The sequence below is a fragment of the Dromiciops gliroides genome, chromosome 4 (assembly GCF_019393635.1).
Source record: "Dromiciops gliroides isolate mDroGli1 chromosome 4, mDroGli1.pri, whole genome shotgun sequence".
NCBI lineage: Eukaryota > Metazoa > Chordata > Mammalia > Microbiotheria > Microbiotheriidae > Dromiciops > Dromiciops gliroides.
Window position 1 is genome coordinate 246,957,880 of NC_057864.1, and position 119,375 is coordinate 247,077,254.

The 119,375-nt window shown below is 39.6% G+C and overlaps 1 protein-coding gene across 1 annotated transcript; it reads left to right on the top strand.

Annotated features, from left to right (window-relative positions):
- The first annotated feature begins 36,790 nt into the window (after positions 1 to 36,790).
- On the top strand, positions 36,791 to 107,944 carry KCTD20 (potassium channel tetramerization domain containing 20). The gene is given in 9 exon segments (XM_043962493.1): positions 36,791 to 36,916; positions 70,687 to 70,895; positions 85,224 to 85,497; positions 94,562 to 94,664; positions 95,026 to 95,146; positions 99,481 to 99,678; positions 101,759 to 101,869; positions 103,770 to 103,813; positions 103,815 to 107,944. Coding segments are annotated over 8 exon segments (1,161 nt in total). The 5' UTR covers positions 36,791 to 36,916; positions 70,687 to 70,735; the 3' UTR covers positions 103,965 to 107,944.
- The last annotated feature ends 11,431 nt before the right edge of the window (positions 107,945 to 119,375 follow it).

Sequence of the window (119,375 nt, forward strand, 5' to 3'; positions counted from 1 at the left end):
AGAGGTGAGCACAAGACATTTAATTCTTGTATTCAAAGATCTGCACAAGGATTGAAATGAACAAAAACTTTAATATTAATATAGGATGGATAAATTTGTCATTCATAATTTCTTATGCTTAACTTTGAACAAAGAAGTCTATTTTAATAGAACAACAACTAAAAGGAAAGAATGCTATATTTTCTTTGACTCAACCATACTTATGGTAAATCTACTCTATCTTTTATGGACCTATTGATCTAATTTTGATATCATCCCCTTTAGGATATAAATTCTTGAGAAGAGGGACTGCTTTTGCCTTTCTTTGTATTCCCTGTACTCAGCAAAATGCCTGACACCTAATAAATACTAAAATGCTTGTTGATTAATTGATTTTTGAAAGTCAGCTACTAACACTATAAGGCACAAGATCAGGTGTCACCACCTACCTGGAAACAGTTTACCTGAATTGTGGGCATAGTATTCATTACGAAATAATAGTCCTTAGAAAGTTAGATTTGCTCACTCAAACCATAAAAGGAAGTGTAAGGGGCTAAAATTCTAGCTAGTCTGTCTAAAATATCTAATGAGTGGTCACCAATAAATTATAAACTTTAGCAAGAGTTAGGCTTTTAAGCATTTATTAAGGAGAATAAGAATTTAGTGCAAAGAGAAAAAGATTGAGAACAGATTTCTTATAGCATGGAAATCCTAGCCTTCCTAACTGCCCATGTGAAGTCCTGCTACCATGCTATCTTGAACCAAAGAGAGGAAGAAGCCCTCCACTTTCTACTTCGTGTTCTCCTCCCAGAAATGGGAGGCTCCTCAAGTTGATTGGCTGGTAGCTTTGATAGACAGTACCCACGAGCAAACGTCATTTCCTGATGTCAAGGAACTTGACCACATGGCTTGCCCTCAGACGCCTTCTCCTCATGGTGGAGCTTTCCTACAGTAACTCTCCAGCAGGTGGCATCACTCCAATTGTTACAGAAGCAAATATCATATAGTGTTCTGCATCGTATAGGACAAGGAAATCCCCATTGGTAGCTATTATTAGGACAGTGACCAAGATTTCCTTTCCAAAATATGGCCTTTGATGTCCCTGTCAGATAGATTACTGAGTTTGACGAAACTTAAGTCTGACTCAGTGTAACAATTTATATGTTTGAAGGTTGTAGCTGTGTAAAATGGCTTTCCCTCCAGGAGACCTTCATTTTGGCCAGCCATCAGTAGTTTTTTCCTAGGTAGTTCCTGGAAATTACACCAATTTTTTGTGAAGTTTTTTCTTTATCCCATTTCCCTATCTCCTTGGTAGCATTATTAAGGATGATATGATATCTCACCTCTTGAATCACTCTATTATTGATTCCATCTCCAGTGAATCTCAGCTGCAAGGCCAATCTCTGTAACATTTCCTCTTCATCATAGGTACAGCTACTGTTGTTCTCTCTCAGCCAAGAAAGAGCATTATCACCTGTGTGGGTAAATTGTAACCTGTATGTTAAGTTTTAAACTTATACCAACTGAAATTTGGGACATGCTTTTAATATCTAGAAAATTAACCAAGCATGAGTTATTTATAGTGACAAAGAAACTGTCTTGGAGAAGAGGAAAGATGAACCCTCATCACTGTTCTAATAATCACTGAAAAGCATTTACAGTAAAACCTTGATTAATTGGAATGCTGAGGGAATTGAATTTTTAGGTAATTGAATTTTTTGGTACTTTATTTAACTTCTTGGTTAACTAAGCATTAATCAGTGAAGTAGGCCTTGAGGTTTCTACTCCTGGAATGAATTAATAATACTCTGTCACTTTAGTAAGGTATAGTATAGAGACTGAAGCAATGACTTCACTAGAATAGGGAACTTCCAGGTGAGAAAAGTAAGCAAAGCAAATAAGTATCTTCTTTACAACTTACAGTCTTAGAAAGTTGCCTGGTCTACTAAGTGACATCTACAGTCACACTGCCAGTAAATGTCAAAGAGAAGACTTGAACCTAGGTCTTCCTGGCTTTGAGGCTAGCTCTGTATCCAATATGCCATGCTGCAGGATACTACGGATAATTTAAACTTCTTTGGTGATTCAATGCCTCAAAAGTCACCCTCATGACCTCAGATCATAATTACACAAAACTGAGATATAGATTGTACATTTATAATAATTGGGCTACATATGTACATACCTTGAAATTATTTTCAAAATTATATTTTTGGTCATTTACCTATTTCTTATAACAGCCAAATTCAGAAGAAAAAAATTCTGTTCAAGGGTTCCAGTTAACCAAGATGTTTCAGTATTAATTATATAATTGAATGTGGTGCTTCACTAGGTTAGGCATGGCATAATGGAAACTAGCAGTCCCTTTCCTCTAGGGAATTATGATCAGAGACAGATATATTGTCAGATTATAGGTCACACATAGCATAAAAACCTTAAAACAAAAGTCTAATGTGGTCATTAAATCATTATAATCAAGTCGTGTGAAAGACAAGTGATGTCTTGTTACAAGCAAATCAATAGAAGAAAATAAGTGAATTTTACTGAGGTCCCCCTTAGTAGAACAGCTAATGCAAGTTGCATCACACACATTTGACATTTAAGACATGCTGTCTTGTTTTGCCATTTAAAATAATGTTCTTAGACGGTTTTCCCAGTTGGAATGTAAACCCTTGATGTCAGAGACCATGTCTTATACTTCATAATAATCCCAACAATTGGTGTGCACAGTAGACAATCAATAAATATCTGCTGCAAATGATGTCAAGGGGGAAGAAGAAAGAGATCCATGGGCTAGGGTACTAAAGAAAACCTCTTTCATAGTTTTGTATAGGGATAGCACAATACATTTATTTATTTTTAATGTTTTATTTTAATTTAGTCTTATATTGTGTTTTTTGGTTATTTATTTTAAATTTTTAATTGTGTATTATTTAAATTTTTAATTGTCAACAAACATTTTAATAACAATAAATAACAGGTTTGTATAAGGTGAGCTTTTGTTATGTACAGTTTGTTTTTAAGTGTATAAATGTATATATAATGTATAGGTAATATCTACTTCTGAAATCAGTTCTTTATTCATAACCATCACAAAAACATTTCCCCTAAACCAGGGATCTACAAAGTTTTAAAGGAGAGGAACCATTTCATCAATATTCCCTAGAATATGACATAAGGACCTACATTTATTATTATTTATAAAGACCTATATTTATATGGTCAATATGTCTTAATATGACTATATATTTCTATTAAGTTCTAAACATTTCAAGTGATGGCAAAGAGGTTTTACGGCAAGCTTATCTGTACTGTTTTATACATTTTATTACTTTATACAAGTTAATTCAATAAAACTGAAATTATTATCTCCAGAAGGCCTGAACAAAATGTACATCAAAGAGAGCCTCCAAAATCTTCTTTTTTTTTTTTTTTTTTTTTTTTGCTGGGCAATTGGGATTAAGTGACTTGTCCAGCGTTATCAGATTTGAACTCAGGTCCTCCTGAATCCAGGGCTGTTGCTCTATCCACTGCAACACCTAGCTGCCCCTCCAAAAGCTTAAGTTTTTCCCCATTAGTGTATTAGCACAATGCATAATTAGGTTATCTAATTGTCTTTTAGAAAGGCAGCTAGAACCTGACCCTAAGGGGATGACATGTGGGACCAGGAGCTGAAGTTACAAAGATAGAAGCATCGAATCAAATGAAATAACATGTTAAATGCTTTGCAAACCTTAAAAGCGCTATATAAATGCTATCTAGCTAACATGACAGCAGCAAACATTGGTCATGGGAATTTCCAAACAGGACCAAGAACTAAAAAAAAGCCCAAGTGGAAAACTCTTGCGAGGATTTTGCATAGTTGAGGGGGTGGGGAGAGAAGGAAATTCATTCCAGTGATTCATTCCTCTTAGTAAGTAATGTTCATTAATAAGATGAATCAATTCAAAAGTACAGATTCCTTCTTCTGTTTAAAACAGAAATGCTTTTAAAGAACCTACATGCTGCTGAGGAGCCAGTTGCCAAGACCAGGTTTTAATCGAGTTTTATTTTTCATTATTGTTTTAAAAGCAACCTTTGACCTCAAAGGGTTGAAAGAGGAAAAGGAACCATGTGTACAAAAATATTTTATAATAGCTCTTTTGGTAGTGGAGTGCCCATCAATTGGAGAATAGCTAAACAAATTATGGCTTTATCAAAATCATGTAATATTATTGTGGCACAATAAATTATGAAAAGGATGGTTTCAGAGAATCCTGGGAAGACTTATCAACTGATAGAATGAAATGAGAAGAACCAGGAGAATAATTTATACAGTAACAGCATAGTAGAGAAAAACAAGGAAAAGCAACTCTGATCGATGGAACGACCCCCTACCATTTGAAGACTGATGATGAAATATGTGATCCACCTGCTAAGAGAGGAGGGGTTCAAAATGGAGAAATGACACACATTTTTTGGACATGGCCAGTGTGGGAATTTGTTTTGCTTAACTATGCACATTTGTTATAAGGGTTTTCTTTTTTCTCTTTTTCTGTTTTCTCTTTTTTCCAATAGGGAGGTGGGAAGGAGGGGGGGAATAGAAATTATTAATTGAAAAATTAATTTTAAAAAGCTGACTTTTAAAGTTTACCTTTTTAAGGAAGGCTAATTTAAATAAAGCAGATCCACTACGCCCCCTCACGTTTTAGAGCTGGTATTGCCTTTTTGTTCATCTCTGGGCGGGGGGGGGGGGGGGGGAGACGCCCTTGGAGGCAGAGGCTCTTTTTTTCTTTGTATTTTTAGCCCAGCACTTGGCACACAGAAAGCATGTAATAAAGCCTTGTTCGCAAATTTTAATTATCCTCATTTATTGCTCCCCACCCAAGAACTGCAAGAGTCCGCGATTTCCCCTCCCTGGTAGAGTCATTTTGCCCTAAATTTATGTAGTTTTGGATCATCTGGGTGAACATCTGGATTCCCATAGGACCATCTATGAAGAGAAATGCTCCTGACTTCCCACAGCTTATTTTCCCGCTTCTTTTCAGTGAAGAAATGGATGGGAAGTACTTTGTTACCTAGAGACGGGATAAAGACAACCTTTGCTGAGGAGCAGGACATGACCGCCACAGACCAAGGCTGCAGCACAGGAAGGACCTGCTGAGGTCCTTAAGAAATCAAGCGGTTTTCCCCAAGAGCTTTACTCTGAGCAAATGAGAGGAGGAGGAGGAGGAGGAGGAGGAGGAGGAGGAGGAGGAAGGGGATCATTTTTTGCTTTTCCCTTTGTCAGGTTCCGTTTTCAATTTTGACGGGGACCTTTCGAACGCCCGCGCCCGCCCCGCCCCAGCCCAATCGTAGTGAGGCCCTGCGAGGGCAGAGACCGCGCGAGCGCCAGAGGCAGCGGTTTGAGCAGTTGTGAGTCACGTAGCCCCGAGAGCAGCCAATGGGAAGAGTGCGAGGCACGCGCTCCCATGGGGGCTCCGAAGAGGAATGGGGTATAGAGGGAGACGCAGAGCAGCAGCGCACTAGAGCGGTTGTGGGAGGCGGGGATTGTAGGGGGGAGGGGAAAAGGAAGATAGGGTCGTAGGGTGGGGCGACGATCTGGACTCACGCATGCGTAGCGCGAGCCGAAGCTCGCGCCTTCCCGCTCCCCTCCCTCCCCTCCCCTCCCCCCTGCCACTGTGGTGGCGGTTGGAGGGAACTGGAGGGCGGGGAAAGGCTACAAAAAAGGCGGGGAGGAAAGGCGGGAAAAGGAGCGAATTGGCGGGAAAAAGCTGGAGTGAAAGGTGGCGCCAGAGTACGGGATTCAGCTCTTATGCCCCGTGGCCGTGAAGGGATGTACCTTTTCCCTCCCACACGTTTAATGGCCCAGAGCAGAAAGTAGTCCCTAAGCCTGAAGTGTTTTCCGCAGACCCCACTCCTGCCCCTCGCTAAATGCCTTGAACTCAGCACCCGCAGCCCCCCACCTTCTATTTTATACTAGGTAGAACTCAGCATCCACAGCCCCCCACCTTCTATGTCTCATCCTAGGTAGAAACGGAGAGCAAAAGGGTATGACCTAAATGTAAATGCATCAGAGGCCATCATCTGTTTACAAAAACAAACAAACAAAAATAAACGGAGGGAAAGGAGAGGTGTGGAAGGAAAGAAAGAAATCTATCACTGTCCAGCTATCTGCAGGTTTGACCTTCATATAATTAATACTAGCGGCTTACTTGTGTGAATGATCAATCATGGACAGCATTATCCATATTTAGTAAATGGGAAGAGACTTTTTGGGGATGTGAAAACAAAACTTTTGAGCTGTTTTTAGGGAATGAGAATAATAGCATCTGCATCAAACTCTGATTATCTATCTGATCTGTATCTATCTACATACACAAACACAAGTTACTAATTCTTTCCTGAATTCTCTGCCTTTAAAAAGGAAAAGGGCATTGAGAAAATACTTCGTTTATATTTTCCAGGATGGGAAGTACCTTATTAGACACCTAAGAGAAATTATCAGGGATGTTGTAAAGAAAAAAATTAATTGGATCATTGAAAAGAAAATCTTACAGAGATTATTCCTCTTCTCAAGTATTCTGATCTTATCATGGAGTAGAGGTGGAACTGTTCTTAAAGGTCAGGACATCTTGTAGGACCTACCAAAATGGAAAAGCCCAGGAGACTATACTATATGAACTATACAGTTTGGGGCCTTTTTTTTTTCCCCCGGGTTAAGGTCCAGTCTAAGTTTAGAGAGCTTCACCACCGGGTCAGCTGTAGAGTAATAAAATTTTGGGGCACAATTTCAGAAAACAATCTATTCATTTGTTTGTTTTTTAGTGAGGCAATTGGGATTAAGTGACTTGCCCAGGGTCACACAGCTAGTAAGTGTTAAGTGTCTGAGGCCGGATTTGAACTCAGGTACTCCTGATTCCAGGGCTGGTGCTCTATCCACTGTACAACCTAGCTGCCCCACAATCTTTTCATTTGTAAAGGGATTATGATCAGTGTCATTGGAGACAATACCTATACTGATGAAATTAAAGAATGTTAAAGTACTGAATTATACAGCTCATTATTATTTTTAGATAAAATGTGAAATTTTTGCTTTTGGTCAATCAAGAAACACTTGCTAAGAGCTTACTATATGTACCAAGAAGATTGGGCCTACCCATTTCTAATAACTGGATAAAATGTGAAAATCTTAGCTATTTATTTTATCTTAGTTAATTATCAAGTACTTTTAAAGGTAAAGTGGTAATATTTATTATTATGGATAGATTATGGATAGAAAAAATCTGGACTTTAAATGACTAAGCTTTTCAATTTTTTTATGACTGCTGTTGAATTGACAATTTAATTGGACCAATAACCCAATTACAATTATGTGTTATAGATAGAATTCTGTTATTGAAGGATTAAAGGTTTGGGCCTAATCCTGCAGTTATTAAAATCCTTAAGCAAAGGAATTTTTGTTCTGATGCCTAAAACTATATATAACAACTGACAAGCCTCTCATGGAATCTTCTTATTCTTATCAAAACAACAGGATTTTGGTGAGTTCAGAAATAAAACAAAACATACAATTTATCTGTTCTTTTATGAAATTCATATCAAAACAGGTAAGACCATTTGTCTTATTTAGACAGAGATGTATACATTCAAACCAAATACAAAACCTAACCCCAGTAAAGAAAATATTGATATGTTTAAGCCTTAGTTTGGTGTTTTTCTTGTTTGTTTGTTTTTGTAACCTTACTCAAACTTGATGTTAATACAATTCTCTGTTGATTATATCCAAATTAGAAATAGAGTGTTATCATTGCTATGAAACAGCTTTTAGGATTTCTACAACCTTTACCTGATATTTTAGAACATCGAAAATGTCATGCCTTCTCAATAAAATTGGTTTTTGTTCATTTACTTTTTTTGACCATGTTTAGTTTCCCACAAACTAAGAGAGAAAACTGTTTTTTAAAAAGTAATTATTTTAGTTAATATAAATAACTCCTTACCTGGGTGTCTTGACATGTCTGACAACTGGCTGTGCTCTGACAAGTTGGGTCATGTATGGCTTTTTAAAAATAGAATTCACCAACAATGTTACACTTTATAATTTGTAACAATTTATTATTTGGTATGGGTGATACAGGGCTGCTTTTGCTCTACACACAGTGCCACCATGTTTCTTTTTTCTATTTGTTTACCTTCTGTTGTAAAATGAATTAGCATATGGTTTTGTTGACATGTGCGAACCTTTATCCCTGAAGAAAAGACTCTTGCTTTCGTCGGAAGGGTGGACTAGATGATTTCTTAAATTCTACTATTTAATAATTGATTTTTTCCCTGTTGAGTCTATCCTATAAGTTTCTCCTAGTTGTTTATTTTCATCTTTTCAGTTCAGTTCAATTCAATATGCTTTTAAAATTTTTAGTTTATTTGGGAAGGCTTTTTCGCTTTTTAAAAATTTTTTAATTGTCAATAATATTGAAGGCATCATGCTCATCAATGGGGATACAAAAATTAAAATGGCACAGTCTTTACACTTAAGTAGCTTACATTACACTGGGGGAAGGAACTTGGAGAGACACACAGATAAATCTAATAATACAAGGTAAAGTGTGATAAAGGCAAAGAAGAGATCCAGACAAAACACCTTGAGAGAATCTAATGAGGAATAAAACAATTTTAACTAGGGAGATGAGGAAAGACTTTATAGTGGAGCTGACATCTGAACTGGGTTTTGAAAGGAGTAAAGGATTCTGAAAGGCAGGGATGAAAAGAAAATGCATTTGTAATGGGGGTCTGGCACATCACATGGAGGACACCAATGAACTACTTCTTGGGAAAAACATGATGAAAAGTGAGAGAAGTGCATGTGTAGACATTCTGTAGCTAGTTCCCATTGGCATACCACATGTATGGGAGGAACATGTTTTCCCATTCCTGTTATTGTCTTCAAAAGGACCTGGTTCAGCTGTGGCTACCTCTCTTTTTGGCATTAAAATCTGGGGAAGCTAAGTAACTCCTTTACTTATAGCATAAGATGAGTTTTTCTGATGCAGAGTTCAGAGTCTTAATCTTTGGTCTACAGTTCAGGAATCTAGGCCAGGTGTTGCAGCCAGCCAACACTGATGACCTAAGAAGCATGGAGTAATCATTAGGAATGACCTCCAGGACTGATGTCCAACAGAAGCTAGCAGGGATGGCTCTTTGGTATATGGACTTGGTGGAAGCAGTGCTGCCTGGGAACTGAAATAAATTATAGCCCAGTTCCTCCCCAAACCATGGAAGAATTAGGGAGGAATGAAGGAAAATGTTTATTCTTATTTATCAATTAAATACTTCTTAGTAAAAGCTGACTAATGTTAGGTGTTCAAATAGAACCGGGGCGCTCATCACTGGGCTCCTAAAATGGGTGGAACACAGCTGATCAGGGTTTGAGCAGATGGCAGTGGAGAAAAGAGACACCCACTAGCCTCTCCAGGTACCTAAGAACCCTGAGAAGGAAGATGCAACTGGCCCATGGGGCCAAAGCATACACATACGTTACAGAGGGACTTCAATTGGAAGTCACTCTGTCCTTGGGAAATTCTCTACCAGAACTGTCAAATTTAGACAATCTTCCTGGATCCTGAGAAACTGCCACACACACAAAACTTAGATTGTAATTGCACAGTTGATTTTTTTCCCCAGTGTATATCTCCTTACATATCAGTTCCAAGGAGGTAATTAAAAACAACAACTTTCCATCTGTTCATTCCATGAGTTTTTAAATACTGATACTTGCTGAATTACTGAATTCTTATTTGTTTGGTTTGTTGTTGTTGTTGGGTTTGGTTTTTTTTGGTGAGGCAATTGGGGTTAAGTGACTTGCCCAGGGTCACACAGCTAGTAAGTGTCAAGTGTCTGAGGCTGGATTTGAATTCAAGTCTTCCTGAAACCAGGGCCGGTGCTATATCCACTGCACCACCTAGCTGCCCCATGAATTCTTACTGATATTGAGTAAGATGAGAAATATAGACTTTGCATGACTAGAATGCTGGTGCCTAGTAAAGAAATGTTTTTTTTTCTTTTTTTTCATTTAAATAAATTTAGATTACTTGCCTTAAAATGATAGCCAAATATACTGTAAATTCTCAGGGTAAGTTTTACCTGTGTGCCTAGAAAATCCTAGGTATTTGACCTTATTTTCTTATTTTTCTAACCGAGCCTAGACATAATGGAGTGCCTTTGCAAATTCATAGTGGAGGAAATGAAAAATCAGGTTCAGGAAACAGCTAATAGTTCAGTTTGGGTGGAACTTGAAATGACTGGAAAAGTAGTGGTGAAACCAGATTGTAGAGTCTCTAAAATGCCAGGCTAATTAGTTTTTATTTCATTCTCTAACTCTAGGCAATAGGGAATTAACTAAGTTTCTTCTGTTTGTTTGTTTTTGCAGAGTAGTAGGGTGGTTAAAGTACATTAGATTATTTTGACAGCTACATGAAGGTTGGACTGGAGTGAGCACCCAGTTAGAAAATTATTCTTTTTATTCTTCACCCCACTAAGTAAACAGTATTGGCTAGCCTCTGAGGAGCAGGCTGCCAATTTTGCCTCCATCCTCATACATTCTGGGGGATATAGAAGAAAGTTAAAAATAGATCATAGAGCAGTCTGTGACTTTCAGTTAAAAGGAAATTCTTCAAGAAATTATGGGATTGGGGCAGCTAGGTGGTACAGTGGATAGAGCACTGGCCCTGGAGTCAGGAGGACCTGAGTTCAAATCTGGACTCAGACACTTGACACTTACTAGCTGTGTGACCTTGAGCAAGTCACTTAACCCCAATTGCCTCACCCAAAAAAAGAAAGAAAGAAATTATGGGATTGCTGATTTGGGTAGGAGCTGGACTAGGGAATAGGTTGCTTTTAACCCTTAAATTTCTTGTGATTTTAGTATGCTACCTTAGACTTGAAAAACAACTTGGTGCACCAAAATCCTTGATTCTCCTTTAGTGTTTTGTTTATAGTCTGTGTAGAGAACTGTATGTCAACAATGTATATAACTGATAATGTAGCATGCCTTTGCCACACCCATCGGTGAAGCCATGGAAACCTAGCAAGAGGGAAAGGTTGGTTTGAGGCAGGACAGACTATACCTAGAATTCCACCACCACACCCAACCCCCAAGTTTCAATGGTTTTGATTTTGAACTTGGAATTCTATAAAAAGGAGAGACTGGGCAGGTGGAAGATGGATCCAACAGGGTGGCCACAGGGCCACATCATTCAGAGCTGGTAGAATGTGGGAGCATGGAGCAAAGTAATGACCATGAACAGAGAGCCAGAGGATCTCAGAAGTAGGTGAGACAAACACCTGGTCCCTAAGACCTTTGCTTCCCCATCTTCATCATTGGTCAGATATGCTATCTTCCATTTAGTAGTCCAAACTAATTCCTATAGCTTCCCTTCCACATCCCACCCTTGACAGTGGTGGGGTAGAGGGGAGGGGAGAAGCCTATTTTGTTCCATAACACTTGCAGCCGAGATTTCACATGAACTGTTTCCTGGGTGTTCAGCTTTTAAAATGTTATTTAATTAAATGGTTATTATAAAAAAAATTGATAGCCATCAACCAAATTGTTTATGATAGCTATTAATTGTGTAGAGAGACTAGATCCTCTTCTTTTTGTTTGTTTGTTTTTTGTTTTTTCGGGGCAATGGGGGTTAAGTGACTTGCCCAGGGTCACACAGTGGATCCACTTCTTAATGGGGGAGGATACCGGTTTTCCCTCAGCACAATCTGGAAGGGTGACAGAAGAGAGGTGGAGGAACTAAAGAGCATCTGATATTTCTATAACATTGTAAGAGTGTATGAGTCTCCTAAAAAAATAAAAAATTAAAAAAAAAAAAACAAAGGGGCAGCTAGGTGGCACAGTGGATAGAGCACCGGCCTTGGAGTCAGGAGTACCTGAGTTCAAATCCGGCCTCAGACACTTAACACTTACTAGCTGTGTGACCCTGGGCAAGTCACCTAACCCCAATTGCCTCACTAAAAAAATAAAAAATTAAAAAAAAAAAAGAGTGTATGAGTCTCAATGTAAACTCTAGACTTAGTTCCTTATTCCTCCTTTTAATTTATGAATCTGATCATGAGTGGGGGTGAGCCATAAAAAAAAAATACACACTGTGAGCAAAATAGACAGCTATTACTTCTGTAGATCAAGTTTGCTGATAACTGAGGGTCCCCTGCAATATTCCCAGGGTACTGTTTGAAAGAATGTTCTAACCCAAGGAGGAGAGATAATTTCTGTGTTGTTCAGAGCTAAAGTACTTCAAGTACTGGCACATTCGTGTCAGCTTTAGCAAGGGTGTCAGTGGCTGGAGCTAGCATAGTTTGGAGCTAGGGATCTCCTATCCTTGTGTACCCCCCATTTGTGATTAGCCATATTCTAGATTATGGGTCATTTTAAGGGTTAATCAGTTAAGTAAGAATAATAATGACATTTAAAATCAGGTATTAATGGCAAAACTAAACAAATATCAATAACAAAATTTGTTTAGGCCAATACCTTGTGCCTTTTATCCTATAATAAATCCAGAATGGAAATGTGAACTGAATATTAAAGATACTACTATAAAAATTAAAAGAGAAACAGATCATGTACTTTTCACAGTTATAGGGGAAAATAATATATTCTTAGCCAAAGAAAGCATAGAGATAATTACAAAAGTTAAGATATATAATTTTGATTACATGAAATTGCAAAGCTTCTGCACAAAATGAATGCAAAGATCTGTTACCCAAGAAATATAGACAACTAAAAGCAAATTAGCAAAGATGACAGATAATGGGAATAGTCATTGTTGGAAGAATTATGGGAAGATAGGCACGTGGGTGCATTGTTGAATGTACTGCATATAAATATAACCATTTTGGAAATAATTTGGAATTATGCAAATCCAGTGACTAAAATGTCTATATCATTGACTTAGAAATTCTACTACTACTAGGCATATACCCAGAGGTCATTAATAAGAATAAAGTCACTATATTCACCAAAATATAGGAGCACTTTTTTTGTAGTAGCAAGGAACTGAGAATAAAGTAGATACTCATTGATTGGGAATGTATGAAGTGATTGTGGCACATGAATAAAAAGAACATTTAACTGTGCTATAAGAAATGATGATGGGGGCAGCTAGGTGGCACAGTGGATAAAGCATCGGCCCTGGATTCAGGAGGACCTGAGTTCAAATCTAGCCTCAGACACTTAACGCGTACTAGCTGTGTGACCCTGGGCAAGTCACTTAACCCTCATTGCCCTGCCCCACCCCCAAAAAAATGATGAATAGGATGAATACAGAGAATCATGGAAAGACATGAACTGATGCTGAGCAAAGTAAGCAGAGCCAAGAAAACAAAGTACATAATAACTGAAACAAAGTAAATGCAAAGAACAACAAGCACCAAACAGTTCAAGGTGAATATTGCATGATTCCAAAGAAAAGATATGGGAAGATGCCTCCTCCACTCTTTTGCCGAAGCGGGAGGTCCAGGAGTGTGGTATATTGGAAATATTTTCAGACTTTATCAATGTATTAAATGTTTTTTATTTTTTTTGTTTTCCTCTTCTTTTTCAAAGGATATTTTTTGTTATATGATATGGATCTTTGGGAGAGGAGAGAGGGATACTGAGAGAAATTTAGGTGATGTAAAAACAAAAGATATCAATAAAATTATTTTTAAATTAGTAAGTGCAGCCTTTTTATTATCGTTGCCATTATACCAACTATTTATCTAAATTTTGCAAGTATGAAAAAGTTGCCATTTCTCCCCCCCCCACTTTTTTTTACTAATATACCCTTTTTTTTTTTCTTTTAGTGAGGCAATTGGGGTTAAGTGACTTGCCCAGAGTCACACAGCTACTAAGCGTTAAGTGTCTGAGGCCGGATTTGAACTCAGGTACTCCTGACTCCAGGGCCGCTGCTCTATCCACTGCGCCACCTAGCTGCCCCTTAATATACCCTTTCCCATGGAATTTTACAGGTCATAAGTGTAATGATTGGAATGACGCCACCTACTGGAGACTTACTATAGGAAAGCTCCACCATGAGGAGAATGCCTCAGAGGGCAAGGCCATGCGGCTTTTCCTTGGTGTCAGGAGGTAACGTTTGTGCATGGGTACTGTCCACCATGGCTACCAGCCAATCAACTTGAGGAGCCTCCCATTTTCTGGGAGAGGACAGGAAGGAGGAAGGAGGGTCTGCGAGGAGAGGGCTCTCTCTTTTTGGTTCCTGACTTTATGGTGGGGGGGGGGGCGGCAGAGAACTTCACAGGAAAAATTGAGGAAAGATAGGATTGCCAGGCTGTTGGAATTCTGTTCTCAATCTTTCTCTTTCTATTTTTCAATAAACCCTTAAAAACCTAAACTCGTTTTATCAGTGATTTTAGTCAGTTTTTCCCAAAACTGGGGGAACAGATTAGAACCCACATTTAGAATCTTAAATGACATAAGATTATTATAATTGGAAGCCTTTTCTTTTCACTCATCCCCAGGATATACGGCGAACTGATTCAAAAAGTTGTTAGAATGATAATTCACTATCCTTTTTATCTTTGATTAAATGTTTGAGAAATACATTCAGTTCTTGATTATCCAAATCTTACTTTCAAGGGTTTTTTTCTTCCTTTACCCCTGGACTAAAAATTACCACTATTTTAAAGAGAAGTTATGACTGTTAACAGACATTAGCAGTTACATTATAGAAAGGGTTTAACATTCTCTCCTATAACACCCTTAGAGATAAGAGTTCTTGGCTGGCTCAACCAATCAAGTGACTAGTGACTAATGTCCCACTGGATATATCCTTACATTCCTGTATTAATGCTGAGCTGACTTCCTTTTTAAGATATATTAAATCTGCTCAGAAATTCTGTTCCTAATAATATTTCAGTCATGAAAGGAACTACATTGCAGGTAAGCATGATCAGACACAACTCTGAACAACCCAAATCTCCTAAATTGACCATAATTCCTTCTCAAAAGCACCCCTATTATCCCATATATTGGTAGGAACATTGGACTAGGAATGTGGAGAATGGAATTCTTATCTTGGCTCTGCCACTGACTGACTGATTAGAAAATTATTTAACCTTTCTGGGCCTTAACTTTGACATTTACAAAAATAAAATGTTAGAGTAATCTCTTCAGTTTTCTTCCAGCTCAAAATCATCCTTTGCTGCCCACAGAGGGCACTTAATGTTTGTTGATTTTAAATAAGTACATTATTCAAGTGAGGATTTGGCTATAGATAATTTCCCCCCAATATTCCCACTAAAGAATACAATTTCTTTTTTTTTTCTTTTTGGTAGGGTAATGAGGGTGACTTCCCCAGGTAGTAGGTGTCAAGTGTCTGAATCTAGATTTGAACTCAGGTCCTCCTGAATCTAAGACCAGTGCTTTTATCCACTGCACTACCTAGCTGCCCCCTATAGAATACAATTTGACCCCAAACACAAGTGCTAATTAGGAGTAGGGTGGCAGGGAAGACTCATTAACTCATCTAAACTAGTATAAAACTCTGTAGAGTTTGTGTGTAGATGTATATCTACACACGCATGCATATATACATGCATAGTCATATGTGTATATATTCATATTTGTGTGTATATATGTATGTGTGTATATGTATATGTATACCCACATACAACTTGTCCTGAAGTCTGTTGATATGGGACTCTCTGCTCATTTGTGGAAATCAATGCCCTGCCTCTAGGAGGGGCAAGGTGAAGTTGGCAAGAGTAGGAAAGTACCAGTCTCTCTTTTTTTTCCTTCAAGTTCTAGAGTCTCTTCAGGTCTCTTCAGTCTCCTTGGGCTCTGCAGTTGCTTCAGGCCAGCTTCAAGGGAGAAGATGGATGATTGCCAACCCCACTTCAGGTTGCTGACTGCAAAGAAGCCAACGTGAAAGGAGCTGGCAGTCTCCATCATATCCCTATCTCCAGGTTGCTACACTAAAGATTTCAAGGAACCTCCCTTTGGATGAGACTTGGGACTCTCTTAGTTGAGTTCACTTACCTCACTCCCAGTGGGAGAGCTCCTTCACTCTGTATTGCCTAGTATATATTTTCATATGCATACTTTCTCTGGTTTCTTTTTTCTATTGACTTAGATAAATGGATTTCTTTGTTAATTGTTATGTGTGTTAATTGTGGAACTGGTATTTGGTGGGAAGGGGATGAAGCATTAGATATAAAGTTTGGATTCCTGTTTTTCCCATTAATGAAAGTGATCAGAAGTTAGTTTGAACCTGAAAATAACATCCTCTAGACTAACAATATTTAAGGGAACAGAGAGATATATTCCTAGCCTATAGCCTAGTTCTCCCTCTCTTTGGGAGTGCAGAACAGAGAGACTAACATTCTGGACCCATCCTCCTGCTTCCACTCCTGGAAAGAATTAAAGTCTCCAAGGGAGATGGCTGGGGTGAGAAGAGGCTGGAGATGTTTCTTCTATCTCCCTTTGAGCCACATGACATAGTCCTCGTGTGTGTGTGTGTGTGTGTGTGTGTGTGTATGTATGTATATATACACACATACACAGAATTTGCATATATATGTGGATTGTGAACATACATGTATGTATAGTGGGACAGAGATAGAATGTTTTCCTTGTGAAGGCAAAGAATAATTGGTTTATTTTTGGTGAGGCAATTGGGGTTAAGTGACTTGCCCAGGGTCACACAGCTAGTAAGTGTCAAGTGTCTGAAGCTGGATTTGAACTCAGGTCCTCCTGAATCCAGGGTCAGTGCTCTATCTACTGCCCCAGCATACTCACTTCTGATGTTGAATCATGTGATATTACCAAAGCCTTTGGTCAGGAGAACATTCTTTTCTGGGTTTAGAGTAATTGTGGCTGTGAAGGAGGCAAAGACTACGACACCCACAGAGACAGTTGTCTGATTAGTCTCCAAAGGGATTGGTCTCCTGGACTAAGATGACAGGTGCTGGGCTGGAAATAGCACCAGTGGCCTGGGGTGGGGGTGCTGGGAGTTTGGGGTGCAGGGACCTAGGCTGCCTTTATTAGGTCTGAAGTTGAAGTGATGACAGACAGTTATTTGACCTACTTGGAATATGCCACCTCCTGTCTCTTCCTCAAGGTACCTTAGCAGGGATGGCAGGGGTCAGATATCCCCATAAAGGGTTGGTTCCCGGGGCTTGGTAAATGTCTTGTTAATTGTGATGGCTCCATACTATCATTGGCCAGTATCTCAGGGCAGCACACCTCCAGGCTGCTGGCTCTGCTTCCAGCCTGTGGCCTGTAGATCATAATCCAGTGGTGCTACCCTCTTTGGAGGCAGAACAATACCTCTGAGGGTATTACAGTCCCCAGCTTCTCAGTAGCCATAGCTGTTTAATACACAGAAAAGAAAAGTGTTGTCACCAAAGTTTTTGCCACTGTCAAATGGTTCATCATAAGAGGCCGGCATGGTTTTTATCAGTGGAAATGAAGACTTAAGAAGATGCATTACCATTTGCTCTGCAGTTGGCATTTCCTGTATGTGTTGTCTCCCTCTATTAGAATGTGAGCTCTAGGAGAGCAGAGATTATACTGCTTTTCTATTTGCATCTCTAGTGCTTAGCACATAGTAAGCATTTAATAAATCAATGCTTTTTTGTTCATTCATTTACATGTAGTATGTAACATCATGACCATCTGCCATATATAACTGGTGAGGGCATTAGTGTTCATTTGTATACTAATAAAGATCAGTTTCTCTTCATATTAAACATAGAGAAATATAAGATGTAATATTTTCTTCCTGCAACCTAATGGATTGTCTTACACACTCCTCAGAGCAAGCACTCCTCACTTTTAAGACCGTTACTCTAGAGGCAAGGTAATTTTTCCATTTAAACACAGTTGAATTCTTTGGAAAACTGATGGTGCTTCCAAGTAGATTTTGTAATGTGGCTCTAAGAGCTCACATTTATTTAATGTTTTAGTTTACAAAGTGTTTAGAAAACACTGTGAGATAGGTATTGTGAATGTTATTACTCTCACTCAACATATTAGGATTTTTAAATTTTATTATTTATTATTTAGCATTCATTTTTTAAAATTTTGAATTCCAAATTTCTCCTTTCCTCTAGCCTCTCCCTCATCCATTGAGAAAGCAAGCAACATGTTATCAGTTATGTGTATGAAACCATGTGAAATATATTTCCATATTAACAATACTACCCCCAAAAAGATCAAGAAAAACCAAGTAGAAAAGGTATGCTTCAGTCTGTACTCAGGGTTTATCAATTCTTTCTCTGTATATGGATAGTATTTTTCATCATGAGTCCTTTGGAATTGCCTTGGATCATTATATTCATCAGAGTTACCAAGTATTTCATAGTTGATCATCATTACAACATTTCACAATTATCTCCCAGTTCTTTTCATTGCACTTTGTAGCTGCTCATATAAATCTTCCCAGGTTTTCTGAAACCATCCTGTTCATCATTTCTTATAGCACAATAATATTCCTCCACAATCATACACCACAATTTGTTCAACCATTCCCCCAATGGATGGGCATCCCCTCATTTCCCAGTTTTTTGCCATCACAAAAAGAGCTGCTATAATTTTTTTTATATATGGGCCCTTTTCCTTTTTCTTTGATCTCTTTGTGATACCGACATAGCAGTGGTATTGCTAGGTCAAAGAGTATGCCAAATTTTATAGAGCTTTGGGCATAATTCCAAATTGTTTCCCAGAAAGATTGGACCAGTTCACAACTCTGCCAACAGTATATTAGTGTCACTGTTTTTCCACATCCTCTTCAGCACTTGTACTTTTCTTTTTCTGTATTGTTAGCCAGTCTCATAGATGTGAAGTGGCACCTCAAAGTTGCTTTATTTTGTATTTCACTAATGAATAAAGATTTAGAACATTTTTATGTGACTATTGGTAGCTTCAATTCTTCTTCTGAAAACTGTTCATATCCTTTGACAATTTACCAATTGAGGAATGTCTCTTATTTTTATAAATTTGGCTCAATTCCCTATATATTTGAGAAATGCTGCCTTTATCAGAGAAATCTGCCGCAAAATTTCCCCCTAATTGCTTGTTTTCCTTCTAATTTTAGCTGTGTTGGTTTTATTTGTACAAAATTCTTTAAATTTCATGTAATAAAAATTGTCCATTTTACTTCCTGTTATCCTTTATATCTCGTATTTGGTCATAAACTCTTCCCTTATCCATACCTCTAACAGGTAATTTTTTCCATGCTCTCCTAAATTATTTATATTATCACCATTTATGTCTAAATCTCATACCCATTTTTGATCTTATCTTGGTATACCATGTGAGACATTGTTCTGTTCTTAGTTTCCACCAAACTACTTTCCTATTTTCCCAGCAATTTTTGTCAAATAGTGAGTTCTTGCCCCCAAATGCTTGGATCTTTGGGTTTATCAAACATTAGATTACCATGGTCATTTACTACACTCTATTGTGTAGTAGTCCAGGTTGGCTGGAACATAGAGTGAATGAAGAAAGTAAAGCAAAATGAAATGAAAAACAAAGGGCTAAAGTCAGATTGTAGATGACTTTAAATACCAGGCTAATGAGTGTTTATTTTATATGTAATAAGATGCCACTGAAGGCCCCTGTGTCAGAGAATGACATGGTTAGACCTGTGTCTTAGGTAGCTAAATGAAAAATTGATAAGAGAAGGGCAAGTCTGGAGGCAATGAGGCCAATTTGAAGGCTATTAAGATTTCTCTGGGCAGCTAGGTGGTGCAGTGAATAGTGTTCTGGGCCTAGAGTCAGGAAGACTCATCTTTGTGAATTCAAGTCTGGCCTTACTAGCTTACTAGCTGTGTGACTCTGGGCAAGTCACTTAACCCTGTTTGCCTCAGTTTCCTTATCTGTCAAATGAGCTGGAGAAGGAAATGGCAAACCACTAGAGTATTTTTTCCCAAGAGAACCCCCAACTGGGGTCACAAAAAACTGGACATGGCTGAAACAAGTGAACAGTAACGAAAGAATTATCTGAGAAAGTGATGATGAGGGGAGGCAGCAGCACAAGAAGAGAGAATGGTTCAAATGCAGGAGTTGTTATGGCAGTAGAATTCATAGGATTTAGCAGCTTATTAGATAGAGAGAGTGAGGGAAAGGGGAGCCAAAGAGCCAACAAAAGGAATGAGGGATTTGGGAAGAGCAACAAGTTTAAAGGGAAGAGGATGACTTCATTCATTTAGCTTTTTTTTTTTAATCCCTAAAAAGATCACAATTACACATACATACATTTCTCAACTATCCATGATGGTGGATGAGAGTAGATGCATGAATAATCAACTATTAAATGAAGAAATTGTACTAGACAGTCTCCAAGGTCCCTTCCAGCTCTAAACTTATGATCCTAAAATGAAATTTTATCATAGAAATCTGATGATTTTGGGGGCGGCTAGGTGGCGCAGTGGATAGAGCACTGGCCCTGGAGTCAGGAGTACCTGAGTTCAAATCCGGCCTCAGACACTTAACACTAGCTGTGTGACCCTGGGCAAGTCACTTAACCCCAATTGCCTCACTAAAAACACACACACACACACACACACACACACACACACACACACACAAAAGCACAAAAAAACCAAAAACAGAAATCTGATGATTTCTAAAGGCTGTTTCTAGCTCTAGCAGAAGGGGAAAATAACTTTTATTCAGCCTAATGAATATGAATGTTTTTGGATTTGCAAATGAAGAACCTCTCCCACTATGACTAATAACCCCTGCATTAATTTAAAACTGAATATTTTCAAAATACAGTTTGTTATCCGTCAGAGTGTGGAATGTTTCCCAGGGCTGCCCACACTTAACCATTTCATTTTAGCTCTTACCTTCCTAATACTATTCATTTAAGTTAATCTTCAAATGAATTAATGTTTCCTAAGTAGAAAATAGCTAGCTGATAGGAGATAAGTAGGCTCCAAAAAAGGGAAATTGACCTAGAATGAAAAACTAATATCTAGCAATTCATAAAACTGGTAGTCTCTGTAAAAAAAGAATCTCAGAGTTCTAGGCTAGGTGCTGGAATGAGAGGTTGGAAAGGGCCCAGCTCCTCAATCTTCCTCCCCTACACAAATAGATTTTTTTAAGAAGAAAAGCAGTAGGGGAGAAAAGAAAGGGAGCAATTGAAGACTCTAGAAGAAAAATAAACTCTCAGGTAAAGAAAAGGAAGTGGACAAACAAGAGAAGGTCAAAAAACCTTCCAGTCCGATGAACAATCATAATGGATGAAAAGTTCCTGAAGAAAAAGTCACCAGAAGGAAAAACTCATAAATTAACTAACCACAGACATAATACAAGGCTAATCAAATTGGACAATAAATACTTCAAAAGAAATGAAGGCAATCTGGTGTCATTAAAGAAAGACATGGTCAAAGGACAAGAACAAAAACCAGAGAGGATATTAAAGGAGAAAATTCACTGCTTGAAAACTGGGACAGAATTTTTGTAACAAGTATCACTGATAAAGGCCTCATTTCTCAAATATATAGAGAACTGGGTCAAAATTATAAAAATACGAATCATTTCCCAGTTGATAAACGGTCAAAGGATGTGAACAGGCAGTTTTCAGACATAGAAATCAAAATTATAATCATGTGAAAAAATTCTCTAGATCACTATTGATCAGAGAAATACAAACTAAAATAACCTCATACCTTCCAGCATAGCTAATGACAAAAAAGGAAAATGCTGGCTGTTGGAGAGGATGTGGGGAAACTGGGACACTAATCCACTGCTGGTGAGTTATGAACTAATCCAACCATTCTGGAGAGCAATTTGGAACTATTCCTAAAGGGCTATAAAACTGTGCATCCTCCTTGATCCAGCAACACCAGTGCTAGGTTTATATCCCCAAGACATCCAAAAAAGAGAAAGAACCTATTTGTACAAAAAATATTTTTGGCAGCTCTTTTTGTGGTGTCTAAGAATTGGAGATCAAAGGGATGCCCATCAATTGGGGAATGGATAAACAAGCAGTGGTATATGATTGTGATGGAATAAGAAATGACAAGCAGGACCATTTCAGAAAAACCTGGAAAGACTTGTATGAACTGATGTATACTGAAGTGAAAAGAACCAGGAACCTTGTACACAGTAACAGCAATATTGTTTGATGAATAATTGTGATAGGCTTAGCTCTTCTCAGTAGTACAATGATCCAAGACAATCCCAAAGGCCTAATGATGAATCAATCATGCTATCCATCTCCAGAGAAAGAACTGATCTTGATTGAACACAGACTGAAGCATGCTATTTTTAATTTTCTTTCTTTCTTTTTTTCTTCCATTCTAGTCTTCTACAAAATTACTAATATGGAAATATTCTACATAATTGTACATGCATAACCTATATTTGATTGCTTACCTCCTCGGGAAGGGGGAGGAGGGAAAAAAAGGAGGAAGAAATAGAATTTGGAACCCAAAACTTTAAATAAAAATATTTATTAAAAAAAGAAAATTCCCTGCTCAAAGTGCTTGTAATCTATTTGGAGACATAAGATTTGCACACAAACCCAGGAGAAAGAATCTTATATTTAGAACTTGAAAAGAGCATCAGAGGTCATGTGGTGCAACTTTTCATTTTACAAATGAGGTAACTAAAAATCCAGGTGATTTTGACTTACCATACCAAGTTGCATAGTAGGATTTGATAAGGTTCAAACCCAGTTTCTATGATTCCAATTTAAAGGTTAATTCCATCGCACTGAATTGTTTTTCAAAGTGTAAATTATGACCTTCCTCTCCTCACTATGTACATTTTTGTAAAGGTGAAATTAGCTAAATTGGACATCAAGGACAGCCTTGAAAAGCTTTGAAAAGAAATTAAAAACATGAACGAACTGGGTGCAGGAGGGGGAGAATAATGGCTTCAGATTTTTGAAGGGTTATCAAAGTAGAGAGATTAGACACTGCAATTTCAGAAGACAATGGATAAATACATAAAAATCAAAGAGAAGAAGATTTCAGTTCAATATATGGAAGAACTTCCAAATGATTAGTTATTTGAAAATGGAATGAACCACTTTCTGAAGTTATTGCCTCCAAACTTCCTTCCCTATGCAGGGTATGCACCCTAGGGATGATTCTGCATGTGAAATAAATAGAACATTTCGAGGTAAGAGTACAATGTGTACAATCAATAGCTAAGTTGTGTTGCACAAATTATAAATGATAGACGAGTTCAGGGAAGCTTTCTGGAATGCCTTTAATTTCTCTCATATTGATGTCATGTGGTTTGCTAAAAATCAATAACTCTTAGAGGCACTGAAAAAGAAACAAAAAGAGGAATGAGTTAGCAGTTCCATGGAACTCCTTTCAAGGCTAGAGATGGAATTTTAAATTGATTGCAACCTCTTTAGAATAAGAGTCTTTATGAGTAGCTACTACAGCAATAAAGAGGGGAAATAGCATGCTAGAAAACTAAATATTGCAGCAAAAGAAAACTGCACAGGTGTCAGCCATAGATAAAAGGAGAAGCTATTAAGAATCTTTGGGGAGTATAGATGGTTCTGATACTGGTTTCAGCTGCATATTATATATTAAAGAATGTAGTAAGGAGGACAACCATTCCCTTATAATACAGCTCCCCAGTGATATTTTTCTGAGACTATTAGATTGTATAGATCATGAGTATGGATATTTTTATATAATAAACATTATTGGTATATAAAATGTCTCAGTTTCTTTATGGCGTAAGAAAATTTTAAAGATGTAGGTACAGAAATATAATCCAACCCATGCTTTCTCCTATTTCATTATAGACTTCAATCATTTTCCATTTGTAGTGCTTGTCTGAGATATATATATATATATTGATGAACCAACTGAGTGAGTTGCCCAACCAACTACTTGTCACAGGATAGATAGTATTCTTCTAAAGATGCTACATGGCCATGAAGCATATAGCAACATAGTCTCCAAAGAATCAAAATTTTAGCAACCAAAGGGCAATTTGGTGGGCATACGTAGACAGCAACATATTACCAACCATAACTCAACAATAGTAGTGGCATAAAAGATATTATCTAGGAAATGCATGAGGTAGGCCACTAAGGTAGTAAGAATGCTTACAATGGAATCCACAGATTGTTAAAAAGAAGTGTAGGGAGTTCTTAATCTTTTTTGTCATGAATCCCTTTGACAGTCTGGTGAAGCCTACAGACCTCTCCTCAGAATAATGTTTGTAAAAGCATAAATAAAACACACAGGACTATAAAGGAAACCAATTATATTGAAATTAAGTTATCAAGATATTCTTTAAAAAACAAACTCATGGACCCTCTGAAATCTATGGGATCCTCAGACCCTAAGTTAAGAACTTCTGACCTAGAGGTTCAGGTCGTTTGAGGAGATCCTCTATGAAGGATTTATGAGAAGACACAGTCAAGAATATGGAAGATATGGATGTATGACTGTCAGTATGGATGAGATCATGAATTAATCATAGTCTTACTCTAAATGATAAGTGGGAGAAGAAGGTATGCTTCTCCTCCTCCCAACCTCACCACCCCCAGCCAGATGTTCACGGTTCTAGCTCAACTCAGGGTCCTGTACTCTTCATACCCTAAACTCTTACTTGTTTGTAAGATGGAAACAATAATAATAATAATAACAATAATATTTATATAAAGCTTTAAGTTTTGCTAAATACTTTAAATATATTCTTTCATTTCATCCCCACAACCTTCCTATGACGTAGGTACTATTATTATTATTCCCATTTTCAAGATGAAAAAACCAAGACTGAGAGCAGTTAATTTACTTGCCCAAGGTCACACAGCTAATAAGTGTCTGAGGCAGGATTCAAACTCAAGTCTCTTTGACTTGCTACCTAAGACTCATGTCACCTCCCTTGGAAGGTGGTTGGGAGGAAAATACTTTGCAATCTGTAGAACATGGAACTATAACTAACAAAATTTTCATTTAGGACAAGGTTGGGGTCGGGGATCTGGGCTGCAGCCTAGTGGGGAGAAGGTATATTATGGACTTTAGGTTCCTCATTTGCAAAATTAAGAAGTTGTATTAGATGGATCTTTTGCAGCTCTGAGTCTATGATCCTTTTATCTTATGACCTCAAGGTTTCTACTTTGTTGGTTCATTTGTTATTCAAACCTGTTTAATAGGGATTGTCTTGGACAGACAGAAATTGCTTTGATTAGGAAAGTTATAGCAAGAGACAACCTGTCCAGAATCTATAGGTTTAGCTGGATTTGACAGTTTGTACCTCTTCTAGCAATCTTTGTTTTAAGATGACTCTTTATACAAATTGACCTCTTTTGAACCACATACCTTTTTTTCTTTCTTTCTTTTTCTTTTCTTTTTTTGTTTTTGGTAGGGCAATTGGGGTTAAGTGACTTGCCCAGGGTCACACGGCCAGTAAGTGTTAAGTATTTGAGGCTGGATTTGAACTCAGGTCCTCCTGACTCCAGGGCCGGTGCTCTATCCACTGCGCCACCTAGCTGCCCCCACATACCTTTTTAAAGAACTGCTGCCTTGCCATAGAAGGACATATGAGATATATTTCTGTTTACATTTTTAAATTATTTTCTTCTTCAATGTAATAGAAATGCTCACAAATTAATTGGTAGAATTCCTATCTTGACAGGTGCTTTACTGATCTCTCAACTGGCATCCTGGTAGTTTTCCAAACCCACAAAGGTTTCATAGGATTTGCTATCAAAGAGAGAGGCTGGCAGGGGGGCAGCTAGATGGCGCAGTGGTAAAGCACCGGCCCTGGATTCAGGAGAACCTGAGTTCAAATCCAGCCTCAGACACTTGACACTTACTAGCTGTGTGACCCTGGGCAAGTCACTTAACCCTCATTGCCCTGCAAAAAAAAAAAAGAGAGAGGCTGGGATCCTTAGGGCTTCTAGACAGACTTCATAATAATAATGCTGTGGATCTCTGTGCCTCTCTTTGGTTTCATGATTCTAGAACCCATGAATGGTGGGTTCTATACTCTCAACTGGAAACTTAGTGTTATCTGTTGGTCCATGATAAATATGAAGTCACTGGAGCCTGCGTGGTTTAGACTGGCAACCTATATACAGTTAATAGCTGGCTAACAACCAGTAATCATATCTATTATCTTTGCCCTGAGAATCAAATTAGATGAGAACCATTTACAACTGAGGTGTCAAATACAGGCTCCTGCAGCCCAAGATACTTCTGAGCATGACCTGAACCAGATTAACATTGGGAAATAGTTGACAAAATAATAAAACAGATAATATTATATTTTAAACTTAAGCGTTTGAAGGGATCCTTATATAAGGTTTAGGTCCATCATTTCTATTTGAGTTTGATACCACTGGCCTACAATTTGGGGGGCAGAGCCAGAGTATTGTGAGAGTTCATACAGAGAGTGTGTTGTAGGTTCAATTCCCTCTGGAGCTTGTGGGATTTTTGTTTTTCAGTTACCAGAAACCCAGATGAGAACAAAGTCATGATATTCAACCCTGTGCAGCACAATCTTGCAGAGGCCTGTGCAGAGCCAAGTATTGTGAGATCGTGGTGTGTGGGCAGTTTCCCCCTAGTTCTTGGTTCTCACAACTTGCTTAGTCTTCTAAATTCGGGGTCTTTTAGCGCAGGTAGAGGGCAGGTACTTCTGAGTAACCTGCCTTGAGGTTCTGTGCTTTTTCTGTAGTCCCTGCAATCAGCTAACTTGGTTCTTATCCTCACAGGGAAGAAGAGAACTGAACAGCAGAGAGAGAGGGTCCTAGTGAGTGAGACTGGCAAATTTTGATCAGAAGAGAAAATGCAAGTGGGAGCATATGACCATGTTGGGGAGCAGAGCTGAGCAGAGGAGGGAGGGAAGGAAAGTCATCCTGTAGACAAGACCAAGAAAACTCTGGCAATGACCTCAGTAGTAGCAGCAAGGAACTCGTCAGCAAGGCTCTGTGTGAGCACCTTCTAAATGAATTGCCCTGAGTAAAGCCATGTCTCTGACATCCTACTTACTGTAAAGTTCTATGTAAATGCAAGCCATCCTTTCAGCTGTTCTAGGGAGCAAGGGCCCATTGCTGATAAAGGGGACATCACAGATAAGAAAATAGATACAATATGCCATTTACTAGAAATGGGCTGCCCAGTTTCATAACCAATCAATCACTAAGCATCTTCTATAGCCCAGGCACTGTGCATGACAATGCTCTTCTAAGTTTTCAAAGAATCTTAGAGATCTTCGATCCAGACTGATGATCTGACCGGCTTAATATTACACAGCTAGTTATTGGCTCTGCCACTTTAATGATACTAGCCCTGAACTAACTAAGGTGTTTGTGAGGTCCCTTGTCTTTTGGTTATCTTATGACCTGTCATAGTAGACCCCCTAATAAATATTTACTTGGTGAGCAAAAGTAGATAAATGACTAAACGGTGTATGATCAGGCAGTTATTTCTGACCATATTTGGGGAAAGAAAAGAGGGCCAAAATAAAGAATTTCATGCTACTTTTGCCAGGAGAAAAAATGGACATGAACAGAAAAGTGACTAGTCTTTTTGCCTGGTGTAGCAGACCACAGAATGGAACAGATGACTCTACTGCATCTTTTGTGCATATCATCAGAAAACTTTCTCATTAAGAAAGAGGTTCTTTCTCCTTCAGGTTCAATCTGGACCAATCTTCTTTGGTCTAACTCTGTGTTTCCTTCTTTTTCATTATTTTAACATGCTTAAAAATTATGTTCATCACTTAGGCCTTGGTGACATAGTAACGGAAAATTACACCAATTTCAGTGAATGATAGAAAGAGATGATAGACTTCTTAGAAGGACTATTCACATAAGAAAATGGAGGAAATGGAGTTTAATCGATGAAGGTACTCCCTTTACCTCTGATTTCTAGCTCTCTACAGATTTCTAGATAGCCTCTGTGAGCTATTGTGGCCAATTCATTCATACATTCATCATCCAGTGACAAACCTGGGAGAAAGACACACACACACACACACACACACACAGAAACAGAGAGAGACACAGACACAGAAAGACAGACAGAGACAGAGAGAGAGGATGTGGTGGGGCCTCACAGTGCCTGGGAGGAGATGGTGAAGCTCTACAATAACCAGTCTTCTAGGCTAGTAATAACTTCATTCCCTGAGTCTTTTACTGAACTCCTGTTGAGCTCAAACAATGTCCCTATAGGCCTATACTGGTAAATGTACAAACTTTTAAATTTAATCTTTTCTGATTTGGGGCTAAATATATCCCAGGTATGTATATGGAAGAAGAAAAGGGTTGAAATTCTAATCGGGGGTTGGAGGATAAACCAAGAGTAGTACTATATATAAGACATGCAGATCCACATGTAATATATATATATATGTCCACATAATTTGTCTAAATATATAGACTCAGTTCACAGATGGAATGAATTGGTATCTCTGGAATTTGACCCACCCCTATCCAAGGGAGATTGTGATTTCCACCTTGAGGGGAGCAGGCAAAGAGTGTTGTCTGAGTGCTTGTTCCTTCCCTCACTTATTTTCTCTTTTTTCTAGAATTATATCTATCTGCCTCTTCAGATGTTCCTAGTCTAGGGTTATAATATTTAGAGGTTCAAAATGAAAGCAGTTTTCCATCTCTTGGCTCCAGGCATTTTCTCTAGTTGTCCACCATATCTCTCCCTTCTTCACTCTTCCATTCTGACTACTGATCTCTATGTTTTTTGTTTGTTTGGGTTTTTTTTTTTGTCTCAACTAAACTTTTGCCTTTTAGAGGAAGCCTTTCCTAATCCCTCTTAATTCCAATGCTTTCCTTCTATTAATTATTTCCTATTTATCCTGTATGTAGTTTGCTTTATACGTATTTGTTTGCATGTTGTCTCTTCTATTAGATTGTAAGGTCCTTGAGGGCAAACACTATCTTTTGCTTGGTATATAGAAGATACTTAATAAATCTTTATTGAATGAATGAAAGAGGTTGCTTAAATTTCTGAAAACGCCAAGAACTTTTCTTTTGAAGAGACCTGAACTGCAGAGTAGTTACAGAGGACTATACAAAGCTCCTGGGAAATAAAGGTTTATTTGAAGAGGGAAGAAGTGTTTTGACTCTTTATGGACTCTGAGTCAGGTCCTCTGTATTTTCTACCAGGGGAAATAAAACCTATCCTTTGTATGATATTTTTTTGGCTTGAGTGCTAACATGAAAGCTAAGGACTTTTTTCCTTCTGTTGTAGAGATACAAGCCAAATTCTGATGTTTTCAAAGAAAACTCTGGTTTGGAAATATCAGTCAAAGAGAATGTGATTATTGAGAACACCACCCTTTTCAAGATCGAACCAAGTCCATATATTCCATAGCTTTGGTAATGACTCATAGAATAACACACAAAAAGACAACATGCTACCCAATCCTTTTTTTGGTGAAATCATTGTGATTTTTGATCCTGAAACCTGACATAGATAAGGCAAAGAAAGGGAAATTTCAGGCCAATATCATTCATGAAAGACTGGTCCTCTAATGGATAGAGGACCAGGAGGACTTTCTTGACATAAGGAAGACAAAGCAGCAATGTGACCCAGGTCAAGTTATATGACCTCTTAGTGCCCCAGGCAGCCTTCAATGACTAAGTTCCAGAGGAGTTGCCAATTTTTATCCCACGGAGAGAGTTTCCACACTAGGGATTTCTTACATTGATGAAGTCATGGGTCTGAACTTTTAAAAATATTGTCAATGAATACTTTCCTCAAATTAAAAAGTATTAACAATTAGATATGGCAATGTTTTTGAAGCTATTCATTTCAACCATATAGGATTTATACTTGAATGCCTCCACAAAAGTAACACTCTGATGCTTCATCATGCTACGGATATGACCCTGTGGTGTTTTTTTTAAATCATAAAAGTATTTTATTATTTTCTAGTTACATGTAGAGATAGTTTTCAACATTTGTTTTTATAAGATTTCTAGTTTCAATTTTTTTCTCCCTAGGGGGCAGCTAGGTGGGGCAGTGGATAAAGCACCGGCCCTGGATTCAGGAGGACCTGAGTTCAAATCCGATCTCAGAGACTTGACACTTACTAGCTGAGTGACCCTGGGCAAGTCACTTAACCCTCATTGCCCTGCAAAAAACAAACAATTTTTTCTCCCTCCCCCCTCCCCAAGACAGCAAACAATCCAATATAGGTTATACATGTACAATCACATTAAACATATTTCTGCATTAGTCATGCTATGCAAGAAGAATCAGAGCAAAAAGGAAAAACACAAAAAAAATAGAAATAGTATGGTTCAATCTGCATCTAGATTCCATAGTTCTTTTTTTCTGGATTTGGAGAGCACTTTCCATCATGAGTCCTTTGGAATTATCTTGGACCATTGTATTGCTGAGAAGAGTCAAGTTTATCCCAGTTGATCAACACACAGTGTTGTTGATATTGTGTACAATGTTCTCCTGGTTCTCCTCATCTCACTCAGCATCAGTTCATGTAAGTCCTTCCAGGTTTCTCTGAAGTCCACCTACTCATTGTTTCTTACAGCACAATAGTATTCCATTACATTCATATACCACAACTTGTTCAGCCATTCCCCAATTGATGGGCATTCCCTTGATTTCCAGTTCTTTTCTACTACAAAGAGAGCTACTATAAATATTTTTGTACATGTGAGTCCTTTCCCCTTTTGTTATGATCTCTTTGGGATAAAGACCTAGTAGTAGTATTACTAGGTCAAAGGGTATGCACAGCTTTGTAGCCCATTGGGTATAGTTCCAAATTGCTCTCCAGAATGGTTGGATCAGTTCATAGCTCCACCAACAATGCGTTAGTGTTCCATTTTTTCCACAGCTTCTCCAACATTTATTATTTTCCTTTTTTGTCACATTAGCCAATCTGATAGGTGTGAGGTGGTACCTCAGAGATGTTTTAATTTGTATTTCTCTAATCAATAGTGATTTAGAGCACTTTTTTCATATGGAAATAGATAGCTTTGATTTCTTCATCTGAAAACTGCCTGTTCATATCCTTTGACCATTTCTCAATTTATGACCCTGTGTTCTTGAAGACTATGCCTGCAAAGCACAACCTCTGCTCTATTCTACCAGGTTAGAAAGACATTATGTATGATCCTGGTACTAGACTGTGTTTGCTTTCTGGGACAGAAGACTAACAAAAATGTAGAGAAGCTTGCCACCAATAGACTGGCCTCTCAGTGACTAATTCTTTGAAAAAGACAAATCCATGAAACAAAGAAAAGTTAAAGATTGCCTTCGATTTTGTGTAGCCTCCATTGGCTTCGGTGGTGCTGGTGACAGAGTGCTAGAAAAGGAGTAGAGGATGCTCCATTCACTCCATTTATAGAGGATCTATAAACATTAACCATCGGTACCCTAAATGTAAGAGCCTTGTTTAATGACCAATGAGCTGACCAAATTACTTTGAAAAAATGAAAACAAAAACTGAAACAAAGCAGAAAAGACAGAAAAAGAATGAATGAAATTGTATATTTATGAACAAACATATTCAATGTAACACTTGGAAGATAATTTTGTTGCTTACATACATAATTTCTAAGAGTCTTGCCAAACCCTCATGTAGTTTAAAGTTAGAGAAATCAGGTGAAACCTATCCCAATTTTTTTTTAAAGTAGCACTTATAGAGTATTTATTTCTCCACACAAGATGCCTATAAGATCAATAGCATGCTATCTATGCATTTAGAAAATTTTAAGTACCTTTATGTATGGGCATTAAGAGAGGGAAAATAAGTTTGCTACTGAGGAAGATAAGGGTGTCAGGAGAGATTAAGAGAAAGTAGGGGGAGGAGATGGACTCTTTTTTAGAGCAGAGGACTAGGGAAGTGGGGTGTCAAGGTTTGTTATCATAAAAGTATTTTATTATTTTCTAGTTGCATGTAGAGATAGTTTTCAACATTTGTTTTTATAAGATTTCTAGTTCCAAATTTTTCTCCCCCTCCCTCCCCTCCCTCCAAGACAGCAAGCAATCTGATATAGGTTATATATGTACAGTCATATTAAATATATTTCTGCATTAGTCATGCTGTGAAAGAAGAATCAGAACAAAAGGGAAAAAAACTCAAAAAAGAAGAACAGAAAAAGTAGAAATAGTATGGTTGAATCTGCATCTAGATTCCACAGTTCTTTTTTCTGGATTTGGAGAGCATTTTCTATCATGAGTCCTTTGGAACTATCTTGGACCATTGTATTTCTGAGAAGAGTCAAGTTTATCACAGTTGATCAACACACAATGTTGTTAATACTGTGTACAATGTTCTCCTGGTTTTGTTCATCTCACTCAGCATCAGTTCATGTAAGTCTTTCCAGGTTTCTCTGAAGACCACATGCTCATTGTTTCTTACAGCACAATAGTATTCTGTTACATTCATATACCACAACTTGTTCAGCCATTCCCCAATTGATGGGCATACCCTCAATTTCCAATTCCTTGCCACCACAAAAAGTGCAGCTTTTGTGGGTTCTTTTACCTTTTTTTTTTTTTTTTTTAGTGAGGCAATTGGGGTTAAGTGACTTTCCCAGGGTCACACAGCTAGTAAGTGTTAAGTGTCTGAGGCTTGATTTGAACTCAGGTCCTCCTGACTCCAGGGCCCATGCTCTATCCACTGCGCCACCTAGCTGTCCCTCTTTTCCCTTTTTATGATTTCTTTGGGAAAAATACTTAATAGTGGTATTGCTGGGTCAAAGGGTATGGGGTGTCAAGATTTTGGCCTCCAGAAGAAGGGTTAGGAAGTAGAACCTGAGGGATTCAATCATATCAATATTGACATTCTTTCCCCTAAATGAACTTGGAAGATATAAAGAAATTGTCGTTAAATGAAAAAAAAAATGGTTTATAAATTCTTCTTGTAGAGAAAAGTAAGGAAGCCTCTTCTTGTTTTTGTTGTTGTGTGTCCCAAAGCAACAGGAAATACCATTTCATGGGTTACTTGGGTTTTTTACACTGTTCTGTAGCAAAAAGATTATTAGGAAGATAATTATAGCTTATTTACTAACATTACAGAAGAAGCGAAAACAAAGTTCCATAAAGTACTCAATAAGATCCCTAGAACTAAATCAACATATATTTTAATAGTAGTGACTTCAATGCAAAGGTAAGCATACAGGAGGACAACAAAATATGGAGGATAAACAACTCTACCAAAAGCTTAATATAAGATTCTATCAAGTTAGGTCATTCCAATAGTATAAAGCAGGAACAGAGGATAACAAAGAGAAGAAAAATGTAAAAGATCTGTGAATATTTCTAATTTCAATTGTTTTCTCCACCAGTGAAAGTAGAGCTACCATAATTGGACTCTAACATCATGAACAGGTGATTGAGAGATCAAAAACTGCTAGACTATATGGCCAATTTCTCATCTTTAAAGACTCTTTTTTGAAAATTGTATATATACATATATATACAAGCATATGTATATGTGACATCTTCAATTAAAGTACAAGAAGGTAATAAACTATTGAAAAGGATATTCTAATGCAGATCCCATCTTTACAATTATATAAATGTATGTTTATTGTTTGCTAACCATATAAAAAGCATTGATTAAAGATTCTCTTTCAGTAAAGTATCTCTTGTACATGTCATCATCATAAAAGATTTATTGAAATATAAAACAACAGGAATAACTAACGTTGATAATAAAAGGGAGGTGTATCAGAGCTGAGGATTTTTTTCCCTGAGACAAAAATCTAAATGAAATCAATCCAATTCAGCTGGTATTTATTAAGTGCTTCCTATGTGCAAAGCATAGTGCTAGATTCTGAAGCTACCAAGACAAACCAAAAAAGTCCCTGCCATTAAGAAGCATAGATTCTATTCAGAGGATATAACACACAGATAAGTAAATATATAATAATGAGGAGAGAGAGTGCATACTAAAACTAGTGTGTATGCACTCGTGGGGAAACTTAATGTATCCCTTTTAGACTTAGATTTAAACAAAAAATAAACAAGAACTATGTTAAAGGCCTGAAGACAAGTTAGAGATGATAGAAATCTAGCAATTATTGAATGGGAATAGAAAGGTATTTACATACTGCATGTGGTACCTTTGCCAAATTTGACCTTGTCCTAAGGCATAAAGACCTCATCAAAAATGTAGAAAAGCAGAAACATTAAGCAAGTCGTGTACTGATCACAATGCAATAAAAATTATACTGAATAAATGACTTTTGAAGAGAGAGTTAAAATGATTTGAGACTAAATAACATAATTCTGAAGAAGTGGTAGGTCAAAGAACAAATTATGGAAACAATAGACAATTTTATTAAAATATCAATAATAAGACAACATATCTATACTCATAAGTATGTTCGGAGGGGAAAATTTATATTTCTAAATATTTTCATTTATGAAAGACAGAACAAATCAATGAATTGGGCATAGAATTTCAAAAACTTGAACAACAACAAATCCAAAATCCACAACTAAGTAACAAGATAGGTGTTTGGAAAATTAATGAAGAGATGAATAAAGCTAAAAGCAAAAAGACCATTGAATTGATCATTGAAACTGAACTTAGAGTGCAAATTATATAAAAATGAAAAAGAACTAACAATTGAAGAATAAAAGAAATTATCAGAAACTATTTTGTACAATTTTAAGTTTTGGATAACAGTTTCAATTATTTCAATTTTTAAAAGTTACCTTTTTTTTTCATTAGAATGGAACCTGCTCCAGGGAACTTCTGAATAAGAAAACTTATCTTTTACAGGTACAGATTTGAACCTTTTCTTTTTTTCTTTTAAAAACTTTTTCCTTTTTATTATTTTTTTTAACCTTTTCTAAAACTTAGAGTCTTCAAACATTGCCTGGGGCATTGAAAGGTTAGGTGACTTTCAAAGGGTCACAAAGCCAGTATGTTTTAGAAATCGAATTTGAATCCAGGTCTTCCTGTCTCCAATGCTGACTCTCTGTTTACAGTGTGATATGGTCTCTCTTATAATTATCATATATCTAAGAATTAAAGAAACTAAAATGCATAAACCCTCTTGTTTCAGGGATTCAAGCATACTGAATGGGGGATAAGAAAAGGCAGTTTGTAAATTTATAATGTAAGTAGTGAGAGATAAACATGTTATTTACACAGGAACCCTTAACTGGATTGACAAGCTTTATATTGCAAACTTTCCACTGATCACTCCTACTAATAAGAAAGGTCACATATATAAAGATAAGTGTTTTATTTTAAAAACTGATATTGAGAACGCTGTATGATTTCTCTTTAATCCAAACAAATTAAATTTTATTTTAATTTGGGGGGAGGGTTCTGAGGTGAAGAGATTCATCTAGAGCTCTATGGAGGCAAGTTACCTTTCCCAAGGTCCCATAGTATGTGTCAGAGGTCGGATATGAATTCATAACTCACCTTCTGTCTTCAGAGGCAGCTTGGTGACTATAGTGATAGAGCTGGACCTTGAATCAGGAAGACCTAAATTTAAATTCAGCCTCAGACACTTACTAGCTCTGTGACCCAAAGCAAATCACTTAAACTTTCTCAGCCTCAATTTCTTCATCTGTAAAATGGAAATAAAGTAACATCTACCTCCCAGGACTTATTAGAGGATCAAATGAGAAAATACTGTAAAGCATTTTGGAAGCCCTAAAGGGATGTACAAATACTAGCTATTATTATTATTCGCTATGACTTGTAATAGCTATTATTTTTTGTAAACCTTTGTACTGAAATATATAATGAATCTTAAATGATTATCCCACTATTAGAGTAAGAAATGTAGTGTCCATGTTGGCTATTAAATTGATCTGAAAGCCCTTACCTTGGTTTTTAGGTGATTTAAAACATTTATCAGATCAATTGCATTGCATTTTGAACCGACCCAGTGAAAGAGCTGAAAACTCCTGTTCAGCTGTTGTATAAGCTTCCATCTTGTATGATCTTAAGTTCTGAATGAAATAGGACTCCTTTTTTGTTGTTGTTGCATAATCTCTATGGATGGTAGGTTTTTGGAGATTTAATTTATAAACCTGTTTGTTTGTATTTTTCAAAGTTTTATTTTTATTTTGTTTAAAGGATGTAGGCTGCAAATGGAGGACATTCTCCAGCAGCAATATGGCTCAACTTTCGAATTTTACTTATATTCATTCATGAGATCAGAAGAAAGTTTAAAATGAAAATTATTATGCAATTAACGGAAAACTCAATCAACTAATTCGCCGGACAAAAAAGCATTTAGATTGAAATTTAATTTAAATGTAGATTTCTAATTCGCTGAAAAAAATAAAATCCTATTTTAAAAAGGCACTTAACAAAAAAGGGTAAAAATAATCCCAGTCCTCAAAAGACTCAGTCTGATAGGGGAGAGCAAAAACTAGGTACATAAGAGCTATATACATTGTAGATGGGAGGTCGTCTCAACGGGAAGTCACTAGCAGCTGTGGGGTGAGGAGTGGGGAAGGCCTACAGAAGATGAGAATTGAACTGAGTCTTGAAGGAAGCCAGAGAAACCAGGAGATAAAGGGGAGGAAGGAGAGCATTCCAGGCATGGGGGAAAGCCGAGGCAGAGGCACGAAGACGGGAGATGGGAGTGCTCTGTGAGAGCCAATAGACCAGTGCAGTATGTGGAGGGAAGCCGAGGGTACTTGGGAAGGCTCTCTCATAAAACAACGCATTTGAAAGCGTCGATTTCAGAGCTCTTCAATTTAGTTGACCCATGAAATGGAGCTATAGACTACATAGATGTGTATATGTTCCCTCTGTGAGATTTCAAGTTGTAAACAAAAGCCCTTCCCAGCATTCTCAGCTTGTGGGGACTTTTAATTTGACACATGTAAGTGACTCAGCCGTCTGGCTTTAAGCTAGGGGCGGGGAGTGTGGCTACTGCAGCATAAACAGTGGGGATTCGGGCTCTGCGCCGGGGCGCAACCTTTGCCTCTTTTAAAGGGTGGATTCCCAGTGTCCAGAATGACAGAGCGGCCAGGAACACAGCAGTGAAAAGTAAGTCACTGTGTGGGTTGCGCTGGAGGGCTGTGGATGGCTGCAGGGGAGCTGGGGGGCCGGGAAGGAGTCTAAGTTTCCTATCGTGCGCTCGCTCTCTCGCTCGCTTCCTCGCTCACTGGAGTCTTTTTGTGCGATTCCGCCGAAAGAAAAAAAAAATGGGACGGGGCAGAAGCGGAAACCCGAGCTGCCATGCGAGGCTGGGGCTACACCGGGACACTTCGTCTGTATTTCTCTAGCAGAGAAGATGCCGGTAAATACATGGACATAAGTGTGGCCACGGGAACGCTAGCCCCCGACCCGTGCGCGTAGGGACGCACGGAGATCCTCTAAATCCGAAAGCTAGGAAGAATCGAGTTTCTTTTATACGGTTGAAGTTCAGCGGAAGCCTCTAGCTCGCCCTTAGAGAAATGATGAGAGCACAGTCTCTGTGGTTTTCGGGGGGCATTTTGTAAAATGCCCCTTGTCGTTTCCTTGGGGTCATAAGAAACGTCGTATACAGGGACGGGTCATAGGCTGCTCGTGAAATAAGCAAACTCTGTATGGGGGCACGTCCGATCACTTCTCCCCCAGACTCTCCTCCGGTATCCTCCCTTAACCCCCTCCCCCAGCTCCCAAACCTTACCGGCTTGTATCACTTAGCCCCCAGGCTCGGAATACAAACGATAACTAACGCTTCTAGTTGTAGTTTTCTTTTAAACAAAGCCAACCCTCTTTCATTGAAAACTTGATTATTTTCAAGTTCTTTTCAGGTTAGCAGGCCTAACCTTGCTTTATTGCCAAATAAAATTACTAGAAGAGCTCAAGTAGTTTAGAATTTGCTGTTCTGGGATTGCCCGGGCTTGATCATACCTCTGCTGTGTAGAATAGAAAGGGATTTGCAGAGCAAATTAGCAGCATAAATAAGACTGTAGGAGGAATGCTTAACCTGCTTATGAGAACAAACTTTTAAGTGCTTTATGCACCGATTTATGTAAAAACTACTATAGAAGGGGCAGTGGATAGAGCACCGGCCCTGGAGTCTGGAGTACCTGAGTTCAAATGTGGCTTTAGATACTTGACAAGTACTAGCTGTGTGACCCTGGGCAAGTCATTTAACCCTAATTGCCTCACCAAAAACCAAACAAACAAACAAAAAACAAAACCAAACCAAAAAACCCCCAAACCTAGTATAGATACTTTCTTCACACACAAAATGAATTGTAAAGAGGAATGGGGGGGGGGGCGGAGTGGATAAAGCACCGGCCCTGAATTCAGGAGTACCTGAGTTCAAATCCGGCCTCAGACACTTGACACTTACTAGCTGTGTGACCCTGGGCAAGTCACTTAACCCCCATTGCCCTGCAAAAAAAAAAAGAGGAATAGGAGGGACTGGACCCGTGATTTCCGTCTACCCATGGGGATAACTTGACAACTTCATCACAATTAATAGTCTTAGAGAGTTGCCTAGAGCATATAAAAGTTAAGTGACTTGACCAGGGTGACACAGTTAGTACTGTCCAAGGCAGGATATGAAACCAGGCCTTCTTGGTTTTGAGTCTGTTTTTCTATTCATCATGCCACACTGACTAATTGTAAATAATATAAGAAAAATGGGGTGCCAGATAAAGGTGCTCTAAAAGGCTAAGTATTGCTGGGAAGCTGTCCCAGTTTTAATGCCTTTGGGGGCAAAGTTTTATCCTCTTCACTTCTTGGAATTTTAAGAGTGCCAAAATGCACCCCAGAATGCCTTAGAAGAATAAAAAGTTCCTGATTTGTCTCCAACCTACATTTCCCTCTTTTCTCTGGATCTTGATTAGAAGCCTTGACCATCAAGTAGGAAAGGAATATAGTGAAGAAGTGGGATGAGCAGAGGGAAGGGGGATACTTATGGTATCCCCTGCATCTAGGGGCTGTTTATCAGCTAATCTGACATCTTAAAGCTCCTGCCAGGACTGTCTCTGCTTTATACAATGTCTGCTGTCACACTGGGCACTCCCATATCTGCCAATCATTCTCAATTCTAAGATCAAGGCATAACCTCTAGGAGTAACTGGGGACATCTCCTATCCCCTTTAGGACCTATCTCTGTTTTACTGATCTCTCCAGTCTCAGTTTGGCCATTATCTTTCATCCCTGGAGTTAGAGGACCTGGGTTCAGATCCTATCTGTGGCACTTGCATTGGGCACCCATCCAACTCTGGATCTATGATCCTTTGGTCATTCTTTGCCTCTATAATTCTGCCCCTATCTTTCTCCTGCATTCTTTCTGTAGCCCTGGGCTTTTTCATTCCCAGCCTGGACTTTGTTCTAGGATAACTGGACTTAGAGAAGTTTAGAAAAGTTCTTTGTCGGCATTATTAAAATATCATACGCATTTTCTGGTTCTAGACCCCAAGAGAGACATATCAGAGAAGGGCAGCTAGTCTGATTAAAGGCATTTTCATTTGAGGATATATTTAAAAATAGGATCCTAGAGGCTAGAAAGATCAAGTCTGAGGAGGGATGTGGTCACATTTTTTAAATTCATGAAGCACAGATGTTTTTCACCAGATCCTGGGATACTCACTAGGGGGCCAGCCCCTTGGAAGCTTGGAATAAACAGATTTAGGACAAAAGGGGGAAGTATTGATTTACACAGTAGTAGGGCTGGGCTCTGAGGTGGTAAGAGCTAAAAATATGAATAGGACAGCTAGATGGTCTGAAGTCAGGAAGAGCCCTCTTCCTGAGTTCAAATGTGGTCTCAGTCACTTATTAGCTGTGTGACTCTGGGCAAGTCACTTCACCCTGCTTGCTTCAGTTCCTCTTTCTGCTTAAAAAAATGAACTGGAGGAGGAAATGGCAAACTACTTTAGTATCTTTGCCAAGAAAACCCCAAATGGGGTCAGGAAGAGTTGGACACAACTGAAATGACTAAACAACAACAATAACAATAACAACACAATTTGAATAGATTTAAGGTAGAGACTGGACCTGTGATTTCATTAGTTATGGAATTTCTTGATCGGAGAACTCCCTCTACCAATACAAGGTGGCGCCATCTTTGTAGTTTATAGTCTCAGGGAGTTGTGTAAAACATTGAGAGGTTATGGTTAGGTCATTTGCTCTGGGTCACACAGTGAATCTATATATCAGAGGTGAGCCATTAATGCAGGTCCTTGGGGCTCTGAGGCCAACCATCTATCCACTACACTACCCTTCCTCTTTAAGAAGGGTTTAGATAGGGGCAGCTAGGTGGCGCAATGGATAAAGCACTGGCCTTGGATTCAGGAGTACCCGAGTTCAAATCCTGCCTCAGACACTTGACACTTAACTAGCTGTGTGATCCTGGGTAAGTCACTTAGCCCTCATTGCCCTGCAAAAATTTAAAAAAAAAAAAAGAAGGATTTAGATAAATTCATGGATTTTAGATTGTAGAATTTTTGTGTCTTTCTTAACTTTTTGTGTTTGACATCACACACATGTAAAATTCATGCCCTATCTAAAAATGTCACTTTGTACCTCTAGCAGAAAAAGAACATTGAACTAAATTGACTATCAGTAAAGGGGTATAGCTCCCTACAAAAAAAAAAAAAAAAGACTGGATCTCCTAAACTCTCTCAGGCTCATGGGTGGTCCCACCCTGATTGGCACAGGAGCTTTGACTTGCTCTTTTTCCAACTTGGACTGGTTCATCTTTCCTTAGTGACCTGGCAGGTTCCACACTGCTGGGGGCACACCATATTAATACCAACATTAATGTGTACATCTGATCATCTTAGCCCACTGCAACTCAGAACTCCCAAACTCAAGAGATCCACCCGCCTCAGCCTTATTGCAGAGATTACAGGTGTGTAGCCCTACACCCAGTTAGTTTGGAATTTTTATAAAGATGGTGGAATAGGGGGCAACTAGGTGGTGCAGTGGATAAAGCACCAGCCCTGGATTCTGGAGGACCTGAGTTCAAATTCAGTCTCAGACACTTGATACTTACTAGCTGTGTGACCCTGGGCAAGTCACTTAACTCTCATTGCCCTGCCAAAAAAAAGAAAGAAAAAAAGAAAGATAGACAGATGGATAGATAGAAAAAAGAAAAGATGGTGGAATGGTGGAGAGAAGAAGCCTTACTAAAGGGAGCCACTCTATGATTTTCTTTTCTCGGGGACCCAGAATTCATAGCTAGCCATTATGTAGGAACATATCATTCCTAGAGTCTTAGAGATGAAAGAGACCTCAGGAGTTATTTCACAGCCCTGTATGTGAACAATTCCCTACACAACACACCTGACAAATGGGCATCCAGTCTTGACTGATAATGACATGGACCCCACTACCTCCCAAAGTAGCCCATTCTACTTTTGGATATCTTTCATTGTTGAGAAGTCTTATCTTATATCCAGCCTAACTTCCACCCATTGTTCCTCGTTCGGTCCTGTGGGACCAAGCAGAGCAAGTCTAATACTTCTCTCATAAATGGCATTTGAATTATTTAAGATGATCAAACAAGGTAATATGTCTAGCACTTTGCAAATCTTAGTAGCATCTAAATGCTGCTAGCTATTACTGAAGACAGCTGTCTTTCTCCTCCCTTGCCCTCCCGTCTTTTCTTCAAGCTAAACCTCCTCCTAAGTTCCTTCAGCTGCTCTTCATTGGACATGATCTTGGGGCCCTTCACCATCCTCACTGATATCCTCTGGTATTTTTTTTTTCTTTTTTTTTGTGGGGCAATGGGGGTTAAGTGACTTGCCCAGGGTCACACAGCTAGTAAGTGTCAAGTGTCTGAGGCCGGATTTGAACTCAGGTACTCCTGAATCCAGGGCCAGTGCTCTATCCACTGCGCCACCTAGCTGCCCCTCACTGATATCCTCTGGACGCTGGCTCAGGCCCCTAGTAAGAGGCAGCTAGATGGAACAGTGGATAGAGCTCAGAACTTGGAGTCGGGAAGACTTGAATTTAAACTCAGCATCAGACCCTTACTAGCCACTTAACCTCTGTCTCGGCTTCCTCTTCTTTAAAATAAGAATAATAATAGCACCTATTTCACAGGGTGCTTGTGATGATCAAAAGATATAATATTTGTAAAGTGTTTTATAAACCCAGGGGGCAGCTAGCTGGCACAGTAGATAGAGAACTGGGCTTGGAATCAAGAAGACTCATCTTTCTGAATTGAAATCTGGTTTCAGACACTAGCTATGTGACCCTGGGCAAGACTTAATCCTGTTTACCTCAGTTTCTTCAGCTGTAAAATGAGCTGGATGGGGGCAGCTAGGTGGTGCAGTGGAGAGAGCACTGACCCTGGATTCAGGAGGACCTGAATTCAAATCTGGCCTCAGGCACTTGACACTTACTAGTTGTGTGACCATGGGCAAGTCACTTAACCCTCATTGCTCCCCCCCCCCCAATGAGCTGGAGAAGGAAATGGCAAACCATTCCAGTATCTCTGCTAAGAAGCCCCCCTCCCCAGAAGTCCACTGAAATGACTAAACAACAGCAAACAAAACTGCAAACCTTAAATTCATGTATAAATGCTAGCTGTTATTAAGTTGTTAAGACTAATTTGGATCTACTCCTGCCAGGAAACAAGTGGAAGAACTATGTGCAACAGAATAAAATGTAATAAGGATACATAAATTTTTTTAAAAAACCAACTGCACAGTATAGAAGTTAGTACTATTCTCCTAGTGTTGTGAGGATCAAATGAGCTAGCATATGGAAAATACTCTGCAAACCTTAAACTCATAGAAAAGCTCAGTATTCTTATTATGGGTGCCCTGGATTGACCTTTTGAGAAACTAAGACACAGGATTGAATCAAATACTCCAGTTGCAATTTAACCAGGGTAGACAACAACAGTGGGCTTATCGCTAGTTCAGTACAGTACCTGGCACATAGTGGGTGCTAAATCAATGTTTGTCAGTTGATTGATTGGCATTCTGTTTCTTAGTCTAAGATTGCATCATTGGGTTCTGGCTGTCATAGCACTCTGTTGACTTTCTGAGTTTGTCCCCCCTGGGTCTTTTGCAGATGAATTTCCTGCATTTTCTACCTTTTCTTTGTGTAATTGATTTCTTAACCCCAAGCATAAGATTTTACATTGATCTCTATCAAAATTCATCTAGTTAGTTGCCCCCCGATGTTCTGACCTATTAAGAATTTTTCTAAAATCTTAGCTGATATCTAGCATTTAACTATCTTTCCAAGCTGTGTCACTTACAAGTTTGACGCAGCTTGGCCATCTGTACCTTTCACTGACAAAAGTGTTAAATAGCATAAACTCCAGGAGCAGCAGACTAAAAACTAATGCAGGCATCTTCTCTGTTTCCTTTCTAATGATATCATTCTTATCTGTTCATAAAAGTCAGTTTGAAGGACTTCTACTTGATAGCATGTTCTAACAATGCTTCTTTGCTTAGTTTGTTAGTTTTTACTTGAAATAGGGGTGGGGACTGGGCTTGTGATATCATTGACATAGGGAGCTGCTATAGTGAAGGACTTCCTTTATCAAGGCAGGTTGGTGCCTTTTCTTCTCTTTTCCTCTCTTCTCACCTCTCCTCTCCTTTTTTCTCCTCCTTCTCTCAATTCTTCTCCCCTCCCCTTTCCTCTTCTCTCCTCTCTTTTCCCCTTCTTTACCATCCCCTTCCCTCCCCTGTCCTCTGTTACCTAGAACACTGAGGGTTTAAGTGACTTGCCCAGGGTCACAAAGTCAAGAGCTATTGGAGGCAAGACTTCAGCCCAGGTCTTATTGGCTTCAAGGTCACTGTACCATTCAGTCTTTCTCCTCAAATGTTCTGTACTTCTCACTTTTAATTAATTGGTACTGTCCTTTGCCACCGATTTAGTGTCTATTAGGGAATTAATGATATTTTCTAGATCATAGATCTAGAGCTGGATGGGACCTCAGAGCTCATACAGTCTACCCTCCTCCCATTTTAGAGATAAGGAAACAGAGGCAGATGAGATGTAGAAGGCATGCAATTTTTCTGAAAAAGATCTGGGGGTTTTAGAGGACTACCAAATCAACAAGTCCATGGTGTGATGTGACCAAAAAAAGTAAAATGCCAGAAGTCATGCAAATAGCAGGTATCAGGAACAGGATTTGAACCCAGGTCCTTTGACTGCTCTTTATACTGTATATTGCTGCCTCTCTGTATTTCTTTTCAAATAATCTCTACTACAAATTCTTAGTTAATCTGGACTGGCTTTCTTATAGATTAATTTAAATTAGTGAGGTTTAATGATATTTTCATATGTATAATTGTTTTTGTATTGTTAATTGTAATGTTAGACCTGGCATATCTGTGAAATCATATGTGTTTTATCCTTCCACAATGTTAGCCTCTATCTGCTATCAGGTTATTTGACGTTAGAGAATTGGTGGAGGGGATGATCAATCAGTCAATCAACAAACATCTATTAAGCACCTATTAAATGCCAGTGACTGCTAGGCACTTGGAATAATAATAATAAAAAACATTTAAAAAGACAGTCCTTGCCCTCAAAGAGTTTTCAATTTAAAGAAGAAGATAGGGGGAAGCTAGGTGGTACAGTAGATAAAGCACTGGCCCTGGATTTAGGAGGGACTGAGTTCAAATCCAGCCTCAGAGACTGGACACTTACTAGCTGTGTGACCCTGGGCAAGTCACTTAACCCTCACTGCCCCACAAAAAAAAAAAAAAGAAGACAACATGCAAACAAATATTTACAAAGCAAGTTATTTAGCAGGTAAATAGGAAATTAACAGAGGGAAGGTACTGGAATTCAGAGAGCAGTTAGGTAGTACAGTGAATGGAGCACCACTAGGCCTGGAGTCAGGAAGACTCATCTTCCTGAGTTCAAATCTGGCCTTCAACACTTAGTAGCTGTGTGATCCTGGACAAGTCACCCTGTTCACCTCAGTTTCCTCATCTGTAAAAGGAGCCAGAGAAGGGAATGGCAAACCACCAGTATGTTTGCCAAGAAAACCTCAAATGGGGTCACGAATAGTCAGACACTACTGGAATGACTCAACAACAACAACAACAGGGAAAGCTTCCAGTAAAAGATGAGATTTTAGTTGGGACTTAAAGAAGCCAGGGAGATCAGAGTGGTGGAGAGAGAGCCTTCCACACATGGGGGGACAGCCAGAGAAAATACCTGGAGCCAAGGACTGGATGATTTAGGAAATTATTATGTATTTTTGGTTGCAAGAAAAAAAATATTACAGGAAGTTTGAAATAGCATCTTACTTAAATTCATCCTATAGCTATACATTAAAATCACGCCTACTTAATAAAAACTTTGAAAATCACCACTTCCCCTCGTGTCCCAAATAGCCTTTTAAAACATGGAACTGCACGCCTAGTACCCCTAGAAAACACACACACAAATACCTTGGCGCCTTTACAGAGGAAATGTTTCCTGGAAGCATAGATCACTCCCTCCTCCTAGCACTGAACCCACCCGCAGCTCCAGCCTCAGTGGCCTGGCTGGCTGACAGCACTCCTGTCCGCATTCCAGCCTGCATTCCCACCCTGACCTTTGCCAGCGGGTTGGAGCCATCTCCTCCCCAGCTGAAACAAGCAACCACTCTCTCCCCACCGGGTCTTCTTCCAACCAAACAAGAAGAGAGAAACTGCATTCCTTTGAGCTGCTTTCCAAATGAACGACAGGTTTCTTTAAAAGAATAAATAAGATAAAGCAGGTATGGTGAAGAAAGACCATACCTGCCTGCACACAGGCCACTGCCTATTAAGCCAGGGTGAGTCATTTCAGTTAGAGGCAAGTCAGGTAAACTGTTTGCAAAAGATCGAAAAATCTAAGAGCTTCTCACAGCTATTTCAGGAAACAGACAGCAAGGCTTGGCACACCAGCATCAAACACAAGCGTCTTCAGGGTATTTCAGGCCACCGGGGATGATCAGGTGGCTTCCTGTGGACATGGTCCAAGGGTTATAGGTTCATCCCTCAGGTCACAGAAACAGAATTTACAGGGTCTGTGAAGGAACTTGAGAAGCAAAACATGTTTTCGTTTCAAACATTGTTTTTAAAGCCTTGAAGAGGAGATAATTTTCCCATATTGGGAAATTCGTTTCTCTAGAAATTCTTCATGTTGCTTTATTTCCAATATTGTCTTTAAGCCTACAAAGAAAAAATGACAATCATAATCTTTTGCTTGAAGATGCTTCTTAAATCTCCTTTCGGCTTTGTCTAAGGTGAAGCAGCTCAGTGCTTCTCATCTCTTGTTATTGCTTCTCTTTAACCCTTTAAACACCCTTTGGTTTTCTTTGCATCATCTAATAATAATAGCTAGCATTTATAGGGCATTTCCATGTTTTCAAAGTGCTTTACAAATATCATATCATTTGATCCCCACAACAACCCTGGGAGGAGGATACCATAGGAGAGGCAGAGAGTAAATGACTTGCCCATGGTCACTCAGCTAATAAGTATCTGAGGTAGGATTTGCACTCATCTTCCTGATTCCAGGTCCAGTAATCTATGCACTATGCCATTTAGCTGCCTTTCAAATTCTCGTGATCATTTTTGTTGTGGTGCTTAGTATAGTGATTGGCAGTGGAGTTGGTGCTTAATAAATACTGGTTGACTGGTGCCTGTCACTTATCCTAGTGCTTTTAATCTGATTAGGGTGGAGATTTTTAGTGGCTTGCTATAGACCATGCCCCTTTTAATGCTTACCAAATAATGTTTGCTTCATTTAATTATAGTGGCTACCCTTGTTAATTTTTTTTTCTTTAATACCAAATAAGATAGTATTTTTAAAATGCTTAGGATGGGCCTGACACATAATAGGTGCTATCTAAATGCTTATTCCTTTCCCCTGCCTCTTCATATGCAGACAATACAGTTGCTCTGCATTTTGTATTTGTTGTTGGTTTCGGTCATTTCAGGTCCTTTTTCTGATCCCATTTGGGGTTTTCTTGGCAAAGATACTGGAGTGGTTTGCCATTTCCTTCTACAACTTGTTTTACAGATGAGGAAACTAAGGCAAACAGAGTAAAGTGACTTGCCCAAGGTCACACAGCTAGTAAGTGTCTGAGGTAAAATTTGAAAGTAGGTCCTCCTGATTCCAGGGCTGGCACTCTATCCACTGTGCCACCCAGCCAACCCCATCTGGTCCTAGTGTTGTTTAAAGAAGGAAGTAGGAAGTAAGAATGGTAGTATCAACCTTCCACTGTCCTTGTCTGCTGCTTTTAACTTTATTCTTATTGTCAGAGCCATTGTTTTCATCAGAGGTGGAAATAAGTAGCAAGAAATACAATAGGTGACCTGGAAGTAAAGACAGCCATACTAGGTCTCTAAGATGCCCAGTCTATATAGTGCTAATGCTGGTATTAAGTACTTAGAGTTTTAGTGACTCAGAGTCAGGAAGTTCTTGATTATCTAGCCTAACAATCCATGCCCTCCCCCATTTAAAAAATAGAATTGGGGTCAGCTAGGTGGTGTAGTGGATAGAGCACTGGCCCTGGATTCAGGAGTACCTGAGTTCAAATCCGGCCTCAGACACTTAACACTTACTAGCTGTGTGACCCTGGGCAAGTCACTTAACCCCAATTGCCTCACCAAAAAAAAAAAAAAAAAGAATTTGTATTGATAGCGTTGGTTTTTTTAAATATCTCTTATATTTACCTGTGTTTTCCCACACCCTTCCAGGGAGCAATCCTGTATAACAAAGAATTAAGGGTAGTTTAAAAATAGAAGAAGAAATAAAGGAAAAAATAAGCAAAACTAAGCACTTCCTTGAAAAAGTCTGAAGTTATATGCAATGTTCCACATCCAGGAAGCCTCCCCTCACCCCTAAATTCTGCAAATTAAGGGGACCAAGGGGTGGTACATATCTCCTTATATCTCTTCTCTGGGACTCCACTTGTGTATAAGGATTTCTGAGTAGTCATCTTCCAACCCTACAGTTGTTCTTTCCATTTACATTGATGTAGTCATCGTGTATTCTGTTTCTTGGCTTTGCTTATTTCACTTTGTATCAGTTCATGTAAGTCTTTCCATGTTTCTCTGTTTTCATCATGTCCATCATTTCTTTTTTTGTTTTGTTTTGTTTTGGCGGGGCAATGGGGGGTTAAGTGACTTGTGCAGGGTCAAAACAGCTAGTAAGTGTCAAGTGTCTGAGGTCAGATTTGAACTCAGGTCCTCCTGAATCCAGGGCCGGTGCTTTATCCACTATGTCCATCATTTCTTACAGCACACTACTATTGCATTACATTCTTGTATCACAATTTTTTTTTTTTTAGCATTCCTCAGTCAATGGGAATCTACTTTGTTTTCAGTCCTTTGCTACTACAAAAACATGATGCTATAAATATTTTGATGCACTCGGAACCTTTTTTTGGGTCAATGACCTGCTTAGTGTATATGCCTCATAGTGGAATCTCTGCATTCATTCTAGGGAATGTACATTTTTGGCTGAACTTTCATGACCTGTTTCATCTAGAAAATAAACTTAAATTTTCGATTTCAAATTCAATTAAATTTCAATTTAAGCAAATTTTCAAAAAACCATATTCCCCAAGCACAAGAAAAAGGAAGATAAGAGACGAGAGTTCATGTGAAAAAAGAGTGTAGGTTGTAATGGAAAACAAATTCGAACATGACTTAATGTGATATATGACTACACGGGCCCCACTGTACTCTGACTTGGTCTTGTGTTATCAGAAGTTTTGTGCTCATTTTTGGTTACTTCGTTTTAGGGAGATATGTTAATAAAGTCACCTCAAACAAAACACTTGGTTATAGTACCTAATTCTGTACCTGTCACCGTAGCTTGGAGATGTGTGGGAGTAACAAAAAAAGCGAAAGTTTTTGACCATATGTATTTCCCACAAGAAAGGAAGCTAGGTAACTCAGTTGCATAGTGTGCTAGACCTTGAGTCAAGAAGACCTGAGTTCAAATCCAGCCTCAGACACTTACTAGCTGTGTGACCCTGGGCAAGTCACCTAACCCGTTTGCTTTAATCCACTAGAGAAAGAAATGGCAATCCATTTTAGTATCTTTGCCAAGAAAACTCTCTGGACCAGTATTGATATGCTGTGGTCCATGAAGAGTCAGACATGACCTGAACAAACCAATTTCCCTACAGGTGTGTCCACTACCATAGTACACTGTGATTCTGCTCTTTCAACATTCCTAGCACAGTATCTGACACATTGTAGGCATTTAATAAATTCAATTTTTTGTTTGTTCATTCATTCGTTCATTTCTTTCTTCCTTTCTCCCTTCTTTCCTTCTTCTTCCCTTAGAGTCTTTGTGTATTTGTGGGTGATCTCAGGTTTTATGGGAGGAATATTCACTGTCACTATTATTAATATGTCTAGGAATCTACTGTATTTCTTACAAAGGGTCTGCTTAAGGAGGGTAAGAGTGGGTTCCCACTCTTTTGAGTTTGGATCTCCATGTTTATGGAGTTTTTGGGTCAGGCATGTGTTGGACTTTTGGTCAAGAATGAAGAAGCAGTGTGCTGTCCTGAATAGAGAGCTGGCCCCTTAATCAGGAAGCCCTCAGTTCAAGTTCTGCCTTCAACTGGTGCTGGCTTTATGGCTCTAGAAAAGTTACTTAGCATCTCAGTGCTCCAAGCAGGTGACTCTCTAAGACTTTAAGTCGATCAGTCAGTAAGCATTTATCAAGCACCTACTGTGTGCTGGGCACTGTGCTAAGCACTGGGGATACAAAGAAAGGCAAAGACAATCCCTTCCCTCAAAGAGCTCAAAGTCTAATGAGGGAGGCAATATGGAAACAACTATATATAAACAAACCTTACATAGGATAAATTGGAAATAATCAACAGAAGGAAGGCACTGGAATTAAGGAGAATCAAGAAAGACTTCTTGTAGAAGGTTGGGTTTAGCTGGGACTTGAAAGAAGCCAGGAGGAAGAGATGAAGAGGGAGAAACTTCTAGGCATGGAGGGCAGCCGGTGAAAATGTCTGGAGCTGGGAGGTGGAGTGTCCTGTTTGAGAAACAGCCAGGAGGCCCAGCTGTCAGTGACTTACAGAATACCTGAAGTTGGGGTACAAGGAGTGAGAAGCCTGGAGAAGGTGGGGTGGGCTTGGGGCTCCAAACAGGATTTTATATCTGATCCTAGAGGAGATAGGGAGCCCCTGGAGTTCATGAATAGGAGGTGATATGGTCAGATCTGTACTTCAGGAAGTTGAATTTGACAGTTAAGTGAAAGAGGGACTGGAGGCAAGGAAACCACACAGTAGGCTGTTGTAGCAGGATAGGCATGAGGTGCTGAGGGTCTGCACCAGACCAGTGGCAGTGGCAGTGTCAGAAGAGGGCAGCTACAGCCCTGAATTGGCAAGAAGGAATTTCTTCACTGGGAGTACCTTTTATCAAAGAAAGCACAGGGGCAGCTAGGTGGCACAGTGGATAGAGCACCAGCCCTGGAGTCAGGAGGACCTGAGTTCAAACCTGGTCTCAGACACTTGACCCTTACTAGCTGTGTGACCCTGGGCAAGTCACTTAACCCCAATTGACTCACAAAAAAAAAAAAAGAAAAGAAAGCACAGGTCCAGGATCTATGCCCCCCCCCCCCAAATTAGACTATACTATGGCCTATGAGTTCCCTTATAATTCTCTCCTTTTATGCAATTTACACTCCAATGGATCTGTGATCTTAACAATTTAAACATACCCTCTAATACCACAAATTCCCAGTGCATCTCTGTCTTCTCATTCTCAGCAATTCTTTTTCCGGCCCATTCATAGCTCCTCCACAAAAGGATCCTCCCACTTCACAGGCCTTTTAATATTCGATGGGCACCTGTGAAGCACTTAGGCTGTCCATCTAGAGGGAGATTTGTGGCACAGTGGATAGAGTCCTAGACCTAGAGTGGGAAGACCTTGGCCCACATCCTGTCTCTGATAGTTACTAATTTTGTGACCTTGGACAAGTCACTTAATCTCTGCCTGCCACAGTTTCCTCATCTGTAAAATGAGGTAGTAAAATCTCCTAGCTCCCAGGTCTATTGTGAAGATTCAAATGAATTGGTAAAGTTCTTTAAACCTAAAGTGTTGTGTAAATGCTAGCTATTTTTATTATTTGTCCTTCCTCCCAATCATTTATATATATATGTGTGTGTGTGTGTATATGTGTGTATATATATATACACACCACAATATATAATGTTTACAAAACCTTTTCTTCACAGCTATCCTATTCTTTAGGAAGTAAGCCTATTATTATCCCCATCTAACAGATGGGATAATTGAGAACTTAAGTGGCTTGTCAGTGGTTATACAGCTAGTAAGTTTCTGAGGCAGAATTCAAGCACATTCTTTCCCATTAGACTCTGCTACTCTACATTGCCTCTTAAGGAGAAGCAAAATCTGTACTTTTGAAAATTATGCCCTTGCATTGTGGAAGAAAAGACATGCTATTCTAGAAACCTATTGTGTGACTAAAACGGCAACCTCATTCTTTTATCTTGGAGGGACTCTCTGGCCAACCATCTGCAAGAACCACAAGCAGGCTGCAAGAACTAACAGCTTTGTTAACGCAATTGATGAATGCCACAAACTGTTGAGCCTCTCATTATGGGAACCTGAGGCAAGCCTTAATGATGACCTTTTCTTGGACTTGCAGAACAGTAATACCTCCACTGATCCAGTTAAAATGCTTACATGGACCTAAACATTACCCTGCTATACATTACATAGCCAAGTACCATTTCCTGAGAAAGCCAGAACTGCTTCTAGCAAACATGTGTCCTAGCACACTAATAAATCTTTCCTCTTTTGTCTGGCTCTCCTCTCTTTCCTCTCCTCCTCTCTCCTTTCTTCCATATCTGAGGATAGAGACTCCAATTTAGCCTGAAGGTTAGATGAAAACATGGGCAGCCAACAAAGTATTCACCCCATACCCAGATGATTAAGATCTTTTCCCAACCTTTCTGCTGGCCTTGTATCCAAAACACTTCATTGGCCTCGGTCATGTTTGCAGGGGTATAACTAAGAATCGGAGGTCAGCAATGGCCAAGTGAATATTCCTTTGATTAATACAAATTAATTCCCTTAGAGGTTGCCTAAAAGATTCCCATCCTAAACAGAAGCACTATTTGTTCCCTTCGGGTGGACCAAATGAGATGAAAGACACAGAAAAAATATTGCCTCTAGCCTTAAAGATGTCCCTTGAAAAAGTTTAAGATCAAATTAAAGATCAAAATGGAGGCAGGAGAAGAAGCAGATCCAGATCAAGCCTAAACCCTAATCTGAGACTCAGATTACAAAAATTCATTGCTGAATGAGTAGGATAAACCCTTCTGCACCTCTTCTACCTCCTTCTTACTCATTCTCTATTGCCTGGACATCCCACAGAAACTTTCTTGTTTGTGATCTCCTCTTCTCCTTCAATCTCAACCTTGTCTTGCCCAGGATCACACAACTAATCTAATCTCAGGTCAGATTTGAACTCAGGTCTTCCTGACTCTAGGCCCAGTGCTCTATCTACTGTGTCATTTAGCTGTCCCAAACATATCAAAATACAAGTAAAAATGCACTATAAGACCAACAAAACTTTTCCTTTCTATTTCCTAGTATTTAATCTCAAAGCCTGGCAGAGCAGGCACCTGCACCTGTAACTGAGTCACTATTTTTGGAGTCTTGTCATTTTGTGGGGCAGATATGGAAGAACAAGGGATCTTTTGTTCTCCTTGAGCCTCACCTCCTGGGAGCTTCTGTTTCCCATAGGTTTCTGATAGTTGCGCTTCTTGACAGCCTCCACCTCCCCCCCCCCCCCCAAATTTGTGTTATCTACTACCTTGTACATACTAAACTTCTGGTCCTCTTTCTCTTGGCAACACCTGTGCTAATACTCTGGCTCAAGGTGCTGCACAATTAGGTGAGCTCTCCTCACCTCATTATTACCTTCCCTAGCAATCTTCTCACTTCCTCTTCCATTTAATAAACTTATTTCCTCTCTAAATGCAGCAACCCCCTCTGTAGAATCAAGATGGACATCCTTAGGCTGCTACACTGATTTTCAGGGCTTGAGATTGGGCCGAACAGAAATGATTGCCCCCAAATCCCTGATTGTTTGACTTATACTCGTGGCCCATCAGATGGGCCACATGTGCAAAGCAGGAATAGCATCACGACCAGTGAAAGAACAATTTGCCCAGAGATCTGTCAAATAGCTGCCTTCATCATCCAAAGTTGCATGGCTTGCAAAAAAATATCATGTGGTAAAAGGAAAAAAAAAGCTTACAGTAGCACTCACCCTAAGGAGATCTAATCTCCCATTCCATGCATTCAAAAATAGATTTCATAGCACCCTCACCCTCTCTGGGATTTAAATATATTGCCTGGTGATGGACTTTAGGTTTAGTGGATGAGTAGATAGTTACTCTACTTGGAGAGCAGACTCTACAACAGAAGCCATCCCCCTTCCGAAAAAGGCAGAAAAATATTCCCAGGTGTTGGTTTGAGTCAGATCAGGGGAGCTACTTCATTTCTTTAGATCAACCATCTAGCTAGAAAAAAATACTTGGAATCTTCCAAAATTCCATAACTCCAGAAAATCCCTAATCCTCATGGCAAGTAGAAAGAATCTATAGGGTGCAGCTAGGTGGTGCAGTGGATTAAAGCACTGGCCCTGGATTCAGGAGGACCTGAGTTTCAAATCTGGCCTTAAACACTTGACACTTACTAGCTGTGTGACCCCTGGGCAAGTCACTTAACCCCCATTGCCCACACACAAAAAAAAAGGAATCTGTACATAAAATGAGACATAGGGAAGTTATATCCCTGCCCCAGGAATGATAAAAACTTATAAAAATGTCACTAATAGGAAACTCAATCTCTCCTGTTATGAGAAAAAACTGGGCATCCCATGACAAGGGGAACTCAGGCACCAGCAACAGGGGTATTTCCACAGTAGGGGGATTCTGTTATATAGTAGGTCACTTCAATACCATATGAAAGTACAGCATTTGCTAAGCCTGCAAGAACACCAAGATGCATGAGCTGATTCATATGACCTTTCCTGTCCCATTATCCAGCCAAGGGACATAGTTATATACTAATATTTTTTGTACCACTGACAAAAGTATGTGACATCTCCCAGGTGGAAAGATCCTACTCATAACTCAAACATCCATAAACAATGAGGAGACTATGTTGGATCCATACTAGTCATATCCGCAAAGCTATATCTGGCACCCTTGACCTAGCAGACAAATAAGACTCATTCTCTGAGTTCTACACTATGAAGGATTCCAAGGAACTAAGTTCACCTTCCATTAAAACAAATCCTTCTGCTTCCTTGAATTCAAGGGGAAATCCATGTGCCCAGCCACTCTCTCATGTTTTGTCCTCATTCTTCTAAACACTATATATTGCATCTCTTAATTTACTCTTAGCCCTTTCCAAACTCCGTACCTTTTTGGTTTCAAAGCCATCTTCACTGTACTAAAACAATATGACTTTGGTACTCTCTCCTGCCCATCTGGGGACCAGAGATCAGCTACTTCTGGTTCAGACAGTAACAGCGAGTACCTTCACTCCACTCAGTGAATAAGGCTGAACCATTCCTAGGCCTAGGATCAAAAGCAGTGGAAAAGCAGGGGCAAAACATTCCAGGAAGAAGAAGAAGAACAAAACCTCTTTCTTTTTAAATTTTTTTAAACAAAACCTCTTTTTAATGCCCCCCAGGCTATTAGTAATTAATTGGTAGGTAACCAATGTCCCCCCAAATATACCAGGGCTCCCCACAACTATGGGGTATTCCTCTTCCAAATATTGCCTTCAAAGACTAGAATAGGGATTCTAAGACTTCCTATTCTCCTTGTCTAAACCAGTACCAGCTAACATTTCTCTAGTCTAATTACAATAGCTTTTCAACTATTAACTACAATAGCTGAGGCACCAGACATCACAGATTGGAACTTCCAATCTGTATCAAACTACTTAACCAGACACTCAACTATCTCAAAGGTTTGTCCACTCTCAAGGAGGCTACTTGAGTCTGGGGATCAAGGTCCAGCCTCAAGAAAGTCACAGATGCTCTTTACCAAAAACGCAACAGCCTGGCAGAGATCTACTGCTTCTTCACCATGTTTAATGTCATATTGGTTTCCCAGGTTTGTCTTCGTCAGGGGGACAGGTCAGAATTCAGGGAAGTTTCTTTCAGTTGCACAATTGCCCAGATCTCATATAATTATGCAACCATCCTGCTTGCCCGTGCCTGTCCCTTAAAATCAACTGTATTCTTGAGATGTTGGTATGTCTCTTCTCCATCCTCAAAGGAAAGCTACCTTTTTATGAATCATATTACCAGGTATCTGATGTCAGAAGCAAGTGGACTGTGGGACCTCTTGGGGGAGGGGGACATATGTAACACAGGATTTCACTGATCTCTCCAAGAGTTTCTACAATGGATAGTTGTTCTTGGACCATCTGTGCTCTCTCCCTGACACTTATAAAAATAGCAAATAATGTGGCCTGTGGCATTGAAGACCAAGGACAGAGTTTGGACTCATAGGCTAGTATGGTTCTGGATCACTGTACTGAACAAGATTATATCCTAGCTAACCAAGGCGGTATCTGTGCAATTACTAACACTTTCTGTTGCTTCTGTTGGTCAACACTTGGGATAAGTGGGGCAATTGATTTTCAGAATCTGAGAATAAAGAACCTGGCTCCCCAAAGTCAAACAGCATAACCTAAGGGATTTATTCTCAAGGCTGGACCTTTCATGGGGAGGATCTTCATTCCCTGGAGCATTTTCCCAAGTACTTTTAATGATTCTAGTAGCAAGAATTATTTTTTTTTTCTATTTTCACATGTGATCTATAAATGTCAAGATGCTGGGGTAAACATTCTCCCCATCCACCTTATGTGGTACTCCACTCTGCCCCCATCTCCAAATGAGGATGCCTGTGAATTGTGTGGTTTTCACACAATCTCTTTAAATTAAAGACCAGATCTCAACAACCCACTATAGCAGACGTTTCTCTTCACAACTCCCACCATATAATCACTTAGGGAAGTATGGAGGAAAAGACATACCATTTTAGAAATACATTTTGGCTAAAATGGCAACCTTGTTCTTTCCCCCTGGAGGGGCTTTCCAGCTAACCAAGCCTTAGGAACCAATATTCTGATTGAGCAAGCTGGAGATGCAAGAAAGCGTTGAACTTCCCATTATAGGAATCCAAGTCAAATATAGTAATTAACTTTCTTATATGGCAGAACAGTACCCCTCCAGTCTAGTTAAATGCTACAGAATGCTGCTTATGGGCTGTGGAACATAAACCTTACCCCGCTGCATAACTACATAATCAAATACCATTTCCTGAGGAAACTAGAGATGCTTCCAGGAGCCTCCTCAGCATGCTAATACATATTTTCTCTTTAGTCTGGCTCTTTAAATTATTTTATCTTCAGTTTGTGGACCCCATGGAGAATGAGATTCTCCCGAGGGACCTCCCTAGTCAAGAATTTCCCTAATCACTGCACCTAGTGGTAAGAACTCAAAAGTTGAGCCTGAAAATGGCTAATGGGCTCACCTCTCCATTACTGGCAAGTTGCTAGATACTGTAATAAACTGTAGGATTTTTGAGCAAGCAAAACTTGATTGGGGAAAGGTAACATGGTTTCTATAAGGGGGAGATCCCCATGGGGAGAAAGGCAACAAGGTTTCTGTTTTTGTCCCATTATTCTCAAAGGGAGCCAGTGGGCAATATTTAGACTTCAAAAAAGCCTTTGATAAAGTCATACAGGGAAAGCTATTTTAAAAAATGTATTATTAGAAGCTTGGGGAAAATGTTTCATCAGGGATAAAATTGGATTTAAATGCGAAAAAGAATGGTTAGAGGAAAAAAGAGAAACTTTTCTGGGGATGTCAGGGCTGGATTTACTTAAGATTTTCCCAGAATGATTTGAAGGATGGCATAGAGAAACTTGTAGGTCTGCAAATGTTGTTCAGTCTTTTCATTCATGTCTCTTTCTTTATGACTCCATTTGGATTTGGTTTTTTTTTTTTTTGACAAAGAAACTGGAGTGGTTTGCCAATTCCATCTCCATATGAGGAAACTGAGCCAAATAATGGTTAAGTGACTGGCCCAGGTTCACATAGCTAGTGAGTTCCTGAAGTCACATTCAAACTGACATCTGAACTCAGATCTTCCTGACTCCAGGCCTGGCACTCTATGCATTGCACACACCCAGCAGTCCCAGACTGCTAAAGCAAATTCTCATAAAGCTGTCGAGTAGTCAGAAAAGTTAGCAGGGGAGGTTCTGTATGAACAGATATAAAGAAAATTAACCCATGTCATGTTTCTTTAAAGATTTTCTAGAAGTTATTTTTATTAACCTATCCCTCCTGTTATCCATTTTCCCATTAAAGGATTTTTGATATCCTCAATACAAATCTATACATTCCGGTAAAAAACAAATTCCCACATTGGCCATCTCCAAAAATGTATTAGTCTCTTTCTGTAGTTGAAGTTCATCTCCTCTCTGGCAGGAGGTGAGTGGCATGTTCGACTTTCATTCTTTTGGACTCATGATTCATCATGGCATACAACAGATCAGAATCTTTCAAAGCTGTTTTTCTGTATAATGTTGTTTTCATCATATAAATTGTTCTCCTGGGGGCAGCTAGGTGGTGTAGTGGATAGAATACCGGCCCTGGATTCAGGAGGACCTGAGTTCAAGTCTGGCCTCAGACACTTGACACTTACTAGCTGTGTGACCCTGGGCAAATCACTTAACCCCAATTGCCTCAAAAAAAAAAATTGTTCTCCTAATTCTGCTCACATCACTGCATCAGTTCATAAAGATCTTCTAGTTTCCTTTGAAACTTCCAATTTTGTCATTTCTTATGGCACAATAATATTCCATTCCATTTATATCCCACAGTTTGTTTAGCTGTTCCCCAATAGGAGGACAACCCCTTAGTTTCCAGTTTTTGGCTACCATGTAAAGAAAATATTTTTGTACATATAAAAGATCCTTTCCCTTTTTTATTTCTTTGGGACCTAGTAGTGGTAGAGCTAGATCAAATGCTATGCACAAACTGGTTCATGCCCTTTCTGGGCATAGTTCCAAATTGCTTACCAAAATGTCTACAGTAATTCACAGCTTCACCAACAGTATACTAGTGTGCACAGCCCTGCCAACGTATGTCATTTTCATCCTTTGCCAGCTTTGCCAAACTGATAGGTGTGAGGTAGGACCTCAGAGTTGCATTAATTTACATCATTATTATTAGTAGTAACAGAATATTTTTTTTACTTGTTGATAGTTTTTAATATAATGGACTCAGCCATCAAGTTATGGCCCAGGTCTGGAATCCCAGGATCATTCTAGACTTGTCCTTGAAAACTGTGTGTTCCAAAAGGCTGACACAATTCAACTTGCCATCAGGAATCATCTGAAACAAAACAGTGTTATTCAACCTGATTACAAAATCCTACTCCTTGTATACCTAGAATACTGCATATAATTCTAGTTGCCATATGTTAAAACAACAACAACAAAAAAAACCCAACACTTCTAGGAAGAACTAAAAACAAAAATGTGTTTTCCATATGTAGGCAGATTGGAAGACTGAGGACTTCAATCATAAATGATGAAAGCTGAGAAAAAGAGATATGATTAAAGTGTATAAAATTCAAATTTGCATGAATGGAGGGTAAACAACTTTCTCGCGAAATTCCAGAAAACTTTTGGGGAGGTTGTTCAGGGACAAATTTCACAGAGAGCTGCAAACTTCTAAAACTGTTAAAGTAACAACAAGGTTTTACAGTTCACCTAGATGGCACAGTAGATAGAGTGCCAGGCCTGGAGTCAGGAGGACTCATCTTCCTGAGTTCAAATCCAGCCTTGGGCACTTATGTAACAGTGTGATCCTGGGCAAGTCACTTACCTCTGCTTGCCTCAGCTTCCTTATATGTCAAATAAACTGGAGAAGGAAATGGCAAACCACTCCAGTATCTTTGCCAAGAGAACCCCAAATGGGGCAGCTAGATGGCGCAGTGGATAGAGCACTGGCCCTGGATTCAGGAGGACCTGAGTTCAAATCTAGCCGCAGACCCTTGACACTTACTAGCTGTGTGACCCTGGGAAAGTCACTTAACCCCAATTGCCTCCCCCTCCCCCCAAGAAATGGGGGTCACAAAGAGTCAAGACATGACTGATACAACAAAAACCAAGGTTTTATGGGTTGATAATCTTAAAAATTAAAATTTAGGTAAATTTCTAAATCAACAAATATGTATTACATTCCTATGGAGGAATTGTGTGGCATGTTCAATAGAAAACCATTCTCAAAGCCACCAAGACATATTATAGTCCACCCTATAATACATCCTAATGTAATCCTAATACATCCTAGCTCTGGATGCCTTAGGCAATTCACTGTCAATTGCAGAAAAGGTGCTGCCTTGTGTAGGAGAAGGAGCTTCCTCACTGGGGAGTTCCTTATACCAATAAAATTACAGATCCAATCTCTTTCCTTACTTACTGTTATGCTTAGGGCTGTGGGGGTTACAAACAGTGTAAACCCCCTCTAGGAGTTTGGCTGTCTAACTGGGGAAACCCCGAACTAAACTGGTGAAAGGATTTACATAACAGTTTAGGATAAAATGGACTTTATATACATAAGGTGCTTTAATGCCAAATAGCTGCATAAAATAAGTGATAAGAAGCCTTCAAAGGAGGGAGGGATCACTTTGACCTGAGAAAATCTTATGGAAAAGACTGGATCCAAGCTGAGTCTGGGCACCAGACTTAATTTCCTTTAGGGCATCCCTAACTTGTTGAAGCAGCTCTAATGGAAGGTAAATAACTGTATGGTTCTATCCTTGATGATACAATCACAGCCTGAATACTAGACTGGCTTGACTACTTGACCATGGATCTCTTCCAATGTTCCTTTTGGGAGCTCACTAATTTACTTCTTCATTTCTTCTTCCTTTTCCTTTTTATGGCCAAGAAACACCCCCCACACACACACACTTGTGCGCCCGTGCTCTCTCTCTCGCTCTCTCTCTCCACATATATATGTGTTCTAGACATACACACATACATGTACATACACACATATGTGTGTATATATATAGATAGATAGACAGACAGATAGACAGACAGATAGATAGATAGATAGATAGATAGATAGATAGATAGATAGATAGATAGATAGATAGATAGATAGATGGATGGATGGATGGATGGATGGATGGATGGATGGATGGATGGATGGATGGATGGATGGGTAGTTTCCCCACCTGCCTTCCCTGTCCAGGAGCATTTATCAAATACTTTGCTATGCACCAGGCATTGTCCTCAGGCTGGGGAAATGAAAAAAAAAAAAAGGCCCCTGCCCTCAGTGAGCTTAGACTGTAATGGGGGAAGCAACACACAGACAACTATGTATGTATAAGATGTGTATAGAGCATCAGACTGAGAAACATGAAGGCCCAAGTTCAAATTTGGCATTAGATAAACTGGGAATAATAGCATCTACCTCACTAGGTTGTTTTGTAGGGTTGGCGAGATAACATGTGTAGCAGCACTTTGCAAATCTTAAAGTGTTATGTAAATGGTGGCTGTTATTCTTTAAATGGAGTAGGGGGAAGGGTATCTTGGAGGGGATGGCACTAGCAGCTAGATAGGCTGAGAAAGGTCCTACACAAGGTGAGATTTCAACTGACAGGGAAGCCAGAATGTGAAGGTGAGAAAGGAGACCATAAAACCTCAAGAGTTGGAAGGCACCTCTAATTCAACTCATGTGTGAAAGCTACAAAGCTTTCAGTCTCTTTGCTAACTAAAATTATTCTTTGGTTTTTAGAAATTATTATTTTTATTTTTCTCATTTATATGTAAAAACAATTTTTAACATCCATTAAAAAATTTTTTGAGTTCCAAATGCTCTTCCTTTCTTCCTCCCCTTCCACTCCTTGAGAAAGCAAGAAATTTGCTAGAGATTATACATATACAGTCATGCAAAACATGTTTCTATATTAGTCATGTCACAAAAGAAAACAGACAACAAAAAAGAAAAAGAAAGTATACTTTGATTCGCATTTAGACTCCGTCAATTCTTTCTCTGGAGGTGGATGGCATTTTTCATCATAAGTTCTTTGGAACTGTCTTAGATCACTGTATTACTGAGAATGGCTGTCATTCACAATTGATCGTCATACAATATTACATACAGTTACTACATATAGTTTCTTCCTGATTCTGCTCATTTCACTTGTATCAGTTCATATAAGTCTTCCCAGGTTTTTTTGAAAGCATCCTATTCATATTTTCTTATAGCACAATAGTATCCCCTATGATTGTTCTTTACAACATTAACACTATATAGAAAGTTTAGTGAGTTTGCTGAGTGAGTAATATAAATGCTGCTCCCTTGGTCAGATGCACTTATGATTCTTTTCTACCTATCCATCTAGAATATTTGGATGCGTCAGAAAAAAAGGATATTCAATTAAATTTGTTTCTAGTTTGGCCAGCTTAAAAATGGCCTGTTTTCTTCAATCATGGCCATTTCAGGGAAATAAAATGCGAGAAGGAAAAAACATGGATTTTGATTTCTACAGGTTATTTATGTTTCATACTAGAGATAATTGTACTCTCAGAAGGAATTATTTAGTATTTTTTAGACATGCAGTAAATATATGCACACATACAGGTATAAAGGTAAGTGTACATATATGTATATATGTGTACATGCATGTGTTTATATGTATATATGTTTGAATGTGAGTATATATTATATATACATGTATACATGTGTGTGTATATAAAATGTATGAGTATGAACAATAAGAATTAAAGATTTACAGCATATAGCTTCCCTTCATGCATTCTACAATCCAGTCAGACTGGACTATTTACTGTTATTGTATCTCTCCTGTCCTCTTTCACCTCTATGCTTTTACACACACACACACACACACACACACACCCTCTATGTTTGATTCTCTCTTATTTCCTCTTTCTTCTACACCCCCATGTGTTCGTTTTCTATGTTTAAATAAATTTATATTGATATCTTTTACCCCTTTATATTCCTCTTCTTTCTCCTTCTAGCAAATTATCTCATAAACAAATAAAAGAAAAAGAGGAAGAAAAAAATAAGCAAAATCAATGTCCCCCTTCCCCCAAATCTGAAAACATGCAGTGTTCCACACCCATGGACCTCCCATATCTATAAGGGAGTGAGCAGAAGTGTCTTCTTATGTATTTTCTTCAGGGCCATACTTGTCTTTGTAATTCACTTTTCATTGTTTTGTGGTTATTTCCATTTCCATTGTTGTACTCCTGTCTGTTGCTTTCTTGGCTCTGCTTCACTGTATAAATTCATTTAAATTTTTTCCCAGCTTTTTTGTATTTATCATGTTTGTCATTTCTTTTTTTTTTTTTTTTTAGTGAGGCAATTGGGGTTAAGTGACTTGCCCAGGGTCACACAGCTAGTAAGTCTTAAGTGTCTGAGGCTGGATTTGAACTCAGGTACTCCTGACTCCAGGGCCGGTGCTCTATCCACTGCGCCATCTAGCTGCCCCATGTTTGTCATTTCTTACAGCACAGTAAAGTTCCATTACATTCATGTACCATAATTTGGTTATCCATTCCCCAATAATGGGCATCTACTTTGTTTCTAGTTCTTTGCTACCACAAAAAGTGTAGCTATGCATATTTTGATCAATCAATTACCTCCTTGGGATATGGGTCTAATAGTGGAATCTCTAGGTAAAAAGAATTAGATATTCACATAATTCCAAATTGTTTTCCAAAATGATTGTATTGTTTCACAGCTGTATCAATGTGTGCCTGTTTTCCCATTATCCTTCCAACATCAACTATTTCCATCTTTTGGCATCTTTGCCAATTTGCTGGATATGAGGTGAAATCTTGGGGCTACTTGCATTTATCATTTATTAGTGATTTGGATTATTCTTTTATTTGATTGTTATAGTCTGCAATTCTTTTGAGAACTGTTCATATCCTTTGACAACTTATCTAGTGGGGAGTGGCTTTTAGTTGTGTGTGTGTGTGTGTGTGTGTGTGTGTGTGTGTGTATTAGTTGCCTATATGATTGGATACTTATCTGAGAAATTTGGTAAAAGATTTTCCCATTCAACTGAGAAATTCTATTCTACTAGATGCATGAATTTTGTTTCTACCAAAGCTTTTCAATTTTGTATAATAAAAATGATCTATTTAATAATGTTGCAATTTCCTCTGTCCTTTATTTACTTAAGAATATGTTTCTGCTGTGAAAGGTATATAATCTCCTTGTCTTTTAATTTTTTTTCTGGCTTAATCTTTAATATTCAGGTAACATATGCACTTTATCTCTACCTTTCCTTTGAGTCACATCTTAGGTACACTGTACCCTATGAAATCTTATCTGATCTTTTTCTTTCTCTTCTTCTTTTCTTTTCCCAACCCACCCTGCCCAAGTTAGAAGTGATTTCTCTCTCCTTGAATCTCATACTGCTCTCATAGCTCTCTGCTCTTTGGGAATCCTACCTCATAGTATAGTTATTTGTTTACAGGCCTTATACTTCCCCATTAGATTGTAAACTCTGTAGAGATAAAGATTGAGTCTTTTTTGCATATTTGCATATTTTTATCTCCAATACTTAACCTAGTGCATTGCACAGAGTAGGTGCATCTGTTTATAAATGTTTATTGGAACATTCATAAATATTTATTGAATTGAATTTCAGAGGCCTGTAGCCTCCTGTGGCTACACAAAAGTAGATTTTATTGTTGCCTTTAAGGAATGGAAAATCTAGTTCAGACATAGAAATACCTCACATGAATCACAAGAGGACAGCTGAGACAGCTATAATATGGTAGTAACAATGGAAAGCTTAGAACAGCAAAGAGATGGGTTGGGGAGAGAGTAGGAGTCTATGGTTTGTATTGAACAAGTGGAGGATGGGGATGGGGGAAATAACGTCTTTGATGATGCAAAGACCGTTGCCATGGAGAACAATGAAGACAGCTGGAGCTGGGAGCTGAAGGAACTGGAAGGTGGGGCTGACTGCAAGTGGTTGGGCATAAAAATCTCTACAAATTGAGACAACACTTGGTCTAGCTCAGCATTTTGTAACTTGCCTGGTGAGGACACTAAACCTTAGATCTTGCTTTGTTGTTGTTTAGTCATGTCTGACTCTTCATGACCCCATTTAGGGTTTTTCTTGGCAGAGATATTGGAGTGGTCTGCCATTTCCTTCTCTAGCTTATTTTACAGATGAGGAAACTGAGGCAAACAAGGTTAAGTGACTTGCCCAGGGTCACACAAATAGTAAGTGTCTGAGGCCAGATTTGAACTCAGGAAGATGAGTCTTCCTGACTCCAGGCCTGGAGTCACTGTGCCACCTAGCTGCCCTCAGATTGCATCTAGTTACCAAATGCCCACCCTGTGGACCTTGTGCTTTAGAAACCCCCTTTCAGCTCTGCCCCTTTTAGCTACATGACCCATCAACTAACTTAATCTTGGTTTTCTTCACAATTCTGACCCCTACCTACTTATAGCTCAAACACAGTGCCTCACCCTCCTGCTTGCTGCCAAAATTGCAGAGGGTTGGACCTGGGATGGGAGTACAGAATTGAGGGGGATGGGAGACAAAGTAAGGAATTATGTAAAAAGATGTCTGAGGGAGACTTAAATTGAGAGGGCATTTGAATGAAGATCCCTTTAGTTCCTGTCTGTTTTACAATCTTTTCTGTAGAGTCAAGACTAGTGATTGAAGTTACTCTAGGTTCAATTACTTTTTTGTTTTGTTTTGTTTTGTGTTTTTTTGGTTTTTGTTTTTGTTTTTTTAGTGAGGCAATTGGGGTTAAGTGACTTGCCCAGGGTCACACAGCTAGTAAGTGTTAAGTGTCTGAGGCTGGATTTGAACTCAGGTCCTCCTGATTCCAGGGCCGGTGTTTTACCCTCTGCGCCACCTAGCTGCCCCAGTTCAATTGCTTTTTAGTAATTTTTTAAATCTCCATTTATTTTTCTCTTGGTTCCATTTTATTTGTTTTGCATCACTTCATACAAGTCTTCCCATGTTTCTCTGGATTCCACGTTTATCATTTTTTCTCATGGTGTGATAATTTTCCATTACATTCATATGCAATGGTTTATTCTGCCATTGCCTGATCAATGAGCATACACATCATTTTAGCTTCCTTCCTCCCTCCTTCTCTTGCTTCCTCTCTTGCTCCCTCCCTTCCATCCTTCCTTCCTTCCTTCCTTCCTTCCTTCCTTCCTTCCTTCCTTCCTTCCTTCCTTCCTTCCTTCCTTCCTTCCTTCCTTCCTTCCTTTTTTCTACCCTCCCTCCATCCCTCCCTTCCTTTCTTTCCTTCTGTCTGCCACAGAAGATTAAAGCTGAAAGGGAGTTCAGAGGTCATCTAGTCCAATACCTTCATGTTACAGTTTAGGAAACTGGGCTCTAGGTTAAGTGACTTGTTCAAGGTCATACGGGTACAAAGCATCAGAGGTAGGGTTTGAATCTAGGTTTTTCTTACCTCAGAGCCCGTGTTCTTTTCACTGTACCACATTTCTGCTACTAATGTTTCAGTATATATGGGACTTTGCTGTTATTGACTGCCTTGCCCAGCATAAAGGTCACTGGGTAAACAATATAGTGACTTGTATAATTCCAAATTGTTTTCTAGGATGATGGGACAAATTCATGGTCCTGCTAATTGTGTATTAATGTGCCTGCTTTCCCATAGGTCTCCCAATATTGACTGTTTCTGCCGTTTACCATTTTTGCCAATTTGATGGATGTTAGATGAAGCTTCAGGGTTGTTTTAATTTCCTCCCGGAGAAGCCTCTCTCCTTCCTCAGCTGTTTTGCCATTTCTAATCAGGACATAATTCATACAGGTTTCAACAGTACCTTACTAGCTGTGTGACTGTAGGCAGGTTGCATAAGCTCTGTCTGCCTGTTTTCTTATTTAGCCAGTCCTACCTCTCAGGGTTGTTGCAATGTTAAAATGAAATGTTTCTAAAGAGCTTTGTAAACCTTGAAATACTATATAAATACTAGTTATTAATAATATTATTATTAGCAATAATAATAGTAATCACTCTCCTTGGTTTGTCAGCTCTCTGGTCAAGGCTGACATGAGACATAATGTAGTTGTGTGATGGATATAGATAATTTAACCCACTGTTACACTAAAAAAACCCCAAACCCTTTTCTTGTTCATGTGTTAGAGGTAAAGTAAAATGTACTTTCAGTCACATCTCATCATTTAAATTCCAGAATGTGCTTTCAGGATTCCTGCTTTGGTGTAGTCTAATAGATGGTCATCGGTAACTGACCAAGAACTTGGTCATTTTTCCTTTGTATTAAGGACCTTCTTCCTAAGTCATATATCTACCATGTGCAAAGTTTCTAATAATTATTTAATAATCATATATCAAGCATTGATCATATAGCACTTCATTATTTTGGACTCCACTAATTTGGAATTTATAATAATGCAGAGATGTTAGGGGTGGGCCTGATTATGATGATTGGAAAGGTCTTCAGAGGAAGTTGGAGAGGCCCTGACTCCAGGTGGGTGGGATGTTTTATGCCTTTAGGTGATCAAGAAGTCACTTCCGTACAGCCAGAGGCTACAAGAAATCTGCCTCAAGGGAAGCAGGGGCCAATCAGGTCCCAAGAGATGGCTCTTTTGCCTTTTTTTTTTTTTAATAAACATTTTTATTTATAGTTTTGGGTTCCAATTTTTATCCCTCTTTCCCTCCCTCCCCTCCTTCCTCCCTGAGGCAGCAAACATCAGATATGTGTTATACATGTATGATTATGTAAAACATTACCATATTTGTCATTTTGTACAAGAAAACTTGAATAAAAGAATGAAAGAAAGTTAAAAATAGCATGTTTCAGTCTGTGTTCCAGCAATATCAGTTCCTTCTTTGGAGGTGGATAGTATGTGTCATCAGTAGTCCTTTGGGATTGTTTTGGATCTTTGTATTGTTGAGAATAGTCAAGTCATTCACAGTTCTTCATCAAACAATATTGCTTTCTCTGGGGCTCTTTTGCCTTTTAAGGAAAACTAATCCTTGGAAGGAGAAAGGAGGCCACAGGCAGCATGTGGCATGGGTAGTGTGGGCCAAGACTAGCCTTGTACTCTGTCCTGATCATAAATGGTAAGATAGACAAAGTCCTTCCTGGTAAGGAGGTCCCTGGGAGTTGTTACGGGGGAGGAGCTGAAAAGAACCTGAGAAAAGTCCAGGGGGTGGAGGGAGTTTCTGAGGTAGCACTCTCACTCTTTAGCCGCGGTAGGAGTCAGAATTGAAAGATTTCAGGGTGTGAGAAAGTTCAGATTCCTGCATGAAGGGGCAACTCAGCCACATAACTGGGAACAATTCTTGTTTCCCAGAACTAGACAAAAGCATTTATGACTTCTTTTGGAATTGAAGGCTTTGAATAGCTCACTTGAGTGGGGCATTTGCTCTTTTACTGCATCACCCGACCCCTTACATAACTGCAATTATATTGCTCTATCTCCCAGTCTATCAATCTCCGATTCTATCAATCGACAAACATTTATTAAGCATTGTTATGTGTTAAGTTCAGGCAGCTAGGTGGCAACATGGATAGAATGTGGATCTTGGAGTCAGGAAGATTCAAATCTGGCCTCACATACTTACTGGCTGTGTGACCCTGAGCAAGTCACTTATCCCTGTTTGCCTCAGTTTCCTCATCTGGAAAATGAGCTGGAGAAGGAAATGGCAAACAACTCCAGTATCTTTCCCAAGAAAATCCCACACAATTGAAACAGCTGAACAACAAAATGTATCAGTCCCTGTGGGGAAGGGAAGGGAATAAAACATTTATTAAGTATTTGCCATTGCTAGGTACTATGCTAAGTGCTTTACAAATATCTCAGTTCATCTTCTCTGCATTATAAAAAAAAAGGACTTGCTAACAGAGTTAGTAATATGAGCACATCTTTTTTTCAGGAGAATATTTAAAATTACTCTTGGCAAGTGTTTTCAAGTACCCTTAAAAATACTTCTTGTTCCATTTTTAGCCCGAGGAATTTTTAACTTTTAAACTTTAGTAATTCGAGTCATAAATGGTTTAGGGAAAACATCTTTATTTTTTCATTTATTTCTTGTAGCCCTAACCTTCTATTTTCAGACCAGAATTAAGCCTGTTTTGAGAGAATAGCAAAAGCCTAATAAATGATACTAGTGAGGTTTAGCTATTAAATTTTTAAAAACAAATTTATTTAAAGATAATTGTGAGGCATGCAAGCTTTGAGGAATTGGGAAATTTGAACTTGAAGTACTGATCATGGAGTAATGTAATCTGAATTCAAATATCTACTATGCCACTTTCTACCAATATGATATTAGGCGTCCCTTAATCTCTCTGATTCTCAGCTCCCCAACCTTTAAGGTGATATTGGCTCAGCATATGAGTAATCGATAGTTTTTACCATCTGACTTTGTGTGAAAAGTGTTTTGTAATTGTGTTCATGTATAGCCTGGGTTTATCTTGGTGGGTAGATTCCCAAGTATTTTCTTACTTTTAAGATGAAGGATATTAGATGAAATCACTTTTAGGCCCCTTCTAGCTTTAGATATATGATCCTGTGTCCTTTTCTCTTTCTCTTTCTCTTTTCACCCTTTCCAGACAACACTTCCCTATTGACTAATGATGTCTGGAATTGAAAACTAGGACAAGACATTTGTGTATTTTGGAAAAGTTCTTATATTTGAAAATTTTACTATCTATTGGGGGAAGCAGGAAGGGGAGAAAGGGTGGAAACAAGCCCTCACTGTAACACATTCAACCTAATAACATAAATTCCTAACTTCCATGGAGAGGAGAATTTTCCAGCATTAAAGATGTTCATTTATAAAATTTAATGTTAAGGGGCAGCTAGGTGGTGCAGTGGATAAAGCACCAGCCCTGGATTCAGGAGGACCTGAGTTCAAATCCAGTCTCAGACACTTGACACTTACTAGCTGTGTGACCCTGGGCAAGTCACTTAACCCCCATTGCCCTGCCCCCCACCAAAAAAGTTCCCTTCACTGTGTCCTATATTTTTTTGTGTCTTAAATGGCTTCCTTCCTTGCCTGCCTTTAGCCTTAGTTTTGCTAAAGTATCACAAGAACCCTTGTATACCTTGATCTCACATTAGGAGCAGAGACATTAATCTCCACTTGTGCAATGCTTTGTATTTGTATGTACTCAACAAAGGAAGGGAGTACTTTGGGGAGCATGGCACATTAAGCCCTGTGAAAGTATGACACACAAATTTGCAAAGCTTTCCTTAATTTTACTCAATATTTCCAAAATAGGGCTCATCATTCCCCCCCCCTCCAAGCTCCATCTCTTTTTTTTCTTTGTCTTTCTATCTCCTGTGCTTAGTACAATACCTGTCATATAATAGGTACAGATAGATGTTTGTTAAATTTGTATCCTAGTGTGAATGAGTTTTCCAGATTATTCTCTTAGTGCAAGTTTTGTTAGGGAGGAGATAGAAAAAGAGAGCTGAATTTCTTGGAAACCTGATTAGGATGGAGTGAAGACATTCAGAAAAAGAACTATGGAGTCTGAATGCAGATTGAAACATTATTTTCACTTTTGTTGTTACTTTTTTGTTATTGTTCTTGTTTATCCTTTCCTGTGTTTTTTCTTTTTTTTGTTGTTTCTTCTCTTACAACATGATTAATGTGGAAATGTGTTTAACATGATTGTAATGTATAACCTACATCAAATTGCTAGCTGTCCTTAAGGAGGGGAGGGAAAAAAGTTTGGAACTCAAAAAAAGTATCTTTTCATGTAATTGGAAAAATAATTAAAAATTTTTAAAAGGATGGAGTAAAGGGAAGTTGCAGAGGAAGGGAAAAGAGCAGAAAGGGAAATTGAGACCTCCCCCGCCCCCCATGATAAACTATTCCACAATTTTGCTAAGGGCTTCACCATTAACATTTTTAAAAAAAATTTCCTACCTGCATTATATTTGCAACTTTTCAAATTTTCCAGTGCTTATAGGTGACAAATGCTCTTCAAGTTTGTCAGGTTTTTTTTCACAGAATAATTGAATGCTGATATATATCACACATGTATGTATATATCCACACATCAGAATATACATGCATGTCACACACATACAGACATATATTATGTATATACATACATACACATATAGTTTTACAATGACCTGAAATATCTGGATGAAAAAAAAATACTGTATTGAAAAAAAAATTGCCCTAGTGCTTTCAACTAGTTTAAATACCATATTGTGTCAGTATGCAGCCATTTGGATTACTTGTGTAAAAACTGTTTATAAAGGTGATAAACATAGTAATAACAATAGCACTTTAAGGTTTACAATTACAAATGCTATCTCATTTCATCCACAACTCTGGGAGTATTGGTGCTATTGTGGGTGTCTTTATTAGCCCCATTTTACAGATATGGAAACTGAGGCTAAGAGACTTGGCCAAGGCCACACAGCAAGTATCTGAGACAGGATTTGAACTAAGGTCTTCCTGACTCCAGAGTCCAGTTCTCGGTCCACTGAGCCACCTATGTACTAGGAAGAGAGTGGATTTACTGGTCATATTGGTACAGACACAGCTCTTTCCTCATGTGTAAATTAGTACACATCCCTAATCACTTCCTACTGGGTGGTATGAAGCCAATGGACACCAACCGCATTGCTCTAATAATAAATGGTCACTGAAATATCAAGTCAATGGGAGATATTGTTACTGTGTAAACATGAATATTTAGGTACCTGAGGCCAAACTTCATGTACCATGAGAAATGATGAAACATATGAGTTCTAAATCATTCAATCTCCTGTCTTCTAGGATTTTTTTTTCCTGGTCAAGTGGAAAACTCAAGTTACAGAGTCCAAGGATGAATATTCATCGGGCCAGTGAAGGCGACAGGTCAATACGCCAGGAATCTAGCTACTTAGTGGAAAATATCCCAGGTTCATCCCAAGAAAAAGAAGAAAATTGCCTGACATCATCATGCTTGCAAAACCCTAACCTTCCCCCATGTTCCAGGAATGATGGTATGGTAACAAAGTCAATTATCTTGGTTTGGGGGATTCTCTGAAAACTGGACAGGCAGTGGATGTGGTGTCAAGAAGGTTATCTTAAGCTGTAGTCTTGCTTGCTTGCAAGAGTACAGAATTAGGGCAATTCTCCAAAAAGTTTTGTCCAAACAAATACCTTTTCCCTGAAAGGTACAATTAGCTGAGGCACAAGCGACTTTCTCCCCCTACTTGTTTTAGGCATTCCTTTGTTCCAATTCTATGCTTCATCATATTTATGTAAACTTGGGCCCAGACAACAGAAAGAATTCTGTAACCTATTTTCTAAAGTTAGTGTACCTCTAAGAAAGATTAGGTGTGGGGATTATATTAGGGCTCATCAGAAGGAAAGGCTTGGCCTGTGGGCTTATCCAGGCCTGTTTACCTGTTTACCTAATCAGTATTACCTATCCTACCAGGTCTGAAGGCCAGAAGAGATCAAAGTAATTATTATAGTAGTCTTTAGCTCTTAAGCATGGAACCAGTTTATATTGATTTTAATACTGGGGGTCAAGGGTATAGTCTCAAATTTTATAAAGTTTGAGTTTAGTAATCTGTACCTCTATTTTACGTGTGAAAATAGATCTTTTGAAATGATTAGTTAGTAAATTTTTTTTTTTACAACATTTGGCTGAGTTTGTACAATTCACCCAGTTATTTTTGGGTACAAATGAGTGGTCTCAACCTAAAGAAATTAGAATTCATAGGAAAGGAATTCCTAATGTGAGAATTAAAAATAAGAGAGATATAGTATCTGGGTAATTTAATCATTTTATTAATAAGGCTAGTGGGTTATTAATAAAATGAAGTCTATAGCTGTCTCTCTCAGACCAAAGACCCCTAATAGTGGTGGGGTCACAGTACCCTTCAAAGAAGAGGTGTTCTTGAGTGATATCAAATCATTTCTGATTGGTCGATTTAATTTAGAGGTAGGCTGTATTAAAATGAAGGGCTGGGAGCAGCTATGTGGAGCAGAGGATGAAGCACAGGCCCTGGATTCAGGAGGACCTGAGTTCAAATCTGGCCTCAAGACACTTGACACTTACTAGCTGTGTGACCCTGGGTAAGTCACTTAACCCTCATTGCCCTGAAAAAAAAGAAAAAAAGAAAAATTTTTTTTTTTTAAAATGAAGGGCTGATAGCAGACCACTCCTCAACGTAGGGTTAAATATTAATCTTCACCCCAGATCAAATTTTTATTGCCCTAACAAGAATTTAGAAGGGTCCTTCTTTTCTTATGAAGATTCCTAAAAGTTTATATCTGTGACCAGGGACCAAGGAGAATATCTTATCTTATAGATTTATATAGCCCTGACCAGGACCAAGGAGAGTTTACTTTATTTTATCAAGAAGGACTTTGGAATGGAGGGAAGTCAGGATTATATCTCCAAGACATTTATTACAAAAATCATTTCTCACACTAGGTATGTTTTTTGTCTAGACACAACTTCCTTTTATTCTAAGATATATGGGGAAAGACTCATTCATTTACTTATTTAACATTCAATGAACATTTATTGAGTGTCCTTCATGTGTAAGGTGTTTCGCTAGACACTCAGCATACAAAAACAAAATGAAGCAGCCCCTACCCTCAAGGATCTTACATTCTACTGGAGGATATAACATCGGATCACTGTATCAAGTATTTATTAAGGATCTGTTACTGTGTTAGGTACTGAAGATACAAAGACAAAATGAAAAACAGTTCATCATCTCAAGGAACTCATAGTAATGTGCAAATTACCTGGGACTAGCAATAATTTTGATATAGTTTCATTTTGTGACAGTGGTAGTCAAGCATGTCAGTGTTTCTATTGACAGTAAGGCTCAAACATCGTACCTTGACCAGATGAAACGAGATTGTTTTCCCCAATTTTAGTTGCTTCTGTCAGTTGAGTTTCTTGATCCCATGCCATAGACACAATTTATGACTCTTTTGTTCTGTGGTTTTCAAGAATGGACATTACTCTAAGGACACATGAAAAAGTTGTAGTTCTTGAAAAGTACACTTCAGTGACTGTTAGAGATATTGTATCAGCTTTCGGTGTGGAGAAGTTAAGTGTTTTAAGGATTATTCAAGACCACAATATAACACTCAAGTACAAAAGAGGAGTTTAAAATGAAAAACAATGCTACAAGAACTGACAAACTATTGCTGTGAAACAACCCAGAAAACAATCAAAGACCTTTAGAGAGACCTGGCTGCTGAAGGGGTTGTTATTAAGTCTTGAGTGCTGTAAGCTTCTTGAAGTTTGAAGAATTATGAGAAGCTCAGTTGTTGTTTTTTTTTGTTTGTTTGTTTGTGGGGCAATGAGGGTTAAGTGACTTGCCCAGAGTCACACAGCTAATGCCAAGTGTCTGAAGCCAGATTTGAACTCAGGTCCTCCTGAATCTAGGGCTGGTGCTTTATCCACTGCGCCACCTAGCTGCCCCAAAAAAGGTCTTTAAAAAAAAAGGTTGCTAATCATTGTATTAAAAAAAGTTTTCCATGGGCAAGATAATACAAAGACTAGAGCACTGAAGATTGGGAAAAGGTATTTTATTTTGTGTGTGTGTGTGTGTGAGGCAATTGGGGTTAAGTGACTTGCCCAGGGTCACACAGCCAGTAAGTGTTAAGTGTTTGAGGCCGGATTTGAACTCAGGTCCTCCTGACTCCAGGGCCGGTGTTTTATCCACTGCACCACCTTGCTGCCCCTGAAAAGGTAATTTTTACCAGTGAAACTCACTTTTTAATTTAAGGCAGTACCAAGACTGTTATCAGAACAAGTTCAGTTGAGTCTCTTCATCCCACAAATGTTTTAGGATTTGTTTTTTTACCTCCAGAGGACCTGGAAGCCTAGTCTCCACTGAGAGAATAACGACTTCTGATAAATATAATGATATCCTGAGAAGTGCAATTATTTCAGAATTATAGAAATTCCTAGATGGAGATGGAATACTGCAACATGAACTTGTACCATTATACATATCACAATAGGTTAGGAAAATTTTCCAGCCAATGAAGAAAAACATGCTTCAAGTTGCCTAGGAATTCATCCAGTTTAAACTCCTTGGAAAACTATGGACCATACTCTAGGCTAGACTTGGAAAAATGAACTGTTTGCCAATACTATGCTCAGTAGCCAATAGGATGTGTGATTTCGTAGTGAAGAATTAAAGAATTTGTGTCAAAATCTTGTGAATTCAATGCTAAATCACACAAAGCAACTGGTTGCAGCAAAAAGAAGACCTATTACACATTTTTTCCAATAATAAACATTTTTATTTATAGTTTTGAGTTTCAAATTTTATCCTTTCCCTCCCTTTCCTTCCCCCTCCCTAAGGCAGTAAGCAATCAGATATGGGTTATACATGTGCAATTATGTAAAACATTACCACATTAGTCATTTTGTACAAGAAAACTTGAATAAAAGAAAAAAAATGAAAGAAAGTGGAATATAGCATGCTTCAGTCTGTATTCCATCAATATCAGTTCTTTCTTTGGAGATGGATAGTATGTTTCATCATTAGTCCTTTGGGATTGTCTTGGATCATTGTATTGCTGAGAATAGTTGTCATTCACAGTTCTTCATCAAACAATATTGCTGTCTCTGTGCACAGTGTTCTCTTGGTTCTGCTCACTTAACTATATATCAGTTCATACAAGTCTTTCCGGGCCTTTCTGAAATCATCTTGTTTGTCATTCCTTACAGCACAATAATATTCAATCACCATCATATACCACAGCCTGTTTAGCCATTCCCCAATTGATGGACATTTGATTTCCAGTTCTTAGCCACCACAAAAAGACCTTGTATAAAAATTTTTGTACAAACGGTTCTTTTTTCTCTTTTGGGGGGACATATTACATATTAAAAGTTTTTTAAAGATATAAAACATTGTAAAGTTTATTGTATAAACTTAAATTGTGTGAAATCAGTTATTTTACTTTATCCCAGGTAGTTTGCAAATGAATGTAAGTCCTTCAGGGCAATACAATATATAAACATAAGTATATATGTGATAATTTGAGGACAGAGAAAGCACTGATAGCTGAGGAAGGGGATCATCAAGAAAGGTTTTCTACTGGAGGTGACCCATGAGCTGAATGTCTAGGAATTTTAAAAGGCAGAGATGAAGAGGGAATATAGTCCAGACTCTTTCTCTGCAGAGGTATGGAGGTGGAAAATGCAGTGTTTATTTTAAGGGATAGCAGTTAGGCTCTTTGGCTAGGATGTTATGAGCCCGAGGGAAGTAATATGAGATAGTACTTGAAAAATATTTCTGAGAAAGATTATGAATGGCTTTCAGTGCCAACCTGAAGAATTTATATTTTATCCTAGAGTAAACTCAAAAGGTTCTTGAGCAAAAGAATGACATGGTCAGACTTATGCTTTTGGAAGAGTATTTTGGCAGCTATGTAGAAGATGAGTGAGAGGAAAGAGAGGCTGGAAGCCAAGAACCCAATTAGAAGGCTATTGAATATCAAAAACCATGTGAAAAAAGCACTAATTATTAGAGAAATGCTCATTAAAGCAACTTGAAATTCCACCTCCCGCCCATTAGTTTGGCAAAGATATCAAAAGACAAAAATAACAAATATTGAGAGTGGCTAATAATTTTTGGTGGAGTTGTAATTTGGTCCAGACATTGTGGAAAGCAATTTGGAACTGTGTCCAGAAAGTTACCAAACTATACATACCCTTTGAGCCAGCTATACTACTGCTAGGTGTTTTCCTCAAAGAAATAAAATTTTAAAAAAGATAACAATTATGGACCTAAAATACAAAAAATATTTATTGCAGCTCTTTTCATGAGAGATGAAAATTTGAAACTGAAAAGCTGTTCCGTTGAAGGATAGCTAAATAAATTGTGGTATATAAAATGAAAATGGAATTAATTGTACCATAAAAAATGACAAAATGGCTAGTTTCAAAGCAGACTAAGAAGACCTCTATGAAATAATTCAGAGAGAAATAAGCAGAATCAAGAGAAAATTTTATCTAACAAGTACATTATTGAGAAAAGCAACTTTGAAAGACTTTAGAACTTTGATCCATACAATGATCAAACTATGAGTCTAAAAGAATATACCAGGGGGCAGCTAGGTGACAAAGTGGATAAAGCACTGGCCCTGGATTCAGGAGGGCCTGAGTTCAAATGTGACCTCAGACATTTGACACTTACTAGCTATGTGACCCTAGGCAAGTCACTTAGCCCTCATTGCCCCGCAAAAAAACCAAAACAAAATAAAACAAAACAAAACCCAAAACAAACAAACAAAAAGAATATACCATACCATTCCCCTCTTGCCAGAGAAGTGATGAACTTAAAATATAAAACAACACATTCATTTTCCGACATGGCCAGTATGGGATTTGTTTTGTTTGCTTAATGAAACATATTCTATAAGTGTTTTTTGTGATTCAGTGATGGGGGCAGGGGATGATAGTGGAAGAGGCAGATTAACTTTTAAAAAAATAAGTGAAGGCACCAAAAAAGGGAAATTTGATTGAGAGTTTAATTTGTTTTGTTTTGTTTTATTTTTGTGAGGCAATGAAGGTTAAGTGACTTGCCCAGGGTCACATAGCCAGTTAAGTGTCAAGTGTCTGAAGCTGAATTTGAACTCAGGTCCTCCTGAATCCTGGGCCAGTGCTTTATCCACTGTGCCACCTAACTTCCCCAAGAGTTTGATTTTTACTGAGTAAAGACCAGTTGCAGTGGGAACAAGAATGACTTCAAAAGGCTAAGAATGAAAAATACCTTTCATTTCTCAACAGAGAGGTAATGGACTAGAGATAATAAAATAAGATGTGCATTCTCAATGGCCAACGCATTAATTTAATTTGGTGGAGTTATGCTAATATTTGTTCCCAGGGAGGGGCTGTTCTTAGGGAGAAGGATGGGAGTGGTAGGTTAATAGGTAGAGATACACCAAAAAAGGAAGCAATACAACTTTTTTTTTTTTTTTTTTAGTGAGGCAATTGGGGTTAAGTGACTTGCCCAGAGTCACACAGCTAGTAAATGTGTGTTAAGTGTTTGAGGCCGGATTTGAACTCAGGTACTCCTGACTCCAGGGCCAGTGCTCTATCCACTGCGCCACCTAGCTGCCCCCAGTACAACTTTTTTTAATGGAAGGGAGGGAAGAAAGAAGGATGGAAAGAAGGGAAGGAAGGAAAAAGGGAGGGAAGGAGGAGGGAGAGAAGGAAGGAAAGGAGGGAAGAATGAAGGAAAGAAGGGAGGAAGGAAAGGAGGGAGAAGAGAAAGAAGAAAAGGATGGAGGGAAGAAGGAAGGAAAGAACAAGAAAAGGAGGGAGAAGGAAAAAAGAAAGGGAGAAGGAAAATGAATAAAATCAAAAGGAAAGGTAAATAAGAAGAAAAAATTAATATCCTATGATGGAGTCATTAGACACATGTCATAAGTGGCTTGACAACCTTTTTCCTTCACTTTGATGCACTAAGAAGTCAATCATGCATCATTTTCTTCCAAAGAATTTTTAAAATCATAGTAAAAATGTTCATATATGTAAAATATATGTATGTATATTTATATATGTGAAATCATTTCCTCAAGTCTCTCCCTACTCCAGTTCCTCCTCCACATAAGTGCCAAATAATTTTCCCAAGTGCAGTTCAAACTATGTCACCCTCGTTATTTCATAAATTCCACTGGCTGCCTGTTCCCCCTGGGATCAAATATCACTTCTGTGATATTCACAACCTGATCCCTTTCTGTTTTTCTAGGTTTCTTACAGATCTCTCTGCTCCACAAATTCTATAGTCCTTTTATCTGGTCACATTTACCATTCATCCCTCCCTCTCCTTCTCTATGTTTTCATTCTGGCTGGTCCGCTTGCCTAGGAAGCTCTCTCTCCTCACCTCTTACAGGACATGGATGATGATTCGATAAAAGAGGCTGAGTAGGAGTGGAGAGACAGGTAGAATATTTATTTGGATAAGTAAATACAAGATAATTTGGAGAGAGAAAGGACATAAATTACAGAAGGGATTGGGAATGGGTTCATAGACATAACTCCTGACCTTAAAGGGAATGGAAAGTTCTATAGGGGCTAGAGTGGTGTCTATGTGAGTGGAGAGGAGATAAATGCAAGAGATGAGAAGAGAATTATGTGCATTCCAAATAAAGGGAATAGTTTGTGTGAATGCAAGGAAATGGGAAATGGAATACTGAGTTGGGAGGTCAGTTTGGCTGGAGGGTTGAGGACATGAAAAGTAATGTGAGATATATCTGGAAAGTGAGGCTGGAATTAGATTGTGAGGGGCTCCAAATACCAGGCTAATGAGTTTAGATTTTGTCATAGAAACAACAGGGAGAAACTGCAGGCTTTTGAGCAAGTGAGAGCTGTGGTCAGTCCTATACCTTAGGAAGATCCTTTTGCTAGCTATATGGAGGAAGGATTTGAAAGGGGAGAAACTAGAAGCAAGGAGATCAATTAGGAAGCTATTAACAGTAGTTCAGCTGATGGTAATTAGGGTCTGTGAACAAAAGTGGAGGAGGTGTGGAGGGAGAAGGGAATGACTGAATGTAGAGGGAATGAAGCAGAGGAAAGAGTCAGGTATGACTCTTACACACCTGGGTTGGTGGGAGGATGACAGTGTCCTCAATATGGAAATGTATGAAGGAAGGATGGACAGGTTTAGGGAGAAAGATGAGTTCCATTTTGGACATGTTGAGTTTGACCTACTGATAAGATATTCTAAGATACTCCCAGGCACTTGGCAATATAAAACTAAATTTCAGGGGAGATATTAGGCTTGCATATGTAGATTTGGGCATCATCTGGGTGGAGATGGTAATTGAACCCAAGGAAGTAAATTATGTCATCCAGGGAGAGTGTGTAAAGTGAGAAGTGGGTCCAGGACACAGCCTTAAGGGACAAGAAGTGACGAGTCAATAAAATAGACTGAAAGGAAGCCTTCAGCTAGGAGGAGATCCAAGAGAAGTTAGTATCATGTCTGCCAAGGGGGGAAAGTATATCTAGAAGGAGTGGATGGTTAATGGTACCAAAAGCCGCTCAGAAGTTGAGGGGGATGAGGTGTGAAAAGAAGACCACCAAGGATCACAGTCATGGTAGCCGCTGTGAAAAATGAACATTATTTTTTTCCTTTGTAGGTCTCAGGCTATAAGGAAAATCAAAATGGTGGTCTCCCTACTTCTCCCTGCTTTTGGAAATCTGATATATATTATAATATAATAGATAATATATTAGGGCTTGTTCAGAGAATGAATGGGCTACCTCCTGAGTTAGTGAGGTTCTTACCATCACTTGAAACCTTCAAGCAGAAGCTAGAAGACTCTTCGTCTGTAGAGATAGCCTAGAGCCATTAGAATCACAGATATAGTGCTAGAAGGGTTTTTCAGGCCACTTGCTCTGATTCTCTCATTGTGTTAATGAGGAACCCGAGGCCCCTGGGAAGTTTAGGGACTTGTCCAAGGTCAAACAGGTAGGGAACTATAGAGGGGATTCCAGCTCAGATCTGACTTAAACTAGATTATTCCTGAGATTTCTTCCAACCCTTAGATTCTGTGATCTTATAACTTGGGAGTTAAGAGAGTAGAGAGCAAAAGACAAAATTCAAACAGTTCTTGCTTTCAAGAAGCTTACTATCTAATTCTATCTATCCTCATTTTAGCACCTACATCAACTCTAGAGACACTGCTACTCTTTGTGGAAAAGAAGAGCAGCATTGTCTGCACTCACTGTAACTACCAGCTCCTTTAGCTGTTCAAGATCCATGACACTGAGGCAGCTAGGTGGCTCAGTGGATAGCACACCAGGCCTAGAGTCAAGAAAACCCAAGCTATTAGGCTGACATCATTGAGGAAAAGGCTTTACCATGCTCTTTGCTGTAACGCTCTAAGAATTTTGACATTTCACCCTCTTGCCATAGAAACCTTCCATGTGAGCTCCTTGAGAAGAGGGACTGCATTGCTTTTCTATTTCTATCCCTAGCATTTAGCACATAATATGACCTTAATTAATGCTTCATTCATTCATTCGTTCAGCTTGTCATACAAAATCTAAGTTCAGTAGTGCCAAGGCAGTGATCTATTTGCCTCATTTTTAGACACATGTTAAAAACTTTGCAGCTGCCCCACCATAGCCAAAGATAGTAGTATCAGGATGACCTAATTCCAATCCCTTGTTGGTACTTTGGGAAGATCCAGTTCCTTTAGTAGAGGGGGATCCATAGCTGACAGGGTATGTGTAATCCCCTAGAGTGGTGGTAAGTACTGAAACAATCCCAATGGGCATGTGACAAAGATTCTCAGGTATGTGACAAAAAAGACCCCTCTTCCTCTTTCTTTTTTTTTTTTTCCTTCATTTTTCTTTTTAAAAATCTTAATACTATTTTTTTTCAGTTACATGTAAAGATAGGGGCAGCTAGGTGGCGCAGTGGCTAAAGCACAGGTCCTGGATTCAGGAGGACCCCAGTCCAAAGCTGGCCTCAGACACTTGACACTTACTAGCTGTGTGACCCTGGGCAGGTCACTTAACCCTCATTGCCCAGCAAAAAAGAAGTGCATGTAAAGATAGTTTTCATCATTTGTCTTTATAAGATTTTGAGTTCCAAATTTTCCCCCCTTTCTCCCTTCCATCTCCCCTTCCCAACACAGAAAGTAATCTGATATAGGCTATATATGTATAATCACATTAAGCATATTTCCATATTAGTCATGTTGTGAAAGAAGAATAAGAACAAAAGAGAAAAACCTCAAAAAAACCCTGAAAAAGTAGAAACAGTATGGTTCAATCTGCATCCAGATTCCACAGTTCTCTTTTCTGGTTGTGGAGAGCATTTCCCATCATTAGTCCTTCGGAATTGTCTTGGATCATTGTACTTCTCCCTGTTGTCTCCTGGAGTTTATGGTGGCCCCAGATCCAGCGTGACATACATTCTTCTATATCAGTTTCCTACAGTAGAAAGGTGAATGACTCCACCAGGAAGTCTAGAGAGATGTGACAGCCTTTCCCTCTCCGGCTACCACTCTGGTCTCTTATAGATCATCTTGGACTTTATTACCAACTTGGACTTTCTCCCAGAGTCAAAATGCCATCATTTCGATGGTAGACTAAATTTGACTGAAATGACCCTTGTCTTCCCCTGTGCAAGTCAATCCAGCACAACTGTTCCTCTGGGAAATATTCTGGCTTCAGTCTACTCACCCCTCTTACACCAGACTGAGAAATTCTTTTCATCCGTTCTCGTTAGCCTTCCTCTCTGCACTGAATGCTGAGGTCTCTGTCTGCCACATTCTACACCCAGATGGCCAGACAGAACCACCCAGATGTTAGAGAAGTACCTTTGTAACTTCAGGAATTACCATTAATCAGTCAATTTGCATTTATCAAGCACCTACTCTGTGCCAGGTATTGTGCTAAGCATTGGGGATACAAAGAAAAACAAAAACAGTTCCTGTTCTCAAAGTACTCACAGTCTAGTGGAGGAATCAGGTCAACTGGCCCACCTTACTCAGTTCTCCTGAATTTTATTTTAGGAATTCCATACATATTCAAAATAAAATTATAAAAATATAAATAAAATTTATAAAATAAATAAATTTTATAAATAAAATTTATAAAATAAAATTATACCCACCCCAAACCACAGATTCTGCTCTCTTTTCTTATCCTTCACAAGTTAAGCCACTTTCCTGGCAATCTACCACTACCTGGAAGTGTTGGAAGTGGTTCCAAACAGACTTGCTTCACACTCTAGAGTCTTCCTTCCAAGGCCATGTATATTTATTTGTACCACTGACCGAAACCAGACCCCAGTAATCCTTGCATGTTGAAGGTCTGGTTTGGTTCTCCATCAAAACCAGCAAACCCTCCCAGAGACCGGAGAAGCAGCCTGTCTGGTCCTTCCAGTAATGTAAATAGTGAGTCTCAACCTTTTGCTAAAGCACCCCATCACTATATAGATTTCTCCCAAGGATCATTGCTTGGGAAAGCCAGGAAGAACCCTCTTTTTCACACACAAACCCTCCAACCCCATTACTTCCCTCACCGGTGATTGATGGCCAAGAGGAATTTGTGCCCAAGGAAGTACTTGGCTCCCAGTGTTGGTGGGTGTACTACTAATATTTTGTGGCTTGAGAAAGCTATGGGCCAGAGGAGCCAACTGGGGAACTTTCTGAGAACCTTTGCATTCCTGACCCCGTGTCTCATGGAGGCCCCTTAGAGAGAGGGCATCTGAGTGCTGGCAGGTGAGACAGTGCTTACTCATCTAAACAGCCAGCATGCCTGGGCGTGCAGATACACCACTGGCACCCTTGATTTGTAGTGGCTTGATTCCCAGGGTGACTGATTCCTGATTGTGTAATTCCTTGGCTCTAGTGGCCTCGTCTTGATCTCTGAACTTCTCTTAGCAGCAACCATGTCCTCAGCTTCCTGCTCCCCCACCGATGAATCCCCTCGGTGCGATGCAGTCTGTGTTTCACTCTCTCCGGTGGCACTACCACAGCTCCTCCCTTGATGCTCTGTGATAACCCCTCATTCTTCTCCCTGTGTTTGTAAATCAGCTTTTTGCAGGCTTAGGCTAGTCATTAGTAAGGCTGTCTTCCACTTGTATAACAATGATAGTTTTTCATTTAAGCATGTTTGATCCATACAACAAGCCCATGAGACAGGTAAGTACAATAGGCATCATCTTCCTTCACAGATGAGGAAATGGAGGTACAGAGAAGTTATGTAATAGAGCTTTTTAGTGATGGACCTGGGACTAGAATCAAGACCTTCTTATTCCCTGTCCTGTGTTCTTTCCACCAGACCATGCTCCCTAAAATGGGGTCCAAACACTAGTAACAGCGTGTTCCAAGAAAAGAACACTGGATTTGGAGTCAGAGGACCTAGGTTCAAATCAATCTTACATCTGTCCCTTACCACCTGCGTGACCCTGGGCAAGTCCCGTAACTTTTCTGGGCCTCAGTTTTATCATTTGTTTTTTTGTTGTTGTTGTTTGTTTGTTTTTTTAGTGAGGCAATTGGGGTTAAGTGACTTGCCCAGAGTCACACAGCTAGTAAGTGTTAAGTGTCTGAGGCCGGATTTGAACTCAGGTATTCCTGACTCCAGGGCTGGTGCTCTATCCACTGCGCCACCTAGCTGCCCCAGTTTTATCATTTGTAAAATGAGAGGTTAGACTAAATGACTCCAACTCTAAATCTGTGAGCTTGAGGTGTTATTTAGGATCCTAATTGTTTCTTGCTTGTAATATATCATATATCATACTATATCATATATCTGTTGTGTTGTGATATATCATATCAAGTTGTATTGTATCATGTTATATTAATTATATTTTATAATATATTGTCATATCCAGTTATATTATATCATGCTGTTTACCCATATCCATATTATATAATACAATATTTTCATATCACATCATATTATTTCTTGCCTACTTAGCTTATTATATTAATAGAAAAGTATATTACAGTTCTATTTTATCCTATCTTACATATCTATATTATATTAACTCAAAGCATATCACATCATCATATCATATATTCTGTACCTAGATTATTTTATCAACTCAAATATATACCTCTTTTCTCACAACAAGTGAAGAAAAGTAAGTAGTGTAAGTATAAACTCCATTTTACAGATATAAAAACTCAGGATTGGTAGAAAAGTTAAGCTCAGACTTGGGGGAAAATTACTGATATGTGACTGGTGATGACATAGACCATTTTTATTTCCAGCATTTTTTCCAAAGCATTTCACTTTTTAAATGGAAGGAAAATATATCAAATCACTTATTGTCTCAGGGAGGGGGGAGGTGAGGAAGGGAGAGAGAAAATTTGGAAATCAAAAAATTTTTTTAATGAATGTTAACAATTGTATATGTAACTAGGGAAAAAATATTGTGTTTTTTTTTAAATGGCAGGGAAAGTGATTTGAGGGTAATTAGTGTCATTACCCTGCATAGTGGAAAGTGGATATAGCTTCTTACCATCCAAACCTGCACTGCCTCACATCCTCCCCAAATCTGAAAAGCATTCCAATCTATAGGTCTCTTCTGTGGGTCTAAAAACCCAACAGATTGCATTTTCTCCTATTCTTTAATTTGCTGTGTACCAACAACATTTCTTTTGTAGAGCACCCTGAAAACTTTCCTGTTTTTTTTTGTTATTGTCTTTGTGTGTATGTAATATATAATTAAATTGTATATATATATATCAAACATAGATATAATATACACATACGTATATGTGACATATAATGTATATTTTCTACATTATTACATTTATCTATACCTAGATATATTCTAGTACATATAACTTAGCATTTTAAATCCTTCCTCTTCCTTTTTTTTTTGTTTTTTGTTTTTTGTTGTTAATAAACAGGAAGTTTTCTTTTTTTATACAGGTAAATAACTGTTCTATAAATAATGTATACATATTAATATATAAATTATATATATGGCAAATTTTAAAATATATAATTACTATATAAATAAGACCTAAATAACTCATATGTGCACAACAGAGTTGTTTTAATATGCATTTCTCTGATCAATAATGATCTAGAGGAGGCAGCTAGGTGGCGCAGTGGATAAAGCACCAGCCCTGAATTCAGGAGGACCTGAGTTTGAATCCAGACTCAAACACAGTACTAGCCGTGTGATCCTGGGCAACTCACTTAACTCTCATTGCCCTGCAAAACAACAACAGCAACAACAAAACAAAACAAAAACACACACATAATAATGATCTAGAGCATTTTTTCATATGATTATTGATAACTTTGATTTCTTTGTCTGAAACTGCCTGTTCAAATCCTTTGACCATTTATCAATTAGGGAATAACTTGTATTTTTAAAAATTTGACACAGTTCTTTAGGTTATCACCATTACCAATAATGCTTGCTGGTGGTCTTAGATAAATAGTACTTATCATTTTAAGGTAAGCTCTTTTTTTTTTTTTTTTTTTTTTGAGACTGGGTCTCCCTATCTCACCCAGATTGGAAGAACACCAGCCACTCATAAGCCCTACTCTCTCACTGCTATATGTGGGAGGTTTGACCTATTTGTTTCCAACATAGACCACCAGTTCTACCCTCTTCAGGCAACCTGGTGTCCCCCCTGTTCCCCGCCTAATCTCTATATTAGTGCCAGACTCAGTGTGGATGAATGATGGGTTTTAGAACTACTGGGCTCAAGCGATCCACCATTCTTAGTCCCCTTGGAGCTGGGATTCCAGACATGCACCAGCCAAACTTTTTTGTCTAATGATTCCTAGAACAAAATTCTTCTCCTAAAACTTTTGCTCTTAGAGTTTATTTTTGCTTTGTTTGTAGATCTGTTACTTGATTATGCCTCTCAGCCAGCCAATCATCAGTTCTCCAGCATGCCACCCCTTCCTGAAGACATCAAAGGCACTTGCTTCCAGACCGGAAATAAGAGGAGCCATGAGCCCTTTACTGCCTCAGAACGATTTGGAAATAGCAGTTTGGGCTTCAGCTGTAACTCACACCCCCATGCTCCAGAGAAGGTGACTCTCCTCGTAGATGGCACCCGTTTTGTGGTCAACCCACAGATATTCACTGCTCATCCGGACACCATGTTGGGAAGGTAACAGGTTCCCCACAAGTTCACACTGTTCTTTAGAGTGGGAAGAATGGTTATGCCCAGGATTCCGCCAAAGCCAGCTCAAACCAGAACCAAATGTTAAATTCACTGAGCATTTACACCTCATAAATCCACAAACAATACAAATCGGAGCTTGATTTATTGTTTTATTGTCTAGACTTTAAAAAATGATGAAAAAAATGTTAATAATACAGATTAAACTCAAAGGTGCATTGTGCACCTGGTTGTTAAATATTTACTAGCATACCCCTGGTCATACCTATTATTTAATCTGCCAGTAGAAATAGCTACACATTTACCTGCCTCAAAAGACTAGAGAAAATGACAGCAGTCTTTTTGAAAAATTATTTATCCTTCCATAAGGGACTGGTAAGATCTATATGAGTACAGACACAGGGTGTGGGTTTTTTTATGCCCACTCATACAAAAACCCTGTATCATTGAATAAATTCCCTAAAAGGAAAATAAAATACAGTTATAGTGGTAGAAAATAGTCCAGGAACACTAAAGCTTATTCTCTCTTCCCCTCCAGTCTCTTCTTCAACAGGAGACCTGATCATCATGGGATCATACATTTAGAGCTTGAAAGGGGCCTTATCAGTCATCTAGTCTAACCCCTTTGCTTTATAGATGAGGAAACTGGAGCCTAGAGAGGTTAAGTAATTTAAGGTTAACTTAAGTGATTTATCTAAAGTCACACAGGTAGGTAGTTAGGAGCAAGGCCAAAATTCAAACCCAGCTCCTACAACTTCTCCCACTGTCTGCCTCCCATGTTTGGTTGCTTCTGGCCTCAAGGAGCCCATAATCTAAGGTGGGGAGCTATGTGCAGACAACGTCTATGCAGGATAAACTGGAGATACTTTCAGGAGGAAGTCACTAGCTATAAGAAAACTGGGAAAGGCTTCTTACACAAGGTGGGATTTTGGGTAAGACTTGAAGGAATCCAGGGAAGGTACAAGACTGAGATGAGGAGGGACAACCTTCCAGATATGGGTAAAGGACAGTGAAAATGGCCTGTGGCGAGTTGGAGAGATGGTGCAAAGCTACATCCCACTGCCTCCCATGATATGTTGCTTCTGGCCTTAGTTTGAACTACCTGTCAGTTGGAGGTAGCAAACTTGTCTAGTCCAGCAAGGAGGATGTACACAAGAAAGAGATCCCTGAACTTTGTGTGGGAAAGGTGCTGAAGCAACCAAGGTGACATAGCGCTTTGTACTGTCTTGGTTCGACGAGAGACAGAGGCAGAGAGACACAGAGAGAGAGGAAGAAAGAGAGAGAGGGAGATGGGGTGGGGGGAGACAGAGGCAGAGGCGGAGGCAGAGAGACACACAGAGATACAGAGACAGAGAGACAGAGGCAGACAGAGAAAGAGAGAGAGAGAGATGCAGGGGAGAGAGAGACAGAGAGAAGGGAGAGGAAAACATCCTTTGCAATTCCTAGAATGTCATTTGACACGAATCGACCCAGATCAAATGACAAAGATGAGATTTCACTTTCTGAGAGAACCCTGTGATTTCCAAGTAAATGATCACTTTTTTTTTTTTTTTGGTTGGGCAATGAGGGTTAAGTGACTTGCCCAATGTCACACAGCTAGTAAGTGTCAAGTGTGTGAGGCTGGATTTGAACTCAGGTACTCCTGAATCCAGGGCCAGTGCTCTATCCACTGTGCCACCTAGCTGCCCCCAAATGATCACATTTTAATCTAGAGAAAAGATCAGCTTTTTAGTGAGGTGGTTTGCCCAGCTGGGCCACTACTTCTCAGTGCTATTTTATGCATTAAAAAGCCAATATGCTCAGAAGGGGTTCATAGACTTTCCCAACTACCAAAGGAGTCTCCCCTGTCATTTTCTAAACTCATCTTTATAGCTGAGTTATGTGAAATTGAGTTTCTACCACCTGCTGTTTGTTGGCTTCCTTTAGAGTTCCCTTATTATTCACCTTTGTCAATAATCTATGTGCATGGCGGCAGCTAGGTGGTGCAGTGGATAAAGCACCAGCCTTGGATTCAGGAGGACCTGAGTTCAAATGTGGCCTCAGACCCTTGACACTTACTAGCTGCATGACCCTGGGCAAGTCACTTAACCCTCATTGCCCCGCAAAAAAAATTAAAAAAAAAATAATCTATGTGCTATTTTTCCCCTTAAAGAACATTTCCCATAGACTTGTCTCCTTCCCTTGTATTAAATGTTTTTTATCTTATTTTTTTTTACATTTTTTACATTTTTGTACCACATTCCTTAACAAATATACCCTCCAATTTTACCTCTTGAAGAAATATTTTTTTTCTCTTTTCATTGACAGCTTCCTCTTTGCTACATTCTTTGGCTAACTGGGGGAAAAAAGTTTGTTTTTTTAAATTTTTTCTCCTCCTGCTTTATCTATCTCTCCCTTAGCTCTGTTTTCTATTATGGTCATAATTTGAGGTCTGGTTAGCTCTCATGGTTAGAGCACCATGCCTCAGTCTAGGACAGGAGTCTTGATCTAGGGTCTGTGAACTTTTAAAATATTTTGATAACACGGGGACAGCTAGGTGGCGCAGTAGATAAAGCACCAGCCCCGGAGTGAGGAGGACCTGAGTTCAAATCCAGCCTCAGACACTTGATACTTACTAGCTGTGTGACCCTGGGCAAGTCACTTAACCCCAATTGCCTCACCAAAAACAAAACAAAACAAAATTGAAAATAAGTAAAAAATTATTTTGTAACTATATTTAATGTAATTAGATTTTATACATTTAAAAACAGTATAAGAAGGATTTCATAGGCTTTTCCAACTGCAAAAGGGGTCTAAGACTCAAAAAAGCTAAGAACTACAACAAAGCATTAGAAGATTTCATGCTAGAAAGAACTTTAGAGGTTGTCCAATTCTGTGCTTTAATTTTACAAATGAATAAACAAATCCGGAGAGAAGTAATTTGCCAAAAGCCACACAGTTAATCCCTATTAGAGCCAGGATTAGAATTAGGTCTTCACATTCTGTGTACTTTTCATTATAACATGTTGCAACCACAGGTGATAATCCCAGTCCTGGCCAGTGGTCTTGTAAATAAACGTGTGCCTTTGGTCACAAGAGTTGAATGATGACGTGGCTAGCACAGCTTTAATTCATTTCTGTGACTAGAAAAACAACAACAAGTGTGTCTCTCCAATGGTGGAGAAGAGATTTTATCTTCATGTTCAATAATAGCATGTTTATATTATATGAATGTTATTATACACTGTGTCCCCAAAGTTTATATTAAATTTATTATATAGGGTGTCCCATTAATGTTATTCTAAAGGATGTCTCACAAATCTTAATGCAGTTATGCTATTGAAGCTTAAATTTAGCAGCTAATCTGTGTCTCTACTACATCTCATCTAAAACTTGTTTCCTCTATCAGTTGATATAATAGATGATTGATGATTTTTTTTGTAAACTAAACCCAGATATTTAATGTTTTGGTTTTAACAAATGAACCAGTTTGAACACAGAGCAAACTTAAATGTTGCCTCAAACTTTTGAACCAGAACATAGCTAGAATATAAAAATATTTCTTTAGGTTCAAGTTCCTGCTCTCCCCTTAATCTCAGCCAAAATGTATTCTTCATTGGTGTAGTGCATACCACAATGCATTCCAATTGTTTTAAGCATATGAGCCAATGAAAATACTACCAAGGCAGAAAAGCTAGGCAAATTGTTGATGGTAAGGTCCTAGTGTGAATGTGGCATCTTCTATTAGCACTGTGAGTCGAGGACTGGGTTAGAATTAGATGGAGAGAATAAAGTCTGTTGGTAAAATGGCTGGTTAGCTTGATGGGTTAGAACCCTTTTGTTGGGGAGGTGATGGTTCTAGGTCTTCTCTCCCATTATATTGTGAACTCTGACATCAGAGACTAACTTTTGCCTCTTTTTGTATGCCCAGGGCTGAGCACAGTGCCTGACATGTAATAGGCACTTAATAAATGTTTATTAATGGATTCTTCTGTGGGCTAGTTAGTTTCTTTTCCGATCTGTGGCCACAGATTTTACCCATAACTCTGGCCAACTGACTTGCCAGTCAGTGCCATTTTGTCAAAAGAAGGACTAGGCAGGATTATATAGTAGAAAGAACAGGGGGGCAGCTAGGTGGCGTAGTGGATAAAGCACTGGCTCTGGATTCAGGAGGACCCGAGTTCAAAGCCAGCCTCAGACACTTGACACTTACTAGCTGTGTGACCCTGGGCAAGTCACTTAACCCTCATTGCCCTGCAAAAAAAAAAAAAAAGAAAGAACATTAGCTTGGACTTAGAGAGACCTGGTTTCTTACTCTGGCTCTGCCACTTACTAGCAGTGCAACGTTGGGAAAAATCCCATCTCCCGTCTTAACCCAAGTTTTCTCATCTGTGAATGAAGGAGTTCGACCCTATGAACCCTTCCAGTTTGAGAATTCTACAGTTCTGTGATTTTAAGAGTAGGAATGGGTTCATGAAGAAGCTTATTATTAAAAAAAAAAAAACAACCATGACTCAGAGCTCCTGTCCTACATGATCAAGAGAGTGATCTTCCTATCTAGATGGCTGACATCTGTCTAGAACATGGCATTTATAACCTAATCATTCTGTGTGCAAGGCACTGTGCTGTGCTCAGGATGATAGAAAGATTAGATCAGATGTTATTGTAGCTTCTGGGAGCTTATAGTCTAATAGAGTGTTGTGAGAGGTCTAAGGAAGAAGGTCTTTACCCACCAGACAATCGGGAAGAGCATTTTAATTGGGCTTTAAAAGATGGGGATGAATTCAATAGGCAAGAAAGGATTCATGAAAAAAAAAATTGATCATGTGCTTACTATGTGTCAAGCCTCATGCTGAATGCTGGGATGGAGGCAGGACATTATATAAACATGAGATGGCCCCTGCCTTCATGAAGCTTACATTCTAATGGGACATTAGCTCTGGAGCCACTCTCCCTGACCTCCACTCCCGCTAGCAGGCTGGCTTCTGAGAGTTAAGGCGGCCTCTTCTCCCTTCAGGATTCTATGGGACCTTTAGGTTTGGGAGGTGACTCTCTTATCCTATAACTCACCAGTCCCCATCAGTATGCCTCTTCATCTATTGATGTGAATTGGTCAGCCAGACTTAATTCATTTTTAGAAAGGGCCATTGACTACGGTAGTTTAGTAGAAACATTTGGCTTCCACAAATACATAGAGACATCTGGGAAACATTTGGACCACATTTGGCAAAGGGTATAACGAACAACATCTAGTGCCTTTGCGGGACTTCTCAAGCAACTTCCCCCTCCCCAAACCCTCCTCTCCCCCCCCCCCCCGGCCAGGGGAATGAGGGTTAAGTGACTTGTCCAGGGTCACACAGCTAGGAAGTGTCAAGTGTCTGAGGCCAAATTTGAACTCAGGTCCTCCTGAATTCAGGGTCAGTGCTTTATCCACTGCACCACCTAGCTGCCTTAAGCTACTCCCTTAGATGGAGTGTGATCGTCTGCTGGGCTCCTTGTAAGGTTCTGAAGTGGCCTTTCTTGACCATCTAGTTTGTCCCCAGTCCCCAATGCAATAGAGGCACTGCCATCAGTCACTGCCATTCCTGGGATGCTGCTTAGGACATTGATGAGTCTAAATTCTTTGACCTTTTGCAAGCTGCAAGGTCATCCTCTAGTAGGGGCAGGGAGAAGAGGGAAGACTTAGAACTTAATCATTCCCCCCTCAAGGAAGTTCCTCCCAGTGGCTTGGCTAGAGCTGTCCTCTTCTATAAGCTACTAAAAACTGGAGTGTTCAGGCTCCAGACATTGTCTTGTTTTATAGAAGAACTTAGGGCATGACCGAGTCCTTTTGGAGAGCATTACTCAGGGACTTCTTGAAGAGTATAGACATCTCAGCTTGTCTGTCCCCTTGATTGATTGAATAGAGGTGGCTTCACCTGGTTAAGGAAGCCACTTTAGGTGGGGGTGGGCAGGATGATCGAGTAAGTGATTCAAACATCACCCTTACACTAATAAAGGGAGATAACACAAATGGTGTTCTGCTTTGGGAATGTCGAGTAGAACCAGAGAGGAGTTGATTGACACTATATTTCCAGCAGCAATGGCAGTATTGATTTGAGGAACAGGTGGAAAGGATACTAAAGCTGATGGCAGGCAAATATCAGGGGTGGAATGAGAAGTGTGTCTGGGACCGTCAGGATATAGTCAACCATGTGGGCTTGCACTCACACACTTATCAATTAGGAGAGCATGGGTTTGGGGCATGTATTCCTGAACTCTCTGAGAGATAGAGGGAAGTTATTCCAGATATAGAAAACAACCTATGTAAGGCCATAAGCACACAGTGCATACTTGGGTGGGTGGGTGGGAGTTATCCAATGGAGTGTAGATTGCATGGGAAGAGTAATATAAGATACGGCTGCAAAGGTAGGAAGATGTCAGATAGTAGTAGGACTTGAATTCTAGACAGAAAAGTCTGAACTTTACTTGGTAAGTTATATGGAGCCACCGAAAAATTTTTGAGCAGAGGAGTGACATTTGGGGCAGCTAGGTGATGCAGTGGATAGATAGAGTGATGAGTCAGGAAGACTCATCTTCCTGAATTCAAATCCAGCCAGTGACCCTGAGCAAGTCACTTCACCCTATATACCTTGATTTCCCCATATGTAAAATGAGCTGGAGAAGGAAATGGCAAACCACTCTTATCTTTGTCAAGGAAACCATGGATGGGGTCATGAAGAATCAGACACTACTGAATGAACAGCAGATTTCATTGGCAGCTAGGCGGCACAATGGATACCATGCTAGACCAGGAATTGAGAAGATCAGAGTTCAAATTCAGCCTTGGAGACACACACATACACATACATCTATCTGTATCCATATTTATATCCATATACAAAAATATACAAATACATGTATATATGTGTGTTTTAGATACATGTGTATGTGTGTGCATGTATGCTGACATGCACTACATGTATACATGTGTGTGTATCCCCTAATTCTAAGACATGTTGATATAGAACCATTCTTACGTAGGACTCAGTTGAGGTCAGAAGAATTGTATGGCTGCTTTGCCAGCAGGCTGTGAGTAGGAATCTTGGAGCCCTCAAGGATTCTGGCCATGGATGAGCAGAGAAAGCAGACCACAAAGCAGCTACCAAATTCCTTGAAAAAATCCTAAAGAACCATGGGGACAATGTCCTAGTCCCATTGACCGATCTAACGAGTATCTCAGCTGGAGCCCATGCAGAGCTTTCCAGGAGAGCACTCCCAGCATTCTTAGAAAACATCCAAGGGGTCTGAAGTCCTGGTGCACAGGGTGGCGATTTGGAAAGCATGTGATTCAGGGATCGTGTTTCTTCTGACCTTTGAATTGCAGACTACCCAGGCATGACTGCTAACAACTTGTAACAAACCACCCCCTAGTACATTAGGGTGGGACATGGCAGTGATTCATGAATCAAGGGAATAAACAAATGGGGCCAGGCCATCATCTCTATACTTTGAGTTTGGGTCCCCAGCTCCTCCAGTCCATGCCTAGAAGGACCATGGAAATAATAGAAATGAAGGACCCAGGTGTGCCCTCAGTGCCTAGGAGGAAGACGGGCAGGAGGGAGGATGTGAGTGAGTGTCCAGGCTTCCCTGCGGAGCTTGGATCTCTCTGAGATCATACTGGTAACGAGGCTGTGCAGCTTCTGTAATTGCTGGCCCCTGCCCGCCTGCAAAGTGTCTTCTAGTGATCTGAAATTCTCACACGGTCACTCTTTGGGGTTCCCAAACCCCAAATTAGTAGCAGGGTTTCCAGAAGATCATCACCAAAGTGTTCATAACAGGGGAGAAGGGGTCCTGGCCCTCTTCCTTTAATACAACAACAATGTAATGAAAAGAGCAAAATGACTTTGAGTTAGTGGTGGTGGTTGTTTAGCCATTTAAGTCATGTCTGACTCTTTGTGACCCTATTTGGGATTTTCTTAGCAAAGGTACTGGAGTGGATTGCCATTTCCTTCTTCAGCTCATTTTACAGAAGAGGAAACTAAGGCACACAAGGTTAAGTGACTTGCCCAGGGTCACCAATCTAGTAAATGTCCGAGGCCAGATTTGAACTCAAGAAGATGAGTCTTCCTGACTCCAAGCCCAGTGTTTTATGCACTATGGTGCCACCTACTGTACCTGGATTCAAATCATCTACTACTTAACTATCAATCTACTACTTACTATCTCTATGATCATGAACAAATCATGTCACCTCTCTGTGCCTCAGTTTCCTTCTCCATAAAATGAAAGGGTTGGACTTGAAGTTGGGCAGACCCAAGTTCATATCCTGCCTCAGACACTTGCTAACTGTATGACCCTGGACAAGTCATTTAACCCCTGTCTGCCTCAGTTTCCTCATCTGTAAAATGGGGATTAGAACAGAACCTGCTTCCCAGGGTTACTGTGCAGGTCAAATGAGCTATGGAAGGCCTTGTGCAAACTTTAAAGCACTATAAATTCTGGCTCTTGTTGGCCTTACGTGATCTCCAGTTTACTCTCTCTAGCTCTAAACTCTAAACCCTTTGAACACATTTGCCTCATTAGAAAAGCAGAAAGCAGGACCCCCTAGAAAAAGACATGAGACAGGTTCATTTCAGTGGAAATGGAAGGAAAGATTAGGACCCCAGAGCAGTGCATAGGCAGGGTTTGCTACAGAGCAGAACCTAAGTTGCTACACAGGGGTGCTAGGTTTTTGTAGATTTAGGGACAGAGAAGGTAAACTTCACCTCCTGAGGAATTTCTCCAAGATCCAACCCTGCCTGTATATGCCACTACCTGGACCTATCCCCAAAACAAACCCATGGCAAGTCATCATTCCCTTCTTCCTCATAAGTCAGGCTCCTGAAGCAATTAACCATTGGCCCTGGTCTGTCACTTCCGCCAGGGGCAAGTGCCTTCCTGAGCCTGGTCAGCTTCTTTTTCCTTATTCTCTGAAAGACTGGCCCAGAGCCCTCTGAAGTCAGGCCTGGGGATGATGGGATAGAGGAATGGAGCAGGGAAGGGAGGGGTCGACGTTGTAGTAATGAGGGAGTTAATAACTGTTGTCTTTCAGGATGTTTGGTCCAGGAAGGGAGTATAATTTTACCCGGCCCAATGAGAAAGGAGAGTTTGAGATCGCTGAAGGGATCAGCGCCACTGTGTTTCGAACAGTGCTGGTAAGGAGCCTACCTTGTTGCTTCCTTCTCAGAAACTGCTGAGTCGGCCACTATGAAATTCCACTTACGTGCATATGAGAACCCTGTAGGACTTCGGTTCAGGATTCACCTGCTTTGGCTTTTTTTGTCCTCACTTTCTGTCCCCTTGGCCCATGCCAAGGCCCCTCTCCCCGCACCAGTCTCAAGTTCTGGGACCTGACTAAATAGGCAGGCCAGCAGGGAGCACTTTTGCAATTTGGCCACCTTACAATCCATCTGGGCATTACTTAAGCCAGACGGTATTTTGACCTAGCCAAGAGTGAATTGGGAAAAGAGGTAACTTCTGATTTTCTATGACCACATTTTTCCCATCTGTTTACAGGATTATTACAAAACTGGAATCATTAACTGTCCAGATGGAATTTCCATCCCTGACCTTAGAGACACCTGTGATTATCTCTGTATTAACTTTGACTTCAACACCATCAAGTGTCAAGATTTGAGTAAGTACTTAAGAAATGAGTAGCTAACTAGGATTATATAGGGCAGCTAGGTGGTGCAGTGGTTAGAGCATTGGGCCTGGAGTCAGGAGGACTTAGGTTCAAATCTGGCCTCAGATACTTATTAGCTGTGTGATCCTGGGCAACTCATTTCACCCTATTTGCCTCAGTTTCCTCATCTGTAAAATGAGCTGGAGAAGGAAATGGAGAACTACTCTAGTATATTTGCCAAGAAAACCACAAGTGGAGTCACAGAAAATCAGACACGACTGAACAACAACAACAAGGATTTATACAGAGCTTCAAGGCTTACCAAAGCATCTTACATAGGTTATTTCACAGGATTATATCATGCCATACCATACGTCATAATAATAACTAGTATTTATGTGGTGCTTTAGGTTCACAAAGCACTACATATGGTATCTCACTTGGTCCTCACCATGAGCCTGCTATTATCCCCATTTTGCAGATGAGAAAACTGAGGCAGGCAGAGGCTAAGAGATTTTCCCAAGCTTATACAAGTAGTGTGTATCAGAGGCAGTATTTGAACTCAGGTCTTTCCAGTCCCAGTGTTCTGTATAGACTACTCCATCAAGCTATTCAGCCCTTTCATTTTATCTAGAAGGAAATAGAGGCTCAAAGATTCAATCAGTTGGTTAATAAGCATTTATTAAATACCTGCTACGGGTAGCTGAGCCTGAAGTCAAAAAGATTCATCATTCTTAGTTCAAATCCAGCCTCAGAAACTTAATATCTGTGTGACCCTAGGCAAGTCACTTCATCCTGTTTACCTCAGTTTCCTCATCTGTAAAATGAGCTGGAGAAAGAAAAGGTGAACCACTCCAGTATTTTTGCCAAATGGGGTTACAAAGAATTGGACATGATTGAAACGACCAAACAGTAACAACGATGGGCTGGGCACCCTACTTAGCACTTTACCAATATTATCTAATTTGATCCTCACAACAGCGCTGGGAGGAGGTAGGTGCTGTTGTTATCACCATTTTATATTAGAGGAAACTAAGGCAGAGAGCAGTTAAGTGACTTGTCCAGGATCATACAGCTAATAAGTGTCTGAATCTGGATTTGAGTGGTTGGATAAGTGGTTCCCAGATGTTGCAATGTAAGGGTGTACCAGGTGGCCCTTAGGCCAACCTAAGGATGAATTAATGTCTTTATAATTCCAAGCCCAGCTCTCTAGCCATTGCACCATCTAGGGCCATATTGTTCATAAGTAGTAAGGCTATGATTTGAATCCACGTCTTCCAGATCCAAGTCCAATAGTCTATCCACTTCACCATCTGCCTACCTACCAATTTCCAATTGGAGTTATCTTGTATTTGCTTGGGATGTACTGAGTCTTCCATATCAAACTCTGAGCCAGAGCCTGGGTTGAAAACCATTTGTGATGGCCCATTCTGACAATTGTTTATTTCTTCACTTTATTCAAGGAATTGTGGGATATTAGAATAAACAGAAGGAGAGCCAAGAAGTTTTATTTATTTATTTGTTTGTTTGTTTATTTATTCATTTATTTTGGCAATGAGGGTTAAGTGACTTGCCCAGGGTCACATAGCTAGTAAGTGTCAAGTGTCTGAGGCCGGATTTGAACTCAGGTCTTCCTGAATCTAGGGCCAGTGCTTTATCCACTGCACCACCTAGCTGCCCCCTAGAGCCAAGAAGTTTGAAACAAATGAATCAGCATGTGACCTTCCCTCTCTGGACTATCTAGCTATAAAAGGAGAATTAATGCCTTCCATAAGGTAGTGTCAGGATTTGTTAATAAATTGTTAATTAATTACATTAGAAATGAAAAATCCAGTAGGTTGGTGGGAGAGAAGGAACTTACAAGTTGCAATAGTTCAGGTAGTGGGAGGTCAAGTATATCATATAAGAACCTAAGTATATTATTAACATGGTAGCAGAAGCATACGCTTAAAATATAGCGGGAAAGGCCCCTGGAATTCTCTTTTGTCCTGGCTCTGGCACTAACTGAGAGAAGTCCCTTTATTTCTCCAGACTTCATTTGACTCTTCTTCCAGATACCAGAACTCCCTGAAACCAGACTTGGTAGCATCCTCTGAAGGGGACCACTAACAGAGTGTTTCCCAGGGGAGTGGGGTATGTAAGGGTGTACCAGGTGATCCTTAGGCTGGGCTTGTATATTATATTGTATGGCTTACTCCCACCATCTTTTTCTCTTTTTTTGCGGGGCGATGAGGGTTAAGTGACTTTCACAGGGTCTCACAGCTAGTAAGTGTCAAGTGTCTGAGGCTGGATTTGAACTGAGGTCCACCTGAATCCAGGGCCCGTGCTTTATCCATTGTGCTACCTAGCTGCCCCACCCACTATCTGTTTCTAACAATCATAACTCATGTCCTGCTGAAAGATGCTGGAGGCAGTCATGCAACTGTAATGGTGGGATCTACTTTAATACATTAGCTCATCTCAGTTGGCCCCTTGATGCATCAAGGCAGCCCTCTTACTCTTCCCTAATTGCTCCTGCCTCTTTCCCCATAGCTATTCCAAATCTTCTCCTCTGCCCTAGCTGGCATTGTGGGAAGCTTGCTGCATTTGGGATATGGAAGACCCCTGTTCCAATCCAGCTTCAGACACCTCCTAGCTGTGTGATCCCAACCAAGTCACATAACTTCTGTCTGCCTCAGTTTCCTTCATGGCAAAATGGGGAGAATAATAGCACTTACCATCCAAGGTTGTTGTGAGAATCAAAAGAAATAAACTAAAAAAACCCTGTATAAATGCTACCTGTTATTATTACCTATTATTTCTTATTCAGACTGTCCCAGCTCCTAATCCCATACAAAATCCATCACCTAAGGATGGCAGTTAGGTTGCATGGTGGATCAAGTACTGGACCTGGAATCAGAAAGACCTGAGTTCAAATGCTGCCTCAGTAGCCTAGTAATCCTGGGCATGTCACTGAACTTCTCCCAGCCAGTTTCTTCGTCTGGAAAATGGGGACAATAATAGCACTGGGGCTAAAATGAGATGCTAGTTTTAAAGCACTTGACATATTTTAAAGTATTATAGAAATAGGGGGGCAGCTAGGTGGCACAGTGGATAAAGCACCAGCCTTGCATTCAGGAGTATCTGAGTTCAAATCTGGCCTCAGACACTTGACATTTACTAGCTGTGTGACCGTGGGCAAGTCACTTAACCCGCATAGCCCTGCAAAAAAAAAATGTATTATAGAAATGTTATTTTGGGGGGCAGCTAGGTGGTGCAGTGGATAAAGCACTGTTCCTGGATTCAGGAGGACCTGAGTTCAAATCTGACCTCAGACACTTGGCACTTACTAGTGACCCTGAGCAAGTCACTTAACCCTCATTGCCCTGCAAAACAAAAGAAAAAAAAATTAGAAATGTGATTTTTATGAGCAGAAGCCCTGCCTCATACTTTGCTGAGAAAATAAAGGCTTTTGGCTATGCATTCCCTCCTCTTGTCCCTTAACAACACTCTCCATTCTCTCTTCCTCAACTCCAGTCTCTGCCAAAGAGGTGGCTCTCATTCTTGCTGAGGGCAGCCCCTTAAATCCCTTCTTCTTCAGTCTCCTCTGGCAAATTGCCAACACACTTACCTCTCTTCTCTCTCTAATCTTCAATCTCTTCCCTATTTGCTGACTTATTCCCTACTGCCTGCAAACACGCTCAGTCTCCCTCATCAGAGCCAAACTCCTAGAAAAAGTTGTCTGTCCTCCTTGCCTCTTCTTCTCTCACTCACTTCTTAACCCCTTCCAATATGGAAAAAGGAAGAAGAGGAGAATTATCAGCATTTATGTAGTCCTTTTAAAAGATTTGCCAAAGGGGGCAGCTAGGTGGTGCAGTGGATAAAGCACTGGCCTTGGATTCAGGAGGACCTGAGTTCAAATCCAGCCTCAGACACTTGACACTTAACTAGCTGTGTGACCCTGGGCAAGTCACTTAACCCTCATTGCCCTGCCAAAAAAAAAAAAGATTTGCCAAATGACTTCATATGGGTGATGGATTCCATATTCTCATTGCTTGCCTTCTCAATGGGTAGGGGAGGGGCTGGAGGGAGGGAGAGAACATTTTAAAAAATAGACAAATAAAAGGTTCGCAAAGTGTATTATATACATTAATTATCTTATTTGTGAGATAACAGCCTTACTCTGTGAGGCAGGTGCTGCTATCACTCCAAAAAATGAAGATCATTCCTGTTCCATGGCCTGTTTCCCTCTAGAAATGTGAGCCGTCAGTCAATAAACATGTAGAGTGCCTGTCACATGCCAGGTACTGTGCTCAGTGCTGGATGGCAAGAGAGGATTTGAAGGTGCATTTCCTCCCCTCCCTCAGGTGCTTTGCTTCATGAGCTCTCCAATGACGGTGCTCACAAGCAGTTTGATCACTACCTCGAGGAGCTGATCTTGCCCATCATGGTGGGCAGTGCCAAGAAAGGGGAACGGGAGTGTCACATCGTTGTGCTGACTGACGAGGACTCCGTAGACTGGGATGAGGACCATCCTCCACCCATGGGGGAGGAATACTCTCAAAGTAGGAGCTATGCATATATTTTTTAACATTAATTGGGTTTTTAACATTAATTGGGTTTTTTTGGTAAGTTTTGGCACTGGCCCTGGATTCAGGAGTACCTGAGTTCAAATCCGGCCTCAGACACTTGACACTAGCTGTGTGACCCTGGGCAAGTCACTTAACCCCCATTGCCCCGCCAAAAAAAAAAATACACAGGAATACATGAAAAGGACACTCTAAGGGGCAGCTAGATGTCTCAGTAAATAAAGCACTGACCCTGGATTTGGGAGGACCTGAGTTCAAATCCAGCCTCAGACACTTGATACTAGCTGTGTGATCCTGGGCAAGTCACTTAACCCTCATTGCCCTGCTCCCTCCCCCCCCAAAAAAAGAAAAGAAAATGATACTCTAAAATATAAGGAAAGTGTTATGTAAAGGCCAGAGTGGGGTAAAGGCTGATTTTTAAGGGGGTTGAGAGTATTCGGGGAGGGCTTCCTAAGAAAGGGGGCATTTGAGTTGTAATGATCTGAAATCTGCCTTTCTCTAACCTCCACCCATTGGTCCTAGTTCTGCTCTTTTGATCAGATCCACAGGGAATCAATCTAATCTTTCCCTCTATGAAGATAACTGTGACGTCTTCCCTAAAACCTTCCTAAAGATTCCCACTACTTTCAGCCATTCCTTGTATGGCATGGTTTTGAGATCTTAAAATCTCTCTTGGTCACCTTCTCCTGGATGTCCTCTACTCTGTCAGTGTTTCTGTGGTACATAATACTCCAGGTGGAGTCTCATTAGGATAGAAGGGACTCTTCCTTTAATCTGAATTTTATACTTGTATTTGTCTATTATATATCTATAGTATGTATATATTATATGTGCAATACATATGTATGTATTATAGATATTAGTTATATAGTGTATATGGTAGGTTTTATATCACTGTAGTATATATCATGCATGCATTTATCTCAGATTTATTTATGAGGTTGAATTTCTTTCTTTTTTTTTTTTTTAGTGAGGCAATTGGGGTTAAGTGACTTGCCCAGGGTCACACAGCTAGTAAGTGTTAAGTGTCTGAGGCCGGATTTGAACTCAGGTACTCCTGAATCCAGGGCCGGTGCTCTATCCACTGCGCCATCTAGCTGCCCGAATTTCTTTTTAATAGGATTCTACTTTTAGAGCTCATAAGCACTTCTTTTAGTCCCACTCTCTTATTGTACAGATGAGGAAATTAAGGTTAGAGGTTGTGTTTTGCCCAGTCACACCAGGTAGTAAAGATAAGGGTCAAGATTCGAACCCACATTCTCTGACTCCAAATCCCGTGACCTCTTGGGTCCACCCCCCTACCTCTCCTCACCAGTGCACATGGTTGGCTTAGCCTTGTTGTTAACTAAAAGTCCTGGGCTCTGAACCAAGTTTCTCCCATCCTAAGTGCAGAATTTTGCATTTCTCCATTAGAGCCAGAACAAGGCGGGGGGTCGGGGCGGGTAGGCCTAAGCAAGTTTTTCAACTCACTGAATTTCCTTTTTTTTTCATCCTTGAAAATGGGATAATAATAATACCTACCACACAATACCATTTAGAAGAAAAAATTTAAAAATATTATTTGCTAAATAGGTGGCTCTGTGGGATAGAGGAGAAAGGGGAAGGATATTGGAAGAAATTCTTTTCAGAAAACAAAAATATCAGTAAAAATCAAGAAGCTGATTCTGTGGAAAGTACTGAGAATGTCTCCATTATCCCTTGCTATCTGTGACAAACTCAACCTCCTTTTCTTTTTCTCTTCTGTTTTCCATATCACTGTTGTCCAGTCATCTCTAGTTAATTGTGTGTGAGTCATACTGGTAATCTAATGCAGCCTTACTGATCCCTCCTGTCTGTCTTTTTCATTGACTTTTGGGTCACATACCATTTTTCTAATTTGGGGATATGGTATTTCCTGATTGACAGCCATATAAAATAGAGAGATCAGAGAGGCTACAAAGAAAAACCTGACAGACCTAGATCTCTGGAAGCTTACCATCTAGCAGGAGCAAGGGAGGAGGGATGTCCCTGGAAGCCTCACTTTTCCCATAATTAACCCCTGGCTTTCTCTTTCTAGTTCTTTATAGCTCCAAGCTCTACAGATTCTTCAAATATATCGAGAATCGGGATGTTGCAAAAACTGTTTTGAAGGAACGGGGACTAAAAAATATCCGAATTGGTATCGAGGGTAAGAACAATGAAAAGCTCTCTTGTGATGACTCTGATTTCATACTTCAGCTTCAGAAACACTATCCCGGACCTCAGAGAGGTCACATATAAAGGCATTTTCACAAATGGCATTTTAGTAGTTGCATTGTTTTCTCTTGCCAAAATTTCCATTTTCCTTTTCCCCCAATTATTTTTTGTGTGCTTTAAAACACCTTTGAAAATCGATAACTTTACCACGACCACCCCAGAGTAATAATAGCTAATAGTTAACATTAATATAGCACCTGAAGGTTTGCAAAGCACTTTATGCATGTTATCAAGAAAGAAACAAGTGGATTTCCTCCATCTAGAAGGTGATGACACATTTTACTGCCTTTGATCACAGGATATATGTGTGTATACACATGTATATACATATACATACATATATGTGTGTGTGTGCATATACACACATATATGCGTGTGTACATGTATGTATATGTATATACCATAGTATCGCTATGTATCTATGTATAGATATATATATCTGTATCTATATCTATATCTCTATATAATATAGACCTTCTCCCCCTGCCTGACCTCCCCAACATACTGTATCTGATTTGAATTAGATCCCTTGTGTCTTGGGATAGGAGATAAAGTTGACATTCCCTCTGGAGTGCTTTGCCAGCTTCCTTACAGATGTTGCAAGTCTGAGATATGCTGGGAACTTCTCTACCTTGAAGGGTTTCTTTTCTTTTTTTCCTTCCCTCCCTCCTCTCTCCCTCCCTTCCTTCCTTCCTTCCTGTCTGCCTGCCTGCCTCCCTGCCTTCCTTCTTTTCTCTTTCTTTCACTTTGTTTTGATTTTTTACTCTGTTAAGGAGCCACTAGGTGCTGCAGTACACAGAGTACTGGACCTAGAGTCAGGAAGCTCTGAGCTCAAATCCTGACTCAGACACTTGCTGGCTGTGTGATTTAACCTGTCTTCCTCTCTGTAAAATGTGGAATGATAAAAGTACCTCCCTCTTAGAGTTGTTGTTAGGATCAAATGAGATAATATTTTTAAGCACTTTGTAAACCTTTAAGTGTCATATTAACGCTGGCTATTATTGTTCTTATTAATTATCATCACATCAGACTCTGGAGTTGACAATGGTAAGAATAACTAAATTAGCTAATGAGACTTATATTCTCTTCCAATTCCACTGGAAGGGGCAGGATAGCTTTTCCTGAATTATGCCTTTTCTTGGTGCATTGTCATGAAAAGAACACTGCATTTGAAAGTCAGGATAATCGGATTTGAATCTTGGCTCTGCCAGGCACTTAACCTTTCCAGCCTCAGTTTCCTTATCTGTAAAACTGGCATGATAACAATTGCACTACTTACCCCAAAGCTGAAAAGAACCTTGGAAATCAGTGTATTAGTGTCTAGTCGGACCTCTTCATTTTACAAATGAGGAAATTGAGGCCCAGAGAGATAAAGTGGTTCACCCAGGCTCAGACAAGCAGTAAGTAGAAAAGCCAAGATTCAAACTCAGGTCCTTTGATTCAAGAGCAAACATTCTTTCCAACCCACTATTCTACTATTCCCCCCAGAATTGCTTTGTACACTTTGAAAGCACTCTGTTTAGAATGTGAACCAGGAACAAGGTCTTTAGGGCATCTAGACGTTTTCACTGATAGAACATTCATTTGAGCAAGTAGGTCCAGCCTTCATTTCAAACCAAATTACCTGAATCAGGAAGGGTGAGGAAAAGTATATCGCAGTGGGAAAGGGAATCAGAGAGATCAATTCATGGCCCCAGCCCATACAAGAACACGCTTCCCTTTGTGTCTGATGGGACTCCAGGCAGTCTGAGGCAGGCAGAAGGAGGTACGTAGAGATGCCAGGAGAGCGCAGTGGCCCAAGCTCATGAGGAATCCTGCCTCTCCTTTTTCAGGCTATCCCACTTGTAAGGAAAAACTTAAGAGGAGACCAGGTGGCTCGGTCAGAAGTCATATACAACTATGTGCAAGCCCCAATTATCCAGATTTCTTGGGAAAAGGAGGAAGGAAAGAGCCGCATGTTGATTATTCAGTGTGTCCGAAGCAAACCCCTCACAAACCTAGTGGCAGCTGAGGAAGATGTCATCTGAAGACCAGTGAGAACCTAATGCCACACCCCCAAAGTGGATGAACTTGATCGGCTAAATGCTCCACTCTCACAGATGGCGCCTAATGACTTCCCAGATTAGGGCCAGCCGTTCATCCAACCACATCTCTAAGGTCCTTTTCTTCCTGGGATGCACTCAAGCTTTGTCTCACCCTGAACATGAGACATACTTTCTCCCTAATCCTTTCCCACGTCACCAATAATATTATGGTGTATTCTTTGAAGCAAGCTGATACCCCTGAGAGGAAATGAATAACGAGTACTGGCCATTGAATCACCAGACATTCTTTAGTGACCCTGTGCACATGGGAAGCTCCTCAGGATTGGTGCTGTCCTGGAATAACTTGAGAAAGCCAAAAAGGAAGTTTAAAAAAAAAATCCCATTTCTTCATATAGCAAAATACTTCCTGCCATTCTTCCCATTCTTTTTATCCCTTTTTCCTTGCCAGGTACACACCCCATTGGGGTTTTTTGTGTTTTGTTTTGTTTTGTTTTGTTTGCCAGCTTCCTTAGTTGCAAGGGGACCAGACCACCATCCCATTCTGCTACATAGGTTTCCATGGAAGACTGTTAGAAGATTGCTAAAGAATGTACCCAGAATTCTAAGCTCATCCAGGAGGAATGAGGCCTTGTTTACAACACAGTCGAGTTTTTCAGAAGAGAATCCTTCAGGAGCTTAAATTGCCTTTTTTTAAAAAAAATTAAACAATATATAGCTCTAGTTTATCATTTGGTAGAGAGGGTAAATGGTGTAACAATAGGATTTATGCTCTTTTAACTTTGAAATATGAGGGCCTGAATTGATTGTGCATTTGGAATGAAACCATCTTGATAGTTCACTCATTCCTCAGCCTGGCTGGAAATTCAGGAATCTCAAGTAAAGCCATTGTCTTTGCCCCCCAGTTCTGGGCTATGGTGGAGATGTGGCTGGAATGAATAGGGCCTTGGCTAGAGGCTCTCAGAACATGGTCAGGAATCTCTTCTAAGGCTTTGGTTATTCAAATGAAAGAATTTTAAGATGCCTTTGAAGTTCAGTGCCAGGGATAGAGAAGGTGAGGATCTCAGGAATCAGCTATAGCCCTGTCCTGGTGCTAGGCAAGGAAAAACAGTCAGGAACTTGGCCTCTGGCTTGAATTCTGCAACTCCATTCATGAGTTTCAGATGGCTCTCACTCCTGTCCATTCCAGCCCTCCCTCCTTAGAGATGTGACTGAAATGGTCTTTTTATTATCCATATTCTATGCCATGGAACTTGGTGTGGGTGGGGGAGAAATAGCGCATTCAACCTTAGAAATAGCCTCTCACCTGTTCACTCAGGGCAATAGAAGATGCCAGGTGAGAAAAAAAGTATTAATGTTTCTTATGGGTTGTTTTTATTTTTCCCATACAAATGTTACCCTCATTGCCTCAGAATGGAGAAAATTAGGTTGATTTTTTTTTGTATGTCAACTATATTAACCTCATGCTAACCCCAGAGCCTACACTGTTCCCCTAACTGCCATGCTTCTAGATCAGATTCCTCATGTGCAACTTGGCCTGTGGTTGTGACCCAGGTGGTAGCCAAAGTAGGACACAATGCTGAGTACAGCTAGGTCCAGATTCATGCAAATAATGAATCTCCTGAAGGGATTGCATCATTCAAATTCACATTCCACATTTCCATTGGGCTGGAACCAGTGACCCTATTTTATCTAATTATAATTTCTAGTGGTGTGTATTTGAATAGATGTAGCCATTGCAGGGGAGTCTTTATTCACATTAATCGAGACCCAATGGTATACGTCTCTTTGAATGACTTTGAAACCGGGAACCAAACTGGATTCCAGAGCGAAATGTAAATGGTTAGGAGCTATCTTCTGTTGTGTGTTATCTGTCCTGCTCTTCTGGCGTTTACTACCTAGATTGCATTGGTGTGATATAGTCACAAGTTGACTATAGTTTTAGCCCTCCACAGTTGCTTTCTAAACTACATGTTACTTTGACATTCATATTCCTTTAGGACACTACAGGATAAGGTACTCTCCTAATTTGCAATGGTGGCTCAATTACTTTGTAATCCAAGTCAAGAAAATAGCAGAAGACACACTTTGTAACAGCTGTTGTCTCAGAGAGAGTAACTCTTCCGGACCCAGTGAGTTCTTAAGTTAAAAATATGCTTACTACTTTTTGTGACACATTGTTGGTGGTGTCAAAATGCAAAACACAATGAATTACTTTTCCAATGGGGGTGATTAATTCTGAGCCATCCATGCCCCCTTCTCCATCTTTTTGTTTTAAACCAATGGCATACCTTAATGAGTCAGCTGGCCATCATTAGGGGTACAGCCCATGTGAGGAACTATGTTTCCTCTGTATGGAACTAATTGGCACATGCTGGAATTAAAATATACAACCTTGACCTCATTAGCACTAAATTCACATCAAGACATCTTCTAAAATGGTGCTTCCTTTGTGTTTCTGGATGGGCAAACCCTTCATTGCAAAGTCCATTCGGATTCTAGAATCTTTATTTGTATGTTTTAAGACATTAATGAAGATTAATTTTCTTGTTGAAGTCCATGTTTATTCCCCCTCTCTCAGTATTTAGCTTATATGTTATTACTTAGTATTAAGTGCAAACACTCCAAAAAGGAACTGCTACTTTGGTGTTTAGAAAAATGGCTACAACTGTATTGCACACTCATGGAAGATGTCAATACTATTAGAAGTATAGCCTTCCTTGGGTCATCTTCATCATTTCCCCAACTGGTATTAGGGTGCCCAGCTCAGCTATCTAGCCCATGTGAGCTAGAACAAGGTATACAAGCGATAAGGGAAAATGGTATTGCAATGGAGCATCTCCCAGGGCTAGTATTTCTTGTTATTGTTTGTTATTTTATCAGTGGCATGGTGGAGGGCACAGTGTGGTTGATAGCTGGGTGAGGAAGGTGGTATTCTTTTGCCACGAGATTGAATGCTAATAGCTGTCTCTAAGGTGACTCCACAACCACCAATCCCTGGCTCATCAAGTTAATTATGAGGTCTTCTGGTAACCAGAGTACCAATGGCTGAGCAGAAAGTAATGTCTCTTTAACCCTTTCCAAGCCATATAAAGGGACATGTCAGAGCTGGCAGATGAGTAGGTGCTGGTTCCAGGGCATCTCTTTAAGCCCCAGTATGGCCAAACTCTGGGATTGGAGTAGACATATTTTGTTTTACCTAGTATAAGTGGGGAGAATCAGATTTAATTTCTTTTTCCAAGTGCCTAAATAAGTTAGTCAGGTTCTATTATACCCCTAAAGACAGGTTGTTTCCAAAGAAGATGTTTTTATTTGCACTAAGACTATCTTCTTCCTTGGTGGTCAAGGTGAGAAGTTTTAAGAAAGTTTGGGGCAGCTAGGTGGCAAAATGGATAGAGCACTGACCCCAGGAGTCAGGAGCACCTGAGTTTACATCCAGCCTCAGACACTTGACACTTACTAGCTGTGTGACCCTGCGCAAGTCACTTAACCCCAATTGCCTCACAAAAAAAAAAAAGAAAGAAAGAAAAATGATACAGATCCAGGACTGAAAGGAACCTCTGAGGCCAATTATTTATCCAGGCTCTATGCTAGTGCCCTTGAATGTTTAAAAAGTACTCATCCTGCTAGGCTATGTTTTGACAAGGAGGGTGGTTTCCTTATATGTGATTGGATTTCTGGTTTTTTTCAGAGGGAGAAGAAAAGAGATGGGGAGGAAAGAAAGTGACACCAAGAGGAGAAATTTTTTTAAAGCCCTACAAGAATAGCTGGGAATAATTGAATTCTACATTTTAATGTGCGCAGGAAGAAATTATTTTAAGCCCTCACCAAGATGTAGACTGATGTGGATGTATACAAATCACAATGGAAAGTAAACTAAATGCTATGTGACCCTGGGCAAGTCACTTAACCCCTCATTGCCCCCACCAAAAAAAAAAAAAGAAAAGAAATGAATGGGCACAGTTTACAAATAGTGTTTCCCAGAATATTGATCTGAGGGTCTTCTATTAGGAATTAAGCAAAACAATCTGAATCAAAGTTTGTCTTGAAAACCAAACATGCCTCGAACAGTGGGATGTGGAGCCCTTTATTTTTTAAACAAACTGATACTACAGAAATTTAAGAATTGTTAGGGGGGAGGACTACTCGTGTCACATGCCTACCTCCCTGCTTCTGGGGGGGAAGCAGCGGCTGGTGGATCTTTATGAGCACAGCGTCCTGAGCTGCAGTGATAATCAGGCCATCAGGTGTGTACACTGCCAGATGCCTAAAAAGAGAGGGACAGATTTGTCCCAGGTCTGAAATTTAGAGTGAGGCCCAAAGGTCTGGGCAAGTCCAGAAAGGAACTGGCGGAAATGTGGTAGACACCCCTCCCCCACCCCTCTGGTTATCAAGGGTCAACCCCTTTTTCATGATGCATGATTCACTTTGCTGATAGAGATTTCCTGATTAGGATGGGCCCCAAGAAGTATTATCTTTTAAATGCTCCTTCTGCTCACAGATGGGATGCTGGTTGATTGCCCCTGTTTTATTTTGTATTTAGTTTTTATATTGTTGCACTTGTTCACCCCCTACAGTGTTTATGAAATCCTATAACCAGGATGCTTTTTTTTTTCTATAATAAACTTATTTCTGTGTGTGCGAATGGTGTCTTTTTTTTTTTTGAGAGAGAAAATTGAGGGGACAGCTAGGTGGCGCAGTGGATAAAGCACCGGCCCTGGATTCAGGAGGACCTGAGTTCAAATCCAGCCTCAGACACTTGACACTTACTAGCTGTGTGACCCTGGGCAAGTCACTTAACCCTCATTGCCCCACCAAAAAAAATATACTGCAAATAGTCAACTCTGTGACCTGAGCACCCAGTGGTCATTTATTTGGTCCACCTTGAAATGTCTAGCTACACATCATAACTTCCTTTCTCCGTGGGATAACATGAGAAAATATTTGTAAATCATTTAAAAATTTTTAGCTTAGCATTAACCACTATGTGCCTTGAGTCTTGGTCTACTCTATCATAGCAAGTTTTCTCAGACCTAGCAGGTCCAGGGAGCCCTCAATGACCTCTGCTCTCCTCTCCACCTTTATTCTCAAGACACCCCCCACCAGATAATTTAAGCTCCCTGTTCCATAACATCCTTTGCTAGAGACAATGGGAACTCAGATTCACATGGAAGTTGAACAGGGTAAATGAGGCATGACCATCTAAGGTTTTCTTCCATTTTAAAGTAAAGAGCAGGGATTTTTAAAAATAAAAATAAAAAAAGGAAAGAAGAAAATAACCAGAAGTCTTAAGACCTCTAAGAAGTGGAAACAGAATAGGTCAGCAGTACCCTGGTGGCCCCCTTCCCTCTCCCTTATTATTCTGCTTCTTATCTAATTCTAGTAAGGATTTGTAGGTAGCTAGATGGCACAGTGGATAGAGTGCCCAGCCTGGAGTCAGGAGGACCTGAGTTCAAATCCAGCCTCAGACGCTTACTAGCTGTGTGACCCTGGGCAAATCACTTAACCCAGTTTCCCTCAGTTCCACATCTGTAAAATGAGCTAGAGAAGGAAATAACAAACCACTCCAGTATCTTTGCCAAGAAAACCCCAAATCGCAAAGAGACTGGCACAACTGAAATGACCGAACAATAACGATAGTGGAAAGTGATTTGTAGACAAGCCAAACTGGACTAAATTCCAGCCCTCCTGTGTGAGTGACAGAGGCAGTGAGGTGTAGTGGATTATATAGTGGGCCCCAAGCTTGGCTTGGGATCAGGACACCTGGGTCCATATCTAACCTCAGACATTTATTCTCTACATGACTCAAGGCAAGTCACTTTCCCTTTGGGCCTCAGTCTCTGCACCTTTAGAATGGAGATGATGATAACCTCTACTGCAAAGGGTTGTGAGGATCCAGTGAGATTATATTACAGATGTATGATGTTTTGCAAACCTTACAGCATGATTTTATTGTGAAATTATCGTTACCATTAGACAGGTCACTTTTGTCTTTGAGCCTCGATTTTCTTTGTAAAATGAGAGTGCTGGATTAAATACACCCTCGGGTCCCTTACCCCGCTAAATTCTATGGATACTGAAACACCACCCCAGGCTCTCCACCAGCCCATCCATGCTGGTGCTGGAAGGTTGGGTCCCCAGAAGCATGACTGCTCCTACTTTCAGCATTCTAGGGGTAATAATGTGTATGGCTGTACTGTTATACTTGATCCTTACCCCCCACTAATGTGTTCCCCATAACAACCAGGCAGTAGATTAAATTCTTTAGCAAAGATCTTTACTCAAATGTCATAGCAAGAACAATAGTTACAAACTACTTCTCCCCAAATCCGGGGCCTACTTTCACCAATATACACATTCGGGGGGGGGGGGACAGGACAGGAAGAGTGAGCACATATTTAAAGTGCTATGGTAGCATAGCACACATGCTCCTTACACATCATGAGACACACGTAGGGACAAGGTAACACACAACTACAGAAATACAAGGCATCAAAGCACTTTTTTTCTATATAGCCCTCTCAAAGTTTTCTGTGGGGGATGGTATTGGTGGTGGATGGGTCACTTCACTGATGTGCTGAGCTGATCTAGTTTCTTTTTTGTTTTGTTTTTTGTTTTTTGAGGGGCAATTGGGGTTAAGTGACTTGCCCAGGGTCACACAGCTAGTAAATGTTAAAGTGTCTGAGGCCAGATTTGAACTCAGGTCCTCCTGAATCCAGGGTCGGTGCTTTATCCACTGTGCCACCTAGCTGCCCCAGAGCTAGTTTCTTGAAGAGTACAACACATCTATGCTGGCTTGGCAATTCAACTAGGTTTGCTCCTTAGGTACAGTGTCTCAATTGAACAAGTTAATTTGCTGCTGGGCTGGGTCAAGCAGTTAATTTAGCTACTGAGATAGATGTCTCATCGCTGGGCTTGGCTATAGCTGAGATTAACTGGGCAGGTTGTTCAACCACTGGCCGTGGCAACTGCTGCTAGACAGGTCACTAGACTGCTTCCGGATTGGGACAGACAGGTCCTTTGACCCCTGGGCACCTGCCAGACTAGCCTGGGCACATCACTTGGCCACTGGGCTCTTTTCAGGGTGTGGCATCTCTGCTAGAAGGTTGATTTTTCTGGGATCATTCTTCAATGGGTGACTGCGGTTTTTCACCACCTTCAGCCAACAGCTTGACTGAGTGGTACTGTACTTTCTTCACCTAGAATGTTTAGAATTTTTTCAATAGTAATAATCTCTGAGCTAGAGCAATGACCCTTAGCCTAGGACTGGCAGAAGCATCTCCTCTTTGACTGACTCGGACCCTCAGTTCTGAAGATATGTCACCTTCAGACAGAGGTCTAGCCTCATACATGATTCTCCATTTCCAATCTCCATGTCTTTGCATTAACTGACCTCCATACCTTAAATGCTCTCCCTTCTCACCTCTACCTTTGTTTCCCTGACTTTCTTCAAGACTCAGCTCAAATCCCACTTACTCCAGGGGTCTTTTTCTAGTGCCAACAACTACTAATGCCTTCTTCTCTGAGACTACCTTCCATCAACTCCATAAATCAATCTAGCTATATATCTATCTACCTATAGACGATCTTCCATCTACTTCATGTATCTATCAAGAGATAGAGATAGAGATAGAGATATGGAGTAGATAGAAGATAGTCTCAGGAAAGATATGAAAGTCTCAGAGATGGAAGATTTTAATAAATCATCAGCATTTCTATACACGGCCAACAAAGCTCAGCAGCAAGAGATAGAAAGAGAAATTCCATTTAAAGTAATGGTAGCCAATATAAAATGCTTGGGAGTCTACCTGCCAAGACAAACCCAGGAACTCTATGAACACAATTACAAAACACTTTTCACACAAATAAAATCAAATCTATGTAATTGGAAAAATAGAAATTGCTCATGGATAGGCCAGGCTAATATAATAAAAATGACAATTTTACCTAAATTAATTTACCTATTCAGTGCCATACCAATCAGACTACCAAAAAATCATTTTATAAAGCTAGAAAAAATAATAATAAAATTCATTTGGAAAAACAAAAAGTCAAGAATATCAAGGGAATTAATGAAAAAAAATGCACAGGAAGGTGGGCTAGCCATGCCAAATTTGAGGCTATACTATAAATTGGCAGTCATCAAAACTATGTGATACTGGCTAAGAAATAGAGTGGTGGATCAATGGAATAGGTTAGGCACAGGAGACACAGTTGTAAATAACTATAGAAATCTACTGTTTGATAAACCCAAAGACTCCAGCTTCTGGGATAGGAACTCAGTATTTGACAAAAACTGCTGGGAAAACTGGAAGATAGTATGGCAGAAACTAGGCATAGACCAACATCTTACACCTTATACAAAAATAAGGTCAAAATGGTTCAAGATTTAGACATAAAGGGTGATACCATAGATAAATTAGGAGAGGAAGGAATAGTTTACCTCTCAGATCTATGGAGAGGAAAACAATTTATGTCCAAACAAGAGATAGAGAATATTGTGAAAAGCAAGATGGAAGACTTTTATTACATTAAATTAAAAAGGTTTTGTACAAACAGAAGCAATATAGCCAAAATTAGAAGGGAGGCAGAAAACTGGGAATCAATTTTTACAGCCAGCATTTCTGATGAAGACCTCATTTCTAAAATATATTGGGAATTGTCATGGGGTGCAGAGCACCCCAGAAGTTCTCTGGGGCACATCAAGGAATCTTCTCCTTGAGAAACTAAACCAGAGGACAGATATGCCTAGAGAGATAAGCAGAACCAAATTGGACTGAGCTAGCTTTGGAATCTCCACCCTTCATTCTGGTCTCCCTTACCCCTGGGGAGATAAATTTGGGTGTGGCTGCGGCCTTTGTATCCTGAAGAGAGATCCATAGCCACCCCTCACCAAATTCCTCTAGTCACTACCAGTGGGGGATGGTCCTCCCTCACTAAAGGAACTTTCCACAGTCAAATGGTCATCCCTCCCTCCATCAGTCCTCTATAAAAGTACCTGCCAGTCTCTTGCTGGAAGAGATTGGTACCTGTGAGCCATGTGCTTTGTGCCTATCTCCCCATGAAAAGTCCAAGGATTTCTTTCATGGTTTCCCTCCCCTCCCCTTCCCTTCCCTTGCCCCTAAATAAACTACCATCTTATTCTAACTGCTTTTGTGTGCAAGAGGGTGTAATTCTTTAAAGAGGAATTCCTAAGAACCCCAACCCCTAACCCAAACCCGTATCCCATTTCCCCTCATAACAGAACTAAATCAAATTTATAAGAATCCAAGTCATTCCCCAATTGAGAAATGGTCAAAGGATGTGAACAGGCAGTTTTCTGATGAAGAAGTCAAAGCTATCTATTGCCATATGAAAAAATGCTCTAAATCACTATTGATCAGAGAAATGCAAATTAAAACAACTTTGAGGCACCACCTCACACCTATCAGATTGGCTAATATGACAAAAAAGGAAAATAATAAATGTTGGAGAGGCTGTGGAAAAATTGGAACACTAATGCATTGTTGGTGGAGCTGTGAAGTGATCCAACCATTCTGGAGAGCAATTTGGAACTATACCCAAAGGGCTATGGGACTGTTCATACCCTTTGACCCAGTGGTACCACTGCTAGGTCTATGTCCCAAAGAGATCATAGAAAAGGGAAAAGGACCCACATGTACAAAAATATTTATAGCAGCTATCTTTGTGGTGGCAAAGAATTGGAAATCGAGGGAATGCCCATCAATAGGGGAATGGCTAAACAAGTTGTGGTATATGAATGTAATGGAATACTATTGTGCTGTAAGAAACAATGAGCAGAAGAAGTTCAGAGAAACCTGGAAGGACTTACTTGAACTGATGCTGAGTGAGAGGAGCAGGACCAGGAGAACATTGTACACAGTAACAGCAACATTGTGTGATGAACAATGGGGATAGACTCTTCTTAGCAGTGCAACAATCCAAAACAGTTTCAAAGAACTTGTGATAGAAAATGTTCTCAACATCCAGAAAAAAGAACTGTGAATTATGAATGCAGATTGAATCATACTGTTTCTACTTTTGGACTGTTTTTTATTTTTCCTTCTTGTTTGAGGTTTTTCCTTTGCGCTCTGATTCTTCTTTCACAAGATGACTAATGTAGAAATATGTTTGATGTGATTGTGCTTTCTGTCTTGGGGAGGAGGGAAGGAAGGGAGTGGGGGAGAAAAGAAAAAAATGAAACTAAAAATCCAGTGAAAACAAATGTTGAAAACTATCCTTATATGTAATATGTAACTAGAAAATGATAAAATAAAATTTAAAAAGAGGTGGAAGATTTTATATCTATCAATCAACTGATCCATAGATGTGTGTGTGTCTATATAATGTACCAAATTATTTACACATCTCCCCTTTTAAAATGTGGACTCCAGAGGGGCAGCTAGGTGGCACAGTGGATAGAGCACCGGCCCTGGAGTCAGGAGGACCTGAGTTCAAATCCGGCCTCAGACACTTGACACTTACTAGCTGTGTGGCCCTGGGCAAGTCACTTAACCCCAATTGCCTCACCAAAAACCAAACCAAACCAAAATAAAATGTGGACTCCTGGAGGGCAAGAACCATTTCCCCCCTTCTCTTTGTATCCTCAGAACTTAGCACAGTACCTGGAACATAAGTGCTTAATCAGTGCTTGTTGACTGACAATTCTTGATTCAAAGCTAGTTCTTGCAGTAAGCTACTCCATCTTGGCTTGTGGGCATCAGTTCCAGTTCAGTCAGTTATACTTTCTAGAATTCTTTTGTGGTCTTAAGTAAGTGAGTGTAGGGGGACAAAGGTAGGAATGCAGCCTGTGGACTAGAAGAAAATTCATTCTTTTTGCAATCTTCATCAGGTTCACTCAAACCCTTCCTAAAATGTGGACTGCTTTCAATTGCATCGGAAGTTGTTTCTCCTTTACATTTCAATGTCTCTGTCTTTTTGTCTCTTAAAATCTTCAGCTTTTGCTAAGGTCTCAATAGGGCACCCTATTATACTACCTTGCCTCTTTAGGCTTAGAACTCAGAAGAGATTCACTCATTTTTGGCCTGGTATCTTGCTAATCCACAGTATGGGTAATACATAGAACAATTTACAGTTAAACATCTCACCTATTCTCCAGTACCCTTACTGGGATGCCTGATAAGACATCTAAAATTTAATGTCAAAACTTGAGGTCCATTTCTTACCCCAGTTACCCTCTCCCAAATGCCCATTAATATCAATCCTTCCAGGGGCATCTAGGTGGCACAGTGGATAGAGCACCAGCCCTGGATTCAGGAGGACCTGAGTTCAAATCCGGCCTCAGACACTTACTAGCTGCGTGACCCTGGGCAAGTCACTTAACCCTCATTGCCCTGCAAAAAAAAAAAAAAAAAACTAAACCAAAAAACAATATCAATCCTTCCCTACCACCCCCCTCCTCAGAACCTCATTTTCAGTTATTTTCTCCTTTACCTCAGACATCTTCTTTGTCACCAAGTCCTGTCAATTATTCATCCATAACATTTCTTAGCCTCCAAAAAGTCTGATGCTAAGGGTAACACTGAGTTCTAGGAGTTTAGGACAACAATTAAGTTCTAGCGAGCTGGAAAGGCTTGTAGACCAGGTCCTCCTATACCAGCCACAGTCTACTATCTAAGGACCATCTAGCAGAAAGACTCATTATCGAAAGATCAGTTATTAGGCAATGGCTTTTTTTTGGACCACAGCAAATCCCAACTCATACAAAACTTTAAAAATTTCCTTTAGTAAATTTTCAGTAAAAATTCAGTAAAATTTCCTACCATGGACAAGTGCATGAAAGGGAGTCTTATGAAGCTTAGTATCACAGCTTTTAAATTACATGATCCTTAACCACTAATCATCTTAATGTATAGCTTTTGTCCAGTGAACAACAAATTGGTACCCTCTTAAAGGAACTGATCTACATCCAGCACTTAGCTCTTGACTAACTCTTGATTAATATCGGGGCAGTTTTCCTTAATAACATCTTGAAAAATTATGTCTAGGCTCTTTTTTTGAGCTTTCAAGTAATCCAATAAATCTTAAATTCTCTCTCCTTGATTTATTTTCCAGGTCAATTGTTTTTCCAAAGAGATATTTCACATTTTCTTCTATTTTTTCATTTTTTTTATTTTATTGCCTCAAGCTTTCACTTGCCCAATTCTAATTTTTAAGGAATTATTTTCTTCAGTAAGTTTTTGTACCTCCTTTTCCATTTCTACTTTCCAATTCTAATTTTTAAGGAGTTCTTTCCTTCAATAAATTTTGTGCCTCTTTCACCATTTGGCCTCTTCTGGTTGTTTTTTTTTTTTAAGGTGTAATTTTTTTTAGTATTTCTTTGTGCCTCTTTACCAAGCTCTTTTCATGATTTTCTTGCATCATTCTCATTTCTTTTCTCAAGGTTTCCTCTACCTCCCTTATTTGATTTTTAAATTCCTTTTTTGAGGGGGCAGCTAGGTGATGCAGTGGATAAAGCACCGGCCCTGGATTTAGGAGTACCTGAGTTCAAATCTGGCCTCAGACACTTGACACATATTACCTGTGTGACCCTGGGAAAGTCACTTAACCCCCATTGCCCCGCAAAAAAAAAAAAAATTCCTTTTTGAGCTCTTCCAAAAATTCTTTTTTGGGGCCTGACACCAATTCACATTTTAATTTGAGGCTTTGGATGTAACAGTTTAGACTTTATTGCCTTCTGAGTTTGTGTTTTGAACTTCCCTGTTACCTTAGTAACTTTCTATGGTCAGTTTCTTTTGTTGTAGTTTGCTCATTTTCCCAGCCTATTTCTTGACTTTTATTTTAAGTTAAAGTTTGGCTATGCTCCCAGGGTGGAGGGAGCACTGTTCCAAATTTTAAGGTTTCTTTTCTCTTTCTTCCTTCCTTCCTTTCTTTCTTTTTTGAGGTTTCTTTTTGATGCTGTTTTCAGAGCTAGTTCTGGGGATCTGTAAGTTTTCAATTCTTCCAAGGTGGTATGATCTAAGAAGAACTATGGTCACTGTTCTCTTGGCCTGTGCTCTGATCAGTGAGTGACCACAAGTACTCTTTTTCCATCCTGGAATTGTGACCATGGTCCCTGCTACTCTATGGCCTCATGTTCTAGTGTGCTGATGCTCTTCCTCGTCCTAGGACTGAAACCCAGAACTGTGGATGGGCAATGCAACAGAGTCCTGAACCCAACACCAACAAAGGGTCCTCTATAATCTTCTGACCAGTTGTCTGCCCCTCCCCCTTATCATCTGGGAGTTATGGAAGCCAAGGCTACTGGTGCACTTGCCCCTGAAGCCTGCTGCTGGTTTTCCCAATGGGCTTGCCCTGGACTGCACTCTATTTCTCACCCCAGTGAGACAGATCTTTCCTGCTAACCTTCTTAGTTGTCTTGGGCTGAAAAAACTGTTTCACCCTATCCTTTTGTTGGTACTCCCATTTGAGAATTCATTTGGAAAGGAATTTGGGAGAGCTCTGGCAAATCCCTGCCTTTTATTCCACTATCATGGCTCTGTCTTCCCCAAATCTTAGTTTTGAAATCAGCAGTTTACTTATAGGATGGACAACTATACCCAAAGAACTTACTTAAGCCTTGTTTGGGGGAGATATATATTTTTAATGTTAAAAGACATTGGGACAGCTAGGTGGTACAGTGGATAAAGCATGGGCCCTGGATTCAGGAGGACCCAAGTTCAAATCCAGCTTCAGACACTTGATACTTACTAGCTGTGTGACCCTGGGAAAATCACTTAACCCTCATTGCCCCACCAGAAAAAAAAAAAGACATCGAAGATATGTTTAGTACTCATCCTTTACTATTATGAGTACTTTAGAAATTTCAATTTAATTCAGCATTTATCAAGCACCCACATCATGGGGGGTGGAACTTGGGAAGAGGAAGGGCTGGCTTTGGAGTTAGAAAGACCTGGGTTCAAGGACTCCAATGGATATATACTAGCTATGTGATCTTGGGCTAGACACTTGATATTTCAATGCTGCAGGCAAGAGAGTTTCCTATCTGCATCACAGGAAGAAGCTGCCTACATCGATGAAATCATGATCTTAAGCAAAATGACAAAAAAATACATATACATATATAAGGATCTGCATTGGGCACTGGAGGAGATAAAAAGATTTTTAAAAATTACAGTTTCATAAAAAAATTTTAAATAATTAAAAAATCAGTTTCAGACTTCTAGGGACTTACTCTAAAGTAAGGGCCATTCCCTAATAGATAAATAACCAACATACATGTAGGCAATTGTCACATAAAGAAATAAAAGCTATTAATAATCATATAAGATGCTTCCATAAGAGAAATGCAAAGTAAAACAACTAATAAACTGCCTCATATTCACCAGATTGGTGAAGATAACGAAAATGAGATATCTTTGTATTTGTATACCCAGCACCTAATGCAGTACCCAGTACACAGTAGGCACTTAATAAATGCTTGTTGATTGATTACCAATTGTTGGAGGTATGTACCCACAGGAGGATAAGTACACTAATGGACTACTGGTGGAACTATATCCAAAAAAACCCTGTACTGTACACATCCAGTGATAACACTAGGTAGCTGCTTCAAAAAGATAAAAAACAAAAGGAATCCATATGTATTTTTAAAAATTATAGCAGCACTTTTTGTTTTTAAAAAAATTAGAAACAAAGTAGGCACACATCATTTGGGAGATGAAAGAGCAAATTATGGTATATGGCTCTAACAGAATATCATTGTACTATAAGAAATGATGAATATGAGGAATTCAGAGTAAACTTCAAAGACTTACATGGACTAATATGAGTGGACTGAAATAGAACCAGGAGAACAGAACATCTACTGGATAGAGCACTGAGCCTAGAGTCTAGAAGGACCTGAGTTCAAATCTGACCTCAGATATTTACTAGCTCCATGATACTGAGCAAGTCACTTAACCTCTATTTGCCTGAGTTTCCTCAATTCTAAAATAGGGATAATGATAGCACCTATCTCCCACAGTTGTTGCTGAAGATCAAATGACAAAACATTTGTAAAGTACTTAGCACTTTGTCACGTAGTAGGTACTCAATTAGTGCCTATTCCCCTCAACCCAACCCCAGATTATTCCTTCACTCTCCCACCTCCAAAATATTCCTAATTTATCTTTTTTGTACCTAGACCTGGTCATATCACCACTCCTTTCAATGGTTCTTTCTTACTGAATGTTCTAACTCCTTTCCCTGGAATTCAAGCCCCACTTTCCCTCCTGGCAAACCGTCCCCATCCTACTTCTCAGCACCCTCTCTTACTGCTACTGCTCTTGCCAAACTGGACCTGCTCTTATTTTGTACATGGTTCTGCAGTCTTCATCCTCGGTTTCTGTGCTCATGATGTCCCCCCCCCCGACCCCACCCAGCTCCCCACCCCAC